General features: G+C 36.1%; 1 protein-coding gene and 1 non-coding gene across 2 annotated transcripts; both read right to left on the reverse strand.

The window, feature by feature from the left end:
- Window positions 1–14,244: 14,244 nt before the first annotated feature.
- On the reverse strand, window positions 14,245–114,426 carry LOC134381089 (ankyrin repeat domain-containing protein 26-like). The gene is given in 27 exon segments (XM_063101152.1): window positions 14,245–14,322; window positions 38,756–38,945; window positions 41,091–41,221; window positions 41,224–41,310; window positions 42,199–42,489; window positions 49,301–49,591; window positions 55,448–55,600; window positions 56,991–57,941; window positions 59,409–59,546; window positions 60,115–60,295; window positions 63,032–63,199; window positions 69,914–70,107; window positions 73,821–73,894; window positions 78,341–78,413; window positions 78,503–78,531; window positions 79,137–79,232; window positions 81,045–81,141; window positions 91,389–91,438; window positions 91,532–91,598; window positions 94,979–95,048; window positions 95,785–95,818; window positions 102,546–102,616; window positions 104,787–104,924; window positions 106,272–106,378; window positions 110,611–110,784; window positions 110,945–111,059; window positions 114,194–114,426. Coding segments are annotated over 27 exon segments (4,281 nt in total).
- Window positions 103,422–103,533, reverse strand: LOC134381362 (U6 spliceosomal RNA). Its single transcript, XR_010023960.1, has one exon. It is a non-coding gene; the product is annotated as a U6 spliceosomal RNA (small nuclear RNA).
- Window positions 114,427–144,179: the final 29,753 nt, after the last annotated feature.

Genomic DNA, 144,179 nt, shown 5'->3' on the forward strand with positions numbered 1-144,179 from the left:
CAGTGCTGTGGCATTATTTAGTGTACTTCAGGGAGCTGTCTTTCCAAATAACACAGTAGTCCTTCAGATAACATAGCCGTTGATACCTGGGAACCAAATAAAACATCTGACCCCTAACCACAACCACAGGACATGCCTTCTGGTCTGCAGCTGAATTCTCTTACTCTATAATCTCAAGTGCCCAGTGTCCTCCAAGAGACTGGTGTGGCAAAAAAAAAAAAAAAAAAAAAAAAAGCCTCGTGTCTTTCTTCATTGGCCAATGCACAAAATAGTATAGCATCTCAGACTCCAGCCTTTGTCCTCCTCTGAAAGGTCACCACTATCTGTGCATCCTGCTGCTGACCCACCTCCTCATGGACTTTCTCCTTCTCAAATAATTTTACTGTACTGTCTGAAACTTCTACTTCTTGATGGTAAACATACAAATGAAAAAAAAAAAAACCCAACTCTGTTGCATCCTCCAGCTCTTCCCCTCTGTCATACCTGAATCCCAGATTTCCCCTGAGGAATTTCACTTTTTACTCACTTGTGGTCCTCTGCAGTGGCTGTTGTTGACTCTCTCATATCTGACATACTACACACTCAAGAGGAGGTGAATTTATCTTCTGTGATTCCCAATGTCAAGCCTAATAAATAACAACCACATGAAAAAAAAAAAAAAAAAAAAACCACTTGTGTGGGGCACCAGCCATGCAGCCATTCCACTTCCCTGTTTACTTATACGCTCACTTACTGAATGACACGGGTTGAATGTTCCCTGCAAAGCTCATGTAGAAGGTTGATCCCCAATGTGGCAATGTGGAAAGGTGGGGCCTTTAAGAGGTGATTGGATCATGAAGACTATGCTCTTATAAATGGATTACTTCAATCATGGAGTAATGGGTTAATGGTTCAATGGGTTGTCATGAGTGTGGACTGGTGGCTTTATAAGGAGAGCAAGTGAGCATGATAGCAAGCACTCTGGCCATTCTCACCATGTGATTACCTGCCTCACCTCAGGACTCTGTGGAGAGTTCCTGCCAGAAAGAAGACCCTCACCAGATGCGCCCCCTGGACCTTGGACTTCCTGGTCTCCAAAACTGTAAGAAATAAATTCCGTTTCTTTATAAATTACGAACTTTCAGGTATTCTGTTATCAGAGACAGAAAATGGACTAATACAGTGAACTCTTGGACATGTTCCTAATTCACTGAAAACTCTAAATGAAGGCTTACTCTTTTCTACACCTCAGCTTATCCATCGTGGTGGCTGGTATCTGTGTCCAATGAGATGACTTATTCAACAAGATACCTCTCAGATCCTTGACTCTTTCATTGTCTAAAACCTTATCTTCCAGTTCATCTCTGCTCTGCATCTTAGGGCACATTTGAAATTCAAGGAATCTATTCTGTGACAAGAGCTTGCTTTCTTAACTGCCTTGGTTGTGACTGCCAAGCCCAGGGCAGCACCAGCCCATCAGTCCTTCTGCAGGCTCCCAGTTTCCTCTCTCACTCTGTGCTGCGTTGGCTCCATGGCCCATTACTTTGGTCGCTTTGTTGGTGATGCTCTGCAGGCCATTATTTTCATCAGTTTTTTTATACCACTGACTCCCAGATTTTATTATCCAAAGGCTGCCCTTGCCAGACTAGAGTTAACCATAGATGAACCTAATATGAGTTTATGCTCGTCCTGCTGTCAAAAATATTTCTCTCCTGTGCTTCTCTCTGCCCCATCTTATTTCACTTCTATTCTTCTCTTACGTGTTAGCCAAAATATTGCTTCCTAGTAAATAAACCTTCCCTGTCACTGCGATCTAGGTTAGGTGACATGATTATTGACTTTCACAGTAGCTTTGAGTTACTGCCTTAGAGTATTTATCCCAATTGTTTGTGTGATTTTTTGTTGCTTAGTTTTATTAATCGTACTAGAACGTACCTTCTTTATCAGTAGGCCTGGGTCTTTCTTGTTTGCACCGTTATTCAGAGCAGAGGGAGCATTCAGTAAATGTAGTTTCAGTGGATGTCTAGATGCTAGATCTGCTCATGGGAATGGTCAGTATGGCTGGTGATGCCAGGCGTGTGCTAGAGCAGGCTTCAGGGGCTCTTCAGGTCTCGAGACCATGCTTTTCTAGATGAAAATGAAAGAAAAATTAATTTATCTATATAATATGGGTAAAGCAGAAGTGTGAGCTAACAAAATACACATTTCAGTAACATGGATTTGAGAAGTATTGTAACACTGATTCTAAATTGATATTAGTAAAACATCAATTTCCCAGTTTGTTTAAACCTTGTGTTGGAGAGGGAAGAATGCCAGCAGTCTAGGCCAGACTGAAGAGAAAGGGAAAATCAGAGGACGGAAGTGTAAAAATCCAAATCGAGGCGTAGAAATTGACCTTCATTGATGGAAAATGAATATACTCGTGCTGTCCCTTCTTGACTAACAGTTCGCCCATATATCCAGGAGTGTGTCGAGATATATTCTGACTAATGTCTAATACATGATTGTGTGTCCTGCATGATGTGCCTACTTTCTGTGAGAAATAAAGGGCAGGACTGCCAAGAAACACTTGACCAAGTCTCTGGAAAAACTTATGTTTAATTTTTCACTGCTGCCAAAAGGCTACTTTATTATCCCAAACATTTCTAACTCCAGAATTCAGGCACCCTTGAGTGACAGAAATTTTAAATTGTAGGTTCTTGGTTTGAATTTGTCATTTGTGACATAGGCTTGATGGTGATTATCTCATGATAAATAAATAATAATATAAGAACCTGTATTTAAACATCTGTCTATGGAGAACTTATCTTCACTTGTTAAAAAAATTATTTATCTTCTCTTAATACTCTGATATGCCTCAGAAATGACCTAAACTGCTGTGACTAAACTTAAGTGAAATAAAAATGGTGATGGACGCGATTAACACAGCAAGTGAATCATCTCACTCCAGCTTGCGGTGGGTAATTGCACACAAAATGCACAAACTTACCAAGTGAACTGGCATTAACTTGATTCCTGGTAACTATCCCTGGGAATACCATCATAGTCCTAAATTAGCTGAAATTATGAGTACCTCTGCTTGGTCACTTTTTGAACATTACCTCAAGAAATTTTTGACAAGTATTTGCTTTCTTCACTGCCCCTACTATGATGCTCATAAACATGTGGAAAGAGGAGGTTTAAATTGTTTGGTTAAGGCTATGAATAAACACATTAGAAGTCTATATACTTGTCAATCTCTTTTCAGAAGTAGAGTGACTGTAAGAAAACTATCTTGTGCATTTTCTATACATTCCTTATTTCAGAATTTGGAATAAAATTAAAGACTCACCAGTTCATTTTGAGATTGACACGGTTGTTCTGAGACTTAACATTGTTTGCCATTTGTTGAACCAACACTTACTTGTACAGTGCTCGATGCACACTAGGTAGTGTTGTAAGTACTTTATAAATATTAACTATTGATCTTTAAATATCCCTATAGGATGAGGATAATGTCCATTTTCACTATAGGAAAGAGTAAATTGAAGCACAGAGATGGCATATAACTTGTATAAGTTTATACAACTGCCAAGTGTATAAATTGTAGATATTGTGTATAAATTGACTAAGATGGGGACCCATGCGACCTGGCTCCTAGGTCTGCACTCTAGGCTCCCAGCTTTGCTGCCTTTCATTGTAAGAGCAGTGTTTCTCTGGCAAATGTTTCCTATAACTTTCAGGTATTATTGATAACTTTTTAGTATATGGAAATTACTACCAATACTACTATTATGATTGTTATTACTAATACTACTCTTTTACGTTAGATTACCAAATTTCTGAAAGCATTTCCATTTAATCCCATATCTAATCATAAGATATTTGAAGTAATTTAGATCAGCAAAATCTGAAACCAAGAAAAACCAAGGAAAAAGTAAAGCAAAGGAAACAAAAAACTTTAAGAGAATCAGAAAATGCTTTAAGCCAACATTGAATTCACAGCAAATAGGCACATAGACTTGTATTTTATTTTGGCACAGTATTATATACTGTTAATTGAAATAAAAACACATTACCAAAACACAGAATGTAATGTTTTATTGCAAAAATGACATAGTAATATCAAAAATAATTTTCACATTCTAGGTAAGTGTGCTAGAAAAGCTTATAGTGACACCAGTGTTATCTCTTTGAAAAGTTGTTTAACCTTAAATGAGGTAGAGATTTTACTAGGATGTGTTATTGGTACTGTTATAGAAAAAAAAGGAGTGAGGCTAGGCTCTCCTGAATTCAACAGAAGACACAAGTAAAGGATTTCATTGCTATAATTTATGCTTAATTAAGCTAGAACAACAAAGAGTTAAACCTCTGATTTCAGGTTTCTGTTTATTGCAAAACTGAGTAAAAACGAATATGAGTGGCAGTGACAATGCTGTAGTCTGTTACTAATTCACACAATACACTTGGGCATGTAGTAGTTTCAATGAATTATTTGCTTCCATGGAGGAAGAAATGAGATTAATCTAAATGGGAATTCACAGCCTCATTTCTTCATAAAAATACCAACAACGCAGACAGCAGCAGGATGAAGACTAGGTAACCAGCGACCCCTGTTGAGCTCTTTCTGTTTTGAATCTGTGTATTCGTGGACATCATTCTGATCTGTGGGAGTCTGCATTTTTGTATAACACAAATGAAAAATTTGTAAGAATCCCTAAAATAAAATATAGACACTTAAAACTACTAATAACTATTTATATAATATATGTACTTTTGTAAATATGAATTTGCACTGGTTCTCTGTATGTGGTAAACTTATATGTGTTACAGCATCTTTCTAAACCCCAATTTTTGACATCTAGGTATATAATTGCCTTTTAATTAGAAGCTCTGAAGGTGTTAAAGCAATATTCATTGAAATACCTTGATACTGGAGTGAAATATTTAGTTTAATTCTTTCCCGTTCCTATACCATAAACATGAATTATAATGATAATGCAGTTGATTGCTTTTTATATTTTGAGGACCTTCAAAAGTATTTTAGTGACGATACAGGTACCTCATATATGTAAATTTGCTTGTCTTCATCAGTAAAATATCTTAAATTCCGTGTTCATTTCTAATTCATTGGTTAAGTGCTTAACCATTTACTCTGGTAAATCATTATTGATCAGTGTATTAGTTTCCTATTGCTGCTGTAACAAATTATTACAAACTAAGTTGCCTAAAACAACTAAAATTTACTTTAGAATTCCTACACATTCTGTACATTATACAAACAGATGAAATGCCATTTCTGATAAAATCTCTCCAACACTCTTGCAGAGACCAGTAACTTTTCATTCTCATGTTCATCATTACACATTTCACATTATTTACTTTCTCTGTTCTTGACTATAAACTCCTTAAGAACAGAGACCTTGTATCTTCTTTTTTGTTGTGTTCTCATTTTTAGAACAATTTGGCATATATATCAGGAACTCAAAAACAGCTTGATAAATTAGTGAATTTATTGTGTGGCCAAATCTATTGCATACAGCTGTTGTTTTATATGGTATTTAAAAAAAAAACCAAATAGTCCATTTAGTAACTATGGGATGACACAGTTAAGTTCCCTTAAACATTTAAAAAATCTTTTATTTCCTTTGTTTAAAATGCACTTAGTGGGTACTTATTCTGTGCTAAACATAGTGTCATGGTTTATGCGAAGATACTGAAATTGGTGCCTGCCATCACTTCTAAAGGGGGATATAAGCCATATACAGAAATATCCACAACGCAAAGATGAATGTGAAAAATGTTACAGGGAGTCCTTAGAAGAGAGAGAATTATTTCAGCAATCTGTATTTCTCCTTTATTCATTCTGTTGTGGATTGAATTATGTCCCCCCAAAACTCACTGAAGCTTCAATTGTGTCCTCCAAGTTTTATGTATTAGAAACTTATCCCCAACTGTGACTGTTAAGAGGGTGGGAAATCCTATTATGGTAATTGAAAGGTGAGACCTTGAAGAGGTGATTAGATGGCAGGACCATGCCATAGTGAATGGATTAAAACTGGTGGTCAGGGGAGTGGTTTGGAGGGCTTTAAAAGAGGAGAGTGGAGAGTCTGTCTGTCTCTCTGCTCTCTCTCTGCTGCCACCATCTTGCAATGTGAGGAGTCACTGTTGCCACCACCAGATATGTTCCTTGGACTTTGGACTTCCCAGCCTCAGAAACTGTAAGCAATAAATTTCATTTTCTTTACAAAATACCCAGTTCCATGTATTTTGTTATAAGAAACAGAAACAGAAAACATATTCAATGATATTTTTGGAATAGCTATTTTGTGCCAGACACTACAGTTACAATGATGAACAAGATATTATCTCTACCTTCAAAAAACTTACAGTCTAGATAAGGTTGGAGTGATGTTGGAAATGCAGGTAGGTGGATAAACAATTCTGGTGCAATGCACTAAATGCTGTGATAAGGACAGAGCATTAAAAACACACCTATCCTCTGCTGTCTCAGAGTTTATAATAATAATGTCTTATTTATATGCATAGTGTTTTTAGAAAAATCATCTTAATTCGAACCTCATAAGAACTCTTTAAGATAGTTAGGACTTAAGAAATTTTTTTTCATTTGCTAGTTCAGAAACTGGTGCTCAGGTAGGATGAGTGAGTTTGCTGAAAGACAATGAGTGACAGAGTCAGATCTGGCCCCTAGGGATCTGTCTTCTACCCAGTATCATTTCCTATCTACAATGACCTTTCTCTCTGAGTAGCTAGTTGACACTAAAATACACACAAAACAAAGGCAATAGGAAAATACACAACAATGTGTGAATCAATGTGTAAATCAAGAACTAACTCAGAGTTAAGAAAAGAGAATAATTAATGTGACCCAGAGTAGCTGGGGAAAGCAAAATAAAAATAAAAATTTTGATTAAAAGTAAATTTTATGAACTTACCTACTGACCATTTTTTATTCTGAAATATTACTAAACATATACTATGTATTAAATTGGATAGATATGACTTTTGCTAAAATGAATTACATTATTAACACTTTATTTTTGTTAAAATTGTATTTACTGCCCTTTTGTTATACCATAAAGACATTCATAATGTAAATGAAGTAACAAAAATGTTAAAAATAAAAAATAAAATAAAAAACACCTATCCAAAGCAAGGCATTGGGATATCAAATGTATAACACTGAAACTACTCTATCACTTTAGATCACCTACTATGTTGAAAACATTTTTCCTTCCATCCATAAATATGTGGAGGTTATTACTTATGTACATTATTTTAATTCATTTAAGATAAAACACTCCAAAAATATAATTTACCTACTGAATAGTTGTTGCATGATTGCATACAATAGAATTTCATAATTGTCTCACTTTGTAGGAAGAAATATGTTTGTAATTGAGCTTGACATATTTAGAAAATTAAGGAACACTGGGTTGTAGAGAGAATGTTATAATAAATTTCAAAGCTATGGAAACAATCATAATAATTTATCAACCCAGATGCTGGATGCATTTGCAATACATTTATATTGTATCTGTTCAATGGAAGTAAAAGGTTGTGTATGTATATGTATATGTATATATATAAACATACATATGCATACACAATCAATTTCAATAGCTTAGATCAAGCAATACATCTGCGTATAGGTTAATAAAATAATTAAAAAATTAGAAAAGCAGGGCATGGAAAGGGAGGAGCAGATATATTAACCAGGAATATTGGTGTAGTTCTTAAAATTGAGTGCCGATTTGGCTCTGAACCTGTTGGAAACAAGAGCAACGACATATTTATCAAAATGCAAAAAGCATGTCAATTGGTTCCAGTAATTTCATGGAAGCTACTGCATTGGTTTAAATTATGTCAGCTGAAATTCTAAACTGTAAACACACATAATTAGAAAGTTAAATATCAAATACTAAACATATATCGATAGAAATTCAGAGATAAGTGATTTTCTGGTAGTAGAAGAAGCAAGGATTTTTGAAAGCAATATGTATTTAAAATCTGTACTTCCTGTATGACAAATTATTACCAATTCATTTCAAACTACTCCAAAAACTTGAAGCAGAGGCTATTCTCCCAAACTCATTCTATGAGTATCACCCTGATACTGAAATCAGACAGACACAACAATGAAAACTACAGGCCAGTATCCTTTAAGAACATAGATGCAACCATTTTCAACAAAATATTAGCAAACAGAACTCCCCAGCATATCAAAAACATTATACACTATGATGCAGTGGAATTCATTCATCCCAGGGGTGCAGGGATGGTCCAATAAATGTGAAACACCACATCAGCAAAAAGATGGAAAAAAACCCCATATGATCATCTGATTAGACACAGAAAAAAGCATTTGATAAATTCAATATCCCTTTACAGTAGAGACTCCAGCAAACTAAGTGCAGAAGGAAAATATCTCAACACAATAAAAGCCGTATATGACAAACCCACAGGTAACATCATACTGAATGGGCAAAAATTGAAAAGAATGTATGCACTTGGGAGGTAAAGTGGTGGAGGCAACCTAGTGAAGGGAGCTGGAGTCCAAGTGGGAGTGAGGAAGACATCTGCAAAGGCACATGGACCACAAGAAACTGGTTACATGCAAGGGATGGAGCAAATGTGTAAACACAGATACCAAGGATGAAAGGGAACCAGGTTACTTTCAGAAAAGGGAGTCACAAATATTAAAAGGAAGAATCAAGAAGGAACCATGTGGAATTGGATTGGAACTGGAAGTTGGCTGTAAGAACTCATGGTTTTAAATATATTTTGATAAAGAAATATAGATTAATGGAAGCATATATGTATGTGCATTTATTTATACATACATATTTCCTTTTTCTGTTCACTGAGAATGCCTATGAGCAATGACAACCCCAATAGGTACACACAAGCAGCGACCACAACATGTGCCCAGATCTTGGTTTCTAAGTATCATTCTCCCCTGTATACATTCATTTCTCTTGCTTTTAATAGAATGCCTGAAACTGGGTAATTTATAAAGAAATGAAATTTATTTCTCACAGTTTGGAGGTTGGGAAGTCCAAGGTCCAGAACACACACATTTGGTGAGGGCCACCTTCTTGGTGGTGACTCTGCACAGTGATGCAGGATATTACAGAAATGGCCCAAGAATAATGGGGACAGATCAAAAAGACATGTAGTCAGCTTGAAATGGCTACCACTAGCCAAATCTGGGGAATTTGAGCACCAAAATAGTCTTTCCCTTCTCCAATATTTGTTTGTTCATTTTGTTTCATTTTATTTATTTATCCATGTAAAAGGAATGAAAGAATAAGAAAATCATCATTTGGCAACCATCGTAATAATAACTGATCCAAGCAAAGATAATCAATGAATTGCTAAATCTAGTGGGGGACGTTTTAAAGAATAACCAGATATTCACAATCTCAAAGGATCTCCACACAAGATGTCTATGAAATAATAATAAATGGTAACATTACCATGGACAAACCTAGCAGATACTCCTTAATCAAATAATCAGAGTCAACACTGGCCAGTAAGGAAAGATCTATGAATCAGTGCTTGAAATTAATATTACAAAAGTTTGATGGCACAGTGCTACCATAAAAAAATAATGTCTGTCTAAATCTTTAGGTCCATATTCAGTGATACTAATTGAAAAACAGAAATAATCAATCAATTAATTCCACTAAAGTATTAATGACAACTTGGTTGTGTGTGCTGTTTAAACAGCTGGCATTTAGGAAGTTTGAGTCTATAAAACCAAATTATACTGGTTTTCATTAGCAAAATCTGCTTATAAGTTGTTTGGAGATGCCAAGAAACATAGTTACAAATACTTTAATAAATTTTCATGACATATATATGATACAAAATGTTTTCCTTTGTTAAAGATTTTCACGTCACATATTTAATGGGAAACAATTAAGATGTTATATAAACAGTCCCGTAAATACAATTTTATTTTTTAGATCGTATATTTTTTCTTTAAAAACTGTACATATTCTTGTGATACTTTTAAAACTAGATCTTGATTTAGATTTGACTCATTAGTAGATTCTAGAGGACAAAGTCTAAAGGACCCAGATTCAAATTTAGCAGCACCTACAAAGAAAAAAAATGTTTACCTAAAAGATTTCATAGTTAACAAAGTATGTCAGTAAAACAAGTTGATAACTTTATCAGTTAGTAAGAAAGAAAAGTATGTATGTACAAATATAATACAAAATTACTATCAAATATAATGTGCCCATAGATGCCCATTTAATTATCATTGGCGTTAAGGATCAGAACTTCTGGTTTTCTCAATTTTTATTCATTTATTCAACTGCCATGTGCTAAGGTACTATGATATGACAAGCACCGGAACTACAAGATGAAGATAGTACAGTCCACCCCTCAACAATCATGTACTTAAACCTTAAAAAGCAAATGAACAGGCAGTGTCATAGATACAATGACATATCTATGCTTGTCACAGATACCATTATAAGTATAAAACAGGACACTATTGGAGCACACAGAAGGGACATCTATCACAGTTTTGTGTCAATATCGTGGGCTTTTTGGTGGAGGTGATGTAAGTTGAACATACCTATTTTCCTTTTCATGTTCTACGCTTTGAATACAACATCCCATTCTTTCCTGCACTGTGGGGTTTCTGTTGAAAAATTTGCTGAAAGGCATATTTGGTCCCGGTTGAGAGAGAAAGAGAGAGAGAGTCTGCGATTGTGTGTTTCTCTCTCCCTGCTTTCAGTATTCTTTCTGGGCGACTTTTGTGGTTTTGACTCTCTGAGTAGTGTAAATGACACTGATGTGAGTGAGCATTCACGCACAGACTTTTGTGGGGACATAAGTTTTCGGTTCTCATGGGTATGTATCCAGTAGTAGAATTGCTGGGCCACATAGTCACTTTACATATCACAGCTTGAAAAACTGCCAAATGGGTTTCCTAAGAGTCCGTACCATTTCCCAATCCCACCAGCAATGTGTGAGGGGTCCGATGTCTCCAAATCCTGGTCAATACTTTGTATTGACTGTACTTTTTATTACAGCTCTTGTGATGTGTGTGAAGTATCATGTCACTGGGGTCTGCATAAACATTTCCTCAAAGGTGATGATGACGATCTTTTGAAGTGCTTATTGGCCTTTTGTATATCTCACCTAGAGAAATGTTTATTTGAATATTTGAATGACATGAGCAGTGTTTTTGTTTTGTTTTGTTTAGTGGTGGCTGGCCTGTGCAGGGATCCTGACCCTTGACCTCAGTGTTGGGGCACCACGCTGTAACCAACTGAGGTCACTGGCCAACTCTTCTTCTGACCAGTGCTAACATTGGGCTAACTGTCCTTCCAATGGTTCTGTTGGAAGAGCTCTTTCTGTAATTTTACTCTTTAGATATTACTTGAAAATATTTTTTCTTATACTGCATGTTGTCTTTGCATTTTCTTGGTGGTGTCCTTTAAAGTACCGCACTTTTTACTTTGGATGACATCCAGTTTATTACTTTCCGCATGGTTTCTTGTGTTTTTGGCGTCTTATCTAAGTGACTCTCTCATAAAATCCAGCGTCACAAGGACTTATTCCTGTGTTTTAAGAGGGCTGTAGTTTTGTTACATTGAGCTCTATGATCTGTTTGAATTGTTGTGTATGGTGTGAGAAAAGGGCTTAACTTCACTGTTTTGCACGTGGCTATTCAGTTGTCCCAGCACCTTTTGTAGAAGAAATAGGTTTTCCCCATTGAGTGGCCATCAAACACTTGTGAGGATCCATTTGTCATAGATGTATGAGTTTATTTTTGGACTCTCCATTCTATTCCACTGACCTCCATGTGCACACTTATGCCAGTACTGCACTGTCTTTAAGTTTTATTTTCAATTTTACTTTTTTTATTGACAGCTAGCAAATGTATATGTTTATGGGGTACAACATGATGATTCCATACATATAGACGTGGTGGAAGGAGCCTATCAGGCAAATGAACATTTTCATGCCACCACACACTTACTTCCTTATGGTAAAAACACTTAAAAATCCACTCTTTTAGTCATTTGGAGAAATACAATACTATGAACTCTAGTCATCTTGCTGTGCACCAGATGGCCATGCCTTGTTTCTCCACTCTAAGTGAAACTTTGTACCCATTGATCAGTGTTCCCTTTTTTTAACATCCCTAGGCCCCACCACCTCCTGACCCCCCTGACTCTGATAACCAACACTGTCCTCGCTACTTCCATGAGTCTGACCATTTTAGATTCCATGTGTAGATGAGATCATGCAATGTTTGTCTTTCTGTACCTGGTTTATGTCACTTACCACAATGTCTTGTACATGCATCCAAGTTGTCACAAATGACAGAATGTTGTTGTTTTCTAAGGCTGAATAGTATTGTGTACATATACCAGTTTTCAAACCCACTCATTGGTGGGCATGGAAGGTTATTTCCGTATATGGGCTATTGGGAATATTGGTGCAGTCAACACGGGAGTGAGGACATCTCTTTGACATACTAATTTGAAATCCTTAGTCTCTATATCCAGACATAGGATTGCTGGATCATATGGGAATTCTAGCTGTAATTTTTCGAAGGACCTCCGTCCCATATTCCCTAATGACTGTACTCAGATCCCCACCCACAGTGGACGAGGCTTCCTTTTCTCCACATCCTCACCAGCACTTGTTAGCTTTCATCTTGTTTATAATACACATTCCAATAGGCATGAGGTGATATCTCCTGGTGGTTCCCATTTGCCCTTTCCTGATTAGGGATGTTGACCATTATTCTATATATTGGTTGGACATTCATTCACATGTCTCCTTTTGAGAACCACCTTCTATAGTTGGAACGTGTCTCCTCCAAAATTTGGGGGAGAATTTTGGCCCATGTGATGGTGCTAAGGTGTGGGGCCTTTCAGAGGTGATTAGGTCAGTGAGGCTCTTTCCCTTATGGATGGGAGGAAGGCCCTTACGGGAGAGGCCTCACGCAGCAACAGTGGCACTTTTGCCTTCTGCCATATGAGGATGCAGCGTCTCCCCTCCAGAGAACAGAGGCCTTAGCAGACAACTGTAACCTGCCAGTACTTTGATCATGGTCTTCACCATCTCCAGAAATGTGAGAGGGAAATTTGTGTTTCTATAAATTACTCAACCTTGGTAATTTTATAATAGCAGCACCGACACACTGAGGCACATGCTGTCTTTATTCCTGTAAATTTGGTTACTGTGAATTTGTAATTACAGTGATTCTCTTGACAAAAATATATGATCTCGATCTCATCATCATGAAATAGGAAAATCCAATTGAGGGACAGTCTACATTACTGTGCTTTACACTTGAAAAGTCAAGGTTATGAAGTTCATGGAAAGACTGAAGAACTGCTCTAGACTGTAGGAATCTAAGAGTCATAGCAACTAAACACAATCCATGGATCTCACTGGGACACTTTTGCTATAAAGGACACTACAGACAAGTAGTGAAACTTGAAAAGCATCTGAGGATTAAATGATAGAACATATACTGTCCAGTGATGATGTTTGTATTGTAGTTATGTAGAATGTCCTGACTTATAGGAAATATACACTAAATAAATCAGGGGTGATGGCATGTCAGCAATTTACTCTGGAAAACGTTCTTTGTACTAAAATTTGGAACTTTTCTCAAATTTTAAGACTATTTCCAAAAAGTTAATCAAAAACTAATAAACAGAAAAGGTGAAGAGCCTTAGGGAAACCTTATTTCTCCAAGAGGAAAGATCTATGAACCAGTGCTTGAAGTTAACATTACAAAAGTTTGATGGCACTATAACAATTGCGGTATATCTAAAAACTAACAATGGCCACAGTGCTAGTATACCAAAATGATGTCTGTCTAAATCTTTAGGTCCATATTCAGTGTTACTAACTGAAAAAGACAAATAATCCATCAATTAACTGCACCAAAGTATTAATGACAACTTAGTTGTGTGTGCTGTTTAAACAGCTGGCATTTAGGAAGTTTGAGTCTATAAAACCAAATCATACTGGTTTTCATTAGCAAAATCTGCTTATAAGTTGTTTGGAGATGCCAAGAAACATAGTTACAAATAGTTCAATAAATTTTCATCACACATATATGATACAAAATGTTTTCCTTTGTTAAAGACTTTCACATGTCACAAATTTAATGGGAAGCAACTAAGATGTTATATAAATAGTCCAGTAAATATAATTTTATCTTTTAAATCATATATTTTTCTTTTAAAAACTGTGAATATTCTTGTGCAGCTTTCAAAACTGGATCTTGATTTGGATCAATTGATTGTTGAGGACAAACTCTATAGGATCTACTTTCAAATTCAGCAGCACCTAGAAAGAAAAAAAATTACATTGTTTACCTAAAAGATTTCATAATCAACTAAGCATAAGTCAGTGAAAGAAGTTAATAACTTTATCAGTGTTAGTAAGAGAGAAAAATACGTATGTACAACTATAATGTAAAATTACTGTTAAATATAATGTGTCCATAGTTGCACATTGAATTATTTATCATTGGGGTTAAGGATCAGAGCTGGTTTTCTTGTTCTCCATTCATTTATTCAACCACCATGTGCTAAGGTACTATGATGTGACAAGCACTGGAATTACAGGATGAAGACAGTACAGTCCACCCCTCAACAATCATGTACTAAAACCTAAAAATGCAGATGAGCAAGCAACGTCCATACAGTGTCATAGGTACTAAGGTACTATGATGTGACAAGCACTGGAATTACAGGATGAAGACAGTACAGTCCACCCCTCAACAATCATGTACTAAAACCTAAAAATGCAGATGAACAAGCAACGTCCATACAGTGTCATAGGTACCATGACAAGTATAAAACAGGACACTATTGAAACATAAAGGACATCTATTGCAGTTTTGTGTCACTGTCATAGGCGTTTTGGTGGAGGCGATGTGTAAGTTGATACCTGAAGGACAAGGGAAAAGCATGCCAGAGAGAGGGAAGCAGCACATGCAGAGAGCTAGAGGTGAGGAAGAGCACGTGTGGGATTGTAAGTCGTCTAGTTTGGAAAGATGCTAGAGCTAAGGGGTAGAGCAGGGCGAGTGGCAAGATATGAGGCTGATCTGGGTAGTTTTATTCCATGATAAGGAGTGTGGAACATTTCCTGAGGGCAAAAGTAAACAAACCACAAAGCAAATGAGGGGAGATTTAAAATGTCACCATTCTAGTGACAACTTCTGAACTGTAATTGCTTGGCTAAGTATTACTAGGTGAATCTGGTGTTGGGCGGGTTCATGACCATAACCCTGAGAAGTGGCTGATGCCTTTGTTTTCTGAGCAGAGTTTTAGGGAGCAGGCTGGCAGGTCCACAGCGATGGCAAAGTGAGGAAAGTAGTCAGAAAAAAAGCTACACAGACTTTTTGAGATTTTTAAAAACTATGCAACATGATGAACAAATGAGGATTAAGTATATTGGAGTATTTGTTTTTACATTTTTCTTTAGATGTGTGCGAGCAAAATTACTTTCCTGTCATGTCTATCAACAAACAATGGAAAGGGAAGCCATTTGCTCTTTTGGTTTATTTCAAAGTCCAAGTAACTAATCTACATTTAATTCATAAATTTTGGCAACATCCCTTGCTCTAGCCCTCTAGTTAAAGGTTTATCCAACTCCTGCCACACCTGAAATGAATCAAATGTTTTTTATAATGTTGAAGTTAAACAAGAGACATCATCATGGGAATGATATATCACGTACAAAATGTCATCTTTAAGCAGCCGGGAAACTTGTGGACCTTCCTCTTGCCGTCTCTTACGGGAGGACCGCTGCTGGTGGCCAGTCATGGGGGCTGACCGCCACTTTGCCGTTGGCAGGAGAGGATGCCTCGTTTACAGGCAACAGCTTTGTAGTATGGAGCAGGAAAAGAACTGTTTCTTAGCTGCAAAAGCGAGTCTCTAAACAGGGAACATAGCGCCGGGCCGCTGTTGAAGCTGCCAGGATCCCAGAGGCCGTGGCCGCGCTGAAGGCGGCCAGCTGCCCTATTCAGGATTTGAGGTTTCAGGCCGGCATAAAAGATTTCTGGGAGTGCCCGAGCCGCGCCATGGGACCGAGTGAGCAGCCCGAGGCGGCGGCAGCTGGGGACGGGGATGGCGACGACGCAGAGGCAGAGAGGGAGCCGGCCGGCCCAGCAGAGCCCCGTGAGTGACCCCTGGCCCGGCCCTGCTCGGGGGGCGGATGCCCGCCTGGCTTTCTCCTGCCCCACCAGGCCAATCATCGGCCCCGGGGTTGCCTCCATTTTCTCAAGTGGTGGCAGATCCGGCCCAGCTCGGCCAAGCCTGTCCTCCTCACCCGGCTCGGCTTCTCACTGAGCCTTCCCACTTGCTTGCCCCGGTGCGGGGCGTCCCGGGGCCGGCCTCCACTCCCTCTCCCTCCACCGTTCTCTGGTGGGGCTGGTGGCGTGGGGCGTCCCTGGCCAGTGTCGGGAGGGCAAGGAAGTACGGGCTGGGCCGACTGTCACTCCACTGCACCCTGGGCTCCGGCCCCCGGTAAACTTCCTGTTACTGGGAGGCAGATACCATCTCTGCGGCCACCAGTTCAGAAAAACGCCTAACCGATTTCTGGTTAGGAATAGTGTGGTTGGAGAGTTCCCGAGTTCACTTGAACCTGCCGGAGAGCTGACTGCGGGCGGGCACCAGAGACTGTCCGTGCCAGGGGGATTCAAAGGTGAACCGAGTGCTGTGGGCTCCTCCCCTGAGGAGCTCACGCTCTGGTGTGGGAGATAAGACAAGTATACAAATAACCGCAATACCAGGAGGAAGGTGATAAGTCCTGAGAAAGATCTACACAGTGCTACAAAGGCACCCAGAGCGACCGGTCGACTGCGCCTACCAGAAACTCGGTAGACTTCCTGGGCAAGGCAGTGCCGAGCAGGGTTTTGAAGGCCCAGCTGATAGACGATGGTTGCAGAAGACACGTCCCAGCCCAGCCCAGTGCACACAGAGTGGGGAGACGTCCAGCTAGGGAGGCGGAGACTTGACAGAAAGCACACACCCTGTGGGGCTGCCACTGCCTGATCCAGCAGCCCAGGCCAGAGCGCACAAAACAGGGATAAGTCCTGCACGTGAAGTGGAAGCTCAGCAGAGACCACACACCCTGAGGTACCACCCCGAGATCCAGCAGCCCAGCAGAGTCCAAGCTGACCAGAGAGGTGGCTCCCCGGAGAGGCCCAAGACCTAAGGCAACCACACACACAAGGAGCTAGAGGCCAACAGAGCAGTCACGGAGGTAGCCATACCAAATTGGCAACCACAGCAACATCTTAGTTAGTCAATAGTCTCAAACCGGTGGACTGTGAAACGCCATGACACAATGAATAAACATCAAAAAAAAGATACCAGAAATACAAAAAATCAAGAAAGTACACCACCAAAAGTTAATAAATCTCAAACTCTAGATCCTATAGAACAAGAAGCCCTTGAAATGACTGACAAGGAATTTCGAGTGATAATTCTAAGGAAACTGAATGAGATATAAGAAAACTCAGCAGACATCATGATGAAACGAGGAAAAGTATACAGGACCTGAAAGAGGAAATGTACAAGGAAATCAATGCCCTGAAAAAAAATGTAGCAGAACTTGCCGAAGTGAAGAAGTTATTCGGCGAAATAAAAAGCACAATGGAGAGTTTAACCAGCAGGCTTGTCGAAGGTGAAGAGAGAACATCTGAACTTGAAGATGGGCTGTTTGAAATAACACAAGCAGACAAAAAGAAAGAATAAAGAATCAAAGACATTGAAGAAAATCTGAGAGAGATATCAGACAACCTCAAGCGCTCAAATATCCGAGTCATGGGTATTCCAGAAGGGGAGGAAAATGGAGATTCCATTGAAAACATATTCAACAAAATAGTGGCAGAAAACTTCCCAGGTATAGGAAAAATCACAGATCTTCAGATCCAGGAAGCTCAACGATCTCCAAACGTATTCAACCCAAAAAGGCCTTCTCCAAGACATGTCATAGTCAAATTGGCAAAACTCAGAGACAAAGAGAGAATCTTAAAAGCTGCAAGAGAGAAGCGTCAAATCACCTATAAGGGAGCCCCAATCAGGTTAACATCAGACTTTTCATCACAAACCCTAAAAGCTAGAAAGGAATGGGATGATATTTTCAAAATACTAAAAGACAAAGATTGCCAGCCAAGAATACTCTACCCTGCAAGGCTATCCTTCCGAAATGAAGGGCAAATAGTATATTTCTCAGACAAACAAAAACTGCGGGAGTTCACTACCACAAGACCACCCTTACAAGAAATCCTCAAGGGAGTACTGGGTTTGGTTCCTGAAAAATAACTACCACTGCCATAAAAACCTAAGAAAAATCTAAACCCGCTAGTACAATAAAAATGGCATTCATGAAGAGAAAACAACCTAACAAAAACACTATCTACAACCTAGGAGCCAACAAACAAAGAAACCAAACAGTAAATCAGAAAGCAAGGAACAAAAGACACCTAAGACAACCAAACAACCAATAAAATGCTAGGAATAAATCAACACCTTTCAATAACAACTCTTAATGTTAAAGGCTTAAATTCCCCAATCAAAAGACACAGACTGGCTGACTGGATCAAAAAGCAGGACCCAACTATATGCTGCCTACGAGAGACCCACCTCACCCATAAAGATTCACACAGACTAAGAGTGAAAGGATGGAAAAAGATTTACCATGCAAACAGAAAAGAAAAACGAGCTGGAGTGGCTATTCTTATATCTGACAAAATAGACTTTAAACTAAAAACCATAAAAAGAGACAATGAGGGACACTACTTAATGATAAAAGGACTGATGCATCAAGAAGACATAACAATCATAAATATGTACGCACCCAATGTTGGAGCAGCCAGATTTATAAAACAAACTCTATTAGACCTAAAGAAGGAAATAGACACTAATACCATAATAGCAGGGGACCTGAATACTCCACTGTCAATATTAGACAGATCATCTAGGCAAAGAATCAGTAGAGAAACACAAGATCTAAACAAGACTCTAGACCAATTGGAAATGGCAGATATCTACAGAACATTCCACCCAACAACCTCAGAATATTCATTCTTCTCATCAGCACATGGATCATTCTCCAAGATAGATCACATATTAGGTCACAAATCAAGTCTCAATAAATTCAAAAAAATTGGAATTATCCCATGTATCTTCTCAGACCACAATGGATTAAAACTAGAAATTAATAACAAACAAAACTCTGGAAACTATACAAACACATGGAAATTAAACAGCATTCTACTTAATGACATATGGGTCCAAGAAGAAATCAAGCAGGAAATCAAAAAGTTTATTGAAACTAATGAAAACAATGATACATCATACCAAAACCTGTGGGATACTGCAAAAGCAGTATTGAGGGGAAAATTTATAGCTTTAAATGCTCACTTCAGAAGAATGGAAAGATGGCAAGTGAACAACCTAACACTTCACCTTAAAGAACTAGAAAAACAAGAACAATCCAATCCTAAAGTTAGCAGACGGAAAGAAATCATTAAGATCAGAGCAGAACTGAATGAAATTGAAAACCAAAAAACAATTCAAAAGATCAACGAATCAAAAAGTTGGTTTTTTGAAAAGATAAATAAAATTGACAAACCATTAGCATGGCGAACAAAAAAAAGAAGAGAGAAGACTCAAATAACAAAAATTAGAAATGAAAAAGGCGATATTACAACTGATTCATCTGAAATACAAGGAATCATTCGAGACTACTATAAACAACTATACGCCAACAAATTTGAAAATCTGGAGGAAATGGATAAATTTCTGGACACACACAAGCTCCCAAAACTGAACCGTGAAGACGTAGAAAATTTGAACAGACCAATAACAATAAAGGAGATTGAAGCTGTGATCAGAAGGCTCCCAACAAAGAAAAGCCCAGGACCAGATGGATTCACAGCAGAATTTTACCAAACATTCAAAGAGGAATTGACACCGATTCTTTACAAACTATTCCAAAAGATTGAAACGGACGCAAATCTCCCAAACTCATTCTATGAAGCAAACATCATCCTGATACCAAAACCAGGTAAAGATATAACCAAAAAAGAAAACTACAGGCCGATATCCTTGATGAATATAGATGCAAAAATCCTCACTAAAATACTAGCAAACAGAATACAGCAACACATACGAAAAATTATTCATCACTATCAAGTGGGATTCATCCCAGGGATGCAAGGTTGGTTCAACATACGCAAATCAATAAATGTGATACACCATATTAATAAACTCAAACACAAGGACCATATGATCATCTCTATAGATGCTGAAAAAGCATTTGATAAAGTTCAGCACTCATTCATGACAAAGACCCTCTATAAGTTAGGTATAGAGGGAAAGTATCTCAACATAATTAAAGCCATATATGACAAACCCACTGCCAATATCATCCTGAATGGGGAAAAGCTGAAAGCTTTTCCTTTAAGAACAGGCACTAGACAAGGATGCCCACTCTCACCACTCCTATTCAACATAGTGTTGGAAGTACTAGCCAGAGCAATCAGAGAAGAGAAGGAAATAAAGGGCATCCAGATTGGAAAAGATGAAGTCAAACTGTCCCTGTTTGCAGATGACATGATCCTATATATCGAACAGCCTAAAACCTCTACAAAAAAACTGTTGGAATTGATAAATGATTTCAGCACAGTAGCAGGATACAAAATCAACACACAAAAATCAGTAGCATTTCTTTTCTCCAATAGTGAACATGCAGAAGGAGAAATCAAGAAAGCCTGCCCATTTACAATAGCCACCAAAAAAATAAAATACTTAGGAATTGAGTTAACCAAGGAGGTGAAAAATCTCTATAATGAGAACTACAAACCACTGCTGAGAGAAATTAGAGAGGATACAAGAAGATGGAAAGATATTCCATGCTCTTGGATTGGAAGAATCAACATAGTGAAAATGTCCATACTACCCAAAGTGATATACAAATTCAATGCAATCCCCTTCAAAATTCCAAAGACATTTTTCTCAGAAATGGAAAAAACTATTCAGACATTTATATGGAACAATAAAAGACCACGAATAGCCAAAGCAATGCTCAGCAAAAAAAATAAAGCTGGAGGCATAACACTACCTGACTTTAAGCTATACTACAAAGCTATAATAACCAAAACAGTATGGTACTGGCATAAAAACAGACACACTGATCAATGGAATAGAATAGAGAATCCAGAAATCAACCCACACACTTACTGCCAACTGATCTTTTACAAAGGCACCAAGTCTATTCAGTGGGGAAGGGACTGCCTCTTCAGCAAATGGTGCTGGGATAACTGGATATCCATATGCAGGAGAATGAAACTAGAGCCATACCTCTCACCGTATATTAAAATCAAGTCAAAATGGATTAAGGATTTAAATATACACCCTGAAACAATAAAACTTCTTAAAGAAAACATAGGAGAAACACTTCAGGAAATAGGACTGGACACAGACTTCATGAATACGACCCCAAAAGTACGGGCAACCAAAGGAAAAATAAACAAATAGGATTATATCAAACTAAAAAGCTTCAGCACAGCAAAAGAAACAATTAACAGAGTTAAAAGACAAACAACAGAGTGGGAGAAAATATTTGCAAAATATACATCTGACAAAGGATTAATATCCAGAATATATAAGGCACTCAAACAACTTTACAAGAAAAAAACAAGCAACCCAGTTAAAAAATGGGTGAAAGAGCTAAGTAGGCATTTCTCTAAGGAAGATATACAAATGGCCAACAGACATATGAAAAAATGCTCAACATCACTCAGCATCCGGGAAATGCAAATCAAAACCACACTGAGATACCATCTCACCCCAGTTAGGATGGCTAAAATCCAAAAGACTGTGAACGATAAATCCTGGCGAGGTTGTGGACAAAAAGGAACTCTCATACATTGTTGTTGGGACTGCAAAATGGTGCAGCCTCTATGGAAAATGCTATGGAGGTTCCTCAAACAATTGCAGATAGATCTCCCATATGACCCAGCTATCCCACTGCTGGGAATATACCCAGAGGGATGGAAGTCATCAAGTCGAAGGTATACCTGTTCCACAATGTTCATCGCAGCACTCTTTACGATAGCCAAGAGTTGGAACCAGCCCACATGTCCATCATCAGACGAGTGGATATGGAAAATGTGGTACATCTACACAATGGAATACTATTCAGCTATAAAAACGAATGAAATACTGCCATTTGCAACAACATGGATGGACCTTGAGAGAATTATATTAAGTGAAACGAGTCAGGCACAGAAAGAGAAATACCACATGTTCTTACTTACTGGTGGGAGCTAAAAATTAACATATAAATTCACACACACACACACACACACACACACACACACACACACACCGGGGGGGGGGGTGGAAGAAGATATAACAACCACAATTCCTTGAAGTTGATACGACAAGCAAACAGAAAGGACATTGTTGGGGGGGAGGGAGGAGAGGGAGGAGGGAGGGAGGTTTTGGTAAGGGGCAACAATAATCAACCACTATCTATATCAACAAAATATAATTTAAAAAAAATAATAATAAATAAACTTAAGTAAATAAATAAAAACAAAATGTAATCTTTAAATCATACTTTTATAGCCTAGACTCAACATGAGGATAGCTAAAAAAGAAAAAGAAGCCATAGCACATAAATAAAATAAAATTGCTACTTAAGCTTAGATAATAGAAAATGAATATTTAATGCTGTTTAGATTAATCCGATGAAAAGTATGATTAATATTGATCTATTGAATACACATCATTTCAGAAGGATGATGATGTATCTCAGTACCAAGATGAAAAAATTCAAGTCATATTTTGCACTGAACACATTACTTTGTATTTCTTAGCAAAGCTCTGCTCGTTAAGAAATGTTAATCAGTTTTTTCCCTTGAAAGTATTTTTCCTTAAAAGGAATTTTCCATTCACCACTTGTAGAAAGTTAAAAGTTTAAAGTGTGCTAGATGCTGTTGCACAGAATCTTAAATACATAAATGAAGAAAGTGGTACTGGTGTAATAATGTCCTGTGAAAATTCTACTGGCCAAAGATTAAATATCAATAGTAATCTGTCTGTATTATGATTAAACATTATTCACATGAACACAAAGACATCAGAAAGTTTGCTCAGAAAAGGAATAAATAGGGCCGAGCCCGTGGCGCACTCGGGAGAGTGCGGCACTGGGAGCGCAGCGACGCTCCGGCTGCGGGTTCGGATCCTATATAGGAATGGCCGGTGCACTCACCGGCTGAGTACCGGTCACGAAAAGCCAAAAAAAAAAAAAAAAAAAAGGAATAAATATAGGTTAGAGACAGTTTTCAAACTTAGTGTCTTTGATTCGTGACTTTCTGGGAAAAGACAAGGAAAAAATATATACTTCCTTCATTGTAACTTTGATTTCCTTTCAGAAATTAGGACCTATTTCTTTGAACATTTGACTTAAGTATAGTTACCTACTTCATTGTAAAATGTGCAGGAATATTTCAAACTATATTGCAAGCATCCCCATCTAGAGTAGTCTTAATGCAAATCTTTCATATAAAAGCTGTTCTCTTCCTAAATGGCCAAAGCAGGGTCTACCATAGTATCCTGAACACAATACTTTTTGGTGATCATGATAATGTGATATCCGATGCCCTTTACAACTTTAGGTGCAAAGACAAATTTTTTTGAGTAACAGTTTTCCCAATATTTTGAGAAACTGTTTTCTGTAACATTTCTGTGACAATAGCATTACAGACAGGCCTTATAAAATGACTAATGGGACAAAACCTAGAATTTCTAGACAGGTCTTATAAAAGTAGTGACTCTATGCCAGATGAAGAGAGAAGATTTTATTCAAACAATCTTATGTTACCATTAGTAAGCACTATGTAAAATGCAAATCACATTTTTACATGACTAGAATTAAGGTACTACCAATGTAACGTTATTATCTTCCCCCCAAACATGTTCTCCTAAATACTTACTTTCTACGTGTAACAGATTTTATTGCTTTTTGTACCTCATTTATAAATACTTTCATTAATGCATCAATGTTACTTAAATAAAAATGAAATTCCCATCTCGAAAGATTGCCTAAATTTGTAGTGAAGAAGTCTTAATTATCGAGCTAGAGAATACTTTTTGCATAACAAATTTAAGATGAGCTGGTCATTTTTTCCTCCTAACTCTTTTTTTTTTTTTTTTTTTTTTTTTTTTTTTTTTTTTTTTTTTTTTTTTTTTTTTTTTTTTTTTTTTTTTTATCAATCAGGGATTTTTAAAACTTTTATTTTATTTTTTTTTTTTAATTTTTATTTTTATTTTATTTTTTTTATTTTTATTATTATTATTTTTTTAATTTTATTTTGTCGATATACATTGTAGCTGATTAATGTTCCCCATCACCAAAACCTCCCTCCCTTCTCCCTCCCCCCCCTCCCCCCCAACAATGTCCTTTCTGTTTGTTTGTTGTATCAACTTCAAATAATTGTGGTTGTTATATCTTCTTCCTCCCCGCCCCCCGGTTTGTGTGTGTATGTGTGTATGTGTGTGTGTGAATTTATATATTAATTTTTAGCTCCCTCCAATAAGTGAGAACATGTGGTATTTCTCTTTCTGTGCCTGACTTGTTTCACTTAATATAATTCTCTCAAGGTCCATCCATGTTGTTGCAAATGGCAGTATTTCATTCGTTTTTATAGCTGAGTAGTATTCCATTGTGTAGATGTACCACATTTTCCGTATCCACTCATCTGATGATGGGCATTTGGGCTGGTTCCAACTCTTGGCTATTGTAAAGAGTGCTGCGATGAACATTGGGGAACAGGTATACCTTCGACTTGATGATTTCCATTCCTCTGGGTATATTCCCAACAGTGGGATGGCTGGGTCGTATGGTAGATCTATTTGCAATTGTTTAAGGAACCTCCATACCATTTTCCATAGAGGCTGCACCATTATGCAGTCCCACCAACAATGAATGAGAGTTCCTTTTTCTCCGCAGCCTCGCCAGCATTTATCGTTCATAGTCTTTTGGATTTTAGCCATCCTAACTGGGGTTAGATGGTATCTCAATGTGGTTTTGATTTGCATTTCCCGGATGCTGAGTGATGTTGAGCATTTTTTCATATGTCTGTTGGCCATTTGTATATCTTCCTTAGAGAAATGCCTCCTCAGCTCTTTTGCCCATTTTTTAATTGGGTTGCTTGTTTTCTTCTTGTAAAGTTGTTTGAGTTCCTTATATATTCTGGATATTAATCCTTTGTCAGATGTATATTTTGCAAATATTTTCTCCCACTCTGTTGGTTGTCTTTTAACTCTTTTAATTGTTTCTTTTGCTGTGCAGAAGCTTTTTAGTTTGATATAATCCCATTTGTTTATTTTTCCTTTGGTTGCCCGTGCTTTTGGGGTCGTGTTCATGAAGTCTGTGCCCAGTCCTATTTCCTGAAGTGTTTCCCCTATGTTTTCTTTAAGAAGTTTTATTGTCTCAGGGTGTATATTTAAATCCTTAATCCATTTTGAGTTGATTTTAGTATACGGTGAGAGGTATGGATCTAGTTTCATTCTCCTGCATATCGATATCCAGTTATCCCAGCACCACTTGCTGAAGAGGCAGTCCCTTCCCCAGTGAATAGGTTTGGTGCCTTTGTCAAAGATCAGATGGCAGTAAGTGTGTGGGTTGATTTCTGGATTCTCTATTCTATTCCATTGGTCAGTGTGTCTGTTTTTATGCCAGTACCATACTGTTTTGGTTATTATAGCTTTGTAGTATAGCTTAAAGTCAGGTAGTGTTATGCCTCCAGCTTTATTTTTTTTGCTGAGCATTGCTTTGGCTATTCGTGGTCTTTTATTGTTCCATATAAATGTCTGAATAGTTTTTTCCATTTCTGAGAAAAATGTCTTTGGAATTTTGATGGGGATTGCATTGAATTTGTATATCACTTTGGGTAGTATGGACATTTTCACTATGTTGATTCTTCCAATCCAAGAGCATGGAATATCTTTCCATCTTCTAGTATCCTCTCTAATTTCTCTCAGCAGTGGTTTGTAGTTCTCATTATAGAGATTTTTCACCTCCTTGGTTAACTCAATTCCTAAGTATTTTATTTTTTTGGTGGCTATTGTAAATGGGCAGGCTTTCTTGATTTCTCCTTCTGCATGTTCACTATTGGAGAAAATAAATGCTACTGATTTTTGTGTGTTGATTTTGTATCCTGCTACTGTGCTGAAATCATTTATCAATTCCAACAGTTTTTTTGTAGAGGTTTTAGGCTGTTCGATATATAGGATCATGTCATCTGCAAACAAGGACAGTTTGACTTCATCTTTTCCAATCTGGATGCCCTTTATTTCCTTCTCTTCTCTGATTGCTCTGGCTAGTACTTCCAACACTATGTTGAATAGGAGTGGTGAGAGTGGGCATCCTTGTCTAGTGCCTGTTCTTAAAGGAAAAGCTTTCAGCTTTTCCCCATTCAGGATGATATTGGCAGTGGGTTTGTCATATATGGCTTTAATTATGTTGAGATACTTTCCCTCTATACCTAACTTATAGAGGGTCTTTGTCATGAATGAGTGCTGAACTTTATCAAATGCTTTTTCAGCATCTATAGAGATGATCATATGGTCCTTGTGTTTGAGTTTATTAATATGGTGTATCACATTTATTGATTTGCGTATGTTGAACCAACCTTGCATCCCTGGGATGAATCCCACTTGATCGTGATGAATAATTTTTCGTATGTGTTGCTGTATTCTGTTTGCTAGTATTTTAGTGAGGATTTTTGCATCTATATTCATCAAGGATATTGGCCTGTAGTTTTCTTTTTTGGTTATATCTTTACCTGGTTTTGGTATCAGGATGATGTTTGCTTCATAGAATGAGTTTGGGAGATTTGCGTCCGTTTCAATCTTTTGGAATAGTTTGTAAAGAATCGGTGTCAATTCCTCTTTGAATGTTTGGTAAAATTCTGCTGTGAATCCATCTGGTCCTGGGCTTTTCTTTGTTGGGAGCCTTCTGATAACAGCTTCAATCTCCTTTATTGTTATTGGTCTGTTCAAATTTTCTACGTCTTCACGGTTCAGTTTTGGGAGCTTGTGTGTGTCCAGAAATTTATCCATTTCCTCCAGATTTTCAAATTTGTTGGCGTATAGTTGTTTATAGTAGTCTCGAATGATTCCTTGTATTTCAGATGAATCAGTTGTAATATCGCCTTTTTCATTTCTAATTTTTGTTATTTGAGTCTTCTCTCTTCTTTTTTTTGTTAGCCAAGCTAATGGTTTGTCAATTTTATTTATCTTTTCAAAAAACCAACTTTTTGATTCGTTGATCTTTTGAATTGTTTTTTGGTTTTCAATTTCATTCAGTTCTGCTCTGATCTTAATGATTTCTTTCCGTCTGCTAACTTTAGGATTGGATTGTTCTTGTTTTTCTAGTTCTTTAAGGTGAAGTGTTAGGTTGTTCACTTGCCATCTTTCCATTCTTCTGAAGTGAGCATTTAATGCAATAAATTTTCCCCTCAATACTGCTTTTGCAGTATCCCACAGGTTTTGGTATGATGTATCATTGTTTTCATTAGTTTCAATAAACTTTTTGATTTCCTGCTTGATTTCTTCTTGGACCCATATGTCATTAAGTAGAATGCTGTTTAATTTCCATGTGTTTGTATAGTTTCCAGAGTTTTGTTTGTTATTAATTTCTAGTTTTAATCCATTGTGGTCTGAGAAGATACATGGGATAATTCCAATTTTTTTGAATTTATTGAGACTTGATTTGTGACCTAATATGTGATCTATCCTGGAGAATGATCCATGTGCTGATGAGAAGAATGAATATTCTGAGGTTGTTGGGTGGAATGTTCTGTAGATATCTGCCATTTCCAATTGGTCTAGAGTCTTGTTTAGATCTTGTGTTTCTCTACTGATTCTTTGCCTAGATGATCTGTCTAATATTGACAGTGGAGTGTTCAGGTCCCCTGCTATTATGGTATTAGTGTCTATTTCCTTCTTTAGGTCTAATAGAGTTTGTTTTATAAATCTGGCTGCTCCAACATTGGGTGCGTACATATTCATGATTGTTATGTCTTCTTGATGGATCAGTCCTTTTATCATTAAGTAGTGTCCCTCATTGTCTCTTTTTATGGTTTTTAGTTTAAAGTCTATTTTGTCAGATATAAGAATAGCCACTCCAGCTCGTTTTTCTTTTCTGTTTGCATGGTAAATCTTTTTCCATCCTTTCACTCTTAGTCTGTGTGAATCTTTATGGGTGAGGTGGGTCTCTTGTAGGCAGCATATAGTTGGGTCCTGCTTTTTGATCCAGTCAGCCAGTCTGTGTCTTTTAATTGGGGAATTTAAGCCTTTAACATTAAGAGTTGTTATTGAAAGGTGTTGATTTATTCCTAGCATTTTATTGGTTGTTTGGTTGTCTTAGGTGTCTTTTGTTCCTTGCTTTCTGATTTACTGTTTGGTTTCTTTGTTTGTTGGTTCCTTAGGTTGTAGATAGTGTTTTTGTTAGCTTGTTTTCTCTTCATGAATGCCATTTTTATTGTACTAGCGGGTTTTGATTTTTCTTGGGTTTTTATGGCAGTGGTAGTTATTTTTCAGGAACCAAACCCAGTACTCCCTTGAGGATTTCTTGTAAGGGTGGTCTTGTGGTAGTGAACTCCCGCAGTTTTTGTTTGTCTGAGAAATATACTATTTGCCCCTCATTTCGGAAGGATAGCCTTGCAGGGTAGAGTATTCTTGGCTGGCAATCTTTGTCTTTTAGTATTTTGAAAATATCATCCCATTCCTTTCTAGCTTTTAGGGTTTGTGATGAAAAGTCTGATGTTAACCTGATTGGGGCTCCCTTATAGGTGATTTGACGCTTCTCTCTTGCAGCTTTTAAGATTCTCTCTTTGTCTCTGAGTTTTGCCAATTTGACTATGACATGTCTTGGAGAAGGCCTTTTTGGGTTGAATACGTTTGGAGATCGTTGAGCTTCCTGGATCTGAAGATCAGTGATTTTTCCTATACCTGGGAAGTTTTCTGCCACTATTTTTTTGAATATGTTTTCAATGGAATCTCCATTTTCCTCCCCTTCTGGAATACCCATGACTCGGATATTTGAGCGCTTGAGGTTGTCTGATATCTCTCTCAGATTTTCTTCCATGTCCTTCATTCTTTTCTCTTTCTTTTTGTCTGCTTGTGTTATTTCAAACAGCCCATCTTCAAGTTCAGAGGTTCTCTCTTCAACTTCGACAAGCCTGCTGGTTAAACTCTCCGTTGTGTTTTTTATTTCGCTGAATAACTTCTTCAGTTCAGCAAGTTCTGCTACATTTTTTTTCAGGACATTGATTTCCTTGTATATTTCCACTTTCAGATCCTGTATACTTTTCCTCATTTCATCATGATGTCTAGCTGAGTTTTCTTGTATCTCATTCAGTTTCCTTAGAATTATCACTCGAAATTCCTTGTCAGTTATTTCAAGGGCTTCTTGTTCTATAGGATCTAGAGTATGAGATTTATTAACTTTTGGTGGTGTACTTTCTTGATTTTTTGTATTTCTGGTGTCTTTTTTTTGGTGTTTATTCATTGTTGCAGGGGGTTTCACAGTCCACCGGTTTAAGACTAATGTCTAACTAGGATGTTGCTGTGGTTGCCAATTTGGTATGGCTCCCGCCGTGACTGCTCAGTTGGCCTCTAGTGTCTTGTGTGTGTGGTTGCCTCGGGTCTTGGGCTTCTCCGGGGATCCACCTTTCTGGTCAGCTTGTACTCTGCTGGGTTGGTGGATCACGTACCACAGGGTGTGTGATCTCTGTTGAGCTTTCACTTTCTGTACAGGACTTCTCCCCGTTCCGTGTGCTCTGGCCCAGGCTGTTAGATCGTGCAGTGGCGACCCCACCGGGTGTGTGGTTTCTGTCGAGACTCCGCCTCCCTGGCCGCACGTCTCCCCCCTCTGTGCACACTGTGCTGGGCTGGGGCGTGTCTTCTGCACCCCTCGTCTATCAGCTGGGCCTTCAAGACCCTGCTCAGCACCGCCTCGCCCAGGAAGTCTACCAGGTTTCTGCTAGGCACAGACGACCAGTCTCTCTGGGTGCCTTTGTAGCACTGTGTAGATCTTTCTCGGGTCTTGTTCACCTTTGTATCCCCCCGGTATAAACCGAGTCTAGTGCCCGCCTGCAGCCTGCTCTCCGGCAGGTTCAAGCGGACCTGGGAACTCTCCTACCACACACTATTCCCAAGCAGAAATTCGTTAGGCTTTTTTCCAAACTGGTGGTCGCAGAGATGGTATCTGCCTCCCAGTAACAGGAAGTTTACCGGGGCCGGAGTCCAGGGTGTGGTGGAGTGACAGTCGGCCCGCCCGTACTTCCTAGCCCTCCCAAAACTGGTCGGGATGCCCCACACCCCCAGTCCTGCCAGAGAACCGCGGAGGGAGTGGGAGAGGAGGTCGGCCCGCAGGGTCCGGAAAGCCCCGCGCCAGGCCAAGCAAATGGGCTCAGTGATGGCCGAGCAGGGCGGAGCTGCCCGCACCTGGGAAAATGGAGGCAGCACCGGGGCAGTGAGTGGCCTGGTGGTGCAGGCGGAAGCCGCGTGGGCATCCACCCCCCGAACAGAGCTGTGCCAGGGATCACTCACGGTGCTGTGCCAGGTCGGGCGCTCGCTCTGTCTCTGGTTTGTTGCCTTCCGTGTTCTCGGCGCTGCCGCCTCGGGCTGTTCAGTCGCGGCGCCGCTCGGGCGCTCCCAGGAATCTTCTTTAATGCCGGCCTGAAACCTCGAATCCTGAATAGGTCAGCTGGCCGCCTTCAGTGCGGCCCTAGCCTCCGGGATCCTGGCTGCATCCACAGCAGCCCTGGCGCCGTGTTCCCTGTTTCAAGACTCACTTTTGCAGCTAAGAATCAGTTCTTTTCCTGCTCCACACTTCAAAGCTGTTGCCTGTAAATGAGGCAGCCTCTCCTGCCGGGGGCAAAGTGGCGTTGAGCCCCCACGACCGGCCAGCAGCAGCAGTCCTCCCTTAAGAGATGGCCAGAGGAAGGTCCACAAGTTTCCCGGCTGCCTGAGGCCCAGTGGCCACCTTTTCCACCTCAGCTACTCCGCGCCAGCCGCCGCAGCCGCCGCCATCTTGAAACTCTTCCTCCTAACTCTTAAAGAGTACATGGTAAAAGGAGCTGCCTCTACTCCAACCCTGGAGTGGCTGCCTCCTACACAAACTCTCTTCCAGCCTTTCACTGGCCCTTGAATAATTTACAACATAAATAAGAGCTGAGGGCAACCACCTTTGGAATGAGATAGCAGGTGCGATATGCACATCTGCAGCTTCATTTATACTTGTGCATTTTTCAGACATAAGAAGGTGAGAAAGTTATACACAGGACAGCAATGTACCCTGAACTTTAGCTAATTAGAAGGATTCTGAGGTGCAGTCTTCAAACTCCTACCAGATAAACCTAAGGGTCCACAGAGAACCCTGCAGGATTGAGAGATAACAAAGTCACAGCTTCAGAGCCCTCTCTCCTCAGCCAGACAGCTCTACTTCTGTCTGTTTTATACAATACGGTTTTATGCAAAGTTCCCATTTTAACAAAAGAAAAGTACTATTCTTTCATAAAGAGTTGTGGAAACGGTATGAAAGTCACTGGCTCAGTGAAAGTTCCTAATTTTACATAAGAGGCAACACAAGCTGAGAGAGATTGTAGTTTGAGGTCACAAAGCCTTTTGCTACAGGCCAGGAATGGGCTTTCAGTCTCCCTGCTGAGCCTGGAGTTCTATGCCAGCTACTTCCTTTATATTCAGGAAAAATACATAGGCTTTTACATAAAACTCAGACAAAATGCATATGTGAGACTTTGTCAGGTAGCTCAAGACTATTTAGGCTGAGACATAAAAGAGTAGCTCTCTAAATTTTAAGTACTGATGCTATAAATAAAAATAAAGGAACAGAAATTAATATCATAACTTCTGTTAGTGGCAGTCAATATACTTAATCTATAAAGCACAAATTTTTTAAATCACAGAACAGAGAACTTTGAATAAATCTTTCGTCAAACTAAGCAAGCTGAAATTGAGAAAATTCTTCTTTAACAGAACTATTTATTTCCTGCAAATAAAACTCGGCTTATCAAAAGCAATCAACAAATGAATTATCCATGTCGCATGTTACTCGTGGCAGAATTAAAAGCACAAAATGATTTCTCTTTACCATCTAGCAGACTTCTGTCCAACTTCTCATTAGTAGTTGGTACATACAAATCCAGGCAGAAATAGTAAGAGAGCCTTCATCTCCCTGGCCTCAAGTTTCCATGTGAGGACTTAAACTCTCTACCTTCCTCGTGACAGGTGGAGAGATTTACCTAACGGGTGGATTTGGGTGAAGCACACTGAGTGTGCTTGCTGGGCTCCTTACCTCTCTTTGAAAAGCCCTGTCTGCCACAGTAACATGAATTTGGGGCAGCTGTCATCTCAGCAGTAAGCAGCCTGCTGCTGAAATGTGTTAAGTATTTGTTTCCACCACTTATGGCTGTGTGGGCAAGTGCCTGATCCGGGCGCAAGTACTTGGAAGCCCGCTGTGCTTGCACATCTAAGCCTTGTCCTCCCATTAGGTACGATGTGTTAGGAATAAAGCTGATACGTTGATGTCCACCTGTCTCACTCCTGTCTCCTGAACTCAGAAGGGAAAAAAGGAGTGTTATTTGCTGCCTATCCACCACACCCCAACAAGAAAGAGGACTGTACAGCACTTGTAGAAATGCTGCTTCTTCCTTGACTTCATAATCTCACTGTACAATCTTCAAAATAGCCCCCGCTTTAAAGAGGGGAAGAGTTGACAGGAGACGTTAGGAAGGGAAATATAGTGAAATAGCAAAGCACAACAGATACAGATATATGTCCATTCATTCAACAATAATTTATTGACAGGCTACTGTTAAATTATCCTCGAGAATACAGGTTGGAAAATAATGTTGTATCCTCTTTTTGAGACCAATTTGATAAATACATACACCACACACACATTCTTTGATAGTTAATACATCTTTACTAACTACTGATGTTTAAAGATTAAAATTTGACATCATTTTCTACTTCAAGGAGCACTCAAATATTACAAAAATAAATATGCACCAAATATAAGAAAATAAAATGTTTGCCCATTGAAACCACTGCAATTCAATATCAACTTGTAAATATGTTGATGTATGAAGGAAGTTACACTTACCAGTTTGTAAATATTAAACACATGTATTTTGTCACAGAGAAAAGACCAGGGGAACAGTTTATTGATCAAGGAGCTGAAGAATTCAGTACAGAGCCATATGTACATTTAAACACCTTGTGGGAAAAAGGGAATGAAAGAAAAAGAATTGAAAGAAGTTGAGAGATAACTAGAATCTTTCAAAGGATGAAATGAACACTGGGCATTTGGCTAAGTACAGTACATGCAGTAGAGACGCAGGAATGACAGACAGCCACCCCATCCACCCACAGGAACACCTTAGAATGTACTTACTAGCCACGTGTATTTCTAAGGGGTGTGTCACTTGTCTGCTCATGTCCTTCACCAAATTTCTATTAAGATTTTTCTAATTAATTTTTAAGAGTTCTTTATGCATTGAGGATGTTAATCTTTGTGCGTTAAATCTGTTCCTTATCAATTGACTTTATATTAAATTTGTGATGATTTCCTTCATTTGTATGTTGAGAAAACAATTTTCTATCTAAACATCAAATAAAAAAACATTTACTAAGTGACTACTGCGTGTCACACATCGTCTTAGGCACACAAGTACTAAACAACACGAACATAAAAACATTTTTAAACCAGGTAATTTTTATCTTTTATAAAATTGGAATACATCTTTAAGATTTTTGTTATTAGAAAAGAATTGTAGGGGCTGGCCCCGTGGCTCACTCGGGAGAGTGCAGCGCTGGTAGCGCCGAGGCCGGGGGTTCGGATCCTATATAGGGATGGCCGGTGCGCTCACTGGCTGAGCGTGGTGCAGACCACATCGTGCCGAGGGTTGTGGTCCCCTTACCGGTCAAAAAAAAAGTGTGTTAAGTATTGAAATGAGGGGGTAAAAGCAACAAACTGAAGCTAAAGAAAAGAACTGTATATGCAAAAAAAATGTTAACTAGTGATGTATCAGTTCAGGCTAATTTTATATTTTATGAAAATTGAATAAGGAACCAATAAAATCCTAAAATTACTTCAGATATATAGGACAAAGCATCCCAGAATTAAATTGGAGTGTGAAAACTGAAAGAAAAAATTAGCAAAACATAACTGTACTATCTGTCACCACTACAGATAAGTGGGGAGAGATACAATAAGTGCTAAATGTTTTGAACATGGAAAAAAGTTGCTTCCAGAACCAGTACAACTGAAATCACAGACTAGAGCAGTTATTTACCGTAATCATTTTCCTTAACATTAAAAGAAAAATACTGAGGAAGATAGAACTTCTTAGCAGGAAGAGTTCAAAATGTTAAAACTGTGCAAATAAAAGAGACTGGAAAACAAACTCAGAATTCATGCTACTTTTAACACTTTACTTTCTGTTCTAGTCCGTTTTGTGTTGCTATAACAGAATACCTGAGACTGGGTAATTTATAAAGGAAGGAGATTTGGCTTACGATTCTGGGACAGCTCCATCTGGCACAGGCCTCGGGCTGCTTCTACTCGTGGCAGAAAGTGGCAGCAGCTGGTGGGTACAAGCAGATCACATGGTGACAGGAAGCAAGAGAGAGAGAGAAGGTGCCAGGGTCTTTTTAAGCAACAAGCTCTCGCGGGAACTAATCGAGCGAGAACTCACTCATTAATCCCCCTCCCCCAGGGAGAGCATTAATCCATTCATGAGGGATCTGCCCCATGACTCAATCAGTTTCCAATACTGCCGCATTGGAGATCAAATTTCCACATGAGTTTTGGAGGGGACAACACATCTGAACTCCATCACTTTCTAAGACCATAGCTAAAATCTCTGCATGTTGTTTTGAAATGCCCCATCCAAAAGCCAACCTTTTCTGTCATTGGAGACAGCATGTTACTATCTCTCATAGTAGTATTTGATGTTTTCCAGGTGGCAATAATTAAATTTGTAGCAACTCTAGAAGGCACCTGCTTTCTGTAACTCCAAGAATTCTGAAAACAGCTGCATAAGAACTCTTTTAAGGATTTCTGCAGTGATTTGTGAACATGTTTTTGTAGCTTGATAGAACAGTGCTTTTTAATCTTTATATTAAGCTAGCGGATTTGGCAAACCAGTGTTCCACGAAAGAACCATGTATACCTTGCAACTACTACATTAAGTTTAAAATAAACTATTTTTCAACTTCTCTAGAAATATTGAAAATAAACACACCTATCCCCCAAAAAACATAATTAAAATATTTCCTTAGAAAGCTCCCCTTCCATTGTACCTGCATTTATACTTTCATCGTCAGCTTGTAAAATGACACATTACCTGATGCTTCTGGCAAGAATGAGAACACGTTATATGTGCATCACACTTAATTTATAAAAGTAACTGACATGCATTTTCTTTTCTTACTCTGCAGTCCAATTCATGACCCTGAAGCACATTGACCCTGATCATCTCATTATTTCTAGAAAAATAAAATGAAAATAAGCTAACAAGATGATGAAGAAATATTAGCTAGCTAGGATCTTGTCATTTATGTACTAAAATAGTCATTCGGTTTGTTCCCTTTTTAGCTGTTTGGCCACAATGCTGTCGAAGAAACCTTAGCTGTGTTCTTCTATGATTTGTGTCTAGGACATAAAGTTAAGTAAAAATACAAGGTTGAGCCCTCACTCATTTAACACGGGCCTGTTCTGTTTATCTCTGCGTAAAGAAGATCATGAAAACATCCTGAAAACTGTAAGCCCATGTGCACTGATTAAAATTAATATTCTACTAACAATGAAAACTGGTTGCTATTTAAAGACTTGGTATTGCTGCCATCTCAGCCATAAATCATTCACATGACGGCAAGACAGACAGAAGCGGACCGCATTTTATAAATTTAAATATATGCTGGATGAAACTATGTAAAACATTTATAATTGCCCCCAAATAGACACATTTTTGTATCAACTGAAATAAAAATGCTGTACGTAATATATACCAATGAAGGATGTATTCTTATGAAAGTCAATGACAAAAACTTTAACTTAAAAAGAAATAATCCTTTTTTAGTGTTACAGGTTTATTCAATTTATGAAAAGGATTTCTCCTGGATTCCTTTAAGTAATACATACCCACAAGTGGTTAAATGTTTGGATGCCAATCATTCACTTATGATTAGGGGTGGAAACTTGGGGTGCTGCAAGTAAACTCTAAATGTGTTATGAACCACAGCCAAACTAACATTAATTAGAAAGTAAGCCAAAGTGCCTCAAAGTACACCTTTAGTTATTAGGCAATAATATTCAATTTCTAAAATCTAATTAAATGCAGTTTTCTAAGAAATATAAAATGTGTCACTTTAGTTACATTTATTGAATAAAGTTTATATTCAGTTACATTTATTGAATAACAAAGGGTATCTCTTAAAAATGAGCTCCAGTGACATTTTAAAAAATGGTAAAATTTGTTTCCTTTCTTTATTGGCATAGATAATTATGATCTTTACTTAATATGCCTAAGTCAATTATACAGCTCAGTATTTCACCAAATTAAAAATAAGAGTTATATCAGAAATGTGAAAGCCAAGTAGTCATCCAAGCTGTTATTTGAAGGCCATGGGGTTGAGGTATGTATTAGTCTGTTTTGTGTTGTTATAACAGAAATACCCGAGACTGAGTAATTTGAAAAGAAAACAGGTTTATTTGGCTTATAATTCTGGGACAGGGCTTCAGGCTGCTTCTACTCATGGCGGGAAGTGGCAGGTACAAGCAGATCACATGGCGAGAGGAAGCAAGAGAGAGAGAGAGGAGGTGATAGGGTCTTTTTAAACAACCATCTCTCATGGGAACTAATAGAGTGAGAACTCACTAATTAATTCCCCCTCCCCCAGGGAGAGCATTAATCCATTCATGAGGGATCTGCTCCCATGACACAATCAGTTTCCAACATTGCCACGCTGGGGATCAAATTTCCACATGAGTTTTGGAGGGGACAATACATCCAAACTCCATCATTCTGCCGCCCCTAGCCCTCCAAAACTCTCACATACAAAATACAATTATTCCATCCCAACAGTCCCAAAAGTCTTAGCTTGTTCCCACACCAGCTTAAAAGTCCAAAGTCCAAAGTCTCATCTGAGACCAAAAGCAAAAGTCCTCCCAGCTGTGAACCTGTAAAAAATCAAAAACAAATTTATCTACTGCCAAGATACAATGGTGGAACAGACATTGGGTATACATTCCCATTCCAAAAGGGAGGAATAGACCAGAAGAAAGGAGAAACAGGCCCAAAACAAGTCCGAAACCCAGCAGGGCAGACATTATGTCTTAAAGCTCCAAAATAATCTTCTTTGACTCCAAGTCCTGCGTCTTGGGCACAATTGGGCATCTGAGCCCCCAAAGCATCAGGCAGTCTCTTTCCCACAGCTCTGCCAGGCACATCCCAGTGGGCCGCACTGGTGCCTGCAGCTTTTCCAGGCCTGCATTGCATGTTACCATTGGCCCTGCAGCTCTGGGGTCCCTGACCCCACTTTTTTGCTCCGCATTGCCCTAGCAGATGGCCTTTGCGGTGTCTCTGCCCCTGCGGTAGACCTCTGCCTGGGCTTCCAGGCTTTTCCACTTATCCTCTGGAATCTGGGTGGAGACTACCACACCCCCACTGCCCTCACTTCCTGCCGGCCTGAGGACTTAACATCATATGGATGACACTGAGGTTTCGGGCCTCTACTCTCCAGGGCTGCTGCATGAACCACACTTGGGGCTGCTCCAGCTGGAGCATATGGGATGCAGGGAGCAGGTTCCCGAGGGCAGCCACACCCCAAGTCTGTCCTCCAGGACAACTCAGTCTTTCTAGGCCTCAGGGCCTGTGATGGGCGGGGCACTGATCCAGACTTCTCAAATGCCTGCAGGGCTTTTTTCCCACTGTCCTGGTTATTAGTATCTGGCTGCCTCACCACCACAATAATGTCCTTAGTAACCAGTTTATCTCCTTCACCCTTGCATTTTTCTCCAGCTCTCCACTTCTCTACTGCATGGCCAGGCTGCAAACTGTCCAAATCTTTACGCTCTGCTCCCCTTTTAAATTCTGTCTTTACATCATGCCTTTGCCGCCATAACTCAGAGTAGGCTGCTAGAAGTGTAACCATGCAGCTTCCTTAATGCTTTCCTGCTTAGAAATTTCTTCTGCCAAATGCTCTGGTTCACAACTCTTAAGTCCCACCTTCCACAAAGTCCACACGCATGGACACAATGCAGACAAGTTCCTTGCTATGGTGTAACAAGAGTGATCTTTTGTCCAATTCCCGATAAGTTCTTCCTTTCTGTCTGAGACCTCATCATCCACATATCTGTCCACGTATCTATCAGCATTCTGGTCACAACCATTTAACCATTCTCTAAAATCTTCCAAACTTTTCCTCATCTTTTTCTCTTCTAAGTCCTCCTAACTCCTCCAGCCTTTGCCTAAAACCCATTTCCAAAGCTGCATCCACATTTTCAAGTATCTGTATAGCAACACCCCACTCCTCAGTACCAATTTTCTGTTTTTGTCCATTTTGTGTCGCTATGACAGAACTACCTGAGACTGGGTACGTTATAAAGGAAAGAGGATCAAATTTTCACATGAGTTTTGGAGGGGACAACACATCCAAACTCCATCAAGGTAGGAATCACTGTTTTGTCTAGAAAAATGATTGCTGCTGAGTAATAAATGATGATTAGGAATTCCAACTCTGGGTGACTCCAGGATAGGTCTCGTAGTAACAGTGAGATCCTGACTAAGAATTGTGTACTCTTCCTCCACAAGAAGTTGGGTACTGACCTCTGCCAGCCTCTTATCAGCCCTGTGAAGATTGGAATAGACAAATGCTTACTATCTCATTTTTCCCTATATGATTCCTAAATGATTTGCACTCTTTAAAAAGTTGCCATACAACAGATACATGAAAACATGCTCAACATCACTAGTCATCAGGGAAATGCAAATTAAAACCACATTGAGATACCACCTCACTCCACTTAAAGACTGGCTGTAATCAAAAAGACGGTGAATAACAAATGCTGGCAAGGGTGTGGAGAGAAGGGAACACTTCTACGCTGCTGGTGGGACTGTAAATTAGTACAACCACTATGGAAAACAGTATGGAGGTTTCTCAAACAACTACAGATAGATCTTCCACATGATCCAGCAATCCCTTTTCTGGGTATATATCCAGAGGAATGGAAATCATCATGTCGAAGGGATACCTGCACTCCCGTGTTCATTGCAGCTCTGTATACAATGGCCAAGATATGGAACCAACCTGAATGTCCATCAATGGATGATTAGATAAGGAAACTGTGATATATATACACTGCAGAATACTATTCTGCCATAAAAAAGAATGAAATACTCCCATTTGTAACAACATGGATGAACCTAGAGAAACTCATGTTGAGTGAAATAAGCAAAGCACAGAGGGATAAATAGCGCATGTGCTCACTCATATGTGGGAGCTAAGAGAGAAAGGAAGGCAGGAAAGAATGACCACAGTAGTGCCATGATCCAGCAGAGGGAGGGAACATTCCTAGGGCTACAAAACAGAGTAGGGGGTAGAAGGGGTGAGGGACAGAGGTTGGGGGATAATTGGGTGGGGACATGGGGTACCAAGATGATTTCTGGTAATGGGTATGTCCCCAGTATGTATCTGGCCCTCACACCATGGGCATGAGGGGTGACAATTAAACATTGTCTCTCATGAATATTTTTAATACATAAAATAAAAAGTTGCAATAATAATAAATGGAACTTCCCATTTAACAATGTTTTAAACTGAAAACATATCAGAGCATAACTACTGTGTGCAATAAATTTTTCTAAAGAAGTATGCGCATTTCTAGGGGGATTCCTAACAAGTAATTCATACAAAGTAGGGAAGGAAGAAAAATGGCTATCAGTGACACATGGTTTACCAGGTAACAAAAACTGGTCTACTTGGCAGATTCTTGGGGATGCCATTAGAAATACTTGTTTTTAAAGGGTAAGTACTTGAGATGATGGATATGTTAATTTGCTTGACTATAATAACAATTTCACAATGAATAAATATACCAAAATATCGTGTTGTACACCTTAAATATATACAATGGAAAAATAAAAATACAAAATGCAAAAGCTAGAAATACTTGGATTCATAATAAACCAGTTTAGAGATTAAAAAAAAAGAAAATCCCTCAAAGATATTTTCAAGCATTTGCTTCCCTTGTACATTTCAGCCATTACCTGGGAGAAATGAAACATCTGGCACTGAGGAAGAATTCAGAGCAACAAGCTCTAGGGGACGAGATACACTAGTTGGCCATCACAGTGAACTGACACAGCTGCAAAGGCAATTTGCTCCTAACACTGTTACCAAGGCACAGGGATGGGGCCTGCCTTTTCTGTCTTCCACACAACCCATCAGACTGACTGAGATACTAGTTGTGGCCCCTTTGTGAATTCTATTTCCCTTCATCTCTGTTCATCTTTCCTTATTTCACCAGCATGCCTTTAGGTAGACTGGAAAAATCTATAAAGAATAGCTTGTCTTAACATGCCCTCTAGTGATAATACCAAACATCACCATCTAGGAAAGTTCATTTCCCATGTGCCTAAACATACTGAGAATAAGTAGTACTTGACCTTTTGGGTTTAGGTGTAATTCCCCCACCCCCAAAATTGAACTTATTAAAATTTTTATTTAGGGGAAAGATGAGAAGCAATTATGTAACAAATTATCTAAATTGCAAATCTTCCAAATAGCATTTGAGAAAATATTGAGAAAAAATTAAAGCTATATAAAACTAAAAAAAGGTGATAAGACAGAAAATGTCCGAACCAACATTATAAAAGTAAGTAAATTTATTAACATCATTTTCCAAAATTATATTGTTTTTCACTTCCTACTAAGGCTATGCTTTAGGGGCAAATTAATGAGCTTAATTTATTGTCTTTGATTATATGTCTTGACTTGCTTAGTTTTTCTGACAATGATTTTCTGGCTTCTAATTCTTTTAGATAGAGTTGCTTATATTTTACCAATTCTGTTTCACGACAATCATCTTGAGAATTTTTCATTTTGATGAGTTCAGATTCCAGGTCTTAGTAATTCTGAGTTCGAATTGACTTCTTATGGAAGCATTTTTATTCTCTCTTAACTTCTCTAAATTTTCTTGAAATGCTGCTTGTTCCTAAAGTGAATTAATAGGATGCATTTTAAAAATAATTATAACCTGAGTAAGTATTGCATATTTATTTCCTTTAGTTTTGAATCAGTGATTCAGAGAGCAATTTTAAATATGTGAAAAAAGTTAAAGTTTAAAATAATTATTTCATCTGAATTAAATCCAAATATTAAAATTGTTTAATAATACTTATGTTAGGACTCCTGGAACCTGTGTGGTATATTTATACCTACTCTGCCATTAAAAAGAATGAAATACTGCCATTTGCAGCAACATGGATGAACCTAGAGAAAATTACATTATGAGAAATAAGCCAGGCGCAGAAAGAGAAATACCGCATATCCTCACTTATATGTGGGAGGTAATAAAAAAGAAAGAAAAAAGATACAACAATCACAATAATATGTGGAACTTTCCAAGAGAAGAGAACAGAACTGAGGCTGCCAGGGGTGGGAACGGGGGAGAGGGAGAAAGGAAAGGGGGAAGTTGTAAAGGGCCATGAAAATTGATTACATTGTATAATGATAAATATACTAAAAGAAATAAAAATAAAACATAAGTAACCTGATAATTCAAAGAATATTAGAATCAATTTACAATTTTAAAAATTGAACAATGTGACAAGAATAATTCAAGAGTATGCTATAATTTCTAAATCACAATTTTTTCTATTCCTTCTAAAAGTCAGTTTTATGCCAGATCTTAATAATCAAGATCAATTTAGTAATAATAATGATGGAAACTGAAAATAGGAAAAAACAAAAGCCTCCCTCCTAGAAATATATTAAACAAACCACTATAAGGGAAGTAGGACAAACACATACAATGTATATATATCCAAAATATAATTTGCAGTGACATGAACTAAAGCACACTACAGATAAATAAACTAACCTGTAAAAATAGATTAACTTCTTTCAGTTTTTCTACTACATCCTGTCTTGCTTTTTCTTCAATCTCCTGCTTATACTGCTCTACTTGATGACGTTCTACCATGTTCATTTCCATGTGACTTTTGAGGTTCAGTACTACTTGTTCCAACTTCTTTTCCTTCTTCTCTAGTTGTTCACATTTCTTTTGTATTTTTTTCATAGATAATAGCTCTTTTTTAAGAACTTGATTCTCTGCATCCAGATGCAGACAATGTGAAGATGCAGCTTCCAGTTGTGCTGTAAGACCATCAACCTGCAGGAATGAAATGATATGGTTTGGTAACAAAGGAAGTAGGCTGAGAATAGTCTAACTCAAAACCAATGATACATTTTGAAATAAATTCAGCTGCAATGAGATATTATCTATATTGTAAATAGATTCTTAGAATGTAGACCGTAAATTACTCAGAAAATCAAGAACAAAGTTAAGACCATCAGAAGCCACACAAATGCATTACTTACTCTCATCATGTTTGCCACTCATTTGCACTGGATCATGCACTTTTATTTTTCTATGATTATTTTATGTATTTCCTCCTTAAAATGGTTCTAAGTCATCTCTTAACAGAAAGTATTATATCCCTTCTCCCTATTTTTACTCCTCATAATTACTAAAAAAGTTTTAGGGATTTTATATTGAGTTATTTAGGCCTGACTCAAAAAGTGATTCCCAGGATGAGACTGAAAATGAAACTCTAATTAATAAAACTTGTAAATATAAATTCTAATACCATAAGCCATTTCTGAACTGCCAATATTTTGTGCTAATCTCAATGTTATTCAAAAGATTACTTAATAATTCTGAGGGTTAAGTAGCAAGTAAATCTCTTAGTATAATATTTTGGGACATGATGTATATGTTTTGTTGAACCAAAATGCTTTATTTCAATTAGCACCATATTGTAATCCTTTGCCACTTGTCACAAAATAAGGGCACATGCTAAACAACAATTTGCTGGAATTTCAGTGGTACTGAGTTGGCAAGAACTACGTTCCTTTAAATATAATAATTAAGAAAAGGTCAGTTGAATCGTGGTTTTAAAACATGTCTGTAAAATCTTTGACATTTCTACCATGAAATTTACTCTCCTGTGTATGTGCATAGTACGACCTTAGTAACTGGCTTCTAGTGAACAGAATACAGTGTAACTGCTGTGGGACTTCTAGGGCAAAGTTAGAAAATGTGATAGTGTCCATATGACTTTCTCTGTCTATGGAAGCTCACCTTAGTATCCATTCACCATACTGTGAGGAAGCCCAGGCCACAAAATGAATCCTCATGCAGGTGTTCCAGCTAACTGCCACAGCTAAAGTCCCAGCCAAAAGTGAACTTCAACTGCCAATAAACAACTGTGAACAAACAAGCTTTTGGAAGATTCTAATTCCCAGCTTCAAGTCACCCCACTTGATGCCAAGTGGACAAAAAATAAGCTGACCCCACTGAGCCTAGCTAAACTGCAGGTTAAGCTGATAATCTAAATGCTGTTTGAAGACACTGAATTTGGAGGTATTTTATTGTCCAGCAATAAATAACCAGCAGAGATACTAATACTAAAAATGGCACATTGCTATTAAAAAACAAAACAAGAGCCTGGCCATGTGCATGCCAATCAGAGAGGGGCCCTGCTGGAAAGGCCCAAGATCCGTGGAGACCATGCACCCCACAGTGCCAGCGTGTGACCGAGTGCAAAGACAAAGATAGAATCTTAAAAGCTGTATGAGGGAAGCATCAAATCACCTATAAGGGAGCCCCAATCAGGCTAACATCAGACTTTTCATCACAAACCCTAAAAGCTAGAAAGGAATGGTATGATATATTCAAAATACTAAAGACAGAGACTGCCAGCCAAGAATACTCTACTCTGCAAGGCTATCCTTCTGAAATGAAGGGCAAATAGTATATTTCTCAGACAAACAAAAACTGCGGGAGTTCAGTACCACACTACCACCCTTACAAGAAATCCTCAAGGGAGTACTGGGTTTGGTATCTGAAAAATAACTACCAATGCTATAAAAACCCAAGAAAAATCAAAACCCAGGGTAAATAAAAATATTCACAATGAAGAGGAAAAAAAAATTTATCCGCAACCTAAGCAACCAACCAATACAGAAAACAAACAGTAAATCAGAAAGAAAGGAACAAAAAGACATCCAAACAAAAACCAATAAAATGCTAGGAGCAAATCAACACTTTTCAAAAACAACTCTTAATGTAAAAGGCTTAAATTCCCCAATCAAAAGACACAGACTGGCTGACTGGATCAAGAAACAGGACCCAACTATACGCTGCCTACAAGAGACCCACCTCACCCATAAAGATTCACACAGACTAAGAGTGAAAGGATGGGAAAAGATTTACCATGCAAACAGAAAAGAAAAACGAGCTGGAGTAGCTATTCTTATATCTGACAAAATAGACTTTAAACTAAAAACCATAAAAAGAGACAATGAGGGACACTACTTAATGATAAAAGGACTGATCCATCAAGAAGACATAACAATCATAAATATGTATGCACCCAATGTTGGAGCAGCCAGATTTATAAAACAAACTCTATTAGACCTAAAGAAGGAAATAGACACTAATACCATAATAGCAGGGGACCTGAACACCCCACTGTCAATATTAGACAGATCATCTAGGCAAAGAATCAGTAGAGAAACACAAGATCTAAACAAGACTCTAGACCAATTGGAATTGGCAGATGTCTACACAGAACATTCCACGCAACAACCTCAGAATATTCATTTTCCTCATCAGCACATGGATCATTCTCCAGGATAGATCACATATTAGGTCACAAATCAAGTCTCAATAAATTCAAAGAAATTGGAATTATCCCATGTATCTTCTCAGACCACAATGGATTAAAACTAGGAATTAATAACAAACGAAACTCTGGAAACTATACAAACACATGGAAATTAAACAGCATTCTACTTAATGACATATGGGTCCAAGAAGAAATCAAGCAGGAAATCAAAAAATTTCTTGAAACTAATGAAAACAATGATACATCATACCAAAACCTGTGGGATACTGCAAAAGCAGTATTGAGGGGAAAATTTATTGCATTAAACGCTCACTTCAGAAGAATAGAAAGATGGCAAGTGAACAACCTAACACTTCACCTTAAAGAACTAGAAAAACAAGAACAATCCAAACCTAAAGTTAGCAGACGGAAAGAAATCATTAAGATCAGAGCAGAACTGAATGAAATTGAAAACCAAAAAACAATTCAAAAGATCAACGAATCAAAAAGTTGGTTTTTTGAAAAGATAAATAAAATTGACAAACCATTAGCATGGCGAACAAAAAAAAGAAGAGAGAAGACTCAAATAACAAAAATTAGAAATGAAAAAGGCGATATTACAACTGATTCATCTGAAATACAAGGAATCATTCGAGACTACTATAAACAAGTATACGCCAACAAATTTGAAAATCTGGAGGAAATGGATAAATTTCTGGACACACACAAGCTCCCAAAACTGAACCGTGAAGACGTAGAAAATTTGAACAGACCAATAACAATAAAGGAGATTGAAGCTGTGATCAGAAGGCTCCCAACAAAGAAAAGCCCAGGACCAGATGGACTCACAGCAGAATTTTACCAAACATTCAAAGAGGAATTGACACCGATTCTTTACAAACTATTCCAAAAGATTGAAACGGACACAAATCTCCCAAACTCATTCTATGAAGCAAACATCATCCTGATACCAAAACCAGGTAAAGATATAACCAAAAAAGAAAACTACAGGCCAATATACTTCATGAATATAGATGCAAAAATCCTCACTAAAATACTAGCAAACAGAATACAGCAACACATACGTAAAATTATTCACCACGATCAAGTGGGATTCATCCCAGGGATGCAAGGTTGGTTCAACATACGCAAATCAAAAAATGTGATACACCATATTAATAAACTCAAACACAAGGACCATATGATCATCTCTATAGATGCTGAAAAAGCATTTGATAAAGTTCAGCACTCATTCATGACAAAGACCCTCTATAAGTTAGGTATAGAGGGAAAGTATCTCAACATAATTAAAGCCATATATGCCAAACCCACAGCCAATATCATCCTGAATGGGGAAAAGCTGAAAGCCTTTCCTTTAAGAACAGGAACTAGACGAGGATGCCCACTCTCACCACTCCTATTCAACATAGTGTTGGAAGTACTAGCCAGAGCAATCAGAGAAGAGAAGGAAATAAAGGGCATCCAGATTGGAAAAGATGAAGTTAAACTGTCCCTCTTTGCAGATGACATGATCCTATATATCGAACAGCCTAAAACCTCTACAAAAAAACTGTTGGAATTGATAAATGATTTCAGCACAGTAGCAGGATACAAAATTAACACTCAAAAATCAGTAGCATTTCTTTTCTCCAATAGTGAACATGCAGAACGAGAAATCAAGAAAGCCTGCCCATTTACAATAGCCAGCAAAAAAATAAAATACTTAGGAATGAGTGAAAAATCTCTATATTGAGAACTACAAACCACTGCTGAGAGAAATTAGAGAGGATACAAGAAGATGGAAAGATATCCCATGCGCTTGGATTGGAAGAATCAACATAGTGAAAATGTCCATACTACCCAAAGTGATATACAAATTCAATGCAATCCCCATCAAAATTCCAAAGACATTTTTCTCAGAAATGGAAAAAACTATGCAGTCATTTATATGGAACAATAAAAGTCCACGCATAGGCAATGCTGAGCAAAAAAAATAAAGCTGGAGGCATAACACTACCTGACTTTAAGCTATACTACAAAGCTATAATAACCAAAACACTATGGTACTGGCATAAAAACAGACACACTGACCAATGGAATAGAATAGAGAATCCAGAAATCAACCCACACACTTACTGTCAGCTGATCTTTGACAAAGGCACCAAGCCTATTCACTGGGGAAGGGACTGCCTCTTCAGCAAATGGTGCTGGGATGACTGGATATCCATATGCAGGAGAAAGAAACTAGATCCATACCTCTCGCCGTATACTAAAATCAACTCAAAATGGATTAAGGATTTAAATATACATCCTGAAACAATAAAACTTCTTAAAGAAAACATAGGAGAAACACTTCAGGAAATAGGACTGGGCACAGACTTCATGAATACGACCCCAAAAGCACGGGCAACCAAAGGAAAAATAAACAAATGGGATTATATCAAACTAAAAAGCTTCTGCACAGCAAAAGAAACAAAAGAGTTAAAAGACAACCAACAGAATGGGAGAAAATATTTGCAAAATATATATCTGACAAAGGATTAATATCCAGAATATATAAGGAACTCAAACAACTATACAAGAAGAAAACAAGCAACCCAATTAAAAAATGGGCAAAAGAGCTAAATAGGCATTTCTCTAAGGAAGATATCCAAATGGCTAACAGACATATGAAAAAATGCTCAACATCACTCTATGTCCGGGAAATGCAAATCAAAACCACACTGAGATACCATCTAACTCCAGTTAGGATGGCTAAAATCCAAAAGACTGTGAACGATAAATGCTGGCGAGGCTGCGGAGAAAAAGGAACTCTCATACATTGTTGTTGGGACTGCAAAATGGTGCAGCCTCTATGGAAAATGGTATGGAGGTTCCTCAAACAATTGCAGATAGATCTACCATACGACCCAGCTATCCCACTGTTGGGAATATACCCAGAGAAATGGAAATCATCAAGTTGAAGGTATACCTGTTTCCCAATGTTTATCGCAGCACTCTTTACAATAGCCAAGAGTTGGAACCAGCCCAAATGCCCATCATCAGATGAGTGGATACGGAAAATGTGGTACATCTACACAATGGAATACTACTCAGCTATAAAAACGAATGAAATACTGCCATTTGCAACAACATGGATGGACCTTGAGAGAATTATATTAAGTGAAACAAGTCAAGCACAGAAAGAGAAATACCACATGTTCTCACTTATTGGTGGGAGCTAAAAATTAACATATAAATTCACACACACACCCACACACACACACACACACACACACACAAAAACCGGGGGGGGGAGGAAGATATAACAACCACAATTATTTGAAGTTGATACAACAAGCAAAGAGAAAGGACATTGTTGGGGGGGGGAGGGAGAAGGGAGGGAGGTTTTGGTGATGGGGAGCAATAATCAGCCACAATGTATATCGATAAAATAAAATTAAAAAAAAATAATAATAATAATTATAACCTGAGTAAGTATTGCATATTTATTTCCTTTAGTTTTGAATCAGTGATTCAGAGAGCAATTTTAAATATGTGAAAAAAGTTAAAGTTTAAAATAATTATTTCATCTGAATTAAATCCAAATATTAAAATTGTTTAATAATACTTATGTTAGGACTCCTGGAACCTGTGTGGTATATTTATACCTACTCTGCCATTAAAAAGAATGAAATACTGCCATTTGCAGCAACATGGATGAACCCAGAGAAAATTACATTATGAGAAATAAGCCAGGCGCAGAAAGAGAAATACCGCATATCCTCACTTATATGTGGGAGGTAATAAAAAAGAAAGAAAAAAGATACAACAATCACAATAATATGTGGAACTTTCCAAGAGAAGAGAACAGAACTGAGGCTGCCAGGGGTGGGAACGGGGGAGAGGGAGAAAGGAAAGGGGGAAGTTGTAAAGGGCCATGAAAATTGATTACATTGTATAATGATAAATATACTAAAAGAAATAAAAATAAAACATAAGTAACCTGATAATTCAAAGAATATTAGAATCAATTTACAATTTTAAAAATTGAACAATGTGACAAGAATAATTCAAGAGTATGCTATAATTTCTAAATCACAATTTTTTCTATTCCTTCTAAAAGTCAGTTTTATGCCAGACCTTAATAATCAAGATTAATTTAGTAATAATAATGATGGAAACTGAAAATAGGAAAAAACAAAAGCCTCCCTCCTAGAAATATATTAAACAAACCACTATAAGGGAAGTAGGACAAACACATACAATGTATATATATCCAAAATATAATTTGCAGTGACATGAACTAAAGCACACTACAGATAAACTAACCTGTAAAAACAGATGAACTTCTTTTAGTTTTTCTACTACATTCTGTCTTGCTTTTTCTTCAATCTCCTGCTTATACTGCTCTACTTGATGACGTTCTACCATGTTCATTTCCATGTGACTTTTGAGGTTCACTACTACTTGTTCCAACTTCTTTTCCTTCTTCTCTAGTTGTTCACATTTCTTTTGTATTTTTTTCATAGATAATAGCTCTTTTTTAAGAACTTGATTCTCTGCATCCAGATGCAGACAATGTGAAGATGCAGCTTCCAGTTGTGCTGTAAGACCATCAACCTGAAGGAATGAAATGATATGGTTTGGTAACAAAGGAAGTAGGCTGAGAATAGTCTAACTCAAAACCAATGATACATTTTGAAATAAATTCAGCTGCAATGAGATATTATCTATATTGTAAATAGATTCTTAGAATGTAGACCGTAAATTACTCAGAAAATCAAGAACAAAGTTAAGACCATCAGAAGCCACACAAATGCATTACTTACTCTCATCATGTTTGCCACTCATTTGCACTGGATCATGCACTTTTATTTTTCTATGATTATTTTATGTATTTCCTCCTTAAAATGGTTCTAAGTCACCTCTTAACAGAAAGTATTATATCCCTTCTCCCTATTTTTACTCCTCATAATTACTAAAAAAGTTTTAGGGATTTTATATTGAGTTATTTAGGCCTGACTCAAAAAGTGATTCCCAGGATGAGACTGAAAATGAAACTCTAATTAATAAAACTTGTAAATATAAATTCTAATACCATAAGCCATTTCTGAACTGCCAATATTTTGTGCTAATCTCAATGTTATTCAAAAGATTACTTAATAATTCTGAGGGTTAAGTAGCAAGTAAATCTCTTAGTATAATATTTTGGGACATGATGTATATGTTTTGTTGAACCAAAATGCTTTATTTCAATTAGCACCATATTGTAATCCTTTGCCACTTGTCACAAAATAAGGGCACATGCTAAACAACAATTTGCTGGAATTTCAGTGGTACTGAGTTGGCAAGAACTACGTTCCTTTAAATATAATAATTAAGAAAAGGTCAGTTGAATCGTGGTTTTAAAACATGTCTGTAAAATCTTTGACATTTCTACCATGAAATTTACTCTCCTGTGTATGTGCATAGTACGACCTTAGTAACTGGCTTCTAGTGAACAGAATACAGTGTAACTGCTGTGGGACTTCTAGGGCAAAGTTAGAAAATGTGATAGTGTCCATATGACTTTCTCTGTCTATGGAAGCTCACCTTAGTATCCATCCACCATACTGTGAGGAAGCCCAGGCCACAAAATGAATCCTCATGCAGGTGTTCCAGCTAACTGCCACAGCTAAAGTCCCAGCCAAAAGTGAACTTCAACTGCCAATAAACAACTGTGAACAAACAAGCTTTTGGAAGATTCTAATTCCCAGCTTCAAGTCACCCCACTTGATGCCAAGTGGACAAAAAATAAGCTGACCCCACTGAGCCTAGCTAAACTGCAGGTTAAGCTGATAATCTAAATGCTGTTTGAAGACACTGAATTTGGAGGTATTTTATTGTCCAGCAATAAATAACCAGCAGAGATACTAATACTAAAAATGGCACATTGCTATTAAAAAACAAAACAAGAGCCTGGCCAAGTGCATGCCGATCAGAGAGGTGCCCTGCTGGAAAGGCCCAATATCCGTGGAGACCATGCACCCCACAGTGCCAGCGTGTGACCGAGTGCAAAGACAAAGATAGAATCTTAAAAGCTGTATGAGGGAAGCGTCAATCACCTATAAGGGAGACCCAATCAGACTACCATCAGACATTTCATCACAAACCCAAAAAGCAAGAAAGGAATGCGATGATATATTCAAAATCCTAAAGACAGAGACTGCAATCCAAGAATACTCTACTCCGCAAGGCTATCCTTCTGAAATGAAGAGCAAATAGTATATTTCTCAGACAAACAAAAACTGCAGGAGTTCACTACCACACTACCACCTTTACAAGAAATTCTCAATGGAGTACTGGGTTTGGTATCTGAAAAATAACTACCACTGCTATAAAAACCCAAGAAAAATCAAAACCCAGGGTAAATAAAAATATTCACAATGAAGAGAAAAAGAAAAGTTTATCCGCAACGTAAGGAACCAACCAATACAGAAAACAAACAGTAAATCAGAAAGAAAGGAACAAAAAGACATCCCAACAAAAACCAAGAAAATGCTAGGAGCAAATCAACACTTTTCAATAACAACTCTTAATGTAAAAGGATTAAATTCCCCAATCAAAAGATACAGACTGGCTGACTGGATTAAAAAGGAGGACCCAAATATATGCTGCCTTCAAGAGACCCACCTCACCTATAAAGACTCACATAGACTAAGAGTTAAAGGATGGAAAAAGATTTACCATGCAAACAGAAATGAAAAACAAGCTGGAGTAGCTATTCTTATATCTGATAAAATAGACTTTAAACTAAAAACCATAAAAAGAGATAATGTGGGCCACTACATAACGATAAAAGGATTGATTCATCAAGAAGACATAACAGTCATAATTATATATGCACTCAATGCCGGAGCAGCCAGATTTATAAAGCAAACTCTAATAGACCAAAAGAAGAAAATAGATACTAATACCATAATATCACGGGACCTGAACATCCCACTATCAATATTGGAAAAATCATCTAGGCAAAGAATCAGCAGAGAAACACAAGATCTAAACAACACTCTGGACCAATTGGAATTGGCAGATATCTACAGAACATTCCATCCAACAACCTCAGAATATTCATTCTTCTCATCACCACATAGATCATTCTCCAGGACAGATCACATACTAGGTCACAAATCAAGTCTCAATAAATTCAAAAAAATTGGAATTATCACATGTATTTTCTCAGACCACAATGGATTAAAACTAGAAATCAATAAAAAATGAAATTCTGGAAACTATACAAACACATGGAAATTGAACAGCATTCTATTTAATGACATATAGGTCCAAGAAGAAATCAAACAGGAAATCAAAAAATTTATTAAAAGTAATGAAAACAATGATACATCATACCAAAACCTGTGGGATACTGCAAAAGCAGTACTAAGGGGGAAATTTATCACAGTGAATGCTTACTTCAGAAGAATGGAAAGATGGCAAGTGAACAACCTAATACTTCACCTTAAAGAGTTAGAAAAACAAGAATAATCCGAACCCAAAGTTAGCAGATGGAAAGAAATCATAAAGATCAGAGCAGAACTTAATGAAATTGAAACCAAAAAAACAATTCAAAAGATCAATGAATCAAAAAGTTGTTTTTTTGAAAAGATAAATAAAATTGACAAACCATTAGCATGGCTAACAAAAAAAAGAAGAGAGGACTCAAATAACAAAAATTAGAAATGAAAAAGGCGATATTACAACTGATTCATCTGAAATACAAGTAATCATTTGAGACTACTATAAACAACTATACGCCAACAAGTTTCGAAATCTGGAGGAAATGGATAAATTTCTGGACACACACAAGCTCCCAAAACTGAACCATGAAGACGTAGAAAATTTGAACAGACCAATAACAATAAAGGAGATTGAAGCTGTTATCAGAAGGCTCCCAACAAAGAAAAGCCCAGGACCAGATGGATTCACAGCAGAATTTTACCAAACATTCAAAGAGGAATTGACACCGATTCTTTACAAACTATTCCAAAAGATGGAAACGGACGCAAATCTCCCAAACTCATTCTATGAAGCAAACATCATCCTGATACCAAAACCAGGTAAAGATATAACCAAAAAAGAAAACTACAGGCCGATATCCTTGATGAATATAGATGCAAAAATCCTCACTAAAATACTAGCAAACAGAATACAGCAACACATACGTAAAATTATTCACCACGATCAAGTGGGATTCATCCCAGGGATGCAAGGTTGGTTCAACATACGCAAGTCAATAAATGTGATACACCATATTAATAAAACCAAACACAAGGACCATATGATCATCTCTACAGATGCTGAAAAAGCATTTGATAAAGTTCAGCACTCATTCATGACAAAGACCCTCTATAAGTTAGGTATAGAGGGAAAGTATCTCAACATAATTAAAGACATATATGCCAAACCCACTGCCAATATCATCCTGAATGGGGAAAAGCTGAAAGCTTTTCCTTTAAGAACAGGAACTAGACAAGGATGCCCACTCTCACCACTCCTATTCAACATAGTGTTGGAAGTACTAGCCAGAGCAATCAGAGAAGAGAAGGAAATAAAGGGCATCCCGATTGGAAAAGATGAAGTCAAACTGTCCCTGTTTGCAGATGACATGAACCTATATATCGAACAGCCTAAAACCTCTACATACGAAAAATGTGGTACATGTACACAATGGAATACTACTCAGCTATAAAAACGAATGAAATACTGCCATTTGCAACAACATGGATGGACCTTGAGAGAATTACATTAAGTGAAACAAGTCAGGTACAGAAAGAGAAATACCACATGTTCTCACTTATCGGTGGGAGCTAAAAAATTAATATATAATTCACACACACACACACACAAAAAAAAAAAAAAAAAAAAAAAAAAAAAAAAAACCCAGGGGCAGGGGGAAGAAGATATAACAAACACAATTCCTTGAAGTTGATATGACAAGCAAACAGAAAGGACATTGTTGGCAGGAGGGAGGGAGGTTTTGGTGATGGGCAACAATAATCAGCCACAATGTATATCGAGAAAATAAAATTTTAAAAATAAATAAATAAAAAGAATTGCTATAGGCTAGCGTTTCCTGTGCGCCTCATATTTTTTCTCTGTTGAATTGGAAGGTCTTTAGCAGTTTAGCAGAATGGTGGGTGTGTGGATTGTCGATAACTTGTCTCTTTAGCCTTAAATTCATTTTGAGAGGAACTGTACTCAAGGGGCTATACTCTAGAAACCCAAATCCGGGTACCTCATCCCCATATGGACCTGATAAGAATGGTAAGATCTTGCTCTTCAAGCCTGAGCCTGATGATGAAACTTGTAGGGGATACTGAATAGGAATGAGTACATTTTTCAAGTGAGAGGAATCTAAAAAAACTGTGGCCAGCAGGTATAGTGTACTCACTTTAAAACATGTCTACACTCTCTTTAATATTCATCCTATAAAAAAAATGTAGAATATGGGCCAACCTTAGTGACTTGTCTCTAATGAAGAGAATGTGGTCAAAGTGACGCCTTGTGACCTCCTACACTATGGTAGAAACGTCTCTTGATCTCGGACTGCTTGCCCTTGCAACCCAGCCCCCATGCTGGGAGGAAGCTCAGGCCACAAGGAAAGCCGAGGTGGGCCACAGCAGGGTTTCCTTTCAGGGTGCTGTTGTGTTGGTTACACATCTCTGAATATACTGAGACACTGAATGGCACACTTTGAGTGGGTGAACTGTATAGCACATGAATTATATCTGAATAAAGTTGTCTTAATTCTCTATTTTGGACATATATTACTATACATGATGTGACTATTTCTTTAATTTTACAACATATCTAGAATGAAAGGAAAATAAAGGAAATGCCTAACTTTTCAAATAGTGTGCAAATTAACCTAAAACATTTCCATTTTGTAGAAAAGTGTTAACGGCATTTCTGTATAAGTTTCCCTGAAATCCATGAAATAAATATATACACAACCTCTCCATTCACAAAACTGAGGATGACAAATAAGACAACTTTCGGGAACATTCCATTAGACATCATACTCTGAGATTTAATTTGTCTTGCCTCACTATAGCAATAAAGATATTCCTGAAAAATACTGTAACAGAAAAAAAACTTTTACAACTTCTGTGAGAAATGATGTATAATTAGTTTTCTTAAGGGTAAATATTATTTTTATTTGTTTAGATGTTTTAAAAAACCATTTGCCCCTTTCTTCTCCTTTTATTTTTCATCCTCAATGTTTAAATTTTTTTAAAAAATCTGTGTCATTATAAAAAAACATGGTAAGAATGTAAGTCAGAGTTTAAGAAATAAGGATGCTATAAAGGTAATAAAATTGTAGTAAAGTTAATTATAATGAAAGTACAAAAGAGAGCTGTCCACTGAATCCTAAAACACTTTATACTATTTAACCAGCTACAGATTAAGTGTTGGCATGTTAAACTTCATACGTACCTGACTTTGGATTTCACATAATCTCTTCTTTAAATCCTTTGTCTCATCTTCTAAATCAATTTGATAACGTGATGTAACCTCCAGTGAAGCCTCTGACTTAGGCTGTTTTTTAAGACTATCAGCCAGCTTGTGTTGAACTGGTCTTACAGCTACCTGATAAGATACTTTTGTTACTGACTTCCATTATTAAATAATGGTAATAATATTTAACTCTAACAAATATACTTTGGAAAATATCCCCACATAAATCAATTCAACTTCTTTTCCTCATGTGTATAAATTCCTGTTTATTACTGAATTTAGTTAAGGACACAGAGGTGCTATCTTCTTGCCTAATCATTACTGTGTTACTTAGACAACAGATTCAGCCCACTCTCCATTTTTTTCCCCAAAGAATCTGCAATACTTCACGACCTACTGAAGTCTCAAAATGGCTCTGTGGGTGGGACTGGTGGTGGTTAGTTCTACAATGTGGAACATTTTCCCTCTTTTTTATTAGAGGCTCAAATCAACTTCAGAGTTCCTCACATATTCAATCCTCTGCTCAAATCCTTCCAACAGATTCTTATGTCAGAATAATAGTGAAATTCCAATAGTTTTAAGACCCTAGGATAACCTGGCCTCTACCTCCCTCCCTGACGTCAGCTCCTACAAACCTCCCCCCTACTCATTGTATTCCTGCTACACATTAATCCCACCACCCCTCAGTAGTCTGAAAATGGGGATCCAATGCCAAAAATAATAAATCACAGATAGCTACAATTATCTTTGCACTGGACAAAGTTATATTCAAATGATCATAATTGAGCCTTGAAATGAAAATAATGGGTAAATTCTTTCTAAAAATATTCAAAATAAATTATAAATACCAGTGGGACAATTAAATCAAACATGGTTTTGCTAAAATTCACTACATTGGTCCCAAATTATGATTAATGAAAAGTAGATACCCCTAAAGAATTGAGAGGTCCTAAGAATACATAATTTGAAACTGCAATATTTCCAGGTTTAAGTCAAATCGATATGAATAAAAATAAAATTATACCAACTAAAAATACATCAAAAGGTACCAAAGGAAAAGTAGCATGAGATACAACATCTACACTTCAGTTCATCTGGGAACTCTGGAACGAACTGTCAAGGTAACCCACTTAATTGAATCTTTATTTCAAAATATCTATTTTAGGTAGAGGCATTTCTATTTATCTGCTCCACTGTGGAATTAAAATATGACACCATAAAGACATTAAAATTATTTTGAGCAGATTAAGACTTCATTACTAATATCAGTCTACATCTGTTAGCAATTTGTATCTCAATCTCACAACATTTTATAGGTGACACAATATCTTTACTAAAAGTAAATCATCTCTCAGGTCTAACTTTTATTTGCTGTAAATAAGGAATGTTTCTAAGCAGACATAGTAAATACATTTATAATCTATTCTTTTCTATATTCGATTAGATTTAATTTTAGCCATAATCAAATATTACTTTGAATTTACTTTCCACAAGTTTGAAAAATACGTATCTTCGTACTTACTTCTCTTTCTGCTTTCTCGTTTTCGTAGTGATGCAGTTTTTCTTTTAAATGATTACATTCATTGATTAACTCCTTGTTTCTCTCTTCTAGTATAAGACTTCCTTTTTCACTCTGAGCTTGGGGTTTTCTTACAATATCACGACACTGGTATTGGATATTAATTACTGTCTTTTCTTTATGATCAGCTTTGTTGCGAGCTTCATCCAGTTGCTGTTGAAGCAACACATTTTCATGTCGTAGTTGAGATAATCTCTCCTCTACAGATTCCTGCTTTCCAGTGCATTTATTCACTTTACCTTGTTCATTATGATACATGTGTTCAAATTCCTTCATTTGACACTGTGTTTGGCTTAGGTCTCTTTTTACACCTTCTAAGACCAAAGTCTGTTCTCTGAGAGCATCGCTTGTGTGATGGAACTCAATTTCTAAACTATTAGATCTACTTTCAGCTTTAGAAAGTTTCTGAGAAAGAAATTCATTGTTATCTTTTAGGTTAGACAAATCAAAATTCACTTTTTCCTGTAAATGAAACCACTCATCTTCAGCTTGCTGCAAAGCAAGTTCTAGGTCCCTTTCAGGTATCTGACTTTGATCATGATCTTGTATAGCAGCAGCCAGTCTAGAGTGATATGATTCAACTTCTGTTTCCAGTCTTTCCTTGTTTTGTTTTTCATTCTCCAGTTTAGAATTTAGCACCGTATTCTCAGCTGTCAGAACACGAATCTGTCCAATGTACTGGAATATTTTGTTTGTTGATGTTTCCTCATTTAGTTTCATTGTCTTTTGAAGGTCATCATTCTTTTCTTTTACAATTTCAATGTCCCTGGAATATTTCTTCTCCTTCTCCTGGTATTGATTTTTTATTGTGTCTATTTCCAGTCTTAGCTTGGCAACTTCATCTTGCAACATGTCATTTTTATGCAACAGATCTTTTGTATGACTATCAGAAATCTGAGTAAAACAAAGGAGACTTTCAGCTAGCACCAAATAAAATGATATCATGATTTTCTCTGAAATTAAAGAATAACCTGTATGTTTGTAAATGAAAGCACTGCAATAAGTGGATATTCACTGGAAGAAAAGTTGGATCCAAACCTCAACACTTATTTACAGAATGATAAAATCCCAAAACTTCAAACATTTAATTGAAGATAATGAAGCCATGAAAGTAAAATAAGAATCCATGACAGAATTTTTAAGAATCTCAGAATTAAAAAGCTTTTTTCTGAATTATAACAAACCCAGAGATATAAAAGATTAATTGATTGGACCACACTAAAAATTGGGATTTACACTCGGATATCTAGTCAGATACACACACACACACACACACACACACACACACACACACACACACACACACACAAATGCAAATATTATATACATGAGGGTGCTTCAAAAAGTTTATGGAAAGATTCATATTATCTTTAAATGCTACTTTTCCATGACATTTTGAAATACCCTCATACAGTTAGTTATCAGAATCACATTTACTAGTAAGCAATAAATCTAGGCATTGTACTAATAAGCACTTCTACATACATCGATGAACTCATTTAGTTATCACAGTTCTGAGAAGGAGAGGTTAACAATGTAAGCAAGCTGCAGGATTTTCCCAGGTCTACCTCTAGTGCTCTACCTCTAGTGCTCTTCCACCAAACCGCAGTTACTTCCACGGTGTAAATAAATAATACAGAAGAGCCCTTAAATTTCAAAACACTAGTGGTAAATAAGGTAACATATATAGAGCTCTTCTTAAAAAATCAGAAGATTATTTGCCAATGCAATAATTTTTGTTCTCTTCATAATGTTTGAAATTATAATAAATGTGAAATAGGGGAAAATACATTGAACTACCTTAATAGGAATAAAATTATCAAATATCACTAAGTACATGTTATGGCGTATCATTGTTTTCAAAAGCCCTATGAGCTGAAATTGGTGCCACTTGGAGCAAACTGTTCCTCTTCTCAAAAGTGAGGAGAATGACATCCAAAATATGGTCTCTGCACTGACTGTACCTTTCCTCCTTCCCTACGGGTGGAAGGAATAAACTAACCTCTCCATTAATATACCCAGGAGGTGAAATGGCTGCCCCAAATGAGAACATCTCTCACTAGTAGCAAGGGTTTTTAGGTATGAAAGGATAATTTCTGTGGAAACTATTAAAAGCCTCTCCTTTGAATGAGGCCACTGTGAATGTCACTACTTGACTGTGACAGACAAAAGGAGTTGAATTAAGAACATTACTCTTTCCAAGGAGCCAAAAATGCCACCCCCACCCCCAGAATATCTATCTATATGCATATATGATTTAAAAATCCTCTCTACCTTCCATGATGCATGTAACTGGTTTTTAAAATACATACACATACAAATACATACACGTGCATATTTGAAAACTATTGAAGAAAATACCTTATCGTTCATTTTCTTTTGAGCCGTTTCTAGCTCCTTTTGTTTACACGGGTGCATGGTCAGAATCCCATCTTGTAAGACGCTGGCATTCTGTTCTTGAGAAAGTTGCCTCTGGATGTCATTTTGCTCTTCTACAAGCTAAAGGTATGCTTCATTACGTTTTTGGTCTCATACCATGGGGGAAAAAATTCTAAAAGCTTAATTAAGAGCAGAACATTTTTTATAAACTGTTGAAAGGAAATAGCCTATTAAAGCACAAGGACCTTTATCTCACATGGATTACTCAAATTTTAATGGCATATATGACAGCTAAATTTGTCAGACTAAAAACAGTTCTCGAAAAAAAAGCAGACACAGTATTGTGAAGTGAAGGTTCTTTTGCAAAACATTTAACTACTTTCATTGTACTTTCAAAGGTATTTTGCCTGTACTTTAACATAAAAATGCCTAAATTAGCATTTACATTAGTGGTTGAACTCAACTCACTTTTCATTACTTCATTCAGAAAACATATACTGAGCATCTATTAGATACCAAGATTTATAATAATAAATATTTTACAATTAATAATTTATAATACAGTTCATTTTAGGATAATATTTTTGGTTTATTTTAAATCTAAATAATATATATTAAAATAAGTATTATAAGTAATACTGAGGAAATAAAATAAAAAATTAAAAATGTTTATCAAATGTTAATTGACCTGATTCCAGTTGTCTCTGACAGCCCTCAGTTCTGCATCTTGGGTCCTCAGAGTCACTTCAAGTCGTCTCACTGCAGCATCTTCACTGCACTGCTCCTCTGTTCTTCGTAGCAGCTCTCTAAGACTGTCACACACCATGTCAGCATCTCTTCTGTTTTCCTTGTCTTGTTTTAAGGCAAATCTGCAGTTAAATATACTTATTTTAAGATTTGTCTTAAAATGAGTTAATTTTGTGATCTGGCTGTTCATATGTTGGTTTCTTATCCTTATAAAATATCTATGTTTTTGACTATTTTTCATTTCTACTTCTTATATATATATAATGTCTCACTTTAATATCTTCCAAAGGTCATATATACTTAAAAGGGAGCAATGAAAGAACATGCTATAAATTGGTATGTTTCTGTTATTAGTAACTCTGGGAAATATTATGAAAAATTGTTTTTGAAATCATTCAGTGAAGTTACAAGTTGAAAATTAACTTTTTCTCACATATAATTAGTCATAATTACTCCTCAGAACAGATAATTGAGAGTTAACTAATTAAAAAGAAGTTTTAAACAAATTTATAAATTCATTAGAAATAAAATTTCATCTACTTGAAATATTATAGGTATTCTTAAAATCATTTGCAGTGTAAGATAGAACCTCAGATGTCTTTCCCACAACATATATGTACAGATTACTTTATTCCAAGACTAGGCTAATGAGTCTATCACACTTTTTAAATTTCTTTTTTTGTAACACTTTCAACCTATCATGTTGATTATTATGTATTTCACAAACAATTTTAAAATCCTTTTTGAAACAGGCCAGAATCTAATATTGAATTGAACAACGGAGAGCACTATGTGCTTTCAACATAGAACCCTGAATTAATTTTATCACTGTAGGAGAGAGAAATGGTAAATAAAATAATCAGTAATCACTTTCCACTTTATTCCATGTGTGTTAAGAATAAAAGTATATGAATTTTCTAAGATGTTATCTGGCTTCAGAAAAACGGCCATTTAATACCATGTTGGTGGAAATGTAAATTAACATAAACTTTCTTGAGCATAATTAAGAATATTGATCAAAGACTTTAAAAATTTTTTCCTGTACCTTAATGAAACAAATCTGTACTAAAAAATTTAGGCAAACTAAATATGTGTAAACTGATTTATATCTGAGATGTTCCTTCAAGCATTAACTATAATATTTTTAAAAATCCAAAATTCAATTTTTAAAATGAGATTTGCATAAGATGGACTTCCATATGACCATTACAATTATAATTTGAAAGAATATGCATTAAACTATAAGAAGTATTCACAGTTAAGAACTTGTTATATTATTTCTGAGAATTTCACATGCCACCAGACTAAAGATTTTCTCCTCATAAATCCCTGAAGGTAAAACAGCAATTACAAAACATCTCCTATATATCTTAGTATCAAGCAAATAGTTCAATTCTTTAAAAATAGGATGCCATACCTCAAATGGCATTTATAAAGTTAACAAGCAATGTAAAATACAATTATTTTCTACAAAGAGGATTAAACTAAAAATAGAAAGAGTAACATTAAAGGACAAAGAAAATAAACTACTAATAATATCATAAAAAAAGTTAAATTTAGATCCAGCTTTCTGAGAGTCAAAGCAAAAGGAAAAACATAATGTTACTTGCATTATTTGATAGAAATAATATGCCAGGTTTTCAGGGTTTTTTTTTTTTTTTTTTTTTGGTTGTCATTTTCAATAAAAACAAGCTTTTACTGGCACTAAAACTTATTTGGAAACATTATTTAAGTAATTTATCTATTTAACTCTTCATTTATGAATGCAGCAAAAACTTGTTGGGCACACAATGCATGTCAATGACACTGCTGGTACAGAGAACATGAGTTTATACTTCAGAAGTTTATAATCCAGAAGTAATAATCTGTGATTATCAATAGCTTATCTTTCTATTGTATATAAATAAAATCCTCCCATTTTCCCCACAATCTAAATAATAACTAAGTTAATACACCTGATATTTTAGAGTACCTCATAAAATCACAGCTATTCATGATCCTGTCAAAGGCTCTGTAATAATACAGAGTCATCAAGAAATAATTAAATTCTATTCAGTATGGACTGTTTATATCTTTATTACTTCATAATTTAAAAATCTATGTATGATAGTTTAACTTGTATGTGAGCATGTGCATTTTCAATTACATTAGAATATTCCATAAAACTATATATGACTAGGGCCGGCCCCTTGGTGCACTCGGGAGAGTGCGGCGCTTGGGAGCGCAGCGGCACTCCTGCCGCGGGTTTGGATCCTATATATAGGGATGGCCGGTGCGCTCACTGGCTGAGCATGGTGCGGGCGACACCAAGCCAAGGGTTGTGATCCCCTTACCGGTCAAAAAAAAAGACAAAAACAAAAACAAAAAAAACCTATATATGACTAGAAGATCTAAGGACAATTATTTTACTATAAATATTTAAAAGAAAATATATGAAGCCTTCTAATACTTGGAAATGCAAACAAAATTAAATTTAATAAACATGGCTTTCTGTACTAGATCATTTCTAATGACATACAAACATACTCTTCCCTTTTAAAATTAAGAGAAGAAAGAAAACTCCCTTGATTCCCACATTATTCTTTAGTTATCACCCATTCTCTATTGCCTTTCACAGTAAACATTCGCTACTGAGCTGTCTACACTTAACCAATAGTCAGGTATCCATGGTGATCATTTATTAAAACTGCTCCTTCCTATAGTCTCTTATCCTCACCTTAATAACATTTCATCAGCAGTGATAGAATTGAGTATTCTCTTGCTTTGGCCTGCAGATTACAATACCCTGGTTTATTTCCAGAAAAAGTAATCACTGTTAACATTCCTTCACAGAAAAATAAGTAATGTATAGACCTTACCTTCCTTCATCCTGATCTATTTTACCTAAGTGGCTGTTACCCTTCACTTGGAATGGACCACCAGTTAGCAAATCAGCCTTCTCCAACATTGGTGCAATCACAGAGTCTTCTGAGGTCCATTTTTCATTTTCATTTTTCTTCAATTCCATCATACTCAAGGCAGGACTGCTACTTTAAAAAATCCATTAAAAAGTCAATGTTTTCTAATAATTCTACTGACCAAGAATAAAAAACATTTTTTCTGGTAAAATTCCAAATCTTTGCCATCTTAATTCATTTATTAATTCAAAAACAGTCACGAAGTGCCAGCTACCTATGAGGAAATGAATAGTCCCTGCTTCAAAAAACAGGCAAATGTATAATTGTGATACAATGTGATATATGAGTTGATATATGTAAAGTTATGTGAGGGTAAGGGTGGCTTTACAAAAGACGTAAAATATAAAAGAGGCATTTACCTCAAAAAAAAGCAGGAGAAAATCATTCTACTTATAGAATAGAATGTGACCACAGAGATTAGGCGCGTGGACTCCAGGCATTTCCTAGGAACTTGAGAGGGAAAGTGTAAAACACATGGAAGTAAGTATTGAGAGATGAATGTTCCACTAAACTTGAGTGCCGCAGTGACAGACAGGAGCTCACTGCCTTCAAGGACTGACTCTAAGACATAGGAGTAATGTTGAGATTTGTGCTATCTTTTTGGTTTTGTTTTTCAATATAATCATGCTTAATTTAAATGACATTTTAAAAATAGCATGAGGCAAATATCACGTGAAAGAAGAAATCAGGGAAGAATCTTGGGGGGAAAACTTTACTTTCGAAATACCCATCTCTCATTATATATAGTTCAAAAATAGCACTATTCTGATTAGTTATGAGTTTGTTTGAAAATAAAACGATTTGGTAACTTTTGTACAAGTTTAGTCTAATATCTAATCCTAATATAAAAAGCTGGATTTGCCAATAGAAAATTGTAATAACTTTTTTATGGAGTAAACATATACATAAAATATCACTATCATATACCTACAAAAATTTACAAACAGACTGAAATTTCCCAGTGGAGAATATTATGTTAGGATTTGAGCATAGACCCCCAAAAGTACCAAAAACAAAAACAAAACCAGCAATTATTTACTAAAACAAAGTTATGTATATAACTCTTCTAGTTAAGACCAAGTGCCTAAAAATTAGGGGGAGATCTTCCTGCAAGCAATCAGTGAAAAATTAATTCCTCTTGATCCAAACTTCAAAAGTGCATCTACAAGTCTAGAATGTAAAATATTTTTCATTTTGAATACTGTGGTATATACACACCATGGTGAGGCAACTTTTAAACAAACAAAAAACACTGATTAAAGTTGCCACAGACTTAAGAAAGAAGTGCCCTGTAGCCATGGTAACAAATAGCCAACCAGATCTAGTTTTAAATCTATCCAATCAATCAAAGACCACTGGCCTCACTCATCAACCATTCAAAGTCAGCCTCACCTTTCTGTGAGACGGCCAATCAGAGACAAACTCACTATAAGAGACATAGCTCCCAGTGCCAATCAATCAAGCAACAGTGTCACTCATTCCAATAACCATGTTGTTAACAGCTGATGTCAACCCACTTATGCCTCTGTAACTGCCAATACTTCTACCCCTCTCTTCCCAAAACCCCATACAAGATCAGTAGGCTGCTCTGTCAGAAAAGCCTGTGCCTGATCAGCATAGCTGTCTCTTACTATAAAAAGCAATAAATTCCAATTCTGTCTTTTTCTTTCAGGTATTGAAGGTTCATAATACATTGGCAAGAATGTTTTAAGTTCACTAATTTACCACACTTATTTTTTATTTTTCTTAATAAAAATAAATGAAGTTGGCAATTCCTTTGATCCATTTTATCACAACTAAAACTATCAAAAATACCAGTAAAAGAATAAATAGTGAGTAACCCTAATATTGTGTTTTTCACTTGAAATGAAAAAACATTAATATAGAGAATATAACTTATGAGAAAGAACCAAAAGAATCTAAAAAATGCGAAGGGCTGGCCCTAGGTCTGGGCACAAACTTTATGAACATGAGCCTGAAAGCACAAGCAACAAAAGAAAAAATAAGCAAATGGGACTATATCAAACTAAAAAGCCATAATATACTTGTATATCCATAATACATAAGCAACTCAAGCAATTACACAGTAAAAAAATAAATAACCCAGTTTAAAAAATGGGCAAAGGAGCTGAATAGACATTTTTCAAAGGCATACCAATGGCCAACAGGTACATGAAAAATGCTCCACATCACTAGTCATCAGGGAAATGCAAATTAAAACCACATTGAGATATCTGCTCACCCCAGTTAGTCTGGCTATAATCAAAAAGACGGTGAATAACAAATGCTGGTGAGGGTGCAGAGAGAAGGGAATGCTCCTGCACTGGTGGTGGGACAGTGAATTTGTACAACCACTATGGAAAACAGTATGGAGTTTCAAACAAGTCTCAAACAAGTACAGACAGATCTTCCATATGATCCAGCAATCCTACTTCTGGGTATATACCCAGAGGAATGGAAATCTTTATGATGAAGGGATACCTCCACTCTTATGTTCACTGCAGCTCTGTTAACAATAGCCAAGATATGGAACCAACCTAAATGTCCATCGATGGACGACTGGATAAGGAAACTGTGGTATATATACACCATGGAATACTACTCTACCATAAGGAAGAATGAAATCCTCTCATTTGCAACAACATGGATGATCTAGGAGAAATTTATGTTGAGTGAAATAAGCAAAGCACAGAGGGATAAATATCGCATGTCCTCACTCATAAGTGGGAGCTAAGAGAGAAAGAAGGAAGGAAAGAAAGAGCACAGTTGTGGAATATACTATAAAGCATATGTACTTCACAGGGCCTGGTTTTCCAAAGCCTTGCAGTTTCAAATATTGACCTCGTGGAGGACTGGAAATTTTCCTCAGGCTATAAAGCCTCTGGTGTAAGATAAAATTTGTAACACAGCAAGGTTGCTGGCTCAAGGACTGACTAGTTACTGATTGTTAGACAGTAAAGACACTGAGAAATTGCTGTAAGATCACTTAATTGTCTACTGGAATGTCATCTGACTTGTTTCACTGAAAGTTACCAGCCTATATTGTTAAACTATAACCCCACCTATGTTCTCTTCCTGTAACTTCCTGGTCTGGAAAATAAATGCAGGAAGAGAACCCCAATTCAGGGTTAATTTCCCAAGGAAGAGTTGCCTCTGGCTGAAGGGTCCCGGGAAGATTAACCACTTGGGGTCTCTCACTGCTAAGAAGAGATGGGCTTTGAGTAATCCTTTGCATCTCTGTCACCCAGGGGGAGAGGGGTGACAAATCCATGGGGGGCGAAGCAACACAAAGCAACACACAGTGGTATGTTGGACTTGCAGAGGGAGAGAGCATACCTAGGGATACAAACTGGAGTGGGGGAAAGGGGGAGCAGGAGCGAAATTGGGGATAATTGGGTGGGTATAATCGGAATTTGTGGCAATGGGCATGCTGCCAATATGGATCTGGCCTTCACATCTAGGGCACGAGGGGTGACAATCAGCTTTGTATCTCATGAATATTTATAACCAATTAAAAAATAAAATAAAAATAAATAAATAAATAATGAACAAATAATTAAAAATGCATATACTTGCCAGGTACAGAATGATCAGAATTGGACACACATCCAACTTTTTTATAAGATCAAGTCTAATGTTCAAAACAACACACCGGGGTAAACTCCATTCACTCGTTTAATAAACACTTATTGAGTAGCTGTTGCTTCTATCCTCGGCCTTTCTCTAGGCACTGAGGATACAGTGGTACACAACGGAAAACCCTACTCCTGAGTGAAGTGAGTGCAAAATGACAATGAACATGATAGAGAGGTAATATACACAGTATGTGACAGGAGAAAGACAGAAGCAGCGAAAGAACATTGTATGCCTTGTAGGTGGTGGAAATCCTAGAGAGGCCAGAAAAGGCCTTGCTGAGAAAGTGGCTTTTAAGTAAAGAACTGAAGGAATGGAAAGGGCAGCCAGGAGGAGCTCTGACGGACAAGCATTCCAGGCAGGGGGAACTGCCACGTACCGATGTACGCCTGGGGTGTTCAGGGAAAAGTGGGAAGGTCAGTGTGGCTGGAGCACAGTGAAAGGGATGGAAAAAGAGAAGCATCAGCCAGAGGGACAGCAGGGGTCAGATCGTGAACTGCGTTGTAGGTATTCTGAGTGAAATGGGAGGCAATAGGAAGGGTTTGAGCAGAGAAATGACAGCATTTGACTTATGTTTTAAAAGGTCTGCTATGTAAAGAATTGATGGAAAGAAGTTTAAAAAAGAAACAGGAAGACCAGTCAGCAGTCTGTTACACTCATCTAGACAGCAGAGGACAGTGGCTTGCACATGGAAGGTGTGACTGCCTTCTGGATGTATTTTCAAGGTAGACCTGACAAGACTTGCTGACAGATTAGATGTGAGGTATGGGAAGGAGGGACGAGTCAAGGATGACATCAGTGTTTTTGCAGAGAAACTGGAAGAGTGGCCATTAGCTCAAGTAGGAAAGACACACGAGGGGCACGTATGAAGAAGTATGTCAGCAGCTCAGTTTTGGACCTGTTACATTTATGATACCCAATTGCTAACCAAAGAGAGATGTCAAGTAGGCAGTTTGATATATAGGTCTGGAACTAAGAAGAAAGATCTTGGCTGGAATTATAAATTCAGAAATCAATAGCATATTCAAAGTAGTAAAAGCAATGAGAAAGAATAAAGGCTGGGTCCTGGGAAGCGTCCATGTATAAAAGGTGGCAAATGAAGAGACACAAGCAAGCAGACTAGGATGGATGGACTGGAAAGGTAGGCAGAAACCAGGTGAGTGAGTGATATCCTCAAATCCAAGTGAAGAAAGTGTTTTGGAGGAGAGAGTTTTCCGTTGGGTCAAATATTGCTGACAGGTGAAGCACAAAATGAGATCTAAGAAATTATGTCTAGATTTACTGAAGTGAAAATCACTGGTAACCTTGAGAAAAACAATTTTGGAAGAGTGGTGTGAGTGAAAATTACTGGAGTGAGTTCAAGAGTGAATGGAAAGGATACGTGAGTCAGTGAGTAGAGACATTTCTTTCAAGGACATCGTAGCTATGTGACGTGATCATACGTGATATAATTTTCTCTTTGTTTAGCTGTATTTTCAATTCTTACGTAATGATTATGTAATGTTTGTAACACTTTGAAGTTTTGTTTTTGTTTTCTGATTGCATGCGTCACTAAAAAAAAAAAAAAAAAAAAAGGCCAGCCAAGGTATTAAACAATCATGTCATAAAATTATAGACATAAAAGACCCCTTGAAAATTTCCTAGTTGTATATTATACAAGGTGATTATCATTTGGCTCATGCTTATAAAGAAAGACCACAGAAAGAATTAAAGTTTCAAGGGCAGTATTTCTTGCTCAATAAAAATAATCTAACTCTAGGATATTTTATACTAGTCAAATACATAAATAGCAATATTAAAATACTGAATTCTACAACAGGACTAAGAGGGGAGAAATCCAGAAAATAAATATTTTGTAAGTTGAATTTTTGTAAATTGTATAATATGAAGTCACTTGTTGAAAAATATAGTGTGGTCCATAGTGAAATGTATTATCTTTAAAAAGGAAGGACACTAGCATGTATGCAGGATACCTTTAAAAAAGAAGATTTACTACATTAGCAGCACCTTGGGGTCAGCAAATTTGTGCCTGTAGAGCAAAGTCAGCCCACTACCTGTTATTGTAAATAAAGTTTTATTGGAACACACCTATGCCTATTTACTTAGTCTCTATGAAAGATTATGGACTATAAGAATGAGACTTTAAGGTCCACAAAGCTTAAAATATTTACTATCTACCTCTTGACAGAAAAAGTTTGTCAACCCCTGGTTTAGTAGATCAAATATCTTTTGATGTGTTTTAACAGGTTTTACCCAATATACTGAAATGTTTATACGGAGTATGGATCCCATGTGCAATCCCTTGGCAACATTCAGATAATTTTGAGCGTCCAATACTTGAACACTCACACATTGGGAACAAAAACCAAAAACCCAATAACTAACAATTTTGTGGGTAGAGGGCCAGTGAAGAATGTAGCTTCCTTTTACAACTCAGCAGATACTACAAGTACACTAACAAAATTTGCTTAAGATGCATCATCAAACCAAAAGCCTTAAATATACTTTAATTGTGGAATAATTAATACACTATAGATCTAACCTCATTTTTTTTTTAATGGTTGCACTCTGCATTACTTTATGGGTATGACAATTTATTTCCTCATTAATAGGTATTTGGAGTATCTCCAATTTTTTGATACAACAATGGTATAATAAATAGCCATAACACACATATATTATATACCCTATACATATATATTTCATATATAGAGACCTATTGCATGTTATGTATAGTAATAAATGTCCAGAATGCGTGTGCGTATGTGTTTACACAAGTTGTGTTTTCCTGTAGGATCTAGGCTCATAAGTGAAGCTGCTTGGATACAGGGATGATGTATTTGAATTTTTGATACATGCTTCTAAATTACCCTTCAAAAAGGATTTACCAATTTCATTTACCAACACTGTATGAAAATGTCTTTTTCCTCACATTTGCTGGTTGTTGCTTTTTAATAAAATATGTATCACTGTGAATAGGAAGAAAAGGTAACTCACTGCTTCTTAATTTGCATTTTTCTCAATACCAGGCAAGGCTGAAATATCCCAAGTAAAGGTATAAAATTTGTTAACGATGAATATTAGCTCAAATTAGAATTAGTTTTATAAAACAATAATAATTATATACCCTTAAAATTGCCATAGGCTTACCTATCATACTCTTCATTCTCCTCAACAGGAAATTGCCAGTTATCATTTCTCCCAGTCTTTCTTTGTTGAATTAATCCATCATCATCATCAGCAGCAGCAGCAGCAGCAGCAGCAGCAGCAGCAGCACCATCATAGAGGTTTTCTGATATTTCCATTTCATTACTTTTGTGCTGCTTCTTTTCTTCATCATCAACCTTTAATGAAAGTTACTTACTAAAGATAATTGCTATTACTTCATTCAATAAAAAGAACTTTTTGGTTTAATTAATTTTATCACTTGATTCAGTTTAATTGTCATGATTTTAGTTAATAAAATATTTTTGTGCTTACTTCAATTTTATCCTTACAAGTCATTGAAATGTTCATAAATTCTGCCTCATTTCTGTTTGAATGAAATAAACAGGATTTCCTGAAATTTCAGAAAAGGCCCTTCTTAATTTTCTGCTTTTATTCCCATTCATTCTTTGCTATCTAAAGTTTTCACCCCCGTTTGACTGTCAGGAAAAGAGAATTAAGAAGACAAAGACATGAAATATGTCCTATTCTTTCTTTACCACCTGGATTTCACATCAAACAGCTAATTGTAGAGAAGACTTGAATACATGAAATCACAATAAACAGATTAGTTTGGCTGAGTACACTTACCGCAACTTATAAGGTTAGATACATTTACGTATCTATTCTCAGTCATTGCTTCCTTCCCACTGTATTCCCATTTTATTGTTTAAATAAATGCATTTTATCTTTAAGCCAATAGAAACAAACAAACAAACAAACAGAAAACACCAAGAACATATTACTTTTTTTAGCAATCTTTTTTATGCTTATCCTGGTTCAGACAGTCATGTGATATACGGCCAAATTAGCTTCCCCTTTCACATGCCACTTCAGGTTAATTAAGTAACAAAGAATATGACAATGTTTTTTTGAACTCCTAATGTTAAGAGAGCAGAAATAACCTATTTCTAGACTTATTTAGATAACCCCACTATATACATGAGTTTTTCATTAAGTACAAAATCAGAATGGATCAGATACTTGATAAAGAGAAAAAACAAAGAGTAACAGCAAGTCACCCTTTACCTCTTTTTGAACTTGAACTTTATCTTTCTCCAAAGCCAGGAACTCTATTTGTAACATGCCTGTCTCATTCTTAAACCTTTGAATATCTTCCAATTCTTCATTTAGATACAATTTTGATATTGTGCCACTACGTGGTGGAGAAGAATTCACATTTTGCAATTCAGGTTCCATGCTTTTATAGTTATTAGCACTGCAATGATCATTTAATGGCTTCTGGAACAAGTCCTTTGTCAGTTTTGCTTTCTTGTAAGGCTCTGTAACAGCAGAAGTCCTCTGTCTTTTTATTTGAAACATATGCTTCATTTCATTGGAGTGGGTAAGCCACACATCCGAAAGGCTTTTTGGATCACTAGACTGGGGCATATGTCCAATGTCTAATTCCCCATCAGTGGTATTTTGGATCATGTTTTTTGTCATTTGCATATCAAACTCTTGGTCTTCTTTCACTTCAACTGTAACTACTTCTTGGTTCCTTCCTTTTTTATTTTCTGTATCATTATACAAATTCTCGTTTGTGTTAAAAACAAACTCAGTGTCTGGTTTGTTATTTTCACGGTCTAATTTATTTTCATTTAAATAAAGCTTAGAAGATGACTGGCAAGCATATTCTGGGGACCCAGAGTGTGAATGAGATGGAAAGATATTTTTAAGACTGGGGTCTTCTTTTTGTTCAGGAAATGCCTGGAATACTCCAGAGAATCCAAATGCACCTTTCCCTTCACAATCAAGCATATTATTTGTCAAATTAGAGGGGATTTTCTTTAAATCTGCTCCTCCTTTAGAGTTAACATGTAGTGGCTCTTCCTCAGAACAAGCAGTAATTCTGTATTTTTCACAAATTTCACCAAATCTCTGCTTTAACTCACTGGTGATGACTTCTGAGTTATTCTTCCACTCTAATTTTTCTTGTTGTATCCACTCCTCCTCATACTTCTTCATGAAAGGATGTCCTGAATATACAGATATGTCCTCTCTATTACAATCCTTATTCATTTCTGGTTCTTGAGACATTTTTTGCACTTGCAAAAGTGGGAGATTAATTTGCTTGGTTTGATTCTCAGATGTCTTTTCTGTGGGAGTGCCTGTTTTTAAAGTAACTTTATCCTTAAATAATCAAATATGGACAAAGAAAAATTAGAAAATAGTTAAAATTTAATGGTTAAACTTCTTAATCAATGTTTAGCTACTCACAAATCATCGCATGTGATGGAGTTTGGATGTATTGTCCTCCCAGAACTCATATGGAAATTTGATCCCCAATGTGGCCGTGTTGGAAACTGATTGAGTCATGGGGGCGGATCCCTCTTGAATGGATTAATGCTCTCCCTAGGCAGGGAGATTAATGAGTGAGTTCTCACTCCATTAGTTCCCATGAAAGCTGATTGTTTAAAAAGACCCTGGCACCTTCTCTCTCTCTCTCTCACTTCCTCTTGCCATGAGATTTGCTTGTATCCACCAGCTGCCTGCCTCTTTCTGTCATGAGTAGAAGCAGCCTGAGGCCCACACCAGATGCAGCTGTCCCAGAATCATAAGCCAAATAAACCTCTGCTCTTTATAAATTACCCAGTCCCAGGTATTCTGTTACAGCAACACAAAACAGACTAAACATGTAACTAAGAAGTGAAACATAATTTGCCTTAGCCTAAAATAGGAGAAAAACACGAATCAGCAAACAACTTTGTCACTGTTTCTTTGGACTAACCTTAATTCATTATGTGGTAAATCCACCAAAAATGAATTAGTAGATGATCGTTAATATTACAGAGGTTCCTCCCTTTAAAAGATCTTATATCACCATACCATAAACATTGAGCCCATACAGTGGGAGTTAAGTAATCTCTCTAAAGATAAGTTACTGGGAAGTAGAGAAACTTTATTAGGGGCCAAAATCCACACTAATCAGAAAGAAAAATAAATTCTGAAATTTTAATTCAAATTACATACCATGATAGTGTTATACATCTATATAGACTGTCTACTAAAGTCCCATTCTAATATAGTCTAATGTCCACTAACAACAGTGGATAAATATTTTAGAAATATTTAGTGATTTCCTCCATTGAAATGAAATAGGTTAGAAAGTTACTGTTTATAACCTAACACCTTTCCATTCTGGAAGGTATGACTGATTCTCTTAACAAGCAGTGGGGTTGATTTTATGGCCCCATACTCTCCCTGCATGTAGATGCTGAAGTCAATTAGAAACCACAAGGCAAAATAAATCTTTAATCTTGGCTTTAGTGACCAGCAATAAAAAGCTACATATTTTGAACCATGGGGGTGACTGCTCCTCAAACATGAGTCCAACTCAGTGCCCATAACATTTATACTGTTCATAATTTCACCTGCTTAATGATATAAAGCAGTATTTGATGTTACCTTCCTTATCATGTCAGGAACTTACAAAAATGGAAGACCAAACAATATTCCGAAAAAGTTTTGCCTCAACTCCATGGGTAAAATTTAGCTATAAGTTACTACAGATTCTAAAAATATTTAAAGATTTATAACTAGTTAAAATGTTTTTTTAAGGGCCGAGCCCGTGGCGCACTCGGGAGAGTGCAGCACTGGGAGCGTGGCGACGCTCCCGCCGCGGGTTTGGATCCTATATAGAAATGGCCGGTGCACTCACTGGCTGAGTGCCGGTCACGAAAACGACAAAAAAAAAAAAAAAAAAAAAAATGTTTTTTAAATTAAATATTAAATAATTAGTTATGGTCTACTGATTCTAAAAGGCTAGTCCAAAGGTAATTTCATTTGGATATGCTACATTATTAAAGCAAACAAAATTCAGCCAGAAATTTAAATTTCCATTTTTACTTACCTGTGGCTGCTTATTTTCATTTCCATCAAGTTTTTCTTGCTCTTCCTCTGCTGTCATTTTAAAGTCTTGTTCTGCTGACAAACCTATATATTTAGTTAAGAAGAAGTACTTACAACAGTTAAATATATCTTTCTAAAAGCAGAAAACAACATTGATTAGTATTTTATAAATTGAGAGTTGAAATGAAGCTTAATCTTTAGCTGAATATTTACTTCTTTAAAAAATGCTTCTAATCATCCAAAACATCAACCACTTGGGGAGACACTAGCTGTCACCAGGCGGAAGGCATATAAACATCTCAAAGATTCATTCACAAATTCATCCACCCAACGTAAGTGATCAAATCCATCAGAAACAAAACAAAATGTAAAAATACAACAGAAACTTATGAAGTAACTCTGTACACCACTCTCTACCTCATAAATGTAACTTTTTTTGTCAATTATTAGTGTTTTTAAAAATTACTGTTACTTTTTACACAAAAGTGTACATTCTGTTCTTTTTATCTAAAATGTTTTCCTCTTTGTTCTAACATATTTATTTTCATCTTCTGAGACTCAGCCCCTTACGAGGAGTCTTTTTTGAGTACAGTTAGCTTTTTCCATATGAGCAGGTGTCTCTCTCCTTAGGGCTACCTTAGTACTTTATCCATTTTTCTACTGGATCATGACCACCTGAACTGTAAACTATTCCGTTAAATCTATCCCCTTGCTCCTAGACTGTAGGAGACAACATTTTAAATCATAACTGTATAAACAGTCTTCATTTAATTCACACAATCATAAATTTGTTGAGTTCCTGCTCCATGCTCGGCACTGGGTATATAAAGTCTGTAAATAAAAGGTGTCAAGAATGGCTTTTCTAGAGATAATGCCTGAAATGAGACTTAGACAGGGAAGTTAGATCCAGGCAAGCAATGGAACCAGCTGAGATGCCCCTGGGTCCTGAGATGGGGGCCATGGGCCCCAGCCCTGCCCCCACCCACGACCAGATGTTAGAATGTACTTATTAGCCAACTGTGTTGCTTTAGGGGTGTGTGACTTATCTGCTCACGTCTTTCACCAAATTTCTGCTTAAATTTTTCTACTTCATTTTTAAGGATTCTTTTTGCAATTAAAAATGGGGGGGGGGGAGCCAGATTAAAAGGTGTAGAGAGGAGGAAAGGATGAGAGCACGCCAGGCAACAGAAAGAGTGGGAGGGAAGCATTAAATTGGGTATGTATCTGTCTAAAACATGAAGACAGGTGAGGAGGGCATCCCCAGCAGTTCAATAATGCTGGAGAAAAGGGCAGACAGGGGAAAGGGCTAAAGATGGACAGTTAGGCAGAAATCAGATTATGAAATCCTTATGTGTCATTTAAAAATGCTTGGATATGAATGTTTTAAAGAGTGGTTCATGGTCATATCGGCAGTGGAGATAGATCATCCTAAATGCTGGGTGGAGGATGAATTTGAGGGACATGTCAATAAATGTAGGGAGATAAATTAGAAGGCAAGATAATTAGAAGTGCAAGATAAAGACAATGCAAGCCTGAACAGAGGGAATATTCCAGAAATACTTAAGTTATAAATTTATCAGTGCTCATTATAGAATCAGTTTGTATTAAATGAATAAAGGTACAAATCTGGGTCCCTGGAGAACTAGACTCTGCTCACCACAAAAGGTATCAAACGAGAAGTGAAATAATCTACACACACAGTTTCAGCTGCTGTCTGCTTAAGCTGCTACACCTACTTTACAGGTGTGCTGTTCCATGTCTTCCTATGTTGAGGGAACTCAGGTGTTTTGTTTGAAAATTCCTGTTTCTTAGATCCACCAAGCTCATAAAGAAATAAGAGCAAACAAGTCACTTATACAGGTAAATGACTTTGGATTTATTCCTTGGAGTCACTACTTTAGGAGGCAATTTTAATCATCTATAAAATAGAATGTCAACTCTACAGGTAATGAAAGAAAAAATAAAACTATAGGAATGGAAAAATATTGCATAATTTATTACTACAGACCTGATCATATGACTGATTAAGGGCACAGAATTAACTGGTATATGAAGGAGAACACATACTGGATGCAGTTAATCAGTAGACTGGGTGTCCAGGTAGGATTAAAATTCACTTTTATATACTATTTTTAAATGATACAGCACTCTTTAAAGCCAATATTTCTTGTGAACTATTATTCATTAAAATAAGGTAATAGACTGGACACAGCTGTGGAGATACCATAAAGCAAATTCTCAATGATTCCCCTTAATGTTGGGAAAGTCAATTCTGGAATATATAAGTCACACAAATTAAAGAAATAACTTAATATTTGGCTTTGGAAGTGCTTCTTGTTATGCGGCATATAGTTGTAACTACTAACTGTGAATTCAGCACTTTAAGAATGAAGCAAAGAAACAACATTGCATTTGAGCAGGCAATCTTTAGTTCACTACCTAATTTTCCCATCCAGTCCCCAAATTCTAAATGTAATCCTGGTACCCACTCTCAAGTTTATGCTAAATACACACCTAAACAAAATTACTCTTTCTCCTAATTCTCTTTGGCATTTATATGTGATTTAGATAGAGGAAGAAGGCAAACACTTTGCTAAGGGGAGCAAACACAAAGCAAATTTTGCCACAAAATGATTTTCGAAAGTCAGAACTATAGCATTACGAGGCCATACAGAGACGTAGTCTAGGGTCGTGTTCTCTGTGTTCTTTATTACCTTCTTTGCTCTCTCTGTTTTCTGGTGGCTGTGATTCACACAGGTCATGCAGAGTAAAATTCCCTAACAGAAACACAGCTCCAACGTCAAAGTTTTCTTTACCTGTTATTAAAGTCATCTGTCCAAGTTCTGTGGATGCTGGCTGACTTCTGTTCATTGATGGTGATACACATGGATATTTTTCAACAAATTTCCAATTCTCAGATCTTTGATAAGACTTATTAATGAGGTTCAAACTGGTAGAATCTGAATCTGAAAAATCTGAAAATAAAGATTTCATTTGTTAGAATGTAAATAATAACACAAATGTAACTAAGTTGTACAAATTCTTTCTTCAGAAAGTAGTCCCAGGTCTCCCCCCTGCCCCACTACTCCTTCATGGTTTATTGTATTTTACTTAAATCTAGACTTGCCACTCACTCAGATAAGTTTAATTAACTATCATCTCTTGTTTTTTCAGTGTTTTCATTTGTTAGTATTGCTTACTTGGGTTCAACCATTGTTAGTATTACTTACTTGGATTCATATCTATTACATATTTTGTTTTCCGTGAGAACTTTTTAAATTCATATTAAGATTCTTCAAGGATATGATATTTTTTATTATTAACAAAATTTATGTCTAACCATTTTATGCTTAAATATGCATGACAGTGTCGTGTGTTCTACACACGGGCTTGAAAACACTTTTCATGAATATACTACATTAAATAAAAAACAAATTATAATGAGATGGTCTTTCCTCAATACACCAATATGTTCAGAATTCACTTTTTAAGTCTTGGATAAACACCATAAAATTTATATGAAAAAATGATAGCCTTAAGTGACCTAATTATTCCCACGTAAAAAGAGGATGTCTAGGTTCAGAGGAGTACATTAATGCCATAAGATAGGAAGTATATAACAAAAATATTTTAATTTTTTTGTTTTTTTAAATAATGGTCAGATTTAAACTTTTTAAGACAAGTGAAAGAGAAAATGCAAAAAAAAAGTAGAAGCAAAACTTTAAAGGCCTGGTGCTCATCAAGAGCCCCTTTATCATTGTGATTTCAGAAGCCCTGGAGTCTTGAAATCCCTCAGGGGGTCCAAGAGGTCAGATAATACTAACTGCTATTTGCCATTTTCACTCTTACTGAGACAGGACCTGTCATAGAGTTATAGATCTAATGGTTAACAGGCCTGAGTTCTTAATGGCTATTGGAATGTATGTGCGTGCTTGTATTTTAAATTTTACAGTTTTAATTTCTAGTATTCTGAGTATCAATAGATACAACCCACTGAAACAAAACCTCCTTGGAATCCACGATAATTTTTAATAGTATAAACGGGCCTTATGCCAAAAAGTTTCAGAATTGGTATTTGCAAAGACTGTGTCTACCAAATAGTCATTGAAGAATAATTAATTACTCTCCCAATTTTTAGCAATTAAAGATACCAGACCGACACACACACACAACGCAAGCAAAGGCAGAATTCCGATAAGCGTTTTAAAACATTGGAAAAATAAGAGTCTCATAGTTAACCTCTGTGAATCCCTAAGAAGTTCTGGGCATTCCAAATGGGAAAGTAGGTATTGAAACATAAAAGCAAAAACATCTAAGTTAAAGGTTACAATTTAAAAATCACTTTTTCTTATGCTTGTAAATATCTTTTTTTCAAACATGGATACCAACAATGACATCAGCATTATTTATGTCAAATCCGTCCATCAAATTAAAAAAAAAATTAGGAATAAGAAAACTCTGAACGTTTCGAATATTTTAATATACCCTTTTCACGAGTTAAATTTGTATTGCAAAATGTACCTGATCTAGATGTTTGTATATCTTTCACTTCTACTGCTTCACTTGGAACAGAATCTTTCCGTTCAACGGTAGGCTAAATGGGTTTTGAAATAAAATGATTAATAAATAATGCATATTTCATACAATATGCACTCAATAATTCAAGATAAAATAAGTTATTACCTTCAAGTGAGGATATTTCTCAGGAGACTCTAAAAAGCAAAAGGGACATAAAATCAATTATATGTAAATATGACAAAGCCGATCACACATTCATGCAGAGTTAATCCTCATGCTTGGCTTTGAAAATGATTACTTTCAGATTTGGGTTTTTTGGTTTTATTTGGTTAGGAAAGAAACTTAACAGAAATATACCGAAGAAAAAATAGGAATATAGGTTTAATATTAATAACACATGAAGTTAAGACTATAAAAGTGAGATCTTTTCAAGTGACTGTAACTAAAATAGAAAAGTGTGCATATACAAATATGAACATGCTGATTGATGGAGAAAAAAATGGATCTTTAATCAGAGAAGCAAATCATGACCCGGAGAAGATAAATGTCAAAGCTGATGGTAAAATGCAACAGCATATCTTTAAACAACATGTCAGAATCATTTATACCATTAAATTACAAGTATTTATCATGTTCTTCAATTTGTCTTGTAATTTAGGAAGTACACAGTTGTGATAACAGTTCAGTTGAATGTATGATTCATTTCTCATCAGAGAAACTGTTCTGAAAGGATCAGCTTGGATATATTCATATACCTGTAGAATAAAAGTTAGTAAAAATATTAATCTTTTTTCTGTACCTACATGGGCTACTGGTGTGCCTACATTTCTTGTATCCTCTAGTTTAGCAATCTTAAAGTTTCTTGGTCCTCTCATGCAAGAAGGTATTATTATAAAACACATAAAAGAAATAATGTATAATAAGCTTTCAATATCAAAATATGGTTACTAAAAAGGAAAAAAAATACATTAAACTGACACAATATTAGATTTGAATAACCATTTATACTTCAAAATCAGTACAATATATACTGAAAAAAAATTTAGTATTCAAGAAATGAATCCTACAATTTCTTTTGTTTCCCACATTAGCTTGGTTGGTGTATCATGTCACTTTTCAAAGAATTTTATTAAACATCCATCTTATCAGAAAATTAGCTATCTTTAAAAAAGCCCCAAGGCTTCTGTGTTCAAGTTAATGTCATTTGCAAAACTCATATCAGTGCAACACAGGTCTTTGATGCCTGATAGTTACAGAAAGGAAAAATGAGGGCTGCAGTTTACCCCAATTCTAGCACACTCTCCTGCTTCCAGTAATCTCTGGAACAGCAATGACCTAATCTTCTATTTCAGTGAGAGTATACCAAAGTTATCTGACATGAGTTCTCTCAAGTTTCTTCATCATTAACTCCAAAATCACCAGCTACCTTCTTTCTTTCCTCTCTCCTTCCCTTTCTTAATCCCTCTTACTCTTCAAAAGTAACCTCCAGATTCATGGTCTTGATTCTTTCTCATTTACCTTATTTTGATGGATTATTCACACCACTTCTTTCCTATTTATTTAGCAATAATATCTTACATCCATAATTTGTATTTTCTTCATTTCTATGCTCTTTCCTATATGGCTATAAACATGCTCACAAATAAAAGCAAAACAACACTTTTCCTTGATTTGGTTATGTCTTCAACTATCATCCAACGGCTCTTCTTCCAGATTTCTCTAAAGGAGTCTATACCCTTGCTACAGAGCATTGTCTGAGGACCATGTAGCACCAGCACCATCTGACAACTTGCTACAAGTGCAGAATCCCAGACCTGCTGAATCAGAATGTGTATTTTTAACAAGGTCTCCAGGTGATTCATTAAAGTTTGAGCAGCTGTGGTCTATATGGAGTCGGCTTTCACATTCCTTTACCTTACCTTGCCATTTTGGAATCTAGCCTCTAGCTCCTCCCTATCTCATCCTCCAAATGGAAATGGTATTAGAAATCAAACTTCCTAATGGACTTTTGATCCGATTTTGGCATCCTTGATCTCTCCATTACCAATCCTGTTCTCTTCTTCTTTACAATTCTCTTATTTGCCCTGTAGGATACCACCTTGTGAAGTAGCAACATTTTATATAACATTAAATTATGCACATGTATGGTTAACCATACATGCTCATATCCATCTAAGGCAGATAAAATTTAGCACTGCATGGGCAGGCACCTCAATCCTTAATGCCTTCCCAACATCGAGGAAGACAGGGAGAGTGGGGAAATTTTGCTTAACATCCCTGACAAGTTTTGGTCCTGGAAGCTCACATTAATTCTTCCCCTTTCTAATACCTGCTCTTTCTTTGCTAAAGAATCATTTTATTGCACCATCCTCCACTATTTACACCCACTTCTCTTTCCATCAGTGACTCCCTGGACTCGCTGCCATTCTCACTCTTAATTCCCTCTTTACTCCTTTCCTCTTCCTTATTTCCTGACTTTCCTCAGATCTTACAGTATCTGAAACAAAATTAATGATCCAGCTCCTTTAGTGGCACTCTCCATTTAATCTGTTGCTGACACGTGATAAGATACACAACTTACCACCATTTCACTTCTATGTCCTCACTACACATGTAATAGCTGATTTTCTTTGGCTAGTAGGATGTATCAGTGCTCATGTTTTAAATAAACATTCCCTCAAATGACTTTCTTAAGAAATACAGTTCTTACCTTCTCCTTGCCCATTTACTATATTTTTTCCTCTTTGATCTGCAGCCCCAGATGAAGGACCAGCATACTTCTGTGGAAGATTCTCAGAGATACTCTGTTAAAATTAGCATCAAAAATGAGTTGCATAAAGATTTCCTTATCGCTTTCTAAGAAAATATCTGGAATTTCCTGTTTTAAAAGCCATTAGACTTAAAAGTAAGAGAAGCATGTACTGAAAAGCAAAATATTTCGATGGAGAATCTCACATATGCTCCCTGGATCAAGTTTATCTTTTTTCCTCATATGGCTATTGACACTGTAAATGAAGCACGGGAAGCCAGAGGAAAGACATTCAGAGACAAAATACTAACTTATGTGCATATTTCAACAAGGAACTAACTTCAAAATACCTCACTGTACTTTGCATTCCCCACCGAGAATAAGAGGACATGTTTTAGAAACGTATTAAAAATTCTCTAATAAGTACACGTGTTATAATACTTACAGCACTACACATTTAAAAGATTTCAGATCACAAAAATTTTTTAATGTTAAAATATGATATTTGACATGATACGAAACTTTGAAGTGTGTCATGTTTGAATATAAGCCGAACACTGTAGAAGCTGCTTCATGTAGGTAAACAAGGGCTTGGAAAACGTAAATATTTTTTGATAAAATTTTTACTGATAGGAAAAATGGTTTAAAAAATAACGAAGTAGTATGAAAAACTTTACACTATGCTTAAATAAATGAAAGCAAGTATTACATATAGTATGCCCCTCTCTCCCAATTAAGAAGTTCACTTTATGAAACTATAGTGAGCTTTCATATGAAAGAATAATAGCATTTATTTATTAAGCATCTGAATGTTTCAGCCACTTGTTATGCACATTTGATTTTCTTCACCCAATCCTAATAAAAATGATTTTGATGATGATTACTCCCCTTCCTGCTTCCTCATCATTCCGGGATATTGAGACCAAAATGATAAGCAGATGAGATCCATTGTTCTCTGTCCAGAATGTCCTCCACCTCAACCTTTGCATGTCTGGCTCCTCATCCCACAGTTGGCAGCCTGAATGTCACAGTCAGAAAGATTTTCTCTGTCTACAGAAATCCACCTCCTCTCCTATCCCCATCCCAGATACAAACTCCCCCGATACTCTCTAACCTAACATTCTGTTTTCTTTAGATGAAGCACTTATAATGACTTATGAGTGTTTGCTGCGTACTTGTTTTTCTGTTCCTACGACTACAGCACAAATCCTCATCTTGTATATTTAGTATCTATCTGGCACGTAGCTGGTGTTCAGTAATGGAAGTTTACTCAAAGTCAAAACCTTTAAAATCTCATCAGGAAGGTGTCAAGTGCCAAATCATGATAATATTATAGGATATCTCTGATAATAGTATACTGAAACTTAACACACCACAAGCTAGAAAGCCACATGCTCATTCTAACATTGTCACCATTTTCTTGACACAACTGGCACTTTACTTTCAGGTTTAATAAATGTGTCAGTATTTATTAAGTTACTGAATATCACTGTGATCACTGTGTATTACATTGATATCTGAACATTTTACATTTACAAAGTGTTTTCACATTTCTTACCCCATTTGTTCATTACACATACCTAACGGGTAGGTATTAGTATCATTTTTATGAACCAGGTCACTGACATTCAAATACATTGTTAATTTTTTCCAAGATTCCATTGCTAGTAATTGACAGAACCAGAATGCTAACATGTCTCTTGACTTCAACTATGTTCATGGTACCACTATGCAGCAGGCACTTGTATTACCTAAGAGATCAGTCCCTTCCTATCTCTTTCCACAGACATCAGTTTAGAACAGATCATCACTATTTTATACTCATGTTACACCAAGCATGGCTGTCATGAAGGTACTCAGTGCACTCTAGTTTCAAAAATGGTTTCTACTTACTAAAACAACACTAAACCAAATTGTTTTCATTATACTTCCACATATTTACTATTTTCCATGCTTCTCCTTCTGCTGAAGTATTCCTTGCAATCTATACCAGAAAATCCTAATATAATAATACTTTCAAGTTCCGGGAATTATCTTTTCAAGTTCCAAGCTATAAAAAAATTACTGCTCAAATGGTTTCTCTCTACCTTTCAGTAAGATTTTTACATACACACACACGTGTGTGTGTATACACCATAGTTTAACACATTTGGCAATAGGTTGACCTGGAATAATCCTTTCATTTTTATATAAACTTCACTTCAAATTGATTTTAAAAGTTTTGTAGAAGAAATATCATGCTATATGATGATAGAATGATGAGGCATTTTTAAGAAGTACTATAATGTAAGAAGGAAATGTAAAACCCTATTCTAAAATTCACATGGTTTTCTTATTCCTATGTAAATAGAATATAATGGCTCTAATTTCCTATTTATGTCATATATGATGATAGTAAAAAGTTGGAGAAAGATTCTAGTAAAAAAAAAAAAAACTAATAAAGCTATGATTATCCAAGCTGAAGGTTTAGAAATCTTCACATACACCTTATGAATATTAAGCAGGATCCAATATTTACATGAGGAAAGAATAAAGAGACTGAATAATTAAGTCAACATTATTACTGAATTTTAGAGATGAAAGAATTTACAAACAAGGTTTAACAGCTATGAATATTAAAGTTAATAAAGCTTCCTGAGAAAAATACGAAATATCCCCACTCCTGGAGATATTTTTGAAAGTAAAAAATCACCTTCTAGAGATAATTTTGTACACTCCATTGGCAGTCTTTCCTTCCTAATGATTGTACGATAACAAGTAGTGTTATTTTTAAAAAATAAATAAATAAAATGTGATTTTATAATTTTGATGTGAGCATATGTGTGTCTACTGCATGAAAATACTACTAGAAAAGAATCAAGCAGAATCACTCCAGAAACAAATAATTTATACAAATTCTTCCTTAACAGGGTTAAGACCTGAAAATTTGTTTTCTCATTTAATGAATACACATTGAGAATCTCACTTAAATAATCAGAACTTTTAATTATATTTAGTGAAAAGATTAAATGAAATGTTGTTTATTTTCTCTCATTATTCTAAAAAAGATCAAAAACAGATACCAAGATTATACCAAACAATAAGATAAATTAGTTAAGTAACTTAAGGACATACCAAACACTAAGTTAGAAATCACAAGAAAGAAAAGAGTCAAAAATTAATAATTCAAAATAAATCTGATAAGTCCTAAAACAGATTTCACCTTGCATTATCTATGAGCACAAGTTTGGCTAGATTAAAATGTAAATTTAAAGAGAAGAGGATTAAAATTTCTTTCAATTCTGCATTAAAATCACCTATAAGTGATTCTGAGGATTTTTTTTCCATTACCTAGCTTTCTTAACTTGCATTTAAAATAATTTCTGCCATTTTTTTTTTTAATATAGAGAGAGCTTGCTCTTATTTAACCCCACTATTTCTGTTGGGGTTTTATAATAATTTCTCTCATCTTGAAACTCTTATTCAAAGTTTATATTAATCTTGCCCTTCTTAAATTAATTTGTCCTCTTAACTATCTGCCTCATTGTTGTATTTGTCTAGTTGTCCTTTTGAGTTGCTTTGTCATTCTTTTTTTCCATAATGGCATACCTCTCACCAACTTTTATAAATCCCAGTCCTCTAAATATATCTCTAGTTATTAAACTTGTTTACTATGATGATCTGGAGGACTTCCATATCTTCCTAGGATCCTTGTGACTATCTTGAGGATGAGAATGTGAGAGAGTGGTACATGCAAAAAGCATGGGGGGAAAGATCAAAAAAGAAACTTACTTTACTAGGACTAGGAATTGCTAAAGACTTGAGGAAAGGTTTTAGAAAAGGGTCAGGTGATAAAAAGGCAGGATGAGAAAACTAGATGGTGACTTGTGTTTTAGGAAGGTTTCAACCACCTATTCATTTTTACTATCACAATTACTGACCTTGAGAGATGCAAGATGGTAGACTAGAGGTGCCCAGCTCTTCCCGTGACACAAGGAAAGTCCAAAACCACAAGTGGATAGTCACACATGGCACCCCAGCACCTTTATACTGGGACAGAATCCTGGCTGGGGCATCAGTGAGCCTGCCAATGTCACCTACTCCAGCAAAGAGTTGCCATATGCCCCAATGCCTAGGCCACAAAGGCACTCACAAACAAATCTAACACTGAATAAAGTCAAATAAACCACATGAAGACTACACTACTGTGTACACTCAGAACAAAACCTAAAACAAGCTACACAACTGTAACTAAAAATACATGTACAGGAAAGAGTCTCTCCCTTCAAAAGCTACTCAAGAAAATTAGAAGAAATGACTATTCCACTAGATGCCCAGACATCAATTTAGGAATACATTGATGAGAAGCATGAGAAAACAAGGAAACATGACACCCCCAAAAGAATACAATTCTCCAGTACCAGATGCCTAAAGAAAAGGAAATCTATGTCTGCAAAGAAAGTCCAAATAATAATCTTAAAGAAATTCAACAAGACGCAAGAATATACAAATAGACAACCCAAATAAAAAAAGCAATTCATGATCTGAAGGAGAAATTCAATAGAGATGAACATAAAAATCAAACCAAGCAGAAATACTGAAACTGAAGAATTCATTACATGAAAAAAAACAAAAAAAAAATACCCCTAGGAGCTTAAGCAACAGGCTAGATCAAGCAGAAAAGAATTTCTAAACTTTAAGACAGGTTTTTAAAAATAACCCAGTTGAACAAAAAAAGGGAAAAAAATATAAAAAATGAAGAAAGCCTATGAGATCTATGGGACAACTTTAAGCATACGAACATGAACTATAGGTATTCTAGAAGTGGAAGAGAAGGAAAAGCCATCAAAAACCTACTCAACAAAATTACAGCTGAAAACTTACCAAGTATTGGGAGAGAAATGAACTTCTGGATTCAAGAACAATAAAGATCCTTAAACAGATATAATGCAAAGAGGTCCTCTTCACGAAATACTGTAGCCACATTTTCCAAAGTCAAAAACAAACAGAGAATTGTACAAAATGCAAGAGAAAGCATCAAGTCACATATATGAAAATCACCATCAGATTAACAGTGTATTTCTCAGTAGAAACCTGACAGGCCAGAAGAGACAAAAATGATATATTTATAGTGCTGAAAAAAATTGCTAGCCAAAAATACTATACCCAGCAAAGATATCCTTCAGAAATTAAGGAGAAATTATGTCTTTCCCAGAAAAACAAAATCTTTGGGAATTCATCACCTCTAGACTGGTGCTATAAAAACTCCTTAAGAACTTCTTACACATTTGGAAGCAAAAGAATGATAACTACCATCATGATAACATGAGAAAGAATAAAACCCACTGGTTTAGCAGACACACCAATGAAAAAGAGAAAGAAACTATATCTTACCACTACAAAAAACCCAAAAAACACAAAAGACAAACAATGAGAGAGAGAGTAACAAAATATATGTAAAACCATAAAAAAGTTTTGTAAAAGGCAGGATTAAGGTAAAATCTTTCCATAACAACCTTGAGTGTAAATGAATTAAATTCCCCATTTAGAAGATACAGACTGGCTATATGGATAAAAAAATAAGACTATGTATGCTGTCTACAAGATACTCAGTCCCCCTGTAAAAACATACATAAGACTAATAGTGAAGAGGTGGAAAAACATATTCCACACAAATGGAAAGCAAAAACAAGGAAGAGCAGCTATAATTATATCAAATAAAATAGATTTCAAACCAAAAATGACAAAAAGAGGCAAAGAAGGATTATATGATTAAAGGGAGAAATTTAACTTAAGATATAACAATTGTAAATATATATGTCCCTAACATCAGAGGACTCAAATATATAAAGCAAATATTATAGGCTCTAAATGGAAAGACAGACCCCAACTCAACATATTTGAGGGCTTCATAAACCCAGACCAAAAAAAAAAACAACAACAACAACAAAGACCCCTTGGATTTAAACTGCACTATAGGCTTCTGGTCAAGACGGCAGAATAGACAGTCTCCCAGTCACTCTCACCCACAAATCAACCAATTTACAGCTATAAAAATGTAACATCAGCCAAGCTGGGGCCACTGGAGCTCTGGGGAAGAGGAGCAGAGACCTACGGAGTTCATGAAGGTGGTAGAAGCCACGATGAGAGAAAAAAAAATAACTGCTTGGAGCATTTTGCGCTGCAGCCAGTTTAAGGCTGGAGCGCATGAGTGCATGGAGCAGGAGCCAGCAGAAGCTGCAGTTGTGCTCTATGGATGGAGTTGCTTGGAGGCGGCAGGAGAGAAGAGGGCCTTGGCTGCCTCCAGGACAGCAAGACCACTAATAGGGTTCCCATGGACCCATGCAGGAGCAAGGAGCTATAATAACTGAAAAAAGGGAGCCATTCCGAGGCCGATGAGTCATCACAAGGGACCGGCGCAGGGCCTGTCCCATGGAGGTGTTTGAAGCACAGGCTGTGGGGGAGACATGCCCACCAGGAAAACACTGGGACACAGCAAGGACAGCCAACCCATCCCCCAATCAGCACAGGACCGCTCAGAGGGGAATGGTAGGGAATGAAGAATTGCACTGACAAAAAACTCAGGCCCAGATCAGAGTTTCTATACAACACAGATCCATAGGGTCTCTGGACAGCCGGAAGTACCTATAAGGTCAACCATTAAACCCTAAGCTGCACAAAAAGGCTTCCCTAGGGAAACAGCAGCAAAGCAGCAATTTAGCTCAACCACACAGCTCAAGTACTCGTTCCCACAGGAAGTCCCCCCATTTTAGAAGTAAGCAAAGGACAAAAACTTGGTTCTAGCCCAAGCACACCACCAGTGCCTTGGGGCCTGCCCAGGGTCCCGAGGCATGGAGAATGGGACTGGACTGCCCTCCCACAACCAGACACACCGCACCACCTCCTTGGGGCCTGCCTGGGGACCTGAGGCATGGAGAAGGGGACTGAACCCCCCTTCCATAACCAGGCACACTGCGCCAGCAAATCAGGACCCGAGGTATGGAGCTGGGGACCAGACACACCACCAGCACCAAGGAGCATGCCAAAAACATCACCTCCGTGTGGGTGGTCCACCATAGCCACCACAATAACCATGGCTGCTATGAAAGTAGCTAGACACCACAATCACCACACAGATGGTCTGCCAACCTCTGGAGTACACTGACACAAGGAGAGTCACTAGCAGAGTTCAGAAGAGGATGTCTCTCTCCACAAAGCCCATTTCAGAGTTACAGAAGAAGCATCTGCTCTATGATAATACTGGGGGACCTGATCACACCTATCAGCATTGGACAGATCATCTAGGCAACAAATTAACAGAGTAACCATTATTCTTTCAGAGGGAGAGAAGAAATCTAGGGTAATTAGAGCGGGGAGGGAGAGGGAGAGCAGGAGAGGAGAGATAGGACAAGGGGCATAAAGAATAATTATGATTTGTAACAATATATACGCTAGTAATATTGATTTGATCAACGTATCTCAATATTGAACCCCAAAAATATGTATCATCAATTTTGATTCAATAAAAAATAATTTAAAATACCCCTCCCCAAAAAAATGCACTACAGACCAAATTGATTTAACAGACATTTACAGAACATTTCATACCCAAACTGCAGAATACACATTCTTGTCACCAGAACATGGATCATGTTCCAGGGCAGACCCCATGTGAGGCCAGAAACCAAGTCAAAAAACCTTAAAACACTGAAGTCATACCAACTACTGCCATGGAATAAAAGTAGAAATCAATAACAATAAAACTTTGGAAACAGTATAAATGCATGGAAATTAAACAACATGCTCTTGAACAACCAATGGACCAAAGAAGAAATTTAGCAGAAAATCATAAAATTCCTTGAAACAATGAAAATCAAAGTACAACCTATCAAAACATATGGGATACTGGAAGGCAGTACTAAGAGGGAAGCTTATTGTAATAAATACTGACATCAAAAAAGTAGAAAGATTTTAAACAACCTAACATTGCACACCTCAGAGAACTAGAAAAGCTAAGAATAATACAATCCCAAAATTAGTAGATGAAAAGAAATGATAAAGATTAGAGCAGAACTAAATGAAAAAGAGACCAAAAAAGAGTATTAAAAAAACAACAAAATGAAACGTTGATTTTTTAAAAAATAGACAAACATTATCTGGTCTAACTAACAGAAAAAGAGAGAAGATCCAAATAAAAATCAGAAATGAAAAAGTAGACATTACAACAGATGCCACAGAAATACAAAGAATCATTAGAGATTATAATAAACACATATACACCAACAAATTTGAAAATTTGGAGAAAATGATAAATATCCAGACATATACAACCTGAACCCAGAAAAAATAGAAAAACTGAACAGACCAATAACAACTAAGGAGATTCAATTAGTAATCAGCAGTTTCCCAACAAACAAAAGCCCAGGACCAGATGGCTTAACTGAATTCTTAAACTTAACATAATTCTTCTCAAACTATTCCAAAAAAGTCAAACCAGAGGGTAGTCTCCAAAGCTCATTCTATAAGACCAGAATCGACCTGATCAAAATCAGACGAGTACACACCAAAAAAAGAAAACTACAGGCCAATAACCCTGATGAACATAGATGTAAAAATTCTCAACACAATACTAACAAACTGAATTCAATAGCACAACAAAAAATTATACATCGTGATCAAGTGGGATTTATCCCATAGATGAAAGGATGGTTCAACATACACAAATCAGTAACCATACACCACATCAACAAAATCAAGAACAAACACATGATCATCTCAATAGATACAGAAAAAGTATTTGATAACATTCAACATTTCTTCATGATAAAAATTTTCAACGAATTAGATACAGAAGTATCTCAACTCAGTAAAGACCATATATGACAATCCCACAGCTAACGTCATTCTAAATGGCAAAAATTTGAAAGTTTTTCCTCCAGTAACAGGAACAAGACAAGGATGCCCATTCTCACCACTCTTATTTAAATAAGACTGGTAGTTCTAGCCAGAGCAATTAGGCAAGACAAACAAATAAAGGGTATCCAAATTAGAAAAGAGGAAGTCAGATTGTCCCTGTTTACAGATGACATGATTTTGTGACCATAAATCTGCACCAAAATATTGTTAAAACTGATAAACGAATTCAGTGAACTTGCCAGATATGAGATCAACACACAAAAATCAGTAGCATTTTTATATACCAACAACAAACTAGGTAAAAAAATAAAATTTAAAAAGCAACCCCATTTAGAATGGCTACCAACAAGAAAAAATAACTAGAAATAAATCTAATCAAGGAAATGAAAGATCTCTACAATGTAAACAACAAAACACTAATAAAAAAAATTAAAGAGAACATACAAAATGGAAAGATATCCCATATTCATAGTAGTATGGACAATTTGATGTCCATACAGCAATCTACAAAATACCCTATCAAAATTCCAACGGCATTCTTCACAGAAATAGAAAAAGACAATCCTAAAATTTATTTGAAACTACAAAACACCCTGAATTGCTTAAGCAATCTTGAGCAAAAAGAATAAAGCTGGAGGCATTACAATATCTGACTTCAAAATATACAACGAAGCTATAGAAATTTGAATAAAAACAAACCCATGGAACAATGGAACAGAATAGAGAACCCAGAAATAAATCCACAAATTTCCAGCCAACTGCTTTCTGACAAAGGCACCAAGAACATACATTGGGAAAAGGATCAATTCATCAATAAATGCCGCAGTGAAAACTGGATAGTCATATGGGTAGAAAGAAACTACACCCCTATATCTCTCCACATACTAAAACCAACTCAACATGGATTAAAGACTTAAAACATAAAACTTGAAACTCTAAAACTACTAGATTACTAGAAGAAAACATAGGGGAAACACTCCAAGACATTGGTCTACATGTTCTCACTCATATGTGGAAGCTTAAAAAAAAAAGTTGAACTTTTGGAAGTAGAGAATAGAATTGTGGATACTAGAGGCTAGGAAGGGGTGGGGTAGTGGGAACAGTGAGAGTTTGGTTAATGGATATAATTACAGCTAGATATAAAAAATAAGTTCTAGTGCTGTAGAGTAGTGCCAGGCATCATAAACAATAATTTATTGTTTGTTCTCAAATGTCCAGAAGAGAGGAGCATGAATGTTCTCATCACAAAGAAACAATAAATTCTTGTAATGATGAATATGTTACCTATCCTGATCTGATGATTACACATTGTATACATATATTGAAATATTATTCTGTATCCAATAAACATATACAATCAATACATTTCAATTAAAAATACATAAAATCCTTCAAAAAATTACTGACCTCAAGCAAGGTTTTATTTTCTGGTCTCTGAATGCCATATTTTGCTTGTTCTACAGTAAAAAACAAAGTAAAGAGTACATTAAAATATTTGTAACTTTGAATCAATGAAAAACACAAGAATAGGCAGTTTTCAACTAGCTTACGAATTTCTGTAGATTGCCAAAGAGGACAAGTCTTTATTAGCTTTGTGACGTCTAGTTTCGGGACATTCTAGAAAAAAAAAAAACAACTTTAAGAACAACGAAAATCAAATTTGATAAAACAATTGCGATATTTACCATTTCTATATAATCCAACACAAAGAACATAAGTTTAGTATCATACAAATATAGATTCAAACCCCAAAGTTGCCACATCTTCTCATGGGGTGAGGATTATGAGAGATGATATAGATATCCCCAAAATACTACACCCCTTACCACTAACTGATATTGTACAAACACTATGATATTCATTAGATTATTTTCTTAATCATATTATCCTAGAACAAAAATTTATTCCTAGGTAGTTTATAGTATTATTTTTTAAGTTAACATTATGAAATTTAAATTAATGACTTGATATATTTCAAAATGTGTTTGCATGATTTATAGATACATTGACTACCTCTTATGGGGAAAAATATGAGAGTTTGGTTTTTAGTAGTATCTTATTTAGATGGGTTGGAATTGCAAAGAATATAAGTTGCTTCTACTCTGTTTTTCAAAAGCTAAAGACAAAGGATCTTGTAAATACAACTCTTTCCAAGAATGAGATTAAAAAAAAAAAAAACAAGAATAAACCTTGTGGGACAATGATTGATGAATAAAAGCCATGCATAGCTGCTAAATAGAAAGCAAGAACTAAACATGCTGACAACGGAGAGAGAGATGGACTGAAGAAATGTTTTCTGCCAGGAAAAATTTAGACGAGGGATAAATCATTTAGACAACAGTGTGGCGGAGGAGGAAGAAACAAACCAAAAACATGACCAGTCATTCAAGTATGAGCTTAGGCCATAGAAGAAAATGAAAAATACTAAGTACAATGAGAAAGGTAGGGAAGTATATATGTAAATACATATATACTTATATACGTGTGTGTGTATATATATATAACATAAACAAAAGTCTCTGATATATATATCTTATATATATGTTTTGGTGTAAAAGTATATGTATGTATATATGTGTATGTATATCTGAGACTTTTCTTTTTAGTATATCCCTAATAATACTGATTTGTATTACTCTACAAATGTTTTTATAAATTCTACTGTAATAAAGAGTTTAATTTTATTACTATAAAATAAGTCAAAGTCATTCAATTAGTTGAACATGGTCATTTAAGACTATCTAAAAGTTATAACACTATTACTAGAGAGAAAGAAAAATGGAAACCAAAATGTTCCATTAACTTTCCAACTGGAGAAAGAATAATCAGAATTCTAAAAAGTAATGTAAGGCTTAAAAAATATATTTAATAGAACATGGGTTGGGGCTAAAAAGTTTTAAAGTTTTTATCTAAAATCATAATCTAAACACACCCTTAGAGAAGACTAGAAAATTTACTTAACCTCCTCTCCTACTTATATTTCCTCAACATAATTCACCTGAACTTTTGCACCTAACCATTAAGAGGGAATATAAATTTGTCATATTTTTAGAAATTAAATACATTTAATTATTAAATATATCATGCATATTCTATTACTTGTGTGATACTGTGAATACATACATTTGGTCTTAGTCCCTGTCCCCTGACATTTTTAGAATATCCAACGTACTGTCTATTTGTATGCTAATGAGTTGACTGATGGCTGGGAGCCCCTCAGCTTTAGGAGGGGGACCGATCACCAGAAAGACCAAGGAAAGATCGGAGGGTTGGGACTTTCATTCCCACCCCCAACCCCCAGGGAGGGCAGAGAGGCTGAAGGTTAAGCTGATTGCCAACGCCCAGTGTTTTAATCAACCAAGCCTATGTAATGAAGCTTCCATAAAACCCCCAAAGGACTGGGTTCTTGAGCTTCTGGATAGCTGAACCGGTGGAGGTTCTTGGAGGGTGGTGCATCCAGGGAGGGCATGGAAGCTGTGTCCCCTTCTCCCATACCTCACCCTGTGCATCTCATCTGTATCCTTTGTAATATCCTTTATAGTAAATGGGTAAACATAAGGTTTCCCTGAATTCTGGGAGAAGTTTAGCAAATTAACTGATTCCAAGGAGGGGGTTGAGGGAACCCCATTTTCTAGCCAGTCAGTCAGAAGCACAGGTAAAACAACTGCAGCTTGTGGCTGGCAGCAGAAGTGGGTGGAAAGAGACAGTCTTGGGGACTGAGCCCTCTACCCGCAGGATATGACACTATCTCCAGGTAGATGGTGTCAGAATTAAATTGGAAGATACCCAGCCTGCTGTGGAACTGGTTACTTGCTTGCTGTTGGGGAGAAATCCCCACACATTTGGTCACAGAAGTCAGTGTTGTGTACTGATAATTTTGCTGTGAGAGTAGAGGAAAGGCAGTTGTGTTTTTCCCTCTTATATCTTGTAACTCTCCATTATATAGAAATCCATTTGTCTCTTCACTTATTCACATTCAAAAAATGCCTCTGACTTGCAAGTCCTTATACTAGGTGCTCCAGGATACACCCAGATATGTTTCCTGGTCTCCAGTACCTCATAGTGATGCAGGAGTTTCAAAATGAATAGTTAAATAACTAAATACAAACATTTCTGAAATTTGAAACTTTAGAGTGTGATACAAGAACCTGTAAGTGGATACTTTTGAAATCTTCAATGCAAAAACTTTCTGAAATCAAAGTTTTACCATATGATTCTTAAGAGTCTCTGCTTCTAGAACTGGTTATTATTTGGGGTAAAACATGTATTCTTCAATTAGAGAAAGAGTTTAAATATATGAATACTCTTAATGGAATGACTTAGAAAACACAGTGTAATTAATCCCTTTGTACTAGAGATTTGGAGAAAGAGAATTTAAATTTTTAAAGTCCACAATTTCCAATATTATTTTAGCCTAAATACAAAACCAAGGAAAGAAAGAGAGAAAAAGCTATCTCCTAAAAACTATGACACCAAAATAAAAAGTAAAAAGTAAAATAAAAAGAAAACTATATGCTATGTGCCACACAGTTTTGGAACTGAAAGGCACCAGGGAAATTTCATGATTACTGTATTAACTAATTGGATCCATTAAAGATTTATTTAGACACGAGTATTATAAAAGTCATGTTAGTATGATTTAAACATCATAGTAAGAATACTTATCCAATAATCCGTGACCAAATTCATATTTTCTCTATAGCGGGAAAGTTCTCCCTAATATAATTTTCCTATCACTTTGTATTTTCCAGTACATCCTTTTTTTCAGTCCTTACTACTCTGAAGCATTTACCAATTATTTCATACTTGTCAAAGGAAAATGGGGGGAAAAATTCAACTAGTCACATTTCTATATTTCTATAAAATGGTTTTCTCTGACCAATTTTCCATTACACATATAACATGATGATAGGCAGAACACTGCTAAATTCTAAGAGGAAATATCATATAAACTTAACTCAGAGCAAGAAAATTAATTCCATGAGAGAGCACTTTACCTTGGTATCAAAATCTAAGTTATCAATTGATGACGACCATGAATCATCAGGGCCAGGTATGTCACAAAGCCTTTAGAGCAAAAACATACAACAAAAATGAGTGAGTTCATTTCTTTAAAAAAAAAAAAAAAAAAAAAAAAAGTCTGGTGAAAGATTGGCAGTCTGTAATATTAAATGATGTTTCTTGATATAATTACAATTTGACCTCTGTTTAAAAAAAGCTTTTACCTATTTATTTTTGCCTCTACCTCTTCCAACCTACTAGATATTCAGTGAAGACTCACTCTTCGATCCATAAAAAGAATGGCAGCCTAAGAATAACTTGTCTGCACAAATTGTCTGTCCTGAAGGCTAAACTGAAACTCCAATTAATGGATTTTTTTTGTTCCCTGAACTGAAACAATCACCTAAAACAAGGTAGAAACATACACTATCCCTTCTCCATTGTCTGCCTCTGGTTCCAATCTGTGCTGATGGGCAAGAGGATGGATTTGGGAGCCAGGCAGGTATACAATCAAATAATAGATTAGTTACTTGTTAACTATGGGATCGTATACAGATTAATCAACCTCTCTGAACCACAGTTGCCTAATTAGTAGGTTACAACAGCACAGAAACTTTGCAAAGCTGTTGTGATGACTATAGGAGATAAATGTTAAGCACATAATTGGCATCTAGCCCAGAGTGGATATAAGATAACGCATATTCGGTGTCTAGCCCAGAGTGGAACGCTTAACAACCATTAGTTTATTTTCTCTGCATTCCATTGGTAACATGTAGCTTTTAAAAAATCAGTAAAATTCTACCTGCTTAAAGGGTCATCTTCGGAATTTTCCTTCCCTATTAAAGAAAAAAGTAAAACACATTTTAACTTAACAAGAGAAAAAGAATATTAAAAGTATATGACTTTGATGCTTTGTTATAAAGTATTCCACTAGGCCATATTTGAAGATTACAGTAGAATAAATATGAATTAAACTACTAGTCGGCAATTAATGCATTAAGACTCTACTTTCCTTCCTTTGCATTTATCAAATGGAAGAAAGGAGAATGGAACCTACCAAGATTTTATAACTAATAGTGAACTGCTGTGTACAATGACCATAATCCTAACCAGGCCCTATCACACCGACAGGAAATGGTACCTAAAGCAGAATCAATATCATAAGCTGACAGTGTGTCAAACTTAAGTAGCATGATTTTTCTGGACTAATAGCATTAAGAGCAGTTAGAAGAGACTATCATTATTTTGTTGTGACACAACACAGCTTCTCCAGTTCTTTAGTGGAAATTGTTCAGTTTAGGATGAAACACCCTATTAAGGAAGCTAGGTCTATGGGCACTGTACTTTGCAGCATGGCAAAACACAGGAAACAGACCAGAGACAAGGTCTCTTGCAAAGACCGTCCAGCTGCCAGCAGAGAAGAGTTCAAATGAGATCAATGTACTTCCTCTTGCTATTTCTCTTCTGGAGAAGATGCTGGTAAGCTCACTTAGTTCAAGCTATTTTCTCTATGCTATGTATGGTGCAAACAAGGCTCCAACGGAAAGAATCACTGGAAACCTCACTCCCTTAAGAGCTTATCCATGCTGAACTGTACCTCGTATTCAGAGAGCAGCTTAAGAAAAAAACACTGGAGAGGTAGTGGCAAGTTGCCAGGGAGCACTATGTAATATGAAAAAATATACAAATAAAACCATCATCTCACTCAGGCTAACAGAATGTGCCAACAGTTGTCCTTCTCTGTAGTGGGAGAAGAAAAAATTCTTTTTTACTTTATGAAGAGCACAACTGTGACTGTCTTGGCATTTCTCATGACAGAGAACCAAGGCATACAAGGTCTGCCATGTTTTAATACTACAGATTGTTTACATACTCATTCCTCTAAAGAAAAAGATCTGTGAACATCTATTGATTCATCTGTAGTATTCACTCTCTGGCCTTATTTCCAATTGCAAGGTAGGTATGATAAAGGTCTTTGTGATTTCAGTTTTATCAACTGCAACCTCTTGAGATTGTTCCTTTTCATTGCTGGAGGCTACCAGGACCCAGCTCATCCAGTGGTAAGGTCCAGGTAGTGCTCTATGACTGCTACATGATGTCTTTTTTCTCAGCCTGCCCTATTATGTTGCAAATGTCTATAGAAACTACCTTGGCACTTTAAGTTTTTTAAAATCTAAAAAGATGTTCACTGTATTATTTCAACTATATGATTATTATGGAAAAAGGAAAACTATGGAGGTAGAAAAAAAATATATATGGTTGCCAGGGGTGCAGGGGAAAGAGGGATAAATAGGCTTAGTACAGAGAATTTTTAGGCCAATGAAACTATTCTGTATATGATACTACAATGGCAGATACATGTCATCATACATTTGTTCAATCCACAGAATGTACAACCAAGAGTGAGCCCTAATGTAAACTGTCGACTTTGGTGCTAATAATGTGTCAATGTAGGTTCATCAATTATAACAAATGTACCTCTGGTGGAGGACGCTGATAATGGGGCCATTCATGGGAGGGTGGGGTATATGAGAAATCTCTGTACCTTCCTCTCAATTTTGCTGTGAACCTAAAACTGCTCTAAAACATAAAGTTATTAATTAAAACTAAGATATTCCCTCAACCTCCTATTATTCATATATTATATAGCAAGACACAGTCACTTTGAAAATTGGAACTAAAGATCAAAGTAAAAGAATATGCATATTATCTTCCAAATTGAAGTGCATAAAAATACACACAGGAAATAATTTTAATATCATACTTAGGCAAAAAAAGTTGATTAAAATAATTGATTATTTTACCTTGTTTTATAATTACAAATAGGCATTTAGCACTACATGAATCAAAACTTTTCTGTCCATATACTTAAAACAAAATTTTTATTCTAGTGTTAAATCAGAAATCATTATGCTTATTTTATCTAACAATTTACTGAAAGGTTAATCAGATAAGGACAGATTATAATTACCTAATATTGCCATAGTAATTTATGTACAAATACCTCTTAAATATTCACCAAGAGTTAAAAAAGAAACCAGCACTATAACTTCATATGGATGGTGCAGCTGAGACCAGTACCATGTGATGTTATATCATGATAGTACTTGCGGTTAAAATAAAACTAAGACAGCACCAAAAACTCGGTTGAGGCTATAAGTGCTATGCAGAAAAGATCTCACATAGCAGGCATGAGACTGCTATTTTTAAAACCCGCTTGCAAGGCTAGCCCTTGGCTTGAATGTGGGAACTTGGGTTGGGGAGGGTCCCCACCATTCCCTTAATAGTAAGAGTGGCTCACTGTGCCTACACTGCAAGAACAATGTGGTTTACTCCGAACAGCTGCCTTTCTTCTGCAGTCTGGAATTTTGTACATGGGAGGGAGAGGATGACTAGGTGACTAACCTTCACTAAAAAAGTGTTCATACTGAGTCTCTAATGACACTGGCACTGGTAGACAACACTGCATGTGTGTTGTCATGGGGGAAGTAAGCAAATCTGGATAACTCCATAGGAGAGGACTCTTGAAGCGTGTGCCTGGATTCCTCCAGACTTCATTGCATGCACCTCTTCCCTTGGCTAATTTTGCTTTGTATCCTTCTCACTGTAATAGATAAACCCATGAGTATGACTCCTTCGTAAGTCCTGTGAGTCCTTCCAGTGAATCACCAAACCTGGGGTGGTCTTAGGAAACCTTGACACAATTGCATTCGATGAAATTTGTATTATTTGAGTTCATGTGTTATATGTGACTATAATCAGAAGGATGTTTCACAGAATATCTTTCCCTAATCTGTTTTTCTTTTTATTTGCCTTGGCGATTCCTGCATTTCTTTATCCATTTGAATAAAGGTAGAAAAGGGATAGATGAAACAATGATGTCAAAAAATAATGTGAAACAAGCAACAATCCTATTTAACCATAATATGAAGAGAGAATCTTGATGATTGACAGTTTGTTCTATAGTGTGAAAGTTTCCATAAAGGAAATGAAAAGATCACACAGTCGATTTTGTCTAATTCAGCAGGGTTTAATTACTTTTCATAATAGTTTTGCAGCAATCAGGTAACTGGGATAATTTTGGAAAAACATATAATCACCATATATAGTATAATAATGTAGTGCTGATCACAGCATTCCTTCTACTTCTTTCTAATCTTTTTCTTAATTTCTCCTATAAAGCTAAAAACATAGTTCACCTATTAAAGGCAATTCTTGAGAGAACAAGTCAAAATCACTGCTTCCGAAAGGCAGGATGTTATCCATTCCACTGCAAAAATAGTGGATTTGATCACTATGGATAATAGGGATTTTAACTTATTTGGGGGGGGGGAGAAAGTTATCATGCACATAAATAGTTAAGTGCTGTAATCCAACTCACCACGTATTCCAGTCAAACCACAGACCACGAGTTTCTGGAGAACTATAATACCATAAAAGCATTTCACCTTAAAACTATACAAGATAAAATGAATTTCAATTTGCCTCTCCAGAAGGATTCTTTCTACCTTCTCACTTTAGAGTTCTTTCACCTCCGTGGTTAAATTGATTCCTTGATATTTTATTTTTTTTGGTGACTATTGTAAATGGGCTTGCTTTCATGATTTCTTTTTCTGCTAGTTCATGTTGGAATATAATAATGATATTGATTTTGGGGTGTTTAACTTGTATCCTGCAAATTTACCGAAATTATTAATCAGCTGTAAGAGTTTTTTGGTAGAGTTCTTAGGTTTTTCTATATACAAGATCATGTCATCTGCACACAGGGGCAGTTTGACTTCATCCTTTCCAGTCTGGATGCCCTTTCTTTCTTTCTCTTGACTGACTGCTCTGGCTAGTACTTCCAATACTACATTAAATAGGAGTGGCGAGAGGGGGCATCCTTGTCTTGTTCCTGTTCTTAAGGGAAAAGCTAAAAGCTTTTTTTATTTATTTTTTCCATTCAGGATGATACTGGCATTGGGTTGGTGGTATATGGCTTTCATTATGTTGAGATACTTTTCTTCTATACCTAATTTGCTGATGGAATACTTCTCAGCCATAAAAAATAATTAAATTCTGCCACTTGTGGCAACATGCATGAGCTTAGAGAAAATTATGTTAAGCGAAATAGGCCAGACACAGAAAGAGAAATACCACATGTTCTCACTCAAAAGTGTGTGCTAGGGAGGGAGGGACAAAGGAGAAAGGAAGGGAAGGAGGGAGGGAGGGAGGGAAGGAAGGAAGTAGGGAAGGGAGGGAGGGAAGGAGGGAAGGAGGGACAGAGGGAGGGAGGAAAGGAGGGAAGGAGGGAGGGACGGAGGGAGGGAGGGAGGGAGGGAGGGAGGGAGGGAGGGAGGGAGGAAGGGAGGGAGGGAGGGAAGGAGGGAAGGGAGGAAAAAAAGAGACCACAATAATACGTTAATCTCAGAAGGAGAGAACAAATCTATGGTTATTAAAGGTGAGAGAGGGATGAGGAGAGACTTGGTAAGGGTCATAAAGAATAATTATGATTTGTAATAACAAATATGATATTAATATTGTTTTGATCAACATGTTGTACACCAGTGATGGTAGTCAATGTTGTACCCCCAAAACATGTATAATCAATTATGCTTTAATAAAAAACAAGCAAGCAAACAAACGAAACCTCTTAAAAGCCATTAATAATAATAAAAATATCTTGGCAGATCATCATCAGTAATACCGTGGTACAGACAGAAAGAAGTCTATCATGAGAAACTAATGGAATACCAGATAAACTTCAGAATAGGGAGCCATACAGCTTCAAAGGAAATATATACATTTACCAAACATGTATACACTAAAAATGTATTCTAATAGCAGTAGATTCAAAGATAATTTTCCTCAGGGATAAAATTCAAAAGTCCACTGCAACCTTCTGAGTTTTCTCCCTGTTTAAAAGAAACCTGTCAAGAAAAGCAGCCTTTCCAGCCTTTGAATATTATTCTATGAGAACATGACGTTTGGAGTTGTAGCTAATTAACTAACAGTGAAGCTGGTGTAAGAAAACACTGCCAATAACAGCTGAAAGTGGGGTCCTGATGATATCACTGAACCACCAACACAACTCTGGTTCTTATTGTTTCAGCCACTGTTAGTTGGGTTATCCAGCATTTGCAGTGAAAAGCATTCTGAAGTGATAAATTTCCCATGGCCTGCAGAATAAGATCTACTCATTTCTGTAGTATTACAAAGTTTTTCATAAGCTTGCTTTAGCGAGGTATTCACCTCATTCCCAACCACTCCCATAGTCCTACTTTTTGCACCAGCAAAACTGAACTGCTCATAAACCCTGCATAATACACTCATGTGTCTTAGCTTCTGTACTTGCTGGTCCTTCTGCCAAACAGGCAATCTCATTACATGTTCCTTCTTGCAAAAATCATCCTTCTGCTCCTATACCTGGCAAACTCCTACTCACTCTGCATGCTGACCTTAAATCCTCCCATTTGTTAAGTGGACAAGTAAATAAAATGTTTTCTTTGAAAATTCTGTTGAAGAAACACAGAAACAAAATAGGGACAACTCTATATTCAATTTTAAGTACCTTAAACATCTAATTTATGTCTATTCCACCTCGTGCAACTTGCAAAACCTAACATACAGAAGTTCTTTGATAAATGTCCACTCAGTTAAAGGAGTCTTCGTACACTTCACATTGTACAATGCAGAGATGTCCAATCTGGGGACCACAGGAGCACTTTTGTTACTGCCAAACATTATAGTATTTTTATTATAACTTGTTGAGTATGCAGCTGCGCTATTTGAATACTTGTTTTGATAATGTTTCCGCTAATGGGAACAGGGTATCTTGTTCTAATAAAATTACTGTTATTATGAGAATTATCCCACAGACAGAAGAAAATACCTTCTTTTAACAAAGTCAATACATCTCATGTGGTTTCAACCTATGAAGAATGAACTTGATAATAGCAAGACCTTGTTGATATAAGAATATGTAACATGACCTATGCTTGTCAAGGAGGAATTGCTTTTCTGGCTTCTCTACTAAGGAGCTATCTTTAAAAAACAGTCTCCTATTGCTATCAGTGCACACTGGCTGAGTTTTGTAGTTCTTATTGCCATTTGTTTATGGCACCAGAAAGGTATTGTTTAATTCCCAGTTTTAAAGATAGTTACTTTTTTGGTGACACAAATCACCATGTATTGATTAATATTCCTTTACAACACGTAATCCATTTACTGTAAAAATTAAATAGAAGATCCATTTTTATAACAATTAGTTTGTTATAATGATACATACAACTTACTAACTTAAAAATATTTTTTCTTATTTATACAATATCATAGATTTTAGGAGCCATAATTAAATAAATAAGTTTTTTCAAACAATACAGTTTCAGGTTGTAAATTACCTGTAATTAACTTCTTAAATTATTCTAAACACTAGATTGAGAAAACATTTAAGAAAAAATATACATGCAATTTACACATTTCATTTTTTTAACTGCTCTTTTGTGATCAGTACTACCCACTTCATACTTCTTTTTTAAATCTATGGCACAACCACTAAGAGTAATTCACTATCAGAAATCTTACCTGGATTGTAAGTTAGAGAAGAATCTGTAGGTGTCTTTGGCTCTGTATATTTGAACAATAGCTGGAGATTGCTATGTATGAGAAGACGTGATAAATAAAATTACTAATTTAATATTGATAGAAAAAAACACTTACAAAATATACTTGGAGAGTATTTCAGACAATATAAGAGCTAATATCAGACCTTCAATTATGCCATACACTTCAAATTTGTAAGCTCTACAAACTTTTAATTAAGCTTGTAATTAAAGAACAGTAAAGCGGGAACACTCATGAATTAAGGGCAGTCTAGCTCAGTAAATTAAATAGAGCTAGCTTGGCATAATGGAAAGTACCCTGAACTCAGAAGTCGTCCTAGCTCTGTAACCAACAGAAATTTGTTCTTGGACAAGTCCCTACCCTTATACTCAAAGCTTCTTCTAAAAAATAAAAATTTTACTACCTTATTTCACTTGGTAGTTATAAACATTTAATGATATAATATTTTTAAAAACCTCAGAGAAACAGTGAAGCAATGAAATGATTTGTTCTTAAACTTTATTGCTGAAACTATTTTGGAATCCCCAATAAAACTCAATGTGTGTGTTTTTGTAGGTTCTAATATCCAAATGTTGTTGTTTTTGGAAAATGTCAGTAAGTCCTAATTGGGGGTATTAGCTGTTCTCTACTTTGTGGCTTATAATTTGGGGCATCTCAGCTATTTTATAATTTGTAATTAAATTTATTGATAAATATATTGTCTCATTTAATTTGATAACGTAATTGTCCCTGATCGGTGAGCCAATCAATGTTGGATGTCACTCATTTTCTTTGACTCATACACTGTTTCCTTGGAGCTAGTCAGAAAACAGTCAAATAACCTTCCAGGGACTGCACAAAAATATGGAATGATTCATCAACTTGCGTGTCATCCTTGCAAAGGGACCAGGATAATCTTCTCCGTATGGTTCCAACGTTAGTATATGTGCTGCTGACATGACCCAAGCACAAAACCCTACTTTCACGCATGGATACTGAAGAGACATGAATGGGGCCTTGCTCACTCAAATCCAACTAACCTACTTTAAATTCAGAGAAGTCTCTTGAATGCCTTCCTTGTGAGGCAGAATTTGAAAATATTTTGAAAACTGAAGGTAGAGATGCAAGTAGCTTGACAGGTTTTCATTATTATTGAAATCAGATCACTTGAGGAACCAACAGTAAGCTGACACCCACTACTCCATAGAAGCACAATATGGGACCATCTACACCCTAGGAAAATGTACTACACAGGATACAAAGGGTCTTTGGGGTACATATTTGGTAGCAAATAAGAAAAGAAACTCTGTTCTCTTCCTGCAATATTATTTCAACTTCTCTGACACTTTAGAACAACCCCAACTAAATATCTGCTAGGAGAAAAGACAAACAAGGGCCTCAAAGGATAACCCACTGAGAAGATCTAGGCTAAGACATGGGCTCCAAATAAGGCTTGGAGTGTGGGGGGAAGGGTCCCTCTACTTAGTATGCATGTGGCTAAAGCTAGGAATCCCAACTGCCAAAATAGACAGCTGGTGCTTTGGGAACAATGGCTGAGAACTCGAGCATATATATGGTAACTTAAAAAAAGTGTAACTCTGAAGTCTACGTATGGGTCACCATGAAGAGTGAGGGATCTGCATAAGTTAGGGTATCCTGGTGGCAGAGGGCAATCATTACGGAACTACAGGACTAGTTTCAACAGTAACACTGAAGCAACAGAATCAACAGGAGGAAGAGAATGATCAGAATACGTCCCTTTTTCCCTCTTTGTCTGACTTGTGAAAGTGGACTGTTTTCCTTGGACTTAGAGGACCACTTAGGTTCTTGGAAAATTCAAGGAGGTGAGAATAGGAGATAGCTCCCAGTGAAAAGTACAAGATTCTCTGCTAAATTGTACATTTCAAGACCCAAATAACTAATTAGAAAAATCAAAGATGTGACAAATTTTACCACATGCACAAAAGTTATACTTGGAATGAAATGCATAATCTTGGAATCCCTAAAGATAAATGTCTTTAAAATCCTGAGAAAAAGAATCCTGTACCCATTGCTACTTCTAACTAGTCTAGCCTTTTGCTTGGCTTCTGGCTGGTGAAATAGACTAATTCATTACTTTTCCCAAACTAGCTGAACCAAATTATGAAATCTCACCAGATGCATAAGATGTAATAGTTATAATTACTTTAAACTTCAATTTAGCATTTTAATGCAAACACTTACCCATAACAACCACTAGCAAGAGCATATTCTTCTGCCGTCCTTCCGAAGATATCTTCAGAAAGGGCATCAATACCTCGCTCAAGAAGCAGCTTGACGGTATTTGTTGATCTGTAGTTTACAGCAAACATGAGGGCTGTTCTAAAAGGGCAGAGAGAGAACTTCACCCATAGAAACTTTAATACATTTACATTTATTTAAACAGCTCATTTGACATACTTTACCAATTGAATGACATGCTGGTCTGTGTAGACTTGACCACTTACAGGTACTAACAGACACAAGCATGTTGGATACTAATCTTTGTAAATCACCTCCAAGGATGAACAGAAGGGACAAAAAGTAAGTCTTTTACTCCCAGTGGGGTATTACACAGTAGAAGGTGCTAATTTAAGTCCTTTGGTGGACAACAATTTATACCGAGGTCACTTATCTGAACTAAGTAATGAATTCTCCATTTCCTCCCTAGTCTGATATAATATATTGTAACCCAAAGTCATCTAGGGGTCAGATAACTAAGAGCTATTTAAAGGCTTAACAAAAATAATATCAATAATAATGATAATAATAATACTCATAATAGTTTCACTTAATGATACTAATAAGCATTGCTAGGCACTGAATTATATGCTATATATACAATTTTACTGACACATAACCAATCCTGAAGGATATGTTATTCTCTTTTTCATATCAGGGAACATACTTGGTGATAAGTACTGTTCCCGAGGTCACACCCTAGCAAGTGGAAAAGCTAGGAATTAAATTCAGTCTTATGTGACTCAATAAGCCTATCTCTTTCCTCTTTATCACCTACATATGACTTGTTTCCAATAAAGAAAAAATTTATCCAATTAAAGCTATCTTTCTTCCCTCTGCCATACTAATTAAAAATAAAAACTTCAAAATACACTAGAAATGAAAAAAAAACCAAACCTGATGAACCCACAATATCTGGTAACAGCAATTAATAGTGGCTTAAGGATAATCTAACATCAATATTCTTCAAGGAAAGCAATTTAAGAGTCATGCAAAAGGGCAAATTATTTTCAACTCTTACTTATGTTTAATCACCATTTTAAAGGGAAAGAGTATAAGGATCAGTCTTCAGAAAATACTATAAAATGGTTAAGTAGTTCAATAGTGAGTCAGGTTAATTGAAAAGTTAAAGTCCAAACTTTATGAAGATAATAAAACTAATATGAAACCCTTTAGCTAATATAAGATCATAAGACCACAAAATCATGTTACAATAACAAACATCAGTCAATATTACAAGGGAATATGAATCCCACTATATAGTATTCTTCATGCTGCCCAGTCCAAATAGTTGATTTTCTACCTAACTGATGACTTGTGTTTATATTTTTCACTCTATCCCAGTAATTATATGGTGACCTTCTTCTTAATTTAATATATCTGGCTTTAGGGACTACTACCATTCTAGAACAACATTAAAGTTTAAAAGAAAAAAATGTACTACTGTACCTTTTCATCTTATCAGACACATGTATGTTTGCTCCTTTCTGTACTAAAAATTCTACCATCGGCTGATTGTTTGTTTTTACTGCAAGTAAAAGTGGTGTTAGCCTTTCCTGTAAAACAGCAAAAACAATTTACAATTTACAAAATTACATATGTCTAAACTAAATTGAAAACCTCATAAAAGGTCCTATAAACTTAAATATGTAATACACAAAGTAAATAACAGGTTGTCCTTCCTTCTCACCCCTCTGTGCTTTCACATGTTCCACTCTTCACCTTTGAAATGCCCCTCCTCTGCCTGACCACAGTAACCCCGGTCACCTCCAACACTCACATCAAACATTTACGCGGTCCAAGAATCTTTCCTTCTACCACAGCTTTCACCATGGTATGTTGTAGTTACATTACTGTTTCCTATCTAGACCAAGAGCTTCTTGAGGGCAGGTGCTGTATCTTTTATCTCTATGGCCCAAACCATAACACACAGAAGTAAATGTTTAAAGCATTTCTTAATCAATGACCTAAATTATCATCTCTAGAGCCGTGTTTCTTAAACTATATACCAACAAGTATTTACTTTACCATAAGTACTATGCCCCAACAGAAAGATCCCATGTTCATCTACATTTCAGAAGTATTACAAATATGTGCATTACATGTCCAGTATTAAAGAAATCTCTTTCATTGGCTTAACCACTAGTTGACAATATTTCTTTTGTGGCAAACGTTAACATTTGAGGAATTAAGAGTTTCAGGGATATAGTTTTGAGAGCTTTCTAATAAAGGTGGAGGTTCCTTCCAGGTTATACAAACTTGCTTGATTCTCTACTCAGTGTTGTCAGGATCCCAAATTCTAATGTCAAGCACTCCTGCTCCAAATGAGTCACTAAGGAAATCATCGCTATATTTTAAAATATAGGCTTCGAATGAACTTTGATTGTTTATTGTTAAGCGGTCCATGGGTCTTCTCATAACACAAGATGATAGATTTTTATCTTAGTTGTTAGAAAGATAAGTACATAACTTTATTTTCAATTATAATCATAATCCTGGGTCCTAATGCATATTTACTTTTTAAGTCCATTTTTATTCAGGTTTCCATTTTAATTGCTCTTTAAAATTATTTATCTTAGGCAAGATATAAATCAGAAATAAAAATACAACAATTATCAATAAAAAAATTCTAATACTTATACATATGTATTATTTTAGCATAATGACAACCACTAAATCTCTTGTGTTTTTAAGGGACAATGGTGAAGAGAATGATACAAAATTGTCTACGATGTGCATAATCTATCCCACTACAACCAGGATGAGATGGGTTGAATGTGTCTGTGAAATTTTCATGGATTAGAAACTTAATCCCCATATGACAGTGCTAAAAAGGTGAGAAACTTTATTATGATGATGGAAAGATGGGACACCTTTAAGAGGTGATTAGACTGTGAGGACTGTAACCTTGTGAATGGACTCGATCTGTTCATGGAGTAATGGGAGTGGTTCAATGGCTTCACAAGGAGAGCGAGTGAGCAGCTCAGCTCTCTCTTGCTCAGCCATCTGCCAGGTGATACCCTGCATCTCTATAGAGCCACCACCTCCAAGGCTCTCACCAGATATGCTCCCTCGACAGTAAACTTGCCAGCCTATGAAACTGTAAGCAATAAATTCTATTTCTTTATAAATTACTCAGTTTCAGTATTCTATTATAAGCAACAGAAATGAACTAATACACAGGATTAATCTAAAAAGGCTAACAGATGTTCTAATGAAATATGATTATTTATAGCATATTAAGGAAAAAGTTGTTAAAACACTAACTTCTACACTATAAAATTCAATCCCATTTTTAAGAGACTAATATAAAATATAGACTATATCATTATACATTAATAAAATGTCTTGGAAACCTTGAAATCTTAATTAAAATATGCTGTGAAACAGGGATTGTAAACTCAAATAGTTACAGAGGCAAAGTAGGTGACCTGAGTAAGTGAAGTAGCTAGGTAGGGACAGTAGCAAACGGGAGAACATATGCCTCGTGTACAGGGGGCAGCCTCTGTACAGAACACCAAACAGTAATATGGGCTCTATAAGCCAGATTTGATTCTTTAAGAGAAGGTTGAAATCCAGATTTCTGCATGAGCCTCCTAAATTTTAAATGTTGACTCAATTTATAGAGGCAAACTAAACATATCTATGGGCTCATTTATTCTACAGCCCTTGTGTTTTTGTATTTGCTCTGAGTGTTTCTGAATGGTCGCATATAAAGAAAATATTTGTACGTAAAAATCTTTAATTTCTTTCATATCATGCTTTACCAAAAGATCAGGCCTTAATATATAGTAACAATTGCTATTAAGTAACATACCCACTTCAGGAATATTTCCAACACTTATAAATTTACATTCTATTTCTTTTAATTCCCCGAGATTATTAATCCAATGGGTATTTAGTTCATAAAATTGCTGAAACTAAATTATTAAAAGAATTCCCATCTGTATTCTTACTAACTTCATGGTTTTCAGTGTATAAAAGTGACATTCTGATTATGCCAGGGCTCTGCAAACCTAACAGATATACTGAGATACTCTACAATACAGTTTCAAATAAAAAAAAATTCATGTTTTTAAGAGAAGAGAATGGAACTGAAGTTGCTGGGGGTAAGAAAGGGAGAGAGGGAGGGGGAAAGGGAGGAATTGGTAAAGGGCCGCAAAAATGGATTACATTATAAAATGGTAAAGATACTAATGATCCTGATTTAAGCATCAATAAAGTTCATGATTTCCTACTATACTAATTGAGAAAACCCTGCTCTTAATAAACATTTGTTCACCTGATGACCTGAATGATAAAAAAGAGACATGAAATCCTTAAACGGTCTGCCTCTACTTACTAAGAGTACTCATAAGCAATTTCCTAAAGACCTCGTGAATGGCAGTGAATGATTTGTAGCTGAAAGGAAAAAGGTGGTAGTCTGTAAGCCAATGGATACTGCCAATAACATTCCTTTTAACTTCCTAACCACAGAAGTTGAAAAAGACAGAAAAAAGTTAGGTGAATATTGTTGGAAAGGACAGAGCTGAAGGAAGTATCACATATGAAACTCCAATTCTTGTATAGATTTCTTACATTTTTGAAACCTGGGAATTTATATATTACACTTACTTATTCAGTAGTTCTTAACCAAGAGCTGTACCAGAATTTGGAGAAAATGTTTTTAAATATACATATCCTGGCCTTATTTAATTTACTGGATCAAAATCTACAGGGAAGGGCCTAGACTGGTAAATTATTTTAAATTTCTCTACATCACTGGGGCACACAATTTTAGCTGAGAACCAGTGCAGTAGACAATCACTTCACTCTCGCCTCTCATCCACATGGCCAATTCCACTTATTATCTGGGGATCTGGCCAAAAAGAGGACAGAGTGAGACACAGAATCACTTACTGGAAACTCCACTACATTTTCCTGGGTAGGGGGCACAACAGGGACTAGTAAACTCAAGATACAAGTTGATTTTGTTATTTTTATTTTTAAGCTCCCTCTCTTCCACCTTCCCGTCAAGACATTCTAGATTTAAGGGCAGAGTTTAGACTCTTATTTTAGCAACTGTTTCTGCCAGAGTAGGATTATCTGTCACTTAATTCCTTGTTCTTCCCTTCTTTCTCACTTAATCACCACCTATTCACTGCCAGTCTGGTTTCCTCAGAGTCCTATTAAGATTGATCTCTAAGAAAGTTCACAACTCACTAACTCTCTTTCCCAAACTGAGAATTATTATCCTCAAAACTGAAGAACACCAAAACCCAAAAATACGAAAACAAGGAAAACTTCTTGGGATTTTCCTTCAACTACCTAATTTAAAATTGGCCTGCATATTTCTGATTGCTCTCTTCTTTTTCCTTTCCATTTTTCCCCTTAAGATGTGTCACTGAGAGATAAATCACTTTTTTTACAAATAAGTACATGTCAACACCAACAAGATTTCTATTTATTGTAAAATGCTTTTGTTTCGCTTGAATGTTAGGATAAAGCCGATTTCCAAGGATAACTTTGCTTTCCTGTGGTTGTTTTATACTAATTAGAAAAACAACTTGAGTGGGAAAAACTATTCGGGAAAAAATGTGTCTTTAATAAATTCAGTGTTTTCATAAATATGTTCCATAAGTGAATAAAAGAAAGCTGTACCCTTTCGTGCTTCATTAAAAGTATCAACATTTAAAGTGAAATCCTAGACAATTGCTTGAGCTTCCGAAGATAGAAAATTGACCCCACGTGTCAATGTGAAAACTAATGAATTTCAAATATTTTGAAAATAAAGTTGGTTCATCTGTACCCCATTTATTGCTTCAATATCTGCATGATGTAAAAGCAGTTCTGCTGCAATCGATATTTTCTGACCGCAGACAGCATGGTGGAGAGCAGTGTTGCCGAGGGAGTCCATAAGGTCTGGACAGGCACCATTTTTCAGCAGAATAGCTGCACACTCCTCTCTCTGGCACTGTACAGCCTGTCAGTGTTACACAAAGAAACAGACTGTAAACTCCAGGAATTTGAAATAAACATCTCGCAGGTTTTACCAATTAATTATACTTAAATGAGATAAACTGCTTAATTCTATGTACTTAAATCAAATCCATCTCATGTTAAAATACTTGGCTACTATGTACCTTCATCAGAGCTGTCTTCCCTTTTCTGTCATAGAGGTCAAGATGGCAATTTTTCTCCACTAGGAGAGTTACCACTTCATGATGACCATTGGCACAGGCCAAGTGTAGCGAGGTCCTATGAAAATGAGAGGACATTTTAGAAAATTATCTTGCACTCTCTCAAAATATACAATTATTCATGTAGTTGTAAACACTAAATAGTATGTTATTCCTTTGCCTTCAAAGCAAATATTTAATTTCCTTCTAAAGAAAGCACAGTATTTATTAGCACTTATTACTCACCATGTTAGTGCAAGGGCAGCCGGAATAGGAAGATCATGGCTTTTGCATTCAGTTCAACCTGGGTTTGAATCCTACATTAAACTCTGTCACTTACTAGCTATCGCTTAGCTTTTCTGCACCTCAATTTCCTCATCAAGAAAATGGAGATAAAAATAGTGGTAACTCACAGGACACCACTTTGGTGTTTCAATGAGAATCTAGGCAAAGTATTTAGAACAGTTCCTGGCACAAATAACAGCTCAGTGACTGTTAGATGTCATAATTATTACTGTAAGTATTAATATAAAGACAACATTTTAATGAAGTAAAATGATAGTAACAACTACTTTTGCAGATATGTCTTAAGGATTACAGATAGAACTGAATTTCAATAATTCTAAGATGCTTACTTTCTCACACTTTAACATCTCTGACATTGGATGGCCACTTATAATTCATGACGTATTAGAACTACAATTGGCAGCATGTAAAAAATCTCTATTAACACACAAAAAAATGGGGCATCACGCAATCCTTGGAGAATCTTTACACTAAGTGAAATATGGTATATACAACAGGTCTATGGCAGTTCTAATAACATAGCTGGTGTTTAAATAAATTTTAGTTCTTAAAGGTACTATGCGGAAAGTGAGCTGAAACAAAAACAAAAAAAATTTTAAAACAAGGTAATTCTTACTTTGATTTTCATGAAGTTTTAAGCCAAAGGAAATTCAAGATTCAAATGAATAGGTATAGCTCATCTTATTCAATATTTAGATTTATAGAATGTATGCAAATCAGATTTTTCCAATGATTAATATTAGCATTTAAAACTGGTATAAGTTTTCAAAAGGGCAGTTAAAGATTATCTTTTATAATTTCCTACCTTCACAATTGCTTCTATTTGAAAGGAGGGAAGAAAATCTTCCATCAACATTAAGTCTAATACTTCCATTTTAAACCTCTCAACTTGCTCAGACTGACAGGTAAACATGAAGTTTTTAAGGATACAAGGGTTCTGAGAGATCGTAGAATATGTCTGCTACATAATAGATATTCAAGTTCGATGAATAAATAAATAGGTTGAAAGAAAGGATAAATACAGTTGGGGACTTCAATATTTTTAAAGAAAACTTTTATAAACTAAAGAAATACTTTTGCAACAGTAATAATTATTTATATTAGCTTTTATTTTCATAAAAATACAACTAAAATAAAATGATTAACTTATACTTTTCTGTCTAAAATGTGTATATGATAAAAATATATATATACATAACAAAATGTGTACATAATAAAATCTACACACACAGATCATAGGATTCCCTTTACTTCTGATTTGGCTAAAAATTGGCTGAACATACTAATCCACAGGAAAAAAAACAATGAAAAGTGAGAAGTTATTTTGATCTGTGCAGAATTCACATTCCTACTCTCCCCAAGGAATATTTCATTAATGGTTTTTCACTAGAACTTTTATACATGTTCATTGTAGAAATCAGATATGAACAAGGAAAAGAAAATTTCACTTATAATACAAATGTCCAGAAATAACTGGGCATTAATAATTTTAGCTCTTTTGTATATATTTTTAGCTAATGTAACACCATAATCTCTTTGTGTGTATGTATAATCAAACTTTTTTTCTTGCTTAATATACCAAAGTACATCTTCACCTGTCTACATACAGCTATATCTATGTCATCTCCAGTGGTCGCATAGTATCCCATCTCATGTATGCACTGCAATTTTTTTATAAAACCCATCATACGGGTTCTCCTTAATACACATTGCTATTTTAAGCAGTGCTGAGAAAAGCAAATCATGTGCATCTCTAATTATTTCCTGAAGATATTTACTATAATGGAATTGATGGCTAAAGGGCATAAATTTTTGTGTGTGTGTGTCTTTTTCGTGAGGGCACTCAGCCAGTGAGTGCACCGGCCAATCCTATACAGGATCCGAACCCGCGGTGGGAGCGTTGCTGCGCTCCCAGCGCTGCACTCTCCCGAGTGTGCCACGGGCTCGGCCCATGGGCATAAATATTTTTTAAATGTAGTACTTACCACCAAATTGCCTACTGAAAAACTCATAAGCAACTTAAACTTTAAGCAACAGCATCAGTACCACTGCTCTTCATCCTCAAAAACCTTGCGGATGGAAAACAAGTTCTAAATTCTTACATATATCTGGGCATTTCTGGATTTTCAGTTCCATTCTATTCATTTATCTGTCTTTTCAGCTGTTAGTAAACTGTTAATTTGTGGAAACATAACACATTTTGATATCTAAGAGGGCAAGTCTTTGCTTACAACAACACAAAAATTTTCTTAATGTCATCACAACAGTAAAAGCATGTGTAACTCAAAAATTTTTAAATCTTGATACTTCTATTTGGCTTATGTAAAAATGATAAATTTAAAAAGAGCTAAATTAGTTTACCTATACAACAATATGGAACTATCTTCCCAGTTCAAAGTTTCCTTCTCAGATCCTTCAGTAAAGAGCATACGTATGTAGGTGTACACTGATTCAATATGCATATTGTAGTTTATTCAAACAATTTTTAGCCCAGAATTGATATATTATAGGAATTATTTTTCTCATGCACTTCCTTATAATGTACATAACATGGTTTTTTAAAACGTGCACATTATAAATAAGACATTGCATGTACTTAATTTTTAGTTAAATTACTTTACGATCATCAATAAAGTTCTCTATAAAGGGAATACTGAATGGATCAAAAACCATTTGAAGTCTTGTTTCTGTTTTGCTGTTCATAAAAGACAGTCTAGTCTGGGCACTTGACCCCTGAAAAGTTTCCACGTCCCAGGTGCTGAGGAGTGTATAGGAGGGAAGAAAGCCTGGCATCCTGGGTGACAGAAGAGCTCAGGCCCCAACGCACTGAGCCCAGGAAGGTGCAGCTTCTCCCACGTCTGCCCCGCTTGCTCCCCGCCCGGGTCCCAGGTTCCCAGTCCCTGTTACCTAAACATCTTGTCTCTATCATCCACGCCAACTCCCCCTTGCAAAAGGATCCGCCGTAGTTTTGCCACATCACCCCTGCTGGCAGCTTTATGGATCTTTCCGAGATGCCGGTCTTGGATGCAGTACCCAAGCGCCGACTTGACTTTGTCTTTGTCACCAGCGCCCGCGCTGTTCTGCCGACTGCTGGAGGAGCCCGGGGGGAACCAGCCCTTCTTGCTCCAAAAGCGAAACATTCTCTAAATGGTGGAGGATACCAGCTTCAGAGACACCTGGCCGCACCTCCACACCCGCCTCTGCTGCCAGATACTATACCACCAAGACAGGGAAGCCTTCCAGTCAGCCACAACAGCCCAACTAGAAGCAACCAGAAGGATCCCAGTTTTGACTGGTAACCAAGCAACGTCTAAACACAAGTGCGCATGCGCACCTCAGACGCAGGCGTTTATTGCGCACGTGCACAGAGACCTGGTGACCAAGAGTTCTAAATTCTCATAGGCAGGGCCCAGAGACCTCCAGGAGTTGGCGAGTGATGTCATTGGTCACTGACTAGATTTATAGCTGGTTCCGGTTGGTTCCTTGTTACCATGGCTACAGGTCAGGGCTTTCCTAAGTTTGAGGCAAGTTTAACCAGATGTTTTCTATTTAAAAGTCGCCATTCATGTTCAACTATGTTCAAAATGAAAAAATATTTTATATTCTAGAATTGCAGACTTCCTTTTTAAGTTTGGGTCAAGAAGTATTGTTTAATAATTGCATTCAGGAAGACCTACCTTTGTTTTTAGGTGCTTGGTCTTAATTAGAGGAGTTACATATATAAATTTGTTTTTGTCAATGATTGTTAGTTTTGTTTTTCTTATTGTTAACTTTAGGGGCTCATACTCAAATCCTAACCTGACAATCTCCATTCGGAAATTTCAGTCTATTTGTAAATTTCTGTAGGTATATGATAGGGATATTTTATGTATATGTTTACTCCATAAAAAATTACAATTTTCTACTGGTAAATATCGAGCTTTTTGTAGTAGCATTAGACACTAGGCTGAAAGTATATAAAAGTTACCGAATAATGTTATTTTCAAACCACATCACAGCTAATCAGAATAGTGCTATTTTTGAACTATATGTAGGAATAGAAGGATATTTTTAAAGTAAGGCGCCTCTGCCCTCAAGATACTTCCGATTTCTTCTTTCACGTGATATGTGCCTCATGCTATTTTAAAAACATCATTTAAACATTACATTTAAAAACAAAACCAAAAAGACAGCACAAATCTCAATATTACTATGTCTTTCCGTGAAGGCAATGAGCTCCTGTCACTGCAGCATTCAAACTTAGTGTAGCATTCATCTCTCAATACTTGCTTCCATGTATCTTAGACTTTTCCTTTCAACTTCCTAGGAAACACCTGGACTCCATGTGCCTAACCTTTGTGCTCACATTCTATTCTCTAAGTAGAGTGGTTTTCCCCTACTATCTTGCCTGGTGAGCTTTATTATATTTTACCTCTTCTGCAAAGCCTTCTTTGTGCCTAGATGTAAATTTTCATATCTTAACTCATATATCAGATTGTATAATAATTGTATATTTACCTATTTTTTGAAGCAGAGAATATACATTTCCTCATAGTTGGTAGTTTGTGACTGTTTTTTGAATTAATAAATGAAATAAGATGGGGAAGGGTTGGACTTTTACAAAAAGCATGTTTTTTATGTTTGGTCAGTAGAATCATTTTACTAGAAATCATTGGATTTTTAATAGATTTTTTAAAGTAATGCTTCTGCCTTGCCTAAGGAGGGGGAAAAAAATGAAAATGAAAAATGTACCTCAAAAGAATCTGAGATTGCACCAATGTTGGAGCAGGCCGATTCACTAACTGGTGGTCCACTACGAGTGAATGGTGACAGAAGTTTAGGTACAATAGATCAGGATGTAGGAAGCATAATAAGTATGAATCAGTTATTTTTCTGTGAAGGAATGCTAGCAGTGATAAGTTCTTCTGGAAATAAAGTAGGAATGTACAGTCTGTAGGCCAAAACAAGAGAATACTCAACTCTATCAATCTGTGATGCTATGAGAGTTTAAAAAAGTGCCATTTGAAATTATTCTGGCTCATCCACACGTCCCCAGGATCTACCAAAATGTCCAGCACATAGTAGGTGATAAGTACATAGCTGCTAAATGAAATAATGCTCTGAAAAATGATAAAATCCCCTAAGATTATACTGTGATCAGTATATCTTCTTCATTAGATGTATTTATTCTAATTCTTAGAAAACTGGTAATCAGTATATGGCATACCCCAATTAATTACAACTCCTCATTCTTCCATCATTGTGGATAAAAAGGGGTTTACCATAAATCACTGTTTACAAGTAAAGGTTATTATTTATGTGAATCACACAAAAGTTGTTCTTCCAACACGTTTATTGAAAACCTACTAGGCACCAGTGTTGTGCTAGGAGCTAAGGACACACCAAACTCTCCCTGCCCCAGCTGTTTTCAGGCTGGAACAGCCTTTCTCACCTGGGGTTCTCCTTTTCCAATTTTGTAGGAAAGAAGGGAATTTATTACATACAATGCATGCACTCGGGCATTGGGCTTAATTCTCTCCAGGCTGAGAAAGACTGGTCTAGGGAGCCATGCAAGTTAAAAGGCAAATATAACAAGATAAAGTGGTTGCTTTTATATAGGGTCAGGTTCAACTGTTAAACCTAGACCTGGGAGGAACGAAGATGGACAGACCATTTGTATGACTTATGTAAATGCAAGAATACTGCAACACACATGTAAATATATTTCTAAACACAATTAAAAAAAATCAACATTTTCCTTGCTCAGCCACGTCAGGCAAAGGTTATTGGTAAAGCAAGGCAGAAAAAAATATATATGTAAATATATGTATATTTAATTACCCTGGTAATTTACAAAGGAAAAACAAACACCTCACTGCTCCTACAACAACAACAACAACAACAAAAGGCAATTAACCTCAATTATTTTGTTAATCGCCTCCATATATTGCTTGGGCTCAAATAAATGAGCTAGCGGTAGCACTAATGCTATAGCTCTGGGTTCAGGAAATTACTGTGATCAAGCTGCTTTGGCTTGTGAAGACTGGGAGTGTTAAATAAGACTGGTGAGTCCTATGCTCAGCCCTGACTTTACTAAGTCTCACTGTAGCTATGTTTCTTGTTGTGTAAGGGTGAACATGGGATTGTTGAAATGCTCGGATCTGGATGTGGTGGTTTCCAGAAAATATGCTTACAAATCTACTTGAACTGCTCCTGTATGGCTACACTTAGAGGGAACAATTGAGCTTCCTGAATACCTAAAACGATTCTCAGTCAGGTGTTAACATACCCAGCTGTGAAATGAGCCCTTCAGGAGTCCCCATGTGTGCATTATTGCGTCTACTATGAAAATGATAATCTGTCTTCTGGATTTTCTGACTGGTCTGAATTTTGGGTGTGTGATCTTTTATTTTAAAATAACTGCCCTTTACCAAAGTGATACCCATATTGATCTCTTCAGTAAGTTGAACTTGCTCTTTACGTTTCTCAAAACAATACTCTACCATTTTGTGGGAATGACATAAAGTCTCAGATCCATTATGGTAAAATTCTGTGGTGTAAGTGTGAGGCTAGTGAAGGGAAAGATGATGATTCTGTGATGCCACAGTTGTTCCACTGACCTTGAAGTTTAGAGACGGATGACTAAACCATTGGGGGATGTTAAAGGAAGCAGAATTTTTCAGTGGCACATTGTAGAAGATATTGACTAAAAAGTTATTAATGAGACAGAAATAAAACACATGTACTTCACACGACCAAAGTCCTTAGTTTAGAAGGTCAAAGACTGTAGTTTATGAGGCCAAAGCCTCTAGTTCAGGGAGCCAAAGCCTGACCCTTTAGGAAAACACAGAGGAATGAATGCTAAGATTGAAAAAGATCAGAAAACTTTCACAGGACTAAAGCCTTTGACATAGGTAAGAGAATTGAAGCACAGTAGAAAGTGATTGCTCTGGGGGCAGTTGCCCTTAGTTCAGCTAAACCTAAATGATGGGAAAGTAAATAAACTAAAATCTTCAAGGATATTCTGTTAGTTAGCACCTGGGGGTCGGTCCACATATTGCCCTAGGCTATTTTTAAAACATTCTTTAGGAGTTAAACGCTTTGGTGATAATCTCATTGTTCCTTTTTTGGGCATCACATAGCTTAGTTTTATGACTCCTTTTGATGGTAAATTGCTTGAAGTGTTTTAAGCTATATATGCTTCAATGAAGACTGTCACATAGCCAGTTTGTTCATGTTCTCACTATGTACGATTGATTAAACATCTCTTTTTCTTAACTGTCTTGTCTTCACCATAAAAACTGAAGCAAAAACTTGACTCGTGGCTGTGCCTGGGCTCTCCTCTCTTGAAGGAGTTTCCCTTGGTGCAGTCCCTTTGGGCTTCTCACTGCTCTTAACATCTGGGCTCTTAGTAATCTTTTGTGTCTCCATCACTCTGCAAAAGGTGACAGCACATGAAGGCCATACTGTGACTCCTAGAAGTATGGCCTACTGATAGATTCAAAACTTTTGCAATGAGCAGGTTTTAGAAACACCATGCTTAAAAAGACTGAATCAAGAAGGAGTGCTAATATATACCATAGATGAGATTAAGGGACGTGGCACCTCATTAACAATAATTCCAGAGTACCACAAAAAGGGGCTACAAGGGTTTAGGGTATCTTGGAGGGACATGGAGATGCAGCAGCAATAGATGAATAAACAAGGCCCAGAAAAGGGAGGTGACTTGTTCGGGCAGCAACAACTTTGTAACAGCAGAGCCATTAAAATTGGTGTCTCCTGACTTTCAGAATAGTGATCTTTTCAAACTCCTATTCTTGTCTTTGGTTGCTGTCCAAGGTAAAGGTTTTCCTCAGCAAAGGCACTTTCCAATGTTTTGCTTCCCTCTCTCTCTTGCTTTTTCTTTTATCTGTGCTCAATTCTTTATGTTTCCCTTTCGTTCTCCTATATTTAATTCAGCATATCTGTGCCCAGAGGTTTAAGTTTTAAAACCTAACATTTTATCACCTTTCTTGACGTCTGTCTTCCTGGTTCCCAGGACTTAGTTTGCCATTCACACTTTTTGGCCCAAAGAACTTGCAGAATAGAAACAGTCAAAATATTGTCTATACACAGCTATATATATATGTACATACACACACAGACACAGAGACATTAATATTCAAAAATTTTTGTATGCAAAATGTACTGTCACGCAGTGCTAAAGTACAAACAGCTTATAAATAAGCCACAGGTCTTTTAATTTCAAGTATTGGTTAATTACATTCAAACACAAAGGGTATGTTTTTGTGAAGTGTGTGATTGTGTTTATCATAGGCAATAAAAGTGTCAAGGTGCATATATTGTGGCTTAGGAGGTTGCCACTTTGGACAACAAAGTAAGTGAATTTGGGAGGTCACAAGCCACTCACTAGTGGTTTCAAAGATGGCACCTTCCTTTGACTCCTTATGAAGCTGCTTGTATCGCCCATATTACCAATATTCCACAGGCCCTGTGTTATTCATTTTTTTGTTTTTGATTATTTGATATGTCCACAGAGAGTCAGGGCCATTGAACAACTAGCAGGTTGACTATAATATACCCAAACTCACAGAAACAAGAGGTCTTAGGTGAATTCAACAACTTTACTGGCATCGCCTTTGGTTACTCTATGGCTGGGGCCTAGGCAGAGACTGCAATAAAATGAGTAAAACTTGGATTGCTCATGAATATAAATTCTAATGTTATATATCAGCAGAACAGAGAATGCATTTCATATGACACAAAGTATAGGAGCAAGCCAAAAAAATACATTATGTTGTACTTTCTAGTGACATAAAATCCCAAAAGCAGCATGATTATAAACAAAAGTGTTGGCTTTTACCAACACACAAAAGTTCTGGCTACAGATATCAATGAGTGCTGAAACCCAGTTAGCAAAGCCTTTCCCAGACATAATGCTGCATCAGCCAAAGGAAGGGATGCAGTGATATCACACCTACGAGAAAGGTGTGCCATCTTGTAGCTCATCCTCATGGAGAGGGTGCCTTTAGTAATTCACACAAAGGAACCACTTTTCCTTGCAGCTTCCTTGCTACGCTGAAGGTTTAAACATATTTAACATGTTTCCTGAACTATTACTTTAGTACTTCTTTCTAACATGCAGTTGCTAGAAGACTTTCAAATGCCACTTTTTTTCACTCTCATAAGATCACGAATGATTATTTTGTGCTGTTTGTTACATCAGGTTTGAACTTGAGTCTCAATATATTTTCTTTTTATCATATTCCCTTTCTCCAGATAAGCTCAATCCAGCCAAATTTTCAAAATACTTTTTTAAAAACCAGAAAACTGTCAAGAATAATATTAACAAACATCGAAGTACCCACCTCTTCAAGTTAATAAATGAACAAAGCTATTTTACTGATATATTGTCAATGTATTTTAATACATATTAAAGTTGAAATCTCTAGGCTCACTTACAAGCCCCATTCCTCTCCACCCCCAGACACAATTGCCATCAGTTTGATTTGTACCTTGCTTTTGTTTATATTCTTTTGCTATCTATATGCTTGTATAAATGGCTTTCATCAATAAAAATCATGTGCTTGCAAATTGCACCAAAGCAATCATCTGTAACTTACTTCTTTATTCTACATCTTCTGAGATCTGTAAGATATAGACCATTCATTTTAAGTGATGTATATTATCCCATGTAGCACATAAATATACTATAACAATTTTTAAGTTCCCCTATCTTATCCATTCTGCTATGTCCCACATATTGCAAATAAGATTCAGACAGCAATTCTGTGCCTATCTCCTACCTCCATTGCACAAGAATTTCCTTAGAAATGAGACTTACGTAGTATATATATAGTCAAATTTCATGGGTATATTCAGTTGCTCCTTAAAGAAGTTGTGCCGATTTATACTTCCACCAGAATTATACAGAGTGTCTGTTTCCCTAGCTGCTTTCCCAATTGGTACAGTAAGGCTTTTTAACGTTCCCTAATCTGAGGAATGCTCACGTATACCCCTGAAGTGCTGAGTGTCCCTGTTTAGATTTGCTTTCAAAGCCTCTTCCCGAGCAGCAGTTGATGTTGAGGACTACAATGAAGATCAACAGGAGCACAGGATGGACATTCCCTGGTCCCTTCCCTAAGCCTTGGTTCCTATATTTGCAAACAGGATTTTCTCAGCTTCCTCAGGAGGATGTCACAAGAAGCACGTGAGTTCATGTGCATGAGGTCCCACCTAAATGTAGAGGCCTTCATGTCTACCCCTAATCCCTTCAACCACTGTTCATGGAGAAACTATAAGATGCCAGGCATGATTTCTGGGGTTGGGGTAGAGCACTGCCCAGCAATGACAAATACCCCTTCCCTCATGAAGCGTGAATGTGTGTACGTGTGTTGGGGGTGTGTATATAGAAATCAAAATAAAGTGCATATCTTCATTATACAACATATTAAAAAGTGGCAAATGGTAAGGAAAAAAATAAAGTAGGGATGAGTGATAATAAGTGAAGAGGGGTTGGTATTTTTCAACAGACTGATCAGAGTGAATTCCTGAGATGGTGGAATTTGAGCAAAACTCAGATACCTGAAGAGAACAAATTGGGGAAAGGGATAGCCAATTGTATTCATCAGAGTTCCAGCAAGAAAGAGATGGCACACTCAAGCTGGTAATTTGAGGAGAATGTAATAAAAGAGAATGGTGGTTGACAAAGGATGGGAGAGGGGGAAGGGGGTCAAAAGTTGTAAAGTATCAGTTATGTAAGATGAATAAATCCTGGAGATCCAGAGTACAGCATAGTGCCTTTGGTTAAAAATACTCATGCAGCATCATATATTTACAAATTTGCTGAGCGTAGATGTTAAGTGTTCTTATCAAAAACAATGATCATCAATAAAGGGAGTGGGAGGAAACTTTCGGAGGTGATGGATCATAAATCCCTCTTCGTTTGTGGTAATGGTTTCACACATGCATACGTATCTACAAACACATCAAGCTGCATACATAAAATGTACAGCTTTTTGTATGTCTGTCAATCACACCTCAATAAAGAGATTTAAACAAGAAACAAGACAGCTTAACTCATATTCTTCAGTCTTACCAATCTGAATTCAGTCTTAGCAATCTGAATTGCTATTTAATTATTTAAGTAATTATTTTTAATTATTACCTTTCTGTTCAGGATAGCACATTATAGAATATCTGATTTACTTATTACTTTTAGGATAATCCAATAAGCATTTGTGATGTATCATCTATTTTCTCTTCCATGGTGCTTTTCAAACTACTTATAGTGAAGAACCATTACTTTTTTAAAATGTAATAAAAATATCATAACAATGTCAGATTGCTATAAAAGTTTCCAAAAAAGTAATTTTAGTTACTGCATAATTAGTTTGCAGATTAGCACCAATCATCTTAGTACAATTTGAGTAGCTACACTAAGTAATGAGTTGGTATAAAGAAACAAAAGGGTATTGTCACCATCCTTGATGTAAGAATTTTGTGGAGAAGACTAAGTGTACATATGTGACCACATAGAAAACATAGCAGATGGCAGAAATACTAGAGGTGCACTAAGTGTAGATATATAAAGAGGAGAGATGAAGCCAGGAGGAAACAGTTAACGACAGCTGGCGTTTTTAAAACCAGGCATTATAGCACAAGTAGAATTTGAAAAGGAAGGGAAACAATATTCTATATGTAGGAAACTGAGTAAAACTTTGTGTTGGAGGTGAACATGGTGTTTGGACTACAGTGAGGAGTCGTTTTCCACAAAATGCTTTAGAAGTCAAGGACCTCTAAATGCCATCATCACATCCAAAAAATTGTTTTGGATCTCACAAGTATTAGTCTGTTTCTGTTGCTTATGACAGAATACCTGAAACTGGTTAATTTATGAAGAAATAGATTTTATTTCAGTTTTGGAGGTTGGGAAGTACACAGTCTAAGGGGTGCATCTGGTGAGGGCCTTCTTGGTGGTGGTTCTACAGCCACAAAGGATATCACATGGTGAGAATGGACTGAGCAAGAGTGAACTAACCTCTTCACTTGCCATCCTTTTAAAGCCATCAGTGCCACACCCATTACTCCGTGAATGGATCAATACATTCACAAAGTTATAGTCTTTACAATCTAATCACCTCTCAAAGGCCCCACCTTTCAATTACCATAATAGGATTTCCCACACTCTTCACACTGTTACTTACAATGTAGATTAAGTTTCTAATACAGGAACCTTTGGGGAGCACATTTAACCCACAGCATCACATTTGAAACTTCTGCTGAAATACTTTTTAGCTCACTGAACTCACAGCCCCCTACCCACAATTCTCAATATGGAGCTTCATTGGTGGGAAACAAGTTGATATGCCAGCAGATGAGGATGCATTTACTTTATGTTAATCTCTCTCAAAATATAGTTGTACAATCAGAATACACAAACAAATGGAAAAACTAGCCTAAACTTTATTTAAATTATGTTTTATTTACACAAAATTTTTACCAAGCTTATAGTATGAAAATTTGTTATATAAAGTATATTCAGTATATTGGGTGTGAAACAAGGAGAGCTCTTTGCCTACAAAGTATAAAAAATAATTACAATGAAGTATTCAATAAATTTGAGATATTTTCTGTACTTCACTGACTTGCCTTGACCAATACCATCTCAGTTAGACTCATGGCTCCTCCTCACCACTAAGTGGCAGTAAAAGCCAGGTGATGATGCAGGTCTACTAAATACTTCTACATTCGAGAGAGGTTTTTCACATTATTTGTGCTTCTTAAAAAAGTTAATGTGAGATTGAATTTTAAACTTCCACATTAAGAACAGAAGAATGGAGGGAGAAAGAAAGACAGAGAGAGAGAGATTGAGAGAGAGAGAAAGAGAGAAAGAGATCTGAATAAAACATTTGCTTTACAAACACTTATCTTTTTAAATGACATGGAATGCCAATTTGAAAATAAGTTAATCTTTAAAACCACTACAATTTGAATACCGTCATTATAAATATGCCAATTGTTGGTGTACCATGGTAGGTCTGCTATCTTGCCTATATTTTCACTGTATTAAACTTGACCCTTGCATGCTATTACTCTCCAGCCTATGGGTCTTCACTGACTAGGCCCCTATCTACCTGCATGTTTTGCTCACCACCTTCCTAGCCATCTATTGTTCCCTCCTTTAGTGTGGATCTTCAGGCCACCACTTCTCCTTCCAATCTTTTCCATCAGTCTGATTTTTTCTGTTCCTTTAGCTACCCTATCTCAGAGCAACTTTTCGGGATAAAAATGGGGACTTCAGATTTGAGAAATCAAAGGAAAGATTTACTATAGCTCTTCCTATCTTATTTTTCTGTAAATCCCCAGTCTCTTTGTCTGCAACTCTGTCTCTATCTCTCTCTCTCTCTCAAACACACACACCCACACACACACAAACTCATAGGGTAAGAGAAATTAGGGAGGTGAATTTGGTGACAGGGTCAGAGATAGATTGAAAAAGTTCTGATATTAGAAGACAAATATGAATTAAATATTTTCACACTTCATAGGTATTAGGACAACTCTACTGCAAAATGCTATTGGTTAAAATTATTATTTTTTAATGGACAAACTGGGTCTCTGTCCTTTATCGACTATGAACAAGTTATTCAATTCACTAAGCCTCAGCACCTTATCTATAGAAAGAGAACCGGATTAGCTCCTGTCACAAAGGTTAAATTAAAGACTTTTGTAAAGGGCAGATTACAAAGTATATGTAAAGTATTTGATGATGTTTTTGTTAATAAAATACTAATAATGTCTGAGATTTTTTAAATGTGAAAAAGGTATATAATTTATACTTCTCTTCATTCTAGAAACAGATTCTTAGTTTAGCTGGGAGATTTGTCAACTTTTCTTTCAAACATTGGGATAAAGTTAACTAATTTTATGTAGATCAGAGTTCCCTACTGAACATCATAGACTTTTATTATAAATCTTGAGTAACAAACACCAGGACCATATGATCATCTCTATAGATGCTGAAAAAGCATTTGATAAAGTTCAGCACTCATTCATGACAAAGACCCTCTATAAGTTAGGTATAGAGGGAAAGTATCTCAACATAATTAAAGCCATATATGACAAACCCACTGCCAATATCATCCTGAATGGGGAAAAGCTGAAAGCTTTTCCTTTAAGAACAGGCACTAGACAAGGATGCCCACTCTCACCACTCCTATTCAACATAGTGTTGGAAGTACTAGCCAGAGCAATCAGAGAAGAGAAGGAAATAAAGGGCATCCAGATTGGAAAAGATGAAGTCAAACGGTCCCTGTTTGCAGATGACATGATCCTATATATCGAACAGCCTAAAACCTCTACAAAAAAACTGTTGGAATTGATAAATGATTTCAGCACAGTAGCAGGATACAAAATCAACACACAAAAATCAGTAGCATTTCTTTTCTCCAATAGTGAACATGCAGAAGGAGAAATCAAGAAAGCCTGCCCATTTACAATAGCCACCAAAAAAATAAAATACTTAGGAATTGAGTTAACCAAGGAGGTGAAAAATCTCTATAATGAGAACTACAAACCACTGCTGAGAGAAATTAGAGAGGATACAAGAAGATGGAAAGATATTCCATGCTCTTGGATTGGAAGAATCAACATAGTGAAAATGTCCATACTACCCAAAGTGATATACAAATTCAATGCAATCCCCATCAAAATTCCAAAGACATTTTTCTCAGAAATGGAAAAAACTATTCAGACATTTATATGGAACAATAAAAGACCACGAATAGCCAAAGCAATGCTCAGCAAAAAAAAAAAAGCTGGAGGCATAACACTACCTGACTTTAAGCTATACTACAAAGCTATAATAACCAAAACAGTATGGTACTGGCATAAAAACAGACACACTGACCAATGGAATAGAATAGAGAATCCAGAAATCAACCCACACACTTACTGCCATCTGATCTTTGACAAAGGCACCAAGCCTATTCACTGGGGAAGGGACTGCCTCTTCAGCAAGTGGTGTTGGGATAACTGGATATCGATATGCAGGAGAATGAAACTAGATCCATACCTCTCACCGTATACTAAAATCAACTCAAAATGGATTAAGGATTTAAATATACACCCTGAGACAATAAAACTTCTTAAAGAAAACATAGGGGAAACACTTCAGGAAATAGGACTGGGCACAGACTTCATGAATACGACCCCAAAAGCACGGGCAACCAAAGGAAAAATAAACAAATGGGATTATATCAAACTAAAAAGCTTCTGCACAGCAAAAGAAACAATTAAAAGAGTTAAAAGACAACCAACAGAGTGGGAGAAAATATTTGCAAAATATACATCTGACAAAGGATTAATATCCAGAATATATAAGGAACTCAAACAACTTTACAAGAAGAAAACAAGCAACCCAATTAAAAAATGGGCAAAAGAGCTAAGTAGGCATTTCTCTAAGGAAGATATCCAAATGGCCAACAGACATATGAAAAAATGCTCAACATCACTCAGCATCCGGGAAATGCAAATCAAAACCACATTGAGATACCATCTAACCCCAGTTAGGATGGCTAAAATCCAAAAGACTATGAACGATAAATGCTGGCGAGGCTGCGGAGAAAAAGGAACTCTCATACATTGTTGGTGGGACTGCAAAATGGTGCAGCCTCTATGGAAAATGGTATGGAGGTTCCTCAAACAATTGCAGATAGATCTACCATACGACCCAGCCATCCCACTGTTGGGAATATACCCAGAGGAATGGAAATCATCAAGTCGAAGGTATACCTGTTCCCCAATGTTCATCGCAGCACTCTTTACAATAGCCAAGAGTTGGAACCAGCCCAAATGCCCATCATCAGATGAGTGGATACGGAAAATGTGGTACATCTACACGATGGAATACTACTCAGCTATAAAAACGAATGAAATACTGCCATTTGCAACAACATGGATGGACCTTGAGAGAATTATATTAAGTGAAACAAGTCAGGCAGAGAAAGAGAAATACCACATGTTCTCACTTATTGGAGGGAGCTAAACATTAATATATAAATTCACACACACACACACACACACACACACACACACAAATCGGGGGGGGGAGGGAAGAAGATATAACAACCACAGTTACTTGAAGTTGATACGACAAGCAAACAGAAAGGACATTGTTGGGGGGGAGGGGGGGGAGGGAGAAGGGAGGGAGGTTTTGGTGATGGGGAGCATTAATCAGCTACAATGTATATCGACAAAATAAAATTTAAAAAAAAATTTAAAAAAAATAAAAAAATTAAAAAAATAAAAAATAAAAAAAAAAAAATAAATCTTGAGTAAGAGATTACATGTTTTATATAGCATTCAAAAAATAAAACCAACAGTATACTTGGTTTTCTATTTTTATACATCTATAAATTACTAGGATTTTAGTAGCACCAATATTGTCACAAAATAACAGTGGACCTGAAAGTATATGATATTTCTCCTAAAAATAGAAAAGAAAAGAAATGCCCTGTCTTTAGAAGTTTTCATGGTAAGTTTGATATAGAAGTTGTATTTTCCATAATTCAGGTTTATTAAATTTTATACATTGCACTTAATTAAAATGGAGTTTTTATTCTAGAGCAGTTTTAGGATAACTAAAAATTGTGGAATAAAAGAATAAAAAGTTGTGAAAATAGTAACAGAGTTTCTGTAAGCCCTCAGGCCTGGTTTCCCTATTTATTATTTATTTATTTATTTATTTTTGGTGGCTGCTCCCAGACAGGGATCAAACCCTGGACCTTGGTATTATCAGCACCACACTCTAACCAACTGAGCTAACCTAGCCAGCCCAGGTTTCCCTGTTAACAATTTATGTTACTATGGCACACTTGTCACGATTAGTTAATTATAATCGATACATTATTATTATTTAAAGTACATATTTGTTCAGATTTCTTCAGTTTTTATTTAATGCCCTTTTTCTGTTTCAGTATACCAGGTAGGATACCACATTATATATAGTCATGAGAGAGACCAGTCACACAGTGCTGCTGAGGCATTTGAAACTTCATGTTTGAAAATGTGTGAGAAATTATATGTTCTGATTTTAAAAGTCACATCACATGAGTATGTGAAACATAATTCCATTTTTAAAGTACTTAATTTTAGGGTAGATGAGTTTTATTTTTATGTAGAAAAATATTTTCAACTTCTGTGTGTGTGTTTACATATGTGTGTGTGAGATATTTATTTAACTGTTTTTATGAAGTCCCTTTGGAAGTCTCCAACCACAAATTGCTAGCTCCTAATTTCCACCTGTATGTCTAAGAGTTGTAAGTTATGCATTTCACTGTTTTTTCATTTAATGCATAGAGTTATTATTTTGAGTGTGGTTTATATCTTTCACCAGTATAAAAGACATAGCTTTATTCTTTTTGCCTACAGAATGGAAAAACTTCTATTTATTTGTTCTCCATATTACTGATTCAATTTTTGCGTGGCAAATTCTTCTTTCTACTCCAATAAATGCATCACCTAATCATGTTCTTGTTAGTTTGTTTTCCTTTCTTGTATACTTCTGCACCATCGTTGCTCTTTTCTAACAGCTTTAACTAATGTTCATGGATGGCCTGCTCTGTGCCAGTCCTTTGTCCCATATGGCTCACTGGTAGGTCAATATTTCCAGAGGCTTGAGCCCAAGTGTACACAGGTGGGTCCACGGGCTCCTCTCTTTCTCCATGCACACCCTCCAGGTCCCTTTTCAACTCCTTCAGTTGGCTTATCATATTTTTCATCTCTCATACCAGCAGAGTTACTGTTTTCTTAATTTATTTTTTAACAAAAACCTCATGGTCTTTCAAATTTATTCTATTTCTTGGACTGAAATTTTTCTTTTTCTTTTCTTTTCTTTTTTTTTTTTTTTTTTTACCAAAAGTATGTTTTTGTTTGGAACTGTTCTTTTCCATTTATGCTGTAGGATGTTTTTAAAATTTTAAAAGTTATGTTGGATTTTGTTATTTTAATTACTCTTTTTCTGTTACTCATCTTCAAAATCAGGCATGGTGTTTGCCAATAAACTGCATGGATAAAGTCTCCTTGACTCCAATAATTGTTTACCTGATTGCTGTAATCCCTGGCCAAATTTTTAGTGCTTATTATTAATTTTATGCAGTTCTGAAGGACAGATGAAAATACTCATGTTCTCACTTCTTAGTTATATGAACATGTGTAGAAGAATTTAGTCAGAAATCATTTGACACATAGTGTAATTTATACATTCTTAAGAAACAGAGAAAGAAAATGTACAACCAATCCCCAAGGAGCATAGCTCCCTTAAATTATTTATCTATTCCTTGTGACTCTAGTATTTAAAAGTCAGCATTTCAGGACCCTGATAGTCTACTTCTATTCCTGATGTTTCAGTATTAATGGGAAATGTGAGGAAATGGTATACTAATGGACTATTAAGAAATGTAGGGTAGGAAATAGCCTTGAATGGGTGAAACACATGGGAAGGGCTTCCTATTAACAGTGAAGCCCAGGTCTCTGAGGTAGGGAGTATGCAGTTGGGGGTAGGTGGAGACCTCTTGCCCCTCTTCTAACCAGCTCTAGTATTTTGCATTGAACTGTCTCCGTCTTGGTAATGTGAGATTCCCACTGCTTCTGACAGAACCATGAGCAAGAGCCCTAGTTTCTATATGGTTGTAATTTGCCTTTCTTAGTATGTTGTCATCAATATTTTAATTGGAAACTTTGGAAAGCAGTAATCAGGGACCACTAACAAGGCATCACCTTACTCAATAAATAGCTTCTTCGTATACAGTCTTTAAGAGAAAAACCTATATTGTTAAATATAATTTCTTTAACAAATGGGAGGTGTGCGAGATATAATTATTTGCAGAAAACCACATTATCAAACAGTTGTGTCCTTGTAATTTAGGACTAGGACTCATATTCTACATTTTTGTGCATTTCAAAATCGAGATATAGTCGGGAACTTTCTATGCTAGGGAGGACCATCACCACCATCATCACCACTGCTACCAGCATTATCACAGACTTTCTCATTGATGCATATTTTGCACCAGGACAGTTGTAAATTTGTTAAATTCATATATTTATTTAATTATGTTAAAACCCTATTAGGTAGGTATCATTATTATCCCCACTTGACAGATGAGGCAAATGAGTTAAAGATTGACGAAGTAAACTCATCAGAGTCACACAACTAGTTAGATCCAATAGGTGACTTGTGCTGTTAATTATTAGCTTGATAGAACAGGGAACTAGAAATGACCATTAAGGGGGTGAACATTTCTAAGTCAGACATTCTCAAACGAAAGAGGGTGGTTATGACATTTATTTGGGAAGTTTTCTAAAAAGCATTTATGCTGGACTACCTAGGCCTATTCTACTCTGAGTATATCTAAGAATCTGTGGGGATTTGTAAAGTACTCCCAGGTGATTATTCTTAATCCTTACTCTTCCCTAGTTAAAAACCACAGTTCCAAAAAAAAAAAAAAAAGTAATTGAGAAGTAGAGCAGTACATATTGTACTTAAATGTACAAGTCAATCAACTGAGAATTTCAGTAAAATGAAAATTCTAATTATTTGAGTAGCAAGGATCTAGATTACTTGGAACTTGCTGTTAACCAGGCCCAATTATCCTAACGTAATCAATGTAATGGACGAGATTGATATTCTGTGAAATATTAAGATGACCAAATCCAATATTATATTCCTCTGGGTTAAATCATATAGTCATTTTAATATTTTAATAGATACAATTTTTATCTGAAGCATATTTTCTCGTTCTTCTTACATTACTTTTTCTCGCTTAAATCTTCAGCTAAACTTTGCTTTTCTATGATAATTTGATCTGAGTTTGATTTGTCTATCTTGACTCCAAGTAGAGAATAATCTTAAAAGGTTGTATATAAATGATGATTGGCATTTCTTTCATTGAAATGAAACAATTTTCCTAACTTTGGAAATAAAAATATTCTTTATGTGAAATGTAGATACTTTGAGAATAGTGTGTTTTGGACTGCTGTTGTTGTCCCCTTTAAAGTATATATATATATATGTACTGTCTGTATTCTCTGGAAATTCAAATTGCTTGAAAATAATTAGTCCTCTAAGTTTGAAGAACAACAGCCTTAAAGTTCAATCAATTTTCAAGTATGCAAAAAGTTATTGCTATGGTTTGAATGTGTCTCACAAAAAATTATGTATTGAAAACTTAATCTCTAATGTAATAGTGTTAAGTAGTGGGACCTTTAAGAGATGATTAGGCCACGAGGGCTCCACCCTTATAAATGAATTAATATCATTGTCATGGGAGTGAGTTCCTTATGAAAGGACAAGTGTGGCCCTCTTTTGCTCTCTCTCTTGCTCTGTCTTTGTTCTTTGGCTTTCCACCACGGGATGACACAGCATGAAGGCATTCACCAGATGCCAGCCTCTTTATTTTGGACTTCCGAGCCTCCAGAACTGTGAGAAATAAATTTTTGTTCATTATAAATTACCCAGTCTATGGTATTCTGTTGTAGCAGCACAGAATGGACTAAAACAGATATTGTGCAGAATATTGATGAGCACTATTTCCATTTGCATAAATGAATAACATAACATATAGGTTGATTTTGCCAAGAACAAAGTGATTAAAAATTGGGACCATTTTTAGTTCTTTCAAGTGTCTGCAGAGTTGGTGATGCCCAGTGTACTTGCAGCACTGCCATGTCAGGCAGGGCTGTGTGTTGACAACAACAAGGTTCCTAACCATACTCTTTTTCTTTCATGTCTGGGTTTTGACTTTCCTCCAAAGGCTTGCTTTAGTTCTGCTCATATTTTTAAACCTGGCTCCTTAAACTTCCAGTCAGTTCTGGGAACTCTACGATATTCATCCAATAAATTAGGGTTCTGTTTAAAACAAATGAACATTCTCTCTGGTGCTTGCCAATCAGAATTCTGATTAATAGGAATCTTTGATCTGCTTCAGCGAAGTCATTTTGGGCTTCTGTTTCTCGTAACCAAAGAGCCATGATTTAGGCAGCCCTTTGGACTCCTGTCAAATACAAATACCAAAATGAATGCAAAGCCAGATACTTGTCTCACATTGTTTTCAAATTGCCAAAAGATTACAGAGCAGTATTTTTTAAAAATCTTTTTTGGGGTCACAAATAGAAAAAAAGCATTGTCAGGAATTACTAAACCTACACTTCAAAAACACATGTGTGTATGTATTCACACAAAATTTGACGTACAATACCAGGGAGTTCATAAAACTCCTGAGACAGGACAATGAATTCAGGTGAACTGTTATTAAAAATTTTAAAGAAAGGTATAGAGAATTTGTTTAAGGTTTATGTTATGTATCCCAACCGCTTGTCTAAGAATAGATATTGTATACAGATTCATTCTTTCCTGTTACAAATAAAGAGCAGGCTCTAATTTTGCTTTGCACTTAACAACTAAGGTATTTGACAGTGCTCTCTGGGTTTTTGCTTTCTGCCCACCCTTCTAATTCCAGGCTAGAAGTTCTAATTCAAAGTTAAGGACATGACCAATAACTCATTATATATTCCTCTTTACTTTATATCAAGGGATCCTGGATTTATGAAGTGTGGATTTAGGCAGTATAGGATTTACATAATATGGGATTCTAGGGAATCAGTTAGTGTGTGTCTGATTACAGGCAGGAAGATCAACAAATGATACCCAAAACATCATGTCCAATTCCATGATGAACATCTGCTTAATTAATGTGCAAATTGACAAACAATTCACCTGATGTTAAAGGGTTTAACATTTTCTTTTCACATTGAATCTTACTCATTTTTCCACTTTTTACAACATTTTTCAAAAGGAAAAAAGGAATTCTAAATAATAAAAAAAGAAAAGCTAATTGAGAAACAGTATTCATTTTAAAAATGACATTGCTTCCTCATCAGCAGCAACTGATAACAATATAATTCATAATATCTTGTTTCATTTAAATAAAATGCCATTGGAGGTACTCAGTTTACAGAATGCATTATCCAATTTCAGCCCAAATTCCCCCTTCATCCTTAGATGGTCCTCAAAGCAGATTAGCTGCAGCTATTATGTGACTCATCAACCCTTATTAGTCTCTGCTCTGCACTGTGCTTTGGTGCCACAGGTTCATTTAGCCATAACAGGGGAATAGAAGAAAAAGGTGGAGGGAACATAAAGTAAAAAGGCAGAGGGAGACACAAGAAGAAAGAAAAAATGCAAAAAGACAAAAATGAATAAAAATTTATCAGAAAACAGGTTATCTTCAAATACTGGTGAAGACGTGGAGAAAGGGAAACCTTCCTTCAGTGTTGGTGGGCCTGTTAATTGGTGCAGCCATTACGGAAAACAGTATGGAGTTTCCTCAAACAACTACAGATAGAACTGCCATGAAATCCAGAAATCCCTCTACTGGGTATATACCCAAAGGAATAGAATCGTCACGTTGAAGGGACACCTGCACTCCTGTGTTTTTTGCAGCTCTATTTACAATAGCTCAGAGTTGGAACCAACCTGAATGTCCATTGATTGATGACTAGATAAGGAAAACACGGTATATGTACAGAATGGAATACTACTCTGCTGTAAAAAGGAATGAAATTCTGCCAGTTGCAGCAACATGGATGAATTTAGAGAAAATTATGTTAAGTGAAATAAGCCAGGTACAGAAAAGAGAAATACCACATGTCCTCATTCATAAGTAGAAGCTGAAAAACAAACAAACAAACAAGATACAACCACAATAATTCCTTGCACTCAAAAAGGAGAGAAGAGAACTGAGGACACCAGAGGTGGGAAAGGGGGAGGGAGAGGGGAGGTTAGGGAGAAATTGGTAAAGGGACACAAAAATGTTTACATTGTGTAATGATAAAATAAAAAATTGATTATTAAAAAAAGAGAGAAGAAAAGAAGCTATCTTTCACACTTAATCTTTACTTCTGCTTCTCTTTTTCTGTTTGGCAAGGTCAATTAATTAAATAATTTATGGTATTTTAGACCTTTAGTAACATAATACATGACAGGTGTGAAAGGGCACAGCATGACCATCTCTCACCATAATATGGCAGCCAGGTTTATGATGCTGGATGGCAAGTGATTATGCAGATGTGCTGACTTTCACTTGCTATTTTTCACCCTCTTTTCTTCTTCCATTTTAGTAAATGTTTGCTGAGCAACTCCTATGTTCTCAGCATCAAGGACACAGTAGTAAGGAAAGCATATAAAAATCTCTGACTTCATGAAACATATGTTTCTGGTAGTGGAGAAATATAATCAAAAAACAGTTAAAATACATACTCTGTCAGATGGTGGAAAGTTCTACAGAGAAAAAAATATATAGCAGGGAAGGAAAATAGGAAAAATCAGGAAACATAGGAAAATCAGGAAGAGGAAGAGGTTGCTATTTTAAATAGAGTAATCCAACTAGACCTCATTAAAGATAATATTTAAGTGCAGACCTAAAGGAGGTAATGAAGTAAGACTTCTTTGCATTTGCTTGCCTCTCTGTTTAGAACATCTAGAGACAGAGTTCTAACCAGAGAGGCAAGCAAGTGCAAAGGCCCTGAGGTAGAAGCACACTAATTGTTTTTGAGAAAAAACAGGGCAAGTGTATCTGTCATGGGCTTGGGGGAGAGTATTAGTAAATGAGTCAAGAGAGTCAACAGGACCAGATTGTCACAAAATCCAATGCTATAAGCCAATTTATGTTTAGCCTCTAAGGTGTGCTATTTAGACTCTAAGGTGTGAAGTTCATACAATGATATTTATTAATATTTAAAGAGGAGAGTGGTCAGAAAACACTGCAGAGTAATGAAAATCTACCTACTCATAGGGACCTACTAAGTTGTGCTGAATGAAACAAAAGTTCAGATGAAGAACTGCATCAAATGTTTGCATAGGGATCTAGTATTCAGCTAGGTTGAACTTTGTTGTCCTAGGTTCACCTTTGTGGTTCATTAACTATGATCATTGACTATTAAATCACTGGTGTCCAAACCTCTGTCCTTGACAGGCCTGGGATCTTGGTTCTGGGGTTTTGGGGTTGGGGCTAAGTTCAGGATTGCACAGAGCTGGAAGGAAACTGCAGAAAATGAAATCCAAAGAGGTCAACATAACAGCATCCCAGAGACAATAACAGCTAAACCAGGCAGTGATTACAACCAAAGTATTGATACGAAAAGGGAGATTCAACAATAAGTTATCAAGACAGATTTCAGCTTCTGCAGACCAGTGTTAGAAGGCTGAAGATTGATTTACAGCATGAACTAACATCCTTTATTACCTGTTTTTCATGAGCTATATTACCTGTGTTTCCTGAGCTATTGAAACAGAGCTGCAAGAATTTTTTATGTGTTTTCTTAGACCCTAACAATGTGTTGGGAGGAGTTGTTAAGAGAAACTAAGTCATTTTGGAAAAACTGATTTCTCTGTACTTTGGTTCCCTTAAATATGAATTAAAGTCCTTTCACCTACAAATTTACTAAACTACACTGAATTCTTGGAGTAAACTAATAGTTTTATAGTCTTACAAAAGGATATTTGCCCAGAGGAAATAACAGTTTATGCCTGAGAAGTTTCATCATAATCAAACACACAGATTAAAAACTAGTTTGTGTTTGTGCACCAAGTCAATTGAGAAACAAGTAATATTTGAACACTGATTCTTGGAAATAGAAGAAGAAATACAATAGCCTATTAATATGGAGTTTGCAGTTTAAATGGTATACTGTACTTTTTAAGAGAAAGAAATGAGCAAATAGGATTATAGTCTAAAATTTAACTTTGAAAAATACAAAATACAAGACACATGAAAGAAATATGTAGTATACTCATATATGTGCAGTTTAAAGAATGAAATAAAGTGTCACTAAGAATGTACCAATCGTGTTATGTAGTTGGATTTAATATTTTTGGAGCCCACAAGGGCTCCCTTCATATTTTGTTCTTCTGCCTCCTGTCTCTGCTGGAGGTAACTACTATCTAGAATTTAGTCTAAATAAAAAATAAGAAACACATAGTGAGATTTAAAGTAATTCATCCATATATAATCATATGAGATAGGTACAATGAGTTACCCTATTTTCAGATTAAAAAACAGAGACATTAGGCAACGGGCCAAGGTCACACAGTTAATTAGTGGCAGAGATGGAACAAGGGCAGTTTAATTCCTGAGCCTATGCTTAAAGCCTCTATGTTTCCTTGCGTAAATAATCATTCAATCAGCCAATCACTTTTTCTTCTTTATAGCTTAAACACAGAGATGTATCCCAAAACAAAATAGTTTATTCATGTCTGTTTTTAAATATTATGCAAATAGAATCATGATTTTCTCTGTGACATGCTTTTATTGCTCTGCAGTAACTGGTTTTCTGAGATGTATCAATTGGTTGCATGAAGCTCTAGTTCTTTAATTTTATTGTTATTCCATTGTACGAATAGTTCACTTTTCCAATGTCCATTCTTTTGTTTATGTAAATTTGGGCTGTTTACAGTGATATTCTGTTATGAACAATGCTGCTGTACATATTCTTATATACTTGCACATTCATCTTGCAGGTGTGTCACTTTTCTAGGTTATTTCTAGATTATGTTTCTACGTAGTGCCAGATCATTTTCCAAAATGTTGCACAAGTTGATACAGCTTTCATTAGTGTATGAGAGATATCACTGTTCCATATTCCCATCAAATCTTTCTGACTTTTCTTTTTGTCAGTCTGATGCATGTGACATGGTATCTCGTGCTTTAATTATCAGGTCCTTGATTAGAAATAAACTTGAGAAATTTTTCATATGTTTATTAGCCATTCTTTGTCCTCTGCTATTAAATGACTGTTTACATTATGCTGCTTTTTTTTTTTTTAACAATTTAAAGAAATCCTGTTTGCATTCCAATTACTAAACTGCTATCAGTTACAAGTGTTGTATGTTCTTCCAATTTCTCCTAATTTTAGTGTGATCAAACTATTAATTCCTACTCTTATGTTTGTACTTTCTGGATCTTAAGAAACCTTTCTGATCCCGGCCAGTGGCTCACTTGTGAGAGTGTGGTGCTAATAGCACCAGTGTCAAAGGTTCAGATCCCCTTACCAGCCATCTGCCAAAAAAATTTAAAAATTAAAAAAATAAAAATAAATAAATACACAGAAGTAGAACATTAAAAAAAGAAACTTTTCCTTTCTTCAAAGAAACAAATATTTTCTACTATATTTTCTTCTAAAAGGGTTAATATTTTATGTCTCACATTGGAGTCCTGAATTCATTTGGAATTAATTTTTTGTGTGCTATTGTGAAGTAAACCATTTAATTTTTTTCTGTATGAATAAATAAATCCTTATATGATTTGTTAACTAATTCTTCATTCTTCGCTGAACTTTAATATCAGTTTATTTTTTTAAAATCCTTAACTATTTATAGAAAAATTAGCAATATGAAAGAGAGGGGTCAAGCTGTACAATCAGAGAGAATACCTTTTAATGATTCTACACTGGAAGGCTGTAAGAGTAGCAATTTTTTTTCCTTTTCTTTTGATTTTTAAAAAAATTTTTTTACTTACTCTTGGATCCCCAGAACAATACCTAAAAGAATTCATGCTAGAATAATACTTTGCACATAATGAAAACTTATTTGATAGTAAAATTCAAAGTTTATATATTCATTTTCCAATCCTCCACTTATGTCTGTGACAACAAAAATTTTCAAATGTCTATTTTGTGGCAAACAATGAGCTAACAGCTTTAGAAATTTCAGTCTCTAAATTTTACAGCATCTTTACAAAGTAGGCATTATTGATTTATCTATTGTATATTTGATTAAATATCAGAAAGAAGACACATAAAAGAAATTTAAGACAGTTTTAACTAAAATCTCAGTGAAATTTGAAAAAATATTTTACATAATTTGAGAATTCTTGGAGAACATAAGAAAGTTATGAAAGAAAATTTAAGAGACAAGGAGGTTAGGCCCAGGAGGTTCAAGACACTTTGATTAGGTGACCCAGAAGGAACAAAGGGGATCCAGGGGAAGATGGGGAAAGGACACAATTAATGATAAAACAGAACAAGATTTGTTTGAACTGAGGGTAGACATGACTATCTAGGTCAAAAGGAAAGACTAGATGGTAGGCTGAAAATAATATAACATGAAAAACCACACTAACTGTGGGAAACAAAAACACTCTGAGTGTTGGGACAGATGCAAGAGACAAAAATGTTAATTTATTTTTTGTAGGAAGAAAACTAGGATGGCCTCCGAGATTCCTGCCCCCTGTTATACAGTCTCTGTATCTCTCCTTGCCTTGAGTGTGTTTGGAGCTGTCATTAAGCCACCATTTGATGGGGTTACTTTGTTATGTAAGACTCTGTCATAGCCCACTGCAGAGAGATTCTCCTGCTGTCCTGAAGAAGTGAACGGCCATGCATCCTACAGCTGTGAAGCACGGGATCCTGCCAACAACCAGAGAGCCTGAAGAGGACCTCAAGATTCAGGTGAGATTGCAGCCACAGCTAACGCCTAGATTTGAAATGAGGCCCTGAGACTCAGCTAATCCATGCCCAGACTCATGACTATGGAAATTGTGAGATAATAAATTTGTGTTGATTTGATCAATTATATTTATGGTAATTTGTAATGGACCAATAAAAAAAATCACTACAGCTTTTGGTACCTGAAAGTGGGGCGCTGCTGTAACAAATACCTAAAACGTGGGAATGGCTGTGGAATAGGGCCCTGGGTAGAGGTTGAAGGAATTTTTAAAATTAATTTATTAATTAAATTGACAAATAAAATTTGTATATATTTATGGTGTACAACACGATGTTTTGAAATATCTATACATTGTGGAATGGCTAATTGAGATAATTAACATATGCATTACCTCACGTTTTCTGGTGAGAACATTTAAAACCTACTACAATAAATATAACATCCAACATGTCATCTAGAAACAGGGACAATTTTGCTTCTTTCTTTCTAATTTGAAGTCTTTTGTTTTTCTTTCTCTTGCTTAATTGCTCTAGCTTGGGCTTCCGGTTACCATGTTGAATAGAAGTGGTGAGAGTGGACATACACTTGTCTTGTTCCTGATTTTAGAGGAAAAGCCTTCAACTTTTTACCATTGAGTATGATGTTGTCTGAAAGATTCTCAGACATGGCCTTTATTCTGTTGAGAAACATTACATCTATACCTAGTTTGTTACAGGTTTATAATGAAAGGGTGTTAAATTTTGTCAAATGCTTTTTTTTTTTTTGCATCTATTGAGATAATCATATGATTTTTGTTCTTCATTCTGTTAACACGGTATATATCACATGTAGAGAATTGTGGTTGTTGAACCCTCCTTGCATCACAGGGATAAACCCCACTTGATCATGGTAAATGATTCTTTTGATGTGCTGTTGAATTTGGTTTCAATTTTTGGTTTGAATAGTATTTTGTTGAGGATTTTTGCATTAATGTTCATCAGGGATTTTGGCCTGTGCGTTTTCTTTTTCATGTGCTGTTCCTGTCTGTCTTTGGTATCAGAATAATCATGGCCTTGTTAAATGAGTTTGGAAGTATTCCCTCCTCTTCAATTTTCTGAAAGAGTTTGAGAAGGATTGGTATAAGTTCTTGTTTAAATGTTTGGTAAAATTCAACAGTGAAGCCATCAGATTCCAAACCTTTCTTTAATGGAAGACTTTTTATGACTCATTCAATATCCTTACTTTTCAGATCTTTCTTCACGATTAAATGTTGGTAGATTTTATGCGTTTACGAATTCACTCATTTCTTATCCAATTTGTTGGTGTATAATTGTTCATAGGAGTCTCCTAAGATCCCGTGTATTTCTGTGGTACAAGTTGTAATGTCTCCTCTTTTGTTTCTGGTTTCTGATTTTCTATTTTTCTTAGTCTAGCTAAAGGTTTGTTGATTTTGTTATCTTTTCAAAAAACCAACCTTTTAAAAAAATATTTTCCATTGTTTTCTAGTCTCTATTTATTTATGTCCTGATTTTTTAATTATTTTCTTTGTTCTACTAGGTTTTGACTGACTTTATTTTTGTCTTTATATGTTCTTGAGTTTTAAAGTTAAGTTGTTTGAGATATTTATTCTTTTTTAATGTAGGCATTTATTGCTATAAACTTCTCTCTTAGAACTGCTTTTGCTGTTTCCCGTAAGTTTTATGTTGTCTGTCCATTTTCATTTCTTTCAAGATAATTATAAATTTACAAAGTCTTTTTTAATTGACCCCACTGGTTGTTTAGTGACATGTGATTTACTTTTCATGTATTTGTGAATTTTCCAAAATTTCTCTTGTTATTTACTTCTAGTTTCATACCATTGGCCAGAAAAGATGCCTTATATGATTTCAATCTTCTTAAATTTACTAAGACTTGTTTTGTGGCCTGACTTATGATCTCTCCTAGAGAATGTTGTGTCTGCATGAGAAACTAATGTACTCTGCGGCTGTTGAATGGAATGTTCTGCATATCTGTGGGGCCTATTTGGTCTAGAGTGTAGCTCAGGTCCAGCTTTTCTTACTGACTTTCTGTCTGGATATCTGTTCATTGCTCAAAGTGGGCTAAGGTGCTCCCAGCTGTTACTATATTGCAGTCTATCTTTCTTCTCAGATCTTTTAATATTTGCTTTATATATTTAGGTGGTCCAATGTTGGGTACATATGTATTTACAATTCTTATTTTATTTTGGTGAATTGACTATATCATTATATAATGACCTTTGGTGTCTCTTTTTACAGCTTTTTTTTTTTTTTTTAAATCTAAAGTCTATTTTATCTGACATTAATATAGCTACCTATCCCTGTTCTTTTATTATTATTATTAATTACTATTTGCATGGAATAACTATTTTAATCACTTAAACTTTTAGTCTATGTGCATCCTTATACGTAAAGAGAGTCTCTTGTAGGCAGCATATAGTTGGGTCTTGCTTGTTATCTCTTATGCCACTGTGTGTCTTTTGATTAGAGAATTTAATCCATTCACATTCAAGATAATTACTGGTACATAAGTACTTACTACTATATTTTGTTTATTATTTCCTAGTTGCTTTGTAGATTCTGATTTTTTCTTCTCTTTCTTTGTGATTAAGTAATTTTCCGTAGTGAGATACGTTGATTCCTTCCATTTTTCCAATGTAATTCATATTTATTTTCGTGGGGTACAGTGTATTGTTTCAATACATGCAGGTACTACACAATGATTCACGTAAGGTAGATAGCATAGTTTTGTACCAGTTAGTTTGCCCCTTCTCCTCTCCCTATCCCCATTCCCTCCCAGCCTCTGTTAACCATTATTTCACTCTCTATTTCTATGAGAACCATCCATGTTGCTGCAGATGATAGGATATTGTTTCTTTTCATAGCTGAATAGTATTCTACTGTGTATATATATATACCACAGTTTTTAAAATCCATTCATCTGTTGATGGGCATTTAGGTTGATTCCATCTCTTGGCTATTGTGAATAGCATTGAAATAAACATGGGAGTGCAGGTGTCTTTTTGATATGTTGATTTCATTTCCTCTAGGTATAGCTGGATGGTGAGGTGGATCTATTTTTAGTTCTCTGATGAAACTCCATACTGTTTTGCACAACAGCTGTACCAACTTACACTCCCACCACCAATGTAGTAAGTTTCCCTTTTCACCACATCTTTGCCAGCATTTGTTATTTTTTGTCTTGTTCATATTAGCCATTCTAGCTGGAGCGAGATGATATCACATTGTGGTTTCAATTTGCATTTCCCTGATGAGTAGTGATCTTGAGCATTTTTTTTCATGGACTTGTTGGCTTTTGTATGTCTTCTTTTGAGAAATGTCTATTCTGGTCCTTTTCCCATTTCTTAATTGGGCTATTTGTTTTTTTGCTGTTGAGTTGTTTGAGTTCATATTCTGGATATTAACCCCTTGTCTGATGTACAGTTTGTGAACACTGTCTCCCATTCTGTAGGTTGCCTCTTCACTTTGTTGGTAATATCCCTTGCTGTGCAGAGGCTTTTTAGTTTGATGTAGTCCCATTTGTGAATTTTCACTTCAGTTGCCTGTCCTTTTGTGGTTAAGTTCAAAAAAGTTCTGCCCATTCCTATTTCGTGTAGCATTTCCCCTGTTTTCTTCTAGCAGTTTCATAGTTTCAGGTCTTAAATTTGGGTCTTTCATCCATTTTAGTTGATTTTTGTGCATGGTGAGAGATAGGGATCTACTTTCAATCTCTGCCCATTGGATATCCCAACACCATTTACTGAAGAGGCTGTCCTGTCTGCAGTGTATATTTTTGTGTGGATTTACTTCTGGGGTCTCTATTCTGTTCCATTGATCTGTCTTTTTTTTTTTTAAATGCCAGTACCATGCTGTTTTTGCTACTATAGCTTTATAGAATATTTTGAAGTCAGACAGTGTTCATTATGTTCCAATTTTGTTCCTTTTGTTCAAGATTCTTTAGCTATATGTGGCCTTTTGTGGTTCCATACTAATTTTAAGATTTTTTTTCTATTTCTGTGAAGAACATCATTGGTATTATGATAAGGATTGCACTGAATCTGTAGATTGCTTTGGGTGATATGGACATTTTGATCATGTTAATTCTTCTAACCCATACATATGGGAAATCTTTCCACTTATTTGTGTCGTCTTCAATTTTTTTTCACCAATGTTTTATACTTTTCATTTAAAGGTCTTCTGCCTCCTTGGTTAAGTTTACAACTAGGTACTTACTTTTTTTGGTAGATGTTGTGATTGGGATTACTTTCTTGATTTCTTCTTCAGCTATTTCATTATTGATGTATAGAAGGCTATTGATTTTTGTGTGTTGATTTTGTATCCTGTCACTACACTAAATTCTTGTATTAGTTCTAGTAATTTCTGGTGTAGTCTTTGGGGTTTTCAACGTGTAGGATCATGTCATCTGCAAATAGGGATAGTCTGACTTCCTCCTTTCCAATTTGGATGCCCTTTTTTTGCCTTCTCTTGCCTTATTGTGCTGGCTAGGACTTCCAGTACTATGTTAAATAGGAGGGGGGAAAGAGGGCATTCTTGTCTTATTCCAGATCATAGAGGAAAAGCCTACAATTTTTGTCTAATCAATATGATATTAGCTGTGAGTTCGTTGTATATGGCCTTTGTTGTGTTGGGGCACATTTCTTCTATACCTAGTTTGTTGAGTATTTTTATCATGAAGTGTCATTGCATTTTATCAAATGCTTTTCCTGCATCTATTGAAATGATCATATTTTTTCTCCCTTCATTCTCTTGATGTGGTATATCACATTTATTGATTTTCATATGTTAAATCATCCTTGCATCCCTGGGATGAATCCCACCTGATCATGGTAAATGTTTTTTTTGATGTGTTGCTCCTTTCTGTTTTTTAGTATTCTATTGAAGATCTTTGCTTCATTCATTAGGGATATTGCTCTGTAGTTTCCTTTTTTGTTGTGTCTTTTTCTGCTTTTGATATATGCTTAATGTTGACATCATAGAATAAGTTTGGAAATATTCTCTCCTCTTTGGTTTTTTGGAAGAGTTTGAGAAGAATTGGTACCAGTTCTTATTTAAATGTTTGGTAGAATATGGCAGTAAACTCATCTGGTCCTGGGGTTTTCTTTCTTGGGAGACTTTTTTTTAACTGCTTCAATCTTGGTACTCATTATTGGTCTGTTTAGGTTTTCTAGTTCTTCATGATTCAACTTTGGTAAGTTGTATGTGTCCGGGAATTTATTTTCTAAGTATTTATTTATTTTTCTTCTAGGTTTTCCAGTTTGAGTGCATATAGTTATTCATAGTAATCTCTTACAATCCTTTGTGTTTCTGAGTCATCAGTTGTAATGTTTCCTTTTTCATTTGATTTTATTTAATTGAGTCTGTCTTTTTTCTTTGTTAGTCTAGCTAAAGGTCT

Source organism: Cynocephalus volans, chromosome 6, assembly GCF_027409185.1.
Source record: "Cynocephalus volans isolate mCynVol1 chromosome 6, mCynVol1.pri, whole genome shotgun sequence".
NCBI lineage: Eukaryota > Metazoa > Chordata > Mammalia > Dermoptera > Cynocephalidae > Cynocephalus > Cynocephalus volans.